The sequence below is a fragment of the Oryctolagus cuniculus genome, chromosome 3 (assembly GCF_051225735.1).
Source record: "Oryctolagus cuniculus isolate XC-2025 breed Fujian yellow rabbit chromosome 3, ASM5122573v1, whole genome shotgun sequence".
NCBI lineage: Eukaryota > Metazoa > Chordata > Mammalia > Lagomorpha > Leporidae > Oryctolagus > Oryctolagus cuniculus.
Genome location: NC_142869.1, coordinates 134,988,115 through 135,132,293, shown reverse-complemented (window position 1 = coordinate 135,132,293; position 144,179 = coordinate 134,988,115). Strand labels below are relative to the sequence as shown.

Sequence of the window (144,179 nt, the reverse complement as noted above, 5' to 3'; positions counted from 1 at the left end):
TCTCCCACATGGGTACAGGGCCCCAAGGACTTGGGTCATCTTCTGCTGCTTTCCCAGGCACATTAGGAGGGAGATGGATCAGAAGTGGAGCAGCAGGCACTCCAGCCAGTGGCTGTCTGGGATGTTGGCTCTGCAGGTGGTGGCTTTACTCTCTGCCACAGCACCAGCCCCAAAATAGAAAATTTTAAGCCTGATAGAGTTGAAGTTTTGGTGGAGGGATTGGCTTCATATATGTCAGCTGTAGTTTTGAAGGAATGTGACTTGACAGAAATATGGTCCAAAATATCGTATACAAGGAGAAAAGAATATACTGACCTCTTTCTTCTCCGAGTCTCGGGCTTTTTAGTGCTGCCCACTCAAGCCAGGCTGCAAAGGAACTCATGAGGTTGGCCATCAGATTGGTCTTCTGATGGAGCCGAGAAGAAAGAAACTGAGAATGAGTTTAGGGGACTGAATGAACTACTGCACATTTTATAATTCTACCTGTTGTATTGTACCCTGGAGTATTCTTCCAGTTATATAAAGGGTTTATATTTTTGTCTAAGCAGTGATTTAAATCACCTTGCGGGGTCATGTCCAAATAGCCAGTGGTAGCATTACAGCTCTCAAAGTTATGAAGAACATTCCACACATACAGGCTTGTTTGTCCCAGTGAGTAAGTTGAATATGACATTGGGGGTTGTGGACTTGAGCATGTGATGAAGTGAGCCACTGTGACGCTGCAGGCTTCCATTTCCTCAATTGTGATATAAGGAAGATTCTTGACTATTCTAACTTGTAAGGATCATTAAAACTACTACTGATGCACACATAACTTCAATACACACACACACACACACACACACACACACTTAAGAAAGGCAGATCCACGACCATAAGTTTAGGTGATAATGAAAGCCATGTATTTGTGGTTTTAGTTTTATTGCTGTTTGGGATTATCCACAATATCATACTTAACACAACAAGGTTAGTTGAGAGTTGATGAAATCACAGATGTCTTTTGTACAAACAGTCTGCTAGAGCTCTGTTTTACAAAATGAAATGGAAACATTTGGAACCAATGAAAAGATGAATCATGAGGGACTGCTGGGATTTTCCCTGCAGAGAGAGCCATGTTTTTATGCTTCCCTTATAACATGTGCCTTCAAATACGCATCTGCGAGAGGTCAGAGGTAATCTCAGTGATGCCAATGGCTGTTTTCCACGGGATCTGGAGTCTCAAAAGACAATGAAGTCCTTATCTCTTAGTTTTCATGGGGCAGGGATACATTTTCCTCCTAGGTTTCCCTTTCACCCTTTTAAAGCTCCTTTCCATATCCAACTTCCTGCTCTTTACCGTTCTGTTCTTTAGTCTGAATCTCACATGCTTCTCTGTAGAGCTGTGATGATTTGATATGTACCAGAGGCTGAAGGGTTCCTGTGGATGAAAGCCTGTGGGATTTGAGCACTCATTCATATGGAAAGCGCAAAGTTAATGGAGTTGCCTGTTAGGAAGAGCAGTTGGCTCTGAGATACAGAGGCAGTAAGAAAGTAGTAGAGATGGGCAGTGTTACGAGTTGGGATTTTATTTTCATTGTAGTGTGAAGTCATTGAAAGTGCCTACAGTGACACGATCAATTTCACATTTCAAATTGGTCATTCTGATTATTTAGGAGAGAATGGATTAGAGAACACTGAGAGTGGAGGGAGAGGAAACCAGCTCAGAGGTTGTCACACTGTCAAGATGAGAGATGACAGTGTCTTGGAAAAATGTAGGTAGCAGTAAAGGAGGCAGACATTAAAGTGGTGGGAATTGTGCCATGCAACTGATTCCCCCTGGGGACAGAGGTACTCATTCTCCCAGCTGCTGGAAGCTTTGGCTGCCAACAACCCAAAACTTGGTCTACCTCCAAGATTTGTCCTTTCCAAATGAAATGTCTTATCTAAGATTGTACTTCTAGGTTGGCCACACCTGGTAACTGGTCAGTGAGAAGGAAGACAATGACCCTTGCTTTACTTTGGGACAATTCTGGAAGACATTTTAGCTCCAGAGCTCCATGTGGAATTCACTGAGGCCTCTGTTGCAGTGACATTGATGTTCAACCTCCCGCTCTCCCATTCTGCTTCTCTGTTCTCTTACAGATCCTGTCCTGAGAACACAGTACCTCAATATTGTGCATGTGCATGTCTCTCTCTCTCCCCCTCCCTCCCTCCCACCTTCTTCCCCCCCTTTAAGTCTGTTTGCAATCTGAATCAAAACAATTCAAGATGAATTCTGAAAATATAGTCAATGAGATTGTGAATGGGTAAGGGGACAAACCAAAGAAAAGGGAAGAAGACTGTTACGTCTCAAAGGTTTCTGACTTCCATGACTAGGAGACTGATTATAACTTTATTGAGCTGGCAAGATCGATGATCATTAGCAGGGATTTTAATATGCTTTGTTGCAGAATACACTGACTTGACTGCTCAAGCAAGAGATGTCAGATTTGTAGTTAAATACATGTCTTGTTCCCTTCTTCAATCCCCAGTGTCAACCCTTCTCCTAGGTGTGCCGTCATTGCATACCTGGGGTTCTACAGGAGCCCCTGCCTCATCTTCCTGCTTCCAGTCATGTTCCTCTTAAATCTATTCTTCATTCTTTGGTTAAGACAGTATCATTAAACTTCGTAATTTAATTTCCGTACTTAACATGCTTTCATGGTTTTCTGTAAGGTCAAGACTCCTCAGTCTGGTGTGTAAGGTCTGCCACCTGAACTCTTTCTTGATGGTTGGTCCCATCATCACTTTTTACTCTCATTTGTATCACACACAGTGTTTTTATACCTTGCATACACCTTGTTTTTGGCTTTTCTCAGGTGTTACTCTGCCTGGGACATTCTTGCAGCTTTTGACTCTTTCCCAACCAGGCTGACTCCCCCAGTCTTCAGAACCTGGTTTACTTGTTATTTCTTTAGGAAGGACTTTTTGTCTTGGAAGAACCCACTGTGAAATATTTGCAGATGTCACTATACTTTTCTTATCATGATCCTTATTACACTTTTGTTTTGACAGTGTCCCAATTTATTTCTATATTCAGGGGGAAGAAACGTCTTGTCTAAATTTGTGTAAAATTCTGTTTCATTTTCCCCTGGGTCCTGTTCCTTCTTTTAGTCTCCTTTTATTATCAACTTGAAAAGCACATAGAACCTCTGGGAACCTGGGATGCATATTTCCATTAAAATTGCCTTCTAGGTCAGATCAAACTTAATGAACTTGTCTCTTTACAACTCACCACCTCCCTTTACTCACATCCTCTCTCAGCCAAAGATATGGATCCCAGTAGCAACCACAGATTTCCCTCCTTGCCTGGCTAAGACAGCCTAAGCAGAATGGAGAGATTTTTAGCAATTGGCTGGTTTACTCCCCATTACTGGACGTTGCTCCTCATGAGCGTGTCATCTCAGCTACAAGCTCTCCAAAGCTGTTCCTAGTTGTGTATTTAGAGGACAGCTGTATAAGGCTCTTGGGCTGTAATGTGTTGCACACATTTATTTATTTGTAGAGACATAGGCAACATACCAGGGATTCTGGCTGTTGGTGTTGTACCTGAGCACAGATTTCAGCCTCAAATTTTATCAGTTCCTCAACGTTTTCAGAGACAACTTCAGGGTGATTAAGGGCTTAGCAGTCACAGATTTACCTTCAAGTGCTGACGATCCTGGTGGCCATGTGTTACAGTAGTGAAATGTGCTCTATATATTCACCTTCTAGATGGTTGCAATCACCAGAGACATAGTGGTCAGAGATCCTATCTGGCTGCTTCCTCTCGAACTTCAAAGTCCAATAAGAAAGAGTCTTGCAGGCCAGCTCCGTGGCTCAATAGGCTAATCCTCCGCCTTGCGGCGCTGGCACACCGGGTTCTAGTCCCAGTCGGGCGCTGGATTCTGTCCCGGTTGCCCCTCTTCCAGGCCAGCTCTCTGCTGTGGCCAGGGAGTGCAGTGGAGGATGGCCCGGGTCCTTGGGCCCTGCACCCGCATGGGAGACCAGAAAAAGCACCTGGCTCCTGGCTTCAGATCAGCGCGATGCGCCGGCCGCAGTGCGCCGGCCGCGGCGGCCATTGGAGAGTGAACCAACGGTAAAGGAAGACCTTTCTCTCTGTCTCTCTCTCTCTCACTGTCCACTCTGCCTGTCAAAAAATAAATAAATAAATAAATAAAAAAGAAAGGGTCTTGCAGATGCTGGTCAACTTGGCAGCCTTCCTTATCATGCATTCCGTGATGGTTTATGGCTTATTTCTACTTTACAGGTGATTTTCTAAGTGCTCTCCTCTGAAGATCTAGAAGCCAATATCATCCTGGACTTCCTTGACTGAGAAATAGGCAGATTAGCCATCAACCCTTAAGCTTCTTTTAATTTTAAAATTTTATTTATTCATTTTCATTTTATTTGAAAGACAGAAGGACATAAAAAGATCTTTCATCTGCTCATTCACTACCCAAATGTTTGCAACAGGTAGAGATAGGCCAGGCTGAAGCCAGAAGCCCAGAACTCATTCTGGGTCCTTCTATGTTGGTGACAGGGACCAAAGTACTAGAACCATCAACTGCTGCCTGCCAGGGTGTACATTAGCAGGAAGCTGGATTGGAAGTGAAAGACCAGTACTTGAACCAAAACTCTGGTATGGGATGCAAGTGTTCCAAAACCCCTATCCTGTATGTATCCTTGAGTTTCACTCACTGCAAAGTGACCAGCCTGGTTGGCTAGAACTACACACAGACTACTCATGGCCCCAGATCTCACCCATGAATCCCCATAGAAAGTGGCTCAATTTATACTTTGGCAAAGATGATGTTGTCAGTAAGCTTGACAGGCTTAAAAACCTGTTAGAAGTTCCTCGACTGGTGCCACTGCTCAATAGGCTAATCCTCTGCCTTGCGGCGCTGGCACACCGGGTTCTAGTCCCGGTCGGGGCGCCAGATTCTGTCCCGGTTGCTCCTCTTCCAGGCCAGCTCTCTGCTGTGGCCAGGGAGTGCAGTGGAGGATGGCCCAAGTGCTTGGGCCCTGCACCCCATGGGAGACCAGGAGAAGCACCTGGTTCCTGCCATCTGATCAGCGCGGTGCGCTGGCCGTGGCGGCCACTGGAGGGTGAACCAACGGCAAAGGAAGACCTTTGTCTCTGTCTCTCTCTCACTGTCCACTCTGCCTGTCAAAAAATAAAAAATAAAAATAAAAAAAAGATTTTATCTGAACTTAAAAATCAGCGGTTGTCCTTACTTTTATTTTACTCATTTTAGATTGCCTTCTAGAGCTTTTTATGCCTTTCTAAGAGCTTTATTAATCAACAAGGATCAGTAATTAATGTATAACATACTGTGTGGGATACTAAAAACATCTCATATCTATCTTCTCTGTCCCATTTTTTGCCTGAGGAGTTGATAGAATGCTGGGTTTCTTTCTTTTGGGTGTAACACCACTAAAGCAGCAATGCTATTAATTTTCATCTATCACTGAATTAAGATGCAGTTTCTAATTCAGTTATGCTTCAACTGTATTTGAAAAAATTGTTTGCATTCTTTATATATATGCAGAATGTCAGATATTTTGCTCTCAGCAGCTGTTTTTTTATAAATGAATATTTATTTTAAAAAATTTACTTATTTTCATTTTATTTGAAAGGCAGAGAGAGCGAGAGTGAGAGATAGAGATAGAGATGGAGAGAGATCTTCATCTGCTGTCTCACTCTCCAAATACCTGCAACAGCCAGGTCTGGGTCAGGCCAAAGCCGGGAGCTACTCAATCTGGATCTTCCATTTGTGTGGCAGAGACCTTCACCTTCTGTCTTTTTTTAAAAGATTTATTTATTTATTTGAACGTCAGAGTTACACACACACAGAGGAGGAGAAGCAGCGAGAGAGAGAGAGAGAGAGAGAGAGAGGGGTCTTCCATCTGCTGGTTCACTCCCCAGTTGGCTGCAACAGCCAGAGCTGTGCTGATCCAAAGCCAAGAGCCAGGAGCTTCTTCCAATTCTCCCATGTAGGTGCAGGGACCCAAGGCCCTGGGCCATCCTCTACTGTTTTCCCAGGACGAAGCAGAGACCTGGATCGGAAGTGGAGCAACTGGGACTCGAACTGGCGCCCAGATGGGATGCTGGCACTGCAGGCGGCGGCTTTACCCGCTACACCACAGTGCCAGCCCCTCACCTTCTGTCTCAGCTGGAAACTGGATAAGAAGCAGACTAGCTGGGCCTTGAACCAAATACTCTGAATAGGATGTTGTTGTCCCAGTGGTGACATAAGCTGCTGCACCAAATGTCTGCCCATAAAACTTATTTTTATTGTAAAGTTCCATGATGTGTCTTTTCTACTATTCATTTCTCTTAAAGCATTATCAACTGTTCTAGTTCATTTTATTTGGATGGTGGTCTTCTATGTTGGCCCAACTTTTACCTCATCCATAGGCTTTAAGTGAATTAATCCAAGAAATGTATTTCTCCACCTCTGAATTTAGAATGGTCCTACACATGACAATTATCAGAAAGTAAGACATTCTTTCAGATTTGATTAGTTAGCTGATATTTTTGGAGAAATGGAACTCACTGTTTATTTTCCTCCCATTAAATGGGAAGATTTTGTTAATAAGGACATTTCCTCCACTTTCTCAAAACCTGTTAAAGACAGGAAAGTTGATAAAACCCAGTACTGTTGGCAGCATACCAATTCCTCTCCAGTACTATTTTACAAATGGAGGCAGTGGGATGTATAGAATGGAATGGTCCATGAATCTATGCTCTTCTATGAATCTAGGATGGTTCAAACCAAACAAAAACAACAGAAACCGTGTACATACAGATACACACTACATCTTTCTTTTCAAGGCACTACTTTATATTTATGCATTTATTATGAATCTTTTCATGCACCTCTGTCTTCACTGCCACTCAATACTTGATTTCAAAATTATTCTCGTTTCCTTCAAAAATCTGTTTTGTCCATGAGAGTTCCCTTAAAAACTATTTTTCTATCTTCATTTCACTTAGTGGCTGTATTTACATGTAAATTTACGGAGAAATTGTACTGAGTGTGTGCTTAAAAGAAATTCTGCTCTTCCTGTGAGTAGGTGCAGTAAAAGCCCAGTCAAATAGCATGCATTCCTTTAAATGTACCCTGCAAATTTTTGATGCACTGTTTCCGATTCAACAATGGTCACTAGATAGAGCATATGAGAACCACAGTAGAGAAAAGCAGAGTGTGATTTCAGAAGCAGGCAGGAAGTATGTGAATAAAACAGGATTAGCAATGGCTTGAGTTCTCCTGTGTACCCCAAGAGCGAGCATCGATGGAACTCAGGAAGATTCCTATCACTCAGGAGTGCAGTGCTTCTTTGGGCTGGAAAATGCCTTCTGTTGTACGGGCTCATTAGCATCACAGTCTTGAGTGCCTGTCATGAAGCCCAAATGCAACTCTGAGTGCTGCCGTGGGCCTCTCTGCACCTGCCAGGCGTGGATCACTGATCTGAACCAAGCTTTCATTGCCTTTGAATTCCCACCTATCAGTTCAGCTCAGGAAGGGAAGTGATGTGCACGGAGCCAAAGACAGTAAACAGTGTTTGGAGGAAGTGCTGGATCAGAAGTCCTGTCAGGGCTTTGTCTTCATCCGGTGTGAGTGACAAGGGCAGGTTCAACGTGGGAGGGGGTGTTTCCTGAATTTCCCCATCTGTGAGCGAGCTGAGCTTCGTGCACTCCCAGGGTGAGTGGTGCTTCCTCTGCAGAGCCTGTCTGTCACTCTGTGCTGGCAGCAGTAACACCAATTAGTGTCAGTTTTAATGATGACTCTTGAGACCCAAAGGGGACCAGTGTTCTGGTTACTGAAGGAGGAGTTTGGTTTTTTTCATTCAAATCAAAAGCAAAATAAAAATTCTTCTTGCATCTGCAGTTGTGGACAGGGGGTGAGTGAGTTAGTCATTTGACTGACACCAACAATATTTTTGCCTAGGCGTGATGGATATTTATTCTTTGGGGAAGTGTTCTGGGCATGTAGATGTCAGAGGTGTGAATATGCAGAGGAGGTAGGAATGCCACCTAGTGCACTCCCTTTCTGTTTTGGCACCGATGATGAGGCACACCTGTAATCCACCTCCAGGAGCAGGGAAGCTCCTGCTGAGCCGTTAGGGCTCCTTTGCTCCTTTTAGACAGAGTACTTGCATTTTCATATTGTGCGGGCTGGGCTGATATGCAGCTTGCAGCCATTGGAAAAGAGGTTTTGCGTTTGCATCTGTGAACTGTGTCTGCTTAGAAAGTGGTTCTGACTCACTCAGCAGGCTGATGTGTTCTTAATACGGTCGCATCCCCTTGGATAGGAGGTGCTTGCCCTGGGCACCTTTCTTATTTGCCTTTCTTTCATTATCTTCTGTTCAGGGAAGGAACGAACTGTTCAAGTGGCAAAAAAGGAGAGCATTTTCATCGTCCAGCACAAATTTCTTGTTGATGTCGATAATCTGGTGGTAGCACAGGGATGGTTACAGTTGTTGCCTAACACAGAAAAACATGTTTGTAAGCAGTGATTCCGTCCTGGGGCTAAGACAGATTCAAGCCATGAAACTAGTTTACCCTTGCAAGTCAAGCTGACACACAAAGCTGCCAAGGCATGAGAGGCCCTGTGAGATTTTCTTCTTAATTCTTAAGAGAATTCAGGATGTTATTTTGGGAGTGAGTGGAGTCACTATGGAGGCTCCTTCATCCATTTCTCTTTGTTTATATAAATACTTTATATTGGCAACAATATAGTCCATTTTTGCATTGTTGAGACAGAATGGGTGATTTTTGAAGTCTGTTTAAAACCTGAGTCCATCCATACTTAAGAGGGAGTCCAGGGGCCGGTGCTGTGTTGCAGTGGGTTAAGCCATGGCCTATGGTGCCGGGATCCCATATGGGAGCTGGTTTGAGTCCCGGTTTCACTTCCAATCCAGCTCCCTGTTAATGGCTTGGGAAAGCAGTGAAATATTGCCCAAGTTCTTGGACCCCTGTACCCACATAAGAGACCCGAAAGAAGTTCCTGGCTCTGGGCTTTGGCTTGGCCTAGCCTTGGCCATTGCAGCCATCTGGGTTGTGAACTAGCAGATGGAAGATCTCACTCTGTCTCTCTTTCTCTCTCTTTGTAACTCTGACTTTCAAATAAATAAATAAATAAATAAATCTTTAAAAAAGAGTTTAGGAATATTTCTGTTTTGTGACTAGGATATATTATTCCCTTTTTTGGACATATGACCATGTCTAACAGAGTTTGTTGGGCTGAATCTGGATGACACATTTCCACTATTTTTCTGGAGTGAATCTCAGAGTTCTGCTGAGGGTATGATTTGGATCTTAGAAGAGGAAGTTATAAGGCCTGAAATGAGAACCTTTAAAAATCCTGCCTTACCAAAGCTCTCCTTATTTTAAAAAAGAATTTTTGGCTGGTGCCATGGCTCACTAGGCTAATCCTCTGCCTGCAGTGCTGGCACCTCGGGTTCTAATCCCAGTAGGGGCGCCGGGTACTAGTCCTGGTTGCTCCTCTTCCAGTCCGGCTCTCTGCTGTGGCCCAGGAGGGCGGCGGAGGATGGCCCAAGTGTTTGGGTCTCTGCACCCGCATGGGAGACTGGGAGGAAGCACCCAGCTCCTGACTTTGGATCAGCGCAGTGCTGGCCGTGGCGGCCATTAGAGGAGTAAACCAACGGAAGGAAGACCTTTCTCTCTGTCTCTGTCTCTGTCTCTGTCTCTCTCTCTCTCTCTCTCACTGTCTATAACTCTCTCTGTCTCTCTCTCTCTCTCACTGTCTAACTCTGCCTGTCAAAAAAACAAAAAAGGATTTTTAAAAATCTTCCATCTGCTGGTTTACTTTCCAGTGGCAGCAATAGTTGCGGCTGGTTCAGACCAGAGCTGGGAGTCAGGGACATGACCTGGGTCTCCCATGTGTGTGGCAGGGGCATAAGTACTTGGGCCATCCTCTGCTGCCTCCCTAGGCACATTAGCAGGGAGCTGGATTGGAAGCAGAATAGCCAGGACTCGATCTGGTGCTCCTATGGGATGCCAGAGTTGTAGGTGACAGCTTAGCTCACTGCGCCACAATGATTACTCCCAAAGCTCTCTTTAAACATAAAAACAAAGAATATCAGCAGTCTGAAGCGTGTACCAAAAACATAAATCATCACTGAGAAAATGAATAGATGAACTTAAAAATGATTGTGATCCCTTTGTATTTTATCCACAGCTCAGTGTTAAACACATTGTACAATACTGGCTGTAGTACCATTTATGCCTTATTTGATTCACAGAGCAGCTCACAGAATCTGTTGGCATCTGCTGATACTGGTGACAGCTCATATATCCATGTCGTAGAGGGACTGGGGAGGGGTGGCAGGAGGAAGGATTGAGGACGATGATGTGGAGGTTCGATTTGTTCCTTTTTGTCATCTGGTTCCAGGGACAAAACTTTTAACTTCTGCAAGAGGAGGGTTGAAGATGCAGCTGAGAGAATCATTTCAAGAGATTTTGTGAGACTGGGACACAGGTATTAGAGAGTGGCATGGTATTAAGTGAAGAAGACAGTCAGTGTTCTGATGTTGTGAAGATCTGAGGCTTGGGGACATCTGCAGGGAACACCCTAGGCTGTGACACTGCTGCTGAACTACCGAGGCTTGTAGAAGCCGTGGGATCAAGAGTAGTTCCTTCGGACAAGAAGACTATGTGGGTACAAGAAAGACCTGGTGAGCTGTTCTACCCGCGACTCAGTCAGTTACAAGTTTTCCATCACTGCTGTTCCTTTGCAGGTACATCTGCCTTTGGCAGTTTCTTCACACACACCCATGCGCCGGTTCTGCTTTGATGATTCCAAGGTGACCCCTCTGCAGATCCCTGGGGTGCTCTCCTTGTGTAGTTCCCTACTCCCCTTTACTCTGCCTTGCACACTGCAACTGCCTTAACCTCCTTGGTTTCTCAGCTCTATCTCCTTCACTTGGGGAGACTGCGGGGCTTGTCCTGAGCTCTCTTTCTTGTAATCTGCACATTCTCCCAGGGCTTTTGTTCCCCTTCTTTCAGGGTGGTCTTCTCTCACCTGCTGGCCAGTGTCTAGTAGTCACTATTGTTTTCATACATTTCCTAGTGTTCTCAGCATAAAGATGAATTGGACGCATCTCTCCATCTTGGCTGGATGTAGAAGTCCCTAGATAGATTTTCCTATCCTGATTGACTTTGCTTACTTGACTCACAGTCAAGGTCAGACACTTTGCCTTGCTTGCAAGCTAATGAGCCAGTCTGGCACAGCTGACAGTGTCAGCAGATGAGAGACTCCTGAATCAGAGACAAAGGATTTATTAGTATGGCACAGCAGACAGCTGGAGCTTCGTGTCTGCATTAGGTCCTCTTATCCCCCAGGTCCTATGGGATTATCTGGAGTTCCTGAGGGGAATGATGAGCACACATGGGGCTGGGGCAGGGCTGAGGAATGCAGTCTCACCAAGAAGCAGACAGCCAGTTTGCCAAACTTTTGTCCACAAAGGAGATTTTTATTTAAAAAAATTATTTTAGTCCCTAAAATAATCTGCTGTCTTCCCCAGGACACACTATTTTTATCCTCCAAGACATTTTGCTGTACATTGTTCTTGGAAAGAGAGTCCAGGAAACAGCTGTGCCGTATGTGTTGAAACACCAAGCAGACTAATTTCCTTAACACTGAGCTTGTCGACGAGATCTGCCTCAGGGCTTTTGGTACCATGGTTACTTAAACCATGGTTTTTAAAGCATCAGGTAGTGGGGTTGGTGTTGTGGTGCCGAGGGTTAACCCTCCACTTGTGATGACGGTATCCCATATCGGAGCCCGAGTTTGAGTCCTGGGTGCTCTGCTTCAGATCCAGCTGCCTGTTCAAGTGCCTGGGCCTCTGCCACCCACGTGGGAGACCTGGATACACTTTTGGTTCCTGGCTTCAGCCTGGACCAGCCCCAGCTGTTTACTCTCCAATCATTTAGGGAAGTGAACCAGCAGGTGGAAGATCTCTGTCTCTGTCTCTGTCTCTCCTTCAAAGGATTTATTTATTTGTAATTCAGAGTGAGAGAGAGAGAGAGAGAGAGAGAGATCTTTTATTTTCTGATTTACTCTGCAAATGCCCACAACAGCCAGGGTTGGGCCAGGCAGAAGCCAGGAGCCAGGAGCTCCATCTTGGTCTCCCAGGTGGGTGGCAGGAGCCCAGGCACTTGGATCATGGTCTGCTGCTTTCCCAGGTGCATTAGCAGGAAGCTGGATTGGAAGAGGAAGAGCTGGGACTTGAACCAGGGCTCATATGGGAGAGCATCAGAGGTGGCTGCTTAATCGGTGTCTGTGTCATTCCCAAAACCCTTTCTGTCACTCTTTCAAATAAATAAGATAAATCTTAAAAAAAAATTAGTGACCAATGAAATTCATTGTGCAGGATGTCTTTTGTTTTATTATAAACATTTTATTTAGTAAATATAATTTTCCAAAGTACAGTTTATGGATTACAATGGCTTCCCCCCCATAACTTCCCTCCCACCCACACCCCTCCCATCTCCTGCTCCCTCTCCCATTCCATTCAGATCAAGATTCATTTTCAATTATCTTTATATATAGAAGATCGATTTAGTATATATTAAGTAAAGATTTCATCAGTTTGCACCACACAGAACATAAAGTGTAAAATACTATTTGAGTACTAGTTAAAGCATTAATTCACATTGGACAACACATTAAGGACAGAGATCCCACATGAGGAATAAGTACACAGTAACTCCTGTTGTTAACAATTTGACACTCTTGTTTATGGCGTCAGAAATCTCCCTATGCTCTAGTCATGAGTTGCCAAGGCTATGGAAGCCTCTTGAGTTTGCTGACTTCAATCTTATTCAGACAAGGTCATAGTCAAAGTGGAAGTTCTCTCCTCCCTTCAGAGAAAGGTACCTCCTCCTTTGATGGCCTGTTCTTTCTACTGAGATCTCACTTGCAGAGATCTTTCATTTAGGTTTTTTGTTTTTTTTTTTTTGTTTGTTTGTTTTATTTATTTATTTTTTTTGCCAGAGTGTCTTGGCTTTCCATGCCTAAAATACTCTCATGGGCTCTTCAGCCAGATCTGAATGCCTTCAGGGCTGATTCTGAGGCCAGAGTGCTGTTTAGGACATCTGCCAATCTATGAGTCTGCTGTGTATCTCACTTCCCATGTTGGATCATTTTCTCCCTTTTTGATTCTATCAGTTAGTATTTTCAGACACTAGTCTTGTTTGTGTGATCCCTTTAACTCTTAGACCTATCAGTGTGATCAATTGTGAACTGAAATTGATCACTTGGACTAGTGAGATGATATTGGTACATGCAATCTTGAAGGGATTATAGGATGTCTTGAAATAAATCAGGGCCACACTCAGTTTGACAATGAATGACATTTAGGACACCTATGTCAGTTATTTAACACTTACTTAGTTTCTTTTTTTTAAAAAAATTTATTTTATTTATTTGAAAGAATTACAGAGAGAGAGGTAGAGTCAGAGAGAGAGAGAAAGAGAGTCTTCCATCTACTGGTTCACTCCCCAAATGACCGCGATAGCCAGAGCTGAGCTAATCTGAAACTAAGAGCCAGGAGTTTCTTCTGGGTCTCCCATGTGGGGCATGGGCCCAAGCATTTGGGCCATCTTCTACTGCTTTCCCAGGCCATACTAGAGAGCTGGATCAGACATGGAGCAGCTGGGACTCAAACTGGCGTCCATGTGGGATGCCAACGCTGCAGGGTGGGGCTTTAACCCACTGCACCACAGCGCTGGCCCCTTACTTAGATTCAGCAAATAGGACTCTAAGCATTATAAAGCACACAGGTGGGGCTGGTGCTGTGGCATAGCAGGTAAAGCTGCCACCTGCAGTGCCAGCATCCCATATGGCTGTCGGTTCAAGTCCTGGATGCTCCACTTCCAATCCAGCTCTCTGCTATGGCCTGGGAAAGCAGTAGAAGTTGGCCCAAGTCCTTGGGCCCCTGCACCCGCATGGGAGACCAGGAGAAGGGTCCTGGCTCCTGGATTTGGATCAGCGCAGCTCTGGTCATTGTGGCCAACTGGGGAGTGAACCAGCGGATGGAACACCTTTCTCTCTCTCTGCCTCTCCTTCTCTCTCTGTGTGACCCTGACTTTTAAATAAATAAATAAATCTTAAAAAAAAAAAGAAAGCACAGATCTTTTAAGGCAAATTACCAAGCAAGGTAGCATTCTGCTGGTTTTGAAGCTGATATAGCGTCTCAACTTGAACATGGGCACTCATTCAGAACCTACAGTCAAATACATGACGAGTTATTGAATTTCATTAAGATATAATGATATCGTTGAACACACAAAATGATCATTTACAATGTACATTTTTAATATTTATTTGTTTATATTGGAAAAGCAGAGTTACCAAGATGGGAGAGGGATATTCTCTCTGCTGGTTCACTCTCCAAATGCTTGCAATAGCCAGGGCTAGGCCTTACCAAAGGTAGGGATGTGGGAGACCATGCGGGTCTCTTACATGGGTGGTAGGAACCCAAGTACTTGGACCATCACCTGCTGCCTTCTAGGATACTTTAATGGAAGCTGAATCAGAAGAGGAGAAATTAGGACCCGAACCAGAACTCTGATATGAGATGCAGGTGTCCCAGGTGTGGCTTAACTGCTGCACCGCAACCCCCATCCCCCAATATAAATTATTTTTTTATGTTTCACCATCAAGCTAGGCATTTGCTTAACCAGAGAGAGAAAGCTATAGGAGATAAGGCTGCCACAGTACAGTGAGGTTTGTGTGCTTTAATTGAAGAGTTTCTTGGGTTTTGATGAAACTTCACATGTGATGTATGAAAGAAGTGATTCTAATTAAGTGAAAGAGTGGCTATGCCCTGAATAGACTTCACTGAATGGATTCTACTGATTTTATTCTTTGGAGAAGTCTTGTCTGAAACCACACTGTTAGGTGAAACTGTCTTGATGATGTCATAAGGCTTATGTGGCTCATGTGACGATTTAAACAGCTGTATTCTCTTGGGAGATGAGTTTTATCAGATATTCAAGGCACTGTGCCCGCTCCACGGCTTCATGTTAGAGCAGACAGGAAGAGTTCATCCTTGTCAGTGATTTCCAGGGTAACTGTGTTTCTCTCTGACCTGTAAATGGCCCTGAAGTGTTTGGAGGATGTCATGGAGAGTTTATTATTTCCCACCAAGCCGGAAACACTTTCCTCCGGGTAAGCAGACACAGGGAATGTATCAGAAAGCTTGTGATTCTGCGTAAAATTTAGTTTGTGTGGGCATACTGCATTTTGGGGGGAAGGATCAGGCAAGATTAAGAACAGTATTTCAGGCCAGTGCTCTGGCGTAACGGGTCAAGCCCTTGCCTGCAGTGCCGACATCCCATATGGGTGCCAGTTTGAGTCCTGGCTGCTCCACTTCTGATCCGGCTCTCTGTTATGGCCAGGGAAAGCAGTAGAAGATGGCCCAAGTGCTGGGGTGTGTGAGAGACCCAGAAGAAGCTCCTGGCTCCTGGCTTTGGTTTGTCCCAGAGCTCCAGCTATTGTGGCCATTTGGGGAGTGAACCAGTGGATGGAAGACCTTTCTTTCTCTCTCTGCCTTTTTGTAACTCTGCCTTTCAAATAAATAAATAAATCTAAAAAAAAAAGAAAAGCGTTTCAATGTCTAGATTTGCCAAAGAATAATTTAGAGAAATTTAGCTGAGTATTTTTGCATAATCTCAGTGATTTCGAATGAAAAAAATTTCACTTAAATGTTAGAGGATTAATTGGTGGATTGAATCAAAGGAGAAAGGTTAAAATAGGATTAAAAGAGGGAGGTGAAGATGATTTAAAATAAAAAAAAAAACCCTCTAGTTAATTTCAGACCAAAAAAAGGGGGGGGGGTGTTGGTGTTGTGGTATAGTGGGTAAAACCACATCTCAAATGGATCTCGATTCAAGTCCCTGCTGCTCCACTTCCAATTTAATGGCCTGGGAAGGCAGCAGAGTATGGCCCAAGTGCTTGGGCCTCTGCACCCACATGGGAGACCTGGAGGCTCCTGGCTTTGGTATGGCTCAGCCCTGGCTGTTGCTGCCATTGGGAAGTGAACCAGCAGATCTAGGAGATCTCTCTCTCTCTCTCTCTCTCTCTCTCTCTCTCTTTGTAACTCTGCCTTTCAAATAAATAAAACACACCTCTTAAAAATCTTATTTCTACATTTTTTTGTAAAGTGATTATCTGGCAGCTAGTTGATAGGCCAGTCTGGAAGTTCTTTCCCTGAGAGGGCCAACTGAGATACCAAAGAAGACAGTGTTAGTTGGTGATAAATTCAGGAGAAAAGCTCGAGAGCTCTGCTAAGGCATCCGCAGCACAGTCTGCTGTCAGTGCCTCTGGCACAGTCAGGGCGGCTCAGTCGCATTTCCCTGAGTTTCTCACAAGTTAAGCTGAATGAAACTCCAAGAGAAGTAGGCAGAGCAGAGAAAATACAAATTTTTTTCCTAAGTGATATATCTTGCTCTTTGTCAAATTATTAACTTAAAATATTTTGATTTATTTCTTGATTTGAAAGAGTTAGAGAGAGAGAGGGAGAGATCTTCCATCTACTGGTTCACTCCCCAGATGTCTGAGGCAACCAGTGCTGGGTCAGGCCAAAGGCAGGAGCCAGGAGCTTCATTTGGGTCTCCCATGTGGGTGGCAGGGGACTAAGCACTTGGGCCATCTTCTGCTGCTTTTCCCAGGAGCGTTAGCAGGGAGCTGGATCAGAAGAGGAGCAGCTGTGGGCCGGCACTGTGGTATAGCGGGTTAGGCTGCCACTTGCAGTGCCGGGATCCCATATGGGCACTGGTTCAAGTCTTTGGGCCCCTGCACCCATGTGGGAGACCTGGAAGAAGCTCCTAGCTTCTAGCTTCTGATTGAGGAAGCTCCAGCTGTTGTGGTCATCTGGGGAGTGAACCAGCAGATGGAAGACATCTCTCTCTCTTTCTCTCTGCCTCTACCTCTCTGTAATGCTGCCTTTCAAATTGTCGCTCCCCCTCTTCGTGGAGGAACGACACAGAACCCTGCCTAGGCTTCATATCCGAGTCACGGCACCATTATGTCGCTCCCCGTCTTCGTGGAGGAACGACACAGGACCCTGCGCTGTTCTTTCGTCTGCTCGGCCCTCCCCGGGTTTGCTGCTGGTTCTTCCCGGGTTGGCTACCGTCCCTTCCACCTCCGTGGAAGGGCGGTTCCCCCTGGCCACTTTCCCCACTTCCGCAGGGGAGCGGCACACCGCCGGCCGGCTCTCTCGGGGGCTGCACAGGTGTTCCTTCAGATAGATGTTCCTGGTGCATGCCGTCTCTCTCCTCTTTTATAGTCCTCCTCCGCCAATCCCAACTCGGCTGCCCACACGCCGAGTACGCTGCTCTCCTCCAATCAGGAGCAGGATCAGCTCCTGGAGGTCATCACTCAAGTTGGCAAAAGGCAGCTGTGTAGAAGCTGTTTTCTCCTCTCCCAGCGCCATATTGTGGGAGAGCAGATGCATAGAATAAGTCTTAATTCCAGTAACTTAGTCTGGTCCGTGTTGCTCCCCACACAAATAAATAAATCTTTTTAAAAATTTATTTTATTTGAAAGGCAGAGTTACACAGAGAGAGAAAGAGATCTTCTGGTGCCAGTGCTGTGGTGTAGCAGGAAAAGCCACTGCCACCTCTGTTGACAGCATCCCATTTAGATTCTGGTTCAAGTTCTGGCTGCTCCACTTCTGATCCAGCTCTCTGCTAACGCACCTGGGAAAGTAGCAGAAAATTTCCCGAGTCCTTGGACTCCTCTACCCAATGTTCCTAGCTTTGGACTGGCCCAGCTCTGGCCATTGTGGCCCTTTGGGGAGTGAACCAGCAGATGGAAGCTGTCTCTCTGACTCTGTTTTTGTGTCTCCCTTGCTCTCTTTCTGTAACTGCTTTTCAAATAAATACATAAATAAATAAATGAATTTTTGAGAGAGAGAGAAAGAGACCTTCCCATCTGTTGTTCACTCCCCAAATGGCTGCAGCAACTGGGGCTGAGCCTGGTTGAAGCTGGGAGCGAGGAGCTCTATGCAGGTCTAATGCATGGGTGGCAGGTCTGCTGCCTCCCAAGTGCGTTAGCAGGGAGCTGGATAGCAAGCAGAGCAGCTGGGCCTAGAACTGGTGCTCCAAAATGGGATGCTAACCTCACAAGGAGTGGCTTGGGGCCGGTGCTGTGGCACAGGAGGTTAAAGCCCTGGCACCGGTTCTAGTCCCGGCTGCTCCTGTTCTGATCAAGCTCTCTGCTATGGCCTGGGAAGGCAGTGGAAGATGGCCCAAGTCTTTGGGCCCCTGCACCCGCGTGGGAGAACTGGAGGAAGCTCCTGGCTCCTGGCTTCAGATTGGCGCAGCTCCGGCCGTTGGGGCCATCTGGGGAGTGAACCAATGGATGGAAGACCTCTCTCTGTCTCTACCTCTCTCTGTAATTCTGTCTTTCAAATAAATAAAATAAATCTTTAAAAAAAAAGAGTGGCTTAACCTGCTGCAACACAATGTCAACTCTGAGGTACACTTTAAATTCTGTTGACCTAAGAAACAATTTAATTATAATTTTTCCAAATTTGATTTTATATGAGAAACAGAATTCAGGAATATAACTTTTAAAGAGCAAATATTTTTATTGTTGGGAACTACACAGAGTGATTTCATACACTAGGAAAATGGCCAGGTGCATATATGTGCGTGTGTGTATGCATTTATGGGCTTAATTGTGCTTAGGAAGTTGATCCAGATCACCATGGTTTCTTCAGTTTGCTTTAAAACATTACTGTCAACATCCAATTAAAGATAGGAAGAATATCAAAATACATGGAGTTCTATTTTTAAGTGGCATTAGTCTAATTTATCTCTGACACTCTTTTCTGGTGTGCTGCCTCAGGACCTTGGAGCATGCTGTGTCGTCTGCCCGACATATTCTTTGCCTGGACGCTGACATTCACATTGTTGCTCCAAAGTCTTTATTTTATTTTTTAAAAGATTTGTTATTTAAAATAGTGATAGGGAGGATATACAGAGATATATTTTTTATTGTTATGATTTATTTTATTTATTTGAAAGGCAGGGTTACAGAGTGAGAGAGAGAGAAAGATTGATCTTCCATCCATTGGTTCACTCCTCAAATGGCTGCAATGGCCAGAGCCAGGCCAGGCTGAAGCCAGGAGCCAGGAGCTTTTTATGGGTCTCCCACTGCTTTCAAGGCACATTGGCAGGGTGCTGGATCCAAAGTGGAGAAGCCGGGACTCGAATTGGAGCGCATATGGGATGCTGGTGTTGCAGGAAGAGGCTTAGCCTGCTACAACACAGTGCCAGCTCCAGAGATAGATCTTTCATCAGTTGGTTCATTCCCTAAATGGCCGTAATAGTCAGGTCTGGGCCAGGTCAAAGCTGGGAACTGGGAGTTCCATCCAGGTCTCCCATGTGCGTGGTCGGGGCCCAAGCCCTTGGGCTGTCGTCTTCCACTGCCTCCTCAGGTGGATTGTCAGGAAGCTAGATCTGGAGCAGAGCAGCCAGAATTCAAACCGTACACCATATGGGATGCCAGCCTCATAAACGGTAGCTTAACTCACTGTGCCACAATACCTGTCCCTATTTTTAATTTATTTTAAATTGTTTATTTAGTTACTTATTTGAGAGGGAGGGAGATGGAGGGAGAAGCAGAGAGAGAGAGAGAGAGGGAGAGGGAGAGGGAGAAAGAGAGACAGAGAAACAGATGCAGCCAAATGGTTACAACCTTTGGCTGAAGCTGAACAAGGAATTCAATTCAGGTCTCTCATGTGGGTGGCAAGAACTGAGTTACTTGAGCCATCTCTGCTGCTCCCAAGGATTTGTGTAAGCAGAAAGCTGAAGTCAGAAGCTTGCCCCTAAAGCAGTCTCTTTAAAGATAATCTTTAGAGATGCTTTCTTTGGTTACCCTGGAAAATGTTAATCTAAATTGTTAAAAATTTAATAACTAAAATCTTGCCTGTATTACTTTCTCTTCCATTAGATCAACGGTCTAAATAATCCATTTATTATTGTAACTCTCACATAGTTTCAGAAGCATGTTGAGATAACAAGAAGTTAGGATTCATGCTAATTATGCATGAAAGCATGATGTGAGTGATGGAAAAGAAAAGTAACTGGCTGGTGCTGTGGCTCACTAGGCTAATCCTCCGCCTGTGGCGCTCGCACCCCAGGTTCTAGTCCCGGTTACTCCTCTTCCAGTCCAACTCTCTGCTGTGGCCCAGGAGTGCAGTGGAGGATGGCCCAAGTGCTTGGGCCCTGCACCCACATGGGAGACCAGGAGAAGCACCTGGCTCCTGGTGCTCCTCGGATCAGTGCAGTGCACTGGCTTATCCATTATTTTTGTTCATTGATTCCAGAAACTCAACAGTTAAATTTAGGATTCCAGAAGTTTAAGTTTTAAGTTTTAAGCTTAAAAGTGAAATTCCACTTATACCTTTTAGATGGTCTTTTTCACTTTTATTTTTAAATATCACACTTTATATTCTGTGGTAATATATAAACTGCTTATTTAGAACACATAGCACACAGTGTCAATTTAAAAAACTCATGAGTGTCATTTCAGAATAGCTATATATGTAGATTTTTTTAAGATTATTTATTTATTTATTTATTTGGAAAGCAGAGTTACAGAGAAGCAGAGGGGGAAAGGGAGAGAGAGAGAGAGAGAGAGAGAGAGAGAGAGAGAGAGGTTTTCCATGTGCCGAGTCACTCTCCAAATGGCTGCAATGGCCAGAGCTGATCACCAAAGGCAGGAACCAGGAGCTTTGTCTGGGTCTCCCACGCAGGTGCAGGGGCCCAAGGACTTGGGCCATCTTCTGCTGCTTTCCCAGGCCATAGCAGAGAGCTGAATGGATAGAGGGGGCAGCCAGGACATGAACCATTCCCCTTATGGGATGCTGGTGCCCCAGGTGGAGGATTAGCCTGCTAGTCCACAGCACCAGCCCCTACTGAATGCTTTTAAAATAACAACAGATTTAAAGTTTGCCAAGCAGTGTATGGCTTTCAGTATAGGGCTGTCAGCTATTAGCCTGCTATATATGTAGTTTTGTGTTGAGTACTTTAATGTTCAAAATGCCAAATTGTACACTCATTTAGGAGCATCTCAATATAGAAAATGAATCTATAACTTTACAATGTAAAGTCATCATCATTTGATTGCCTTTTTAATCTACAAATTTCAGTTTTGAGGAGAGATTTTTAAAAAAATCATCAACCTTTGTCCTTCTTTTTGATGAAATGGGGGAAAGCTAGTGAAAAAAAAAACTAGAAGTAACAGTCAGAAATGACTTCGTTGTGCTGACCCAAATGGTTTCAGCTTGCTATCAAGGTTTGCTGCAGGATTTTTTTCTATTACCTGTCATCAAGAATAGGAGAAATATGGTTCCATAAATTATGTTGCAGAGCCATTGCAGTAGAAAAATGGCAGCCATTATTTTATCAAATTACTTTTTATCTACATGACTGCTCTCCTTGCTGCCATAGTATTGTAAATTAGGAGGTAATGTTTGAAAAAGGGAGTTGTTACTTAGTTTCTAATCTCTACTTCCATCGCTGACAAAATAACTTTGTCTTTTGAGTAAATCCCATAAGACCCTGTTGAGTACTTTGCCAGCTGGGCTACCGCACTTGCTTGGTACTAACCTATTCTCATGATGGAAACCAATTTAAAGGAAAGTTTCCTTTGATTAGCATATGAGCCTTTGAGTTAGCCAAGACGTATTATGAGTGGCTAATTTATTGTAGAGTATTTAAATCTTGATATCTTCTAGTCATCTTTACTTCATTGAGTTAAAATTGTCAATTCCAGAAGAGACTTTTTATTTTTTTTTAAAGATTTATTTATTTATTTGCAAGGCAGGGTTACAGAAAGAGGCTTCCATCTGCTGGTTCACTCCCCGGATGCCTGCAGTGACCAGGGCTTAGCCAGGACTAAGCCAGGAGCCAGGAGCTTCTTCCGGGTCTCCTACGCTGGTGCAGGGGCTCAAGTGCTTGGGCCATCTTCTACTGCTTTCCCAGGCCATAGCAGAGAGCTGGATTGGAAGTGGAACAGCCAGTACTTGAACTGGCATCTATGGCCGAGGCTTTACCCACTATGTCACAGTGCCAGCCCCTATAAGTATTATTTTTTAAAGAAAACTTTTATTTAATAGATATAAATTTCAAAAGTACAACTTTTGAGTTATAGTAGTATTTCCCCCCATAACCACTCTCCCACCCACAAGCCATCCCATCTCCTACTCCCTCTCCCATCCCACTCTTCATTAAGATTCCTTTTTAATTATCTTTATATACAGAAGATCAACTTAGTATATACTAAGTAAAGATTTCAACAGATTGCACCCACACAGACACAGAGAAAGAGGAACTGCAGGACTAGCTCTCAGAGGTGTCCAGGGTGATTGGTTTAAAGCCATGCCCATGTCTGAAGCTGGGTCCACAGACCCGCCTCCTGGAGACTGCATGTAGCTCTTTCTTCCTTCAGGTATCACAAGCTGTGAGACTCATACAGGGTAGAACTGCCTGCATCCACTTCCATGTGGGAGTCTCCTGGGAGTGGATAATGGACCAAGTGCATCTTTGCTACTAACGACCCAGTATACTTTACATGTTAAGTAAATTATATCAGTCTATAGCAAGGACTCCTGGCCTGCTCTGGAAGCCTCTGTGACCACGACTGGAGAAAGCAGCTTTTTAAAATTTTTTTTTCACCTGCTGAGATCTCATCTATTGGGATTTGTCTTTGGGAAAGAGACACACATTTTACTTCCAGCTTCTCAGGACTGCTCAGAATGTGTCATGTCTGAGTCTCATTAAGTCTCTCTGGCTAGAGATTAGATTAGACATCTGACCCCTCAGTTCTTATTCGATTCAATACTAGGGAAAAATGTAGGTGGCTCCTTTGGAAAAGTAATAAACTTCAATAATGTGTATGAGTGGTTAATTATGTGAGGGTACTTCAAAAAGTTTGGGGAAAATGGGATTAAAAGGTTCATTTTAGTGCAGAATGTTTTGAAATACATACATAATTTTATTATCATTTTCATACCATGAACCTTTTGAAGACTCCTTATATAGGGACCTACACAAACTGGTCTCAGAGTCTTCTGGACTTCTAGGTTTCATTTTACAGTCCCCAGTAGACCACAGATTGTGTTTTTATTTTTTTCTCTGATGTGTGGGAAGACAAAGTCGTTGCCTCTGTTTTTTGACATTGGATGATGAGTCTGGCGTACAAATCCAACATCCTTCCAGGGTGTCATAGTCTTGCTATGGGATACTGCTACATGGATATGCTAGTCTTTATAGCTTTGAGGTTTTTTTTTTTTTAAGATTTTATTTTATTTATTTGAAAGAGTTACAGAGAGAGGTAGAGACAGAGAGGAGGTCTTCCATCTGCTGGTTCACTCCCCAGATGGCAGCAACAGCCGGAGCTGCACTGATCCGAAGCCACGAGCCAGGAGCTTCTTCCGGGTCTCCCATGTGGGTGCAGTGTCCCAAAGACTTGGGCCATCTTCTACTGCTATCCCAGGCTATAGTGGAGAGCTGGATCGGAAGAGGAACAGCCGGGACTAGAACCAGCGCCCATATGGGATGCCGGTGCTTCAGGCCAGGGCTTTAACCTGCTTTGCCACAACGCCAGCCCCAATATAGCTTTAATTTATCAACTACCCTTTTGGCAGAGACTTGCAAACAAGCCTGTGAATGAGATTTACCTCTGCCCAATACCAGTCCTTATGCTGTGGCTATGGTGCACTCTGGCCATGAGTGTTTTTGGAAAACTCTAAGGGTGTTTTTGAGAAACTCTAGAATAGCACTTCCCACAATTGTTGCACGTTTCTGGTAGCAACTGTCTGTCTCAGTGTTTCCAGTGGCTGTTAGTACAAAACCACAGTCAGGTCCATGGGGCTCTGACCCTTGCCCATAGAGCCATGCAGTGCTTTGAGGGAATCCAAGCTGATATAATATCCACCACCTCTTGTGCTCTGAAATGATTTCACCTTTTAAGAAACGATATGTCTAACCATTTTGCAGAGAGAACCATTTCTCAAGCTTGCCCTCTCTCAGGTTCACATACAGAGTCCTTGGTTTATGAGACCTGTAAAGTCTGGTTCTGTGGCTGGCAAACTTATTTCTGAATAGCGTTTTTGTCCAGAATGTGCAATTCTGATTTGAGTGTCACCTCCATGATGATTCTTAAATTTCTGAAAAATTGTTATTATAATCATTTTTATGCTTTGCTTATAGTTGAACATTTTTGGCGCTGTTAATTCCAACAGCTTAGCTTTTATGGGTGAAGGTGTCCTTTTGTGTCACATCTTAATGACTCTTTTAATCCAAGCTCTTAAGGGTGTCCAAAAACTTTAACAGCATTCTCATAAAATATAACTTGTGAAACTGATCATCCACCTGATCTAGTCTTAGAGTAGGTTCATCATCAGAGAAATCCAATCCTGAAAATGAGGTGTAATTATAAAAGTTTTTATAGTAATTCACATAATTATCTACTTCTCAAGTATCACAAAGCAGAATTACAGTCCACCAAGTGCGTTCTTTTCCAACACCCCCACTGAGGTGGGTGTTGTGGTGCAGTGGTTAAGCTGGTGCTTGGGATGCCTGCATCTCGTGGTGTAGAACCTGGGTTTCAGTCCTGTTTCTGTTCTGATTCAGCTTCTTGCTAATATGCACTCTGGGAGACACCTGATGATGGCCCAAGTACTGGGGTCCTTGCTATCCACATGGGACAGCTGGATGGAGTTCTTGGCTCCTGACTTCAGCCTGTCCAGCCTTGGCTTTGGCAGGCATTTGGGGAATAAACTAAGGGGTGAAAGATCTCTGTCAGTGTCTGTGTCTCCATCTCTCTCTTCCTGTTACTCTGCCATCCAAATATTTAAATTAACATGAAAAAGAAATAAATAAAATGCCACCACTCTATTTCCAATCTTCTTTCTCACATCTCATAGTTCTTTTGGAAATTCTCTGTGTTAATATTGCTCAAACTCGCTCTTCTTGGTCTGGTCAAGATCTTCTTGTCCTTTTAATTTCACAAGGCCTCCAAGTGGTCTGTGATTTCTTAGAAGGGCTATGAAAGAAGCAGAGAGAAAACCAGATCTTCTTTAGAGATCAGGATGTGGGAGAGGCAAGGATATTCTTATATTCAACATAAATTTACATTTTGTAAGACACTAGTCAAGGTTTCTAGGAGTCACAGTTTATACTTGAAAAATATTAAGGAAGAGTCACAGGGAAGAAGAACGGAGCTGTGCCTTAAAGGATGTGAGGACTTATTCTGCCTACGTGGATAGGGAGGAAATTTGAAGCTGAGACACTGCATCTACCAAGGCTCAAATGCTATGGGGTTGCAAAGCTTGAATTCCCTTTGGGGCATGGAGAGCGATCGATTCAGGCAAGAGATTCTGAGGAAGCAATGGTGGCAATGTTGAGAAAGGGATTGCTTCATTTTAGAAGACAACAGGACCCATTATGAGTTGGGAAGGAAAATGTAATGTGAATAAGTTGGGGTAAACTAAAGTTTTTAGCCAGGGTTTCTAGAAGATTTGTGTGAAATATAAAATGTAGGAGGTGGGGTAGCTTATTTGGAGAGTTGGGACGGGAGTAACTTTAAAAAATTCATTTATTTATTAAGAAAAGGGGAGGGGGGAGGGGGAGGGGGAAGGGGGAGAGAGAGAGAGAGAGAGAGAGAGAGAGAGCGCTCTCCTATCCACAAGTTCACTGCTCAAATACTGGGACAGGACTGGGCTGAAGCCAAGATCCAGGAACTAAATCCAGTTCTCCCAAGCGGGTGGCAGAAGCCCAATGATTTGAGTTATCACTGCTGCCTCCTAGGATTTGCATTAGTAGGAAGGTAGAGTCAGGAGCTGGAGCTGGGTGTTCATGTGGGACAGGAGCTTCTTAATAGAAATTTTAACTGCTGGGATAAATACTCACTTGGATATGGGAGAACTAGTCAGGGAATTTGTTAGGAAAAAATGAGCTGGGAGTTTTCCCCACGGTTCCTGTCTCTGCAGCCCTGCACTGTAACTCCACCCCTAACATGTCAGTCCAGTATGCCCACTTCCTCAAGATGCACCTGCATCTTCTCCATAACTGGGAAGGAGGAGACGCCATGATGAACGAGTGGAATTTAAACTCCGTGTGGAGTTGCCATGGAACTCCCCAAAACCTTATGCACACTAAACTCCACCCCTTTTGAATATATAATCAGGGTACCACCCCCTACCCTGTAAAGGGAACTGCGGCTCGTGGAAGCAGCCCTTTGGCTTCGTGCCCTTGCTGCTGGCTCCTCTCGCCCCTTCTCCCTCACTCTGTTGTCTCACGCATGTCTCCGGCCCTCACATGGCAGGTGTCTCTCGTCATGGGGTTGCCCACAATCATGAACGTATCCTCACTCTCGCTTTCAGTAAATTCGGCTGCCATTTGTGTACCTTATCACGGCTCTGCTTTGAATTCTTATCTCATGCTGGGGCAAGTGATATCAGAATTTGGGGTGCCCTGTGATATCACTGTGTGCTTATTAATAAATTCCCAATATTAGTAAGCCTGTGTGGGTTCTTGCCTAATATTCAGAGAAGAATTCTGAATACTGGCATAAATTAATGAGGCAGCATGATACGTTTTAAGCTTTTATTCAGTGGGACAAATGCAGAGGAGAGTGAGGGCCCTGTCTAAAAGAGAGAGAGAAATCTGGATTCATATTGAATACCAGGAGCCAGCCACACAGAGGAGCATGCAGGCCGGGAAGCATGAGGCAGTTAGCCCGAAGGCCACACTCCCTGGAGGCTCAGGGCCGCAAGGGCCCACGCTGGCTAAAGGCCAGAAAATGAAAAGGGGCTGGGCATACTGTGTCCCAGGCTTTTAATCTACTTTCAAAGGGGAGTGGTTAATTAACCTGATTGGTGGGTCGGTGCACAGGTGTGGTCAGGTCGGGGCGTGAGGTCACAAAGGGGCGTGGTGAAGGCGTTGTCTTCCAGCTCACAAACCTAATTACGCTTACCCTGTATGCCTGTCTACATCAGAAGGACTTGAAATAAAAACCTGGGAAACGTATTCCTGTAATAATCCCAGGGCAGGAATGATTTGATACTGGGGCATGCGCAGTATGAGTTTCCAGATATATGTGCATGTAGGACTGTCATGCTGGGAGCTGGAAACGCTGGGCTGGAAGGCAGCAGAGGAGCTCTGCGTGCAGCTGAGAGGGAGTGAGACTCCTGAGAGAGGGCTGCTCAGGAGAGGCGGCGAGGGTCAGATGTGCTTGCCAAGGGTGCAGCCAGCTGGTCACACTTTCCAAGACTGTTTTAAGGGAGACCATATTCAAGGTAATAATCACCTTCATAATTACTGTTTCCTAGAACTGACTTACTGGGCAGTTACCCGAGGTAGAAGTTCTCTTTGCCACTTTTGCTTCACAAAATCTCTTTGCTTCTGTTATAATAGAGAAGCCTGCCTTCACCCAGCAGGGATCTCCCCATGGGGGCATTCTCCTGGGGCTTCAAAGTCAACAGGAGAGCAGGCACGTGGACAATTCCCTCATTCCCTTAGTCAAGGCAAGTCAATTTCCCTTCTTATTAAGGGATACAGTCCCCGGGCCCTCCCTGTGGCGCAGCAGGTTAAACCATGTCTTGCAATGCCATATCAGAGTGCTGGTTTGAATCTGTTTCCAATTCATCTCTGCTAAAACATTCGGAGAAGCAGTAGAAGATGGCCCAAAGTGCTTGGACCCCTGACACCCATATGGGAAACCCAGATGGAGTACTCCTGGCTTCCACTTGGCCCAGCTCCAGCTCATATCAGTGGATAGACCCTCCCCCCCACTCTCTCTCTCTCTCCCTCCCTCTCTGTTGCTCTGCCTTTCAAATAAATAAATAAAGGGATATAGTCCCAATAAAGTTGTACTTTTTGTAGTTATTTATTTTATTTAAAGATTTATTTATGTATTTGAAAGGCAGAGTTACAGAGAGGCAGAGGCAGAGAGAGAGAGAGAGAAAGAAAGAGAGAGAGTCTTACTCCCTACATGGCCCTAACAGCTGGGACTGAGCCAATCCAAAGCCAGGAGCCAGGAGCTTCTTCTGGGTCTCCTACACGGGTTCAGAGTCCCAAGGACTTGAACCATCTTCTACTGCCCTCCCAGGCCATAGCAGAGAGCTGGATGGGAAGTGGAGCAGCTGGAACTTGAACTGGCGCCCATATGGGATGCTGGCACTGTAGGCGGGGGCTTTACTTGCTATGCCACAGTGCCAGCCCCAGTTTTGATATTTATAACATAATGTTCCTTTACATACACTTTTCAGATTTTCATTACTTTAGAATTTACATATTAATGTATGTAGATTACTTTTATCAATTTTACACCAATAATAATTTCAATTAGTTCTTAATTCAAAGAACATTTACAGCTGTGTGTTCCCAAGAACTTAAAAATCAATCCTCTGTTTTGTTATGGAGAACTATAAGAAGGTGATAACTAAGGACTTTCAAGCATACACATATATTGAAAGATAATATGCTATGGGGACATGAGAAATTCAGAGAAAAAGAAATAGGATTTTTCTACGGCTTACATTTAAAAATATTTGAACAGTACAGGTTGGGGTATGTGTTTGACGTTAATATGAGCAGTGCCCCAGGAACAGTTGTCTCGCAGAGCACAACGTGTTTGTATTCTTAGACTCCAGATGGCATCTCAGGGTATAGTTTGGAAACCTAAGAAACCCAATCCTGTTGCAGCTTCTTTGACCTTAACCTTGGAAAAAACCTCAGGGGCTTCAGTGGTCATCTTGTTCAAGCACTACTTGATTGTGAAGCATTTTTAAAAATCTCTGAAAAGATAGTTCACTCTTTCTTGTTTCTCTTCCTCTGTCCTTCCCTCCATCTCCCTTTTTGCATAAACACAAGCTTCAAATGCATTTTTTTAAAATTCTCAGCAGTGGTACTGTGAGAATATGGCAATATGGCTGGTGAAGAAAATGACCAGGCTCCTGGCCTCTCTGGGCAGGAAACAAAGCTAATGAAACAAGTGTAAAGTACAGGGGCTATGGCATTGGAAGCACAGGATGTTATGGTGGGAGATACTATCTGGATGAAGTTGTCTGGGACCCTTTCTAAGAATAAGTGCTATCTAAGTTCATTCATTAATCTGTTTTTTTTTTTTTTTTTTTTTAAGATTTATTTATTTGAGTGGAGAGGGAGAGACAGAGAAAGAGAGCTTCCATCCACTCTCCAAATGGCTGTAACAGCTGGGGTTAGGCCAGACCAAAACCAGGAGCCAAGAGCTTCATCCAGATTTCCCATGTTATATCTTAATGTTAGCCGTCGCAAAGCACACCGGACACCGGAGTAAGGGAAAGGGTTTATTGGGGGAACACCCTACAGACCGGAGTGAAGGGGCGGCGAAGGAAAAAGAGAGGGAGACTGTAAGAGAGAGAGACAGAGAGAGGAGCTAGCAAGGAGAGAAGATAGAGCAGAGAAGAGGAGAGAGGAGAGCAGAGCCAAGAGACCAGAGGAGGAGGCTGGAGAGAGGAACCGAGAGAGCTGGAGAGAAGGGGCAAGAGAGAGCACGTGTTCAGGAACCGGCCCTTTTAAAACTTTGCCTGAGGGCGGGCAGGGAAGCAGGAGCAGCCAATCCCATTAGGATGGGGGTGGAGCCTGGCTCAGGTAGCTGGGCCATTCGGCCACCTGGCTACAAATGCGCCAATTTCCTAACATCCCATGCAGGTGGCAGGGGCTCAAACACTTGGGGCATCTTCTGCTGCTTTTCCCAGCCCATTAATAGGGAGCTGCATTGTAAGTGGAGCAGCCGGGACACAAACTGGCGCCATCTGCACTGCTGACATTGCCGACAGCAGCTTTACTGGCTGTGCTTCAGTGCCAGCCCCATTTGTTCCTTCAGACCATGCACTGAGCGTCAAGGCAGGTAAACTTCCAGGTCTTCCAGGATTTACATTTTCTCCATAAGGTCCAGATAGTAAATAGGTAAATGAGGAGGTGAAGAAGGTAAATTTCAGAGAGTGACATTATATGGAAAAACAGGATAATTCCTTCATCCATCTTATTAAAATTTACTTATTTATAGTTTTTTTTTTTTTCAAAGTAATAAGGTTTTATTGGGGACAGAGAGAGAGTTTCCAGTCCCTGGGACTGGAGGAAAGCGTGGTTACATTGTTGAATGGAGAGAATACACCTGGGCAGGCCAGGCAGGTGGCTCAGCAGAGAGCTGAGCATGCAATCTTTGTTTAGACTCCGGGTTCTTAAGGGAGTCTCTTTACCCGCTTCCCCATTCTCCTTTAGGACAAAGAGTTTTGTAGAGAGTAAATTAACAAATTCCTCCCCAGGTTTGCTGGGGCTTCCCCTAGGGCATCTGTGAAGGTTTTATTGCCCCATGTTATCAAGTCAGGTAACTCATTTGGTCTGAGGAGAGAGAATTCACCTGGGAGCTTTCTTTGGGGGAAGGGCTGGGACCATCTGGAAGGTTATCAGGTTCTGGGCAAGACTTTGAAGTGCAAAATGTTGGGCTGGTTTCTTTAGGCCTTTTTCACACACATAGGCTAATTTTTAACTTCCTCTCTAACATTTCCCCCTCAAGAGAAAGTACCCATATCTTACGGGGATAAATGGCCAAAGGACCGTTTTCTGCAGCTGCTTTGGTAGATGAAAAATGGGCGTTGAGATGGGTATGGGTATTTTTCTCTTCCTATCTGTCCTATGGTGTTTAAGAGTGGTCTTGGAAAGTATTGTCCTTGGTCCAGAGGGGCTGGTCATCTTGTCTGATGAGGAAGGCTGGAAGCCCTGTTTCAGAAGCACCTGGAACCAGATGCCTTGTTTTCTGTTAGACAGAACAAACAAGGACATTAAAGGAAAATAGTCTATAGAGAAGCAGAAAGAATGTGGATGCTGTGTCACCAAGGAGAAGCAGTGACCAGGATTTCCATGACCAGTGGTGATGTTAGGCCAGATATTTTAGCCTTGTCTATCCTGGTCCTGGAGTTGTCTAGCCTTGTCCAAGAAAGCATGAACATGATTTTGTACCCATCTGGTTTGACCTTAGTTTGGAGCATTTTCTTGGGCAGCAGGTAGCAGGTCTAGGTCCTGCCTGTTTTGAAGGACTGAATTAGCAATCCTTTTGTGAAAGCCCTGTCATAGCAGCTTCTCAGTGGATGTGCTTTGTTTATTTGTTTGTTTTTCCCAAAGGAGGGGGCTCTGCTTTGGCTCCCTGTTGAGAGTGTTATTTAGGAACTGTGCTATCTCCCTGTATCTAGGAATCTGTTAAGCTGTTAGGGAAATGCTGGGACTACCTAAAGTTTGCAGAAGTGGGGATTTGCTACATGGCCCATGTCCTCTCTAGGGCTGGTTTTCTCTCCCCAGGGGTGAGGATAAGGGTTAAATAATTAACTTTCTGGACTAGCTATGCTTTTTCTCTGGGTGCCTGGTAGCTAGGAAGTTAAACTAATGCACAAGACCAGAGTCTTAGGCTGGGAAAGGAAACAGACTAATAACCCATCTACATTTTGGATTATTTCCCACTCCACCCCCCAAGAGATAGGTCCTTTAAGTCCTTGGTGAGGACCTGTCCAGATAGGTGCAGGACTATCTAAATTAGCTCTAAACCTGTTTTTAGGAACTGTCAGGAAGGGCTTTTTAAGCTTAATAGTCAGGTAGGCTGTAAGGCCTGGCCAGGTATGTGTGAGGTCTAGACCTATCCATGGGGTGCTGGAAGAGAATTACAAGAGAGATGCGAATTTCCTTAAGGGAGGGACTCTTGTTAACTCCCATTTCATGGCTAGTCTAGGAGGAGAACTGAATAGGAGGCTAGTACAAATAGGCAACTGACCCTCGGCCATCCCCTCAATAGCAGTGGTTAGATTTGGAAGCTGGGCAGAGGCTGGGTAGAGCTTAAGGTTTTTTAGCTTGGGGCCACAAGATCTGTGGTTCTGAACGACCCCACTACAGTTCCATTTCCAGTGGCCTTGCTCTTGGCAGAGCTGACAGAAGCCACTTTCTGTCATGACAGTGGCTTGCCCAATGCCCTGGCTCCTCATATTGGAAACAGGTGTCATTTGGGGTGGACTGGCCTTGTTGGGTCTCCTTGATGGCAGATTACTGTGTAAAGCAGCCATTAATTGGGCTGCTGCCTAGCCTTACATTGTTCCTGCTGCCTAGCTCTCTCCTCTTTCTCCTGGTCTCTAATAAAGTAGACCATTGACTCAGCCTCTGTGGTGTCAGTCAAGGGGGTGCTCAACCCAACCCTGATTTTTGAAGATTTCTTTTAATATCTTCAAGGTGAGCTAGAAAGCTATGGCCATGGACAAATTCTGACACTTAGTATTTCCCTGTGAGTTAAAACCGTGCCCATGAGAAGTATGACCTTTCAGGTAAGATCAGATGTGGTTACCTGTTTATATATTTTGAGGTCACCAGTAACAACTTCTTATCTCCCCCTCAGTTTAGTTTAAAAGGGGAGTTCTGCCCATTTACTGTGCACACAGAAAAATCAGTCTAGCTGTAACATTATCTCATAGTTTGATCTCTCATTTTCTGGCTATGTTATTTGGCCCTCTATACTGTGGCTAGGCATTATTATAGAAAAGGACAGTCATCCCTTTTATAAGGTCTGGGGATCAAACCATACATTACAGTGGACAGTCCTGAGGAACAGCTTCCCTTCTGGAAGAGAAAAGAGAAGAAAGGAGGCAGTGAGTCAGGCCTCCCATGATTGCTTAGCCTGACTTCCTGGGCTTTGAGATTGAACCGGCATTTAACCAATGCTTACTGTGTAGCCTGCCTTAGAGGAGAAGTTGTGGTGGATGTTTCTGGCATCCATGGATTTTCACCGTGTAGCCGGTGGGTTATGGGCCTGGGTTGCTGGGTTCAACTGGTATTACTGTGTAACTTGTAAGTTTATACTAAAGCTTACCACGTAACTCAAAGTGATTTTTTTTTGATTCGTGTAGTAAGTTTTTGGGGCTTCAGATTTTCCCCGTGTAGCCTGTGGATCCTAGAGCTTTCTTTGGCTCCTGGGACCCAGTCCTCTACTATCAGCCATATAACCATCTCCAGTCGTCTCCAAATCTCTTTTGGAAAACTTTCTCCCTTTTGGCTGGACCTCTGTTTGATCCACATTTTGAACTAGCATTGCCTGGTTATTCAGTGTTAGCTGGGTGGAGACTTCGTCAGCCCCCCTTTAAAGAATCTGGCTTCTGAGCCAGAGACTGGAGCAGCTAGAAAGAAACATATTTATAACGGAAGTTTAGCATCATTTCACATCTTGGCAAACTTTTTTTCCCCAACTTTTATTTAATATATATGAATTTCCAAATAACAACTTTTGGATTATAGCGGCTTTTCCCCCCATAACCTCCCTCCCACCTGCAACCATCCCATCTCCCACTCCCTCTCCCATCCCATTCTTCATCTAGATTCATTTTCAATTATCTGTATATATAGATCAACTTAGTATATACTAAGTAAAGATTTCAGCAGTTTGCACCCACAAAGATACACAAAGTATAAAGTACTGTTTGAGTAGTAGTTTTACTGTTAATTTGCATAGTACAACACATTAAGGACAGAGATCCTACATGGGGAGTAGGTGCACAGTTTAAAGAGAAGGGAAAATCTGGAAGCTAGGGTCGCATCCATACCAAGCAGAGAGCAGGCCAGAGGCTAGCAAATGGAAGGGCATTTGGATTAACCCAGTTTTTGAACCAATCTGTATTGGCTTACTTTAGTTAACAACATAAAGGCTTACATACACAGAATTTACTCTCATTCTTTATAAAACCACTCTATTTGGAAAGCAGTAACATTAATACAGCATAGGTTTGACATCATTTATAACCTTTTAATGTACTTTACATAATCTGAATTTACTCAAACCATTTTTATTTTAACAAATTGAGAGTCTCATCCTTTTAAGAATTACAGGGATCTGACTGGAAACTCCAAAGTCAGAAGACTTGGTTTAGAACTTAAATTGTCAGAGAGTCAAAACATTTAGTCAAAATAGTATGTTTAACTTGAGCTTTTTTTTTTTTTTTTTTTTTTGACAGGTAGAGTTATAGACAGTGAGAGAGAGAGTCAGAGAGAAAGGTCTTCCTTCCATTAGTTCACTCCCCAAATGGCTGCCACGGCTGGTGCTGCACCGATCTGAAGCCAGGAGCCAGGTGCCTGTTCCTGGTCTCCCATGCGGGTGCAGGGCCCAAGCACTTGGGCCATCCTCCACTGCCCTCCGGGGCCACAGCAGAGAGCTGGATTAGAAGAGGAGCAACTGGGACTAGAACCTGGCACCCATATGGGATGCGGGCACCGCAAGGTGGAGGATTAACCAAGTGAGCCATGGTGCCAGCCCTAACCTGAGCATTTTAAGTGAAGCTGTGGGCTAGATCTGATCAGAGTTAAAGTAATCACTCACATATTACGAATAGCCAGATATCCTAAACTACTTTGAGATGCAGTTCTTCCAATCAAGACTCAGTACTGGCCACGGAAAAACACAAAAACTTCAAGATACATGAAAACTCTCATTAGCTAAGTCAGTTACAGTAGCACAGAAAAAAAAAAAAAACAGATTATCAGCATATGAGCCCATTACTTAGGACAGTGAAACACATCACCAAACAAAGAGGCAGAGAATCAGAGACTCCTAAAGGGCTGAAGGAAAAAGTTTCCATCAACTGCAGAGAAGAGAAAAACCCATCCATCAATTGGAAAGGGTTAATGGGTTGGGGCTTCTGAAGCTTAGGTGGGGAAACCTTGTAAGGCCAGCTGTACCTGAGGCATTTCCCCTATCACATGCTAGTGAGGAGGGTATTGAATTGGAAATGGACAGAGAGAGGGAAAGAAAAATAAGAAAGCCCACAAGAGTGCTTATCTCTTGTAGAGATTTCTGGCTGTGTGCGTTTGGGTGAAACAAGGCATTTTGACTCCAGTGCAGGGAAAGGCCATGGTGCCTGCTGTCTCTAGTTGTCTGAGTTCACCTGGCAGGCCAATATTGGCCTATGTCAAAGCTAAAGGCCCACTCGCTTAGCAGTAGGCAGTGTGACCAGGCGTCCCTCTATGAGAGAGGTGAGGTCCTCAGGTCTCAGTCCAGACACTGGAAACCAGAGCAAGCTTAAGTCTCCGGGCTCTCAAACAACTGCCCTTCCTGGTTGCCCTCTCCTCTAGAGTTTTGGCCATGGCTCACCACGGCCGGGTGACTCCATGTTCTTGGAGAGCTGTGGGATACCAGGAGTTCAACAGTGGTTCCTACAGATCTGTCCCACTTGAGGGAAGGTATACAGACCTGGATGGAGTTTTTTTTTTTCAATCCCTTCCTGATCCCTTTGTGAATTCCCTCATGGGTTTCTTCATGGGTCCCTTTGTGGTTGCCAGAAATATTTTACCATAGATAAGTCGTGGGGTTCTTGTCTTCACACAAGAAAGAATGCAGGTACAAGACAGAGAGCAAAGTTAAAGGTTTTATTGGGGGTAGGGCATCCGTCAGAACAGAAGGGACAGAAAGAGTGCCCAGTCACTCAGACTGGGGGAAAGCAAGGTTACATGGTTGAATGGAGAGAATACACTTGGGCGGGCCAGGCAGGTGGCTCAGCAGAGAGCAGAGAGCTGAGCACCTATTTATTTGTATGATATCGGAATGTGGCCCCCTTAAAGTTCCTCAAAGTTCCATCTGGGGTGCCATATGAAATCTGAATTTGGGGTGCCATACAATATCACAATATGCTTATTAATAAATTCCCAATATTAATAAGCCTGTGTGGGTTCTTGCCTAATACTCGGAGAAGAATTCTGAATACCGGCACAAATGAATGAGGCAGCAAGGTACATTTTAAGCTTTTATTCAATGTGAAAGATGCATAGGAGAGTGAGAGCCCTATCTATAGGAGATAGGTAAATCTGGGTTCATACGAAGTACCAGGAGCCAGCCACATGGAGGAGTGTCTAGGCCAGGAAGCATGGGGTGGGTGGCCCAAAGGCCACGTGCCCTGGAGGCACAGGGCCACACAGGCCCACACTGGCAAAAGGCCAAGGAAAGGAAGGGTTGGACACACCATGTCCCAGGCTTTTATTCCACTTTCAAAGGGGAGTGGTTAATTAGCCTGATTGTCCAATGGGTGCACAGGTACAGCCAGGTGGGGGCATGAGGTCACACAGGGGCATGGTGAAAGCGTGGTCTTCCAGCTCACAAATGTAATTAATTTAATTTTACTCTGTATGCCTGCCTACATCAGTATCTCCTACCCACTGGTTCTCTTCTCAAACGCCTGCAACAACCTAGACTGGGTCAGCCCACAGTCAGGAGCTGGGGACACAATCCTGGACTCGGTGTCAGGGGCTCAAGTATTTGAGTTATCATCGGCTGTCTTCCAGGGTGTCCATTACCAGGAAGCTGAAATGGAAATGGGTCCAGGACTCAAACTCAGGCACTCTGATATGGAACACACGTTTCCTAAGTAGTATCTTAACCATTGCACCAAGGCCTGCACCTCATTATATTAAAATTTAGTGAGTGTCTTGTACAAATATTATCTTGGTCTAAGTGCTAGACATTATGAAGAATTAGACATAACATAGTTCCCTTTCTCATGGAGCTTACATTTATTGACTTCAAAAAGTGCATGAAAAATATATTCAAAAGATTAAAAAATAATTAAAATATCAAGATTATAAAAAGATTAAAAATATAGTAGTTAAAAAAGATGCAAGAATTCTAAAATTTTTGAAATTTCGCACCAAAATAAACTTTGGGGGCCTGTATTGTGGCACAGCAGATGAGTTCGCCACTTGTGATGCTGGCATCCCATATTGGAGCGCTGGTTTGAGTTCTGGCTCCTCTGTTTCCCATCCATCTGCTTGTTCATGCATCTGGGAAGGCAGCAGAGGATGGCCCAAAGACTTGGGTCCCTGCCAACCATGTGGGAGACCTGCATGGAGTTCCTGTTTGCCAGCTTTGGGCTGGCCCAGCCCAAGCCCCAGCTGTTGGGGCCATTTGGGGGAATAAATCAATGGATGGAAGATCTTTCTTTCTCTGTCACTCTGCCTTTCACATGCATAAATAAAGAAGCTTTAAAAATGAAGTTTGTATTAATCCCTTTTTAAAAAAACATTTATTTATTTATTTGAAAGGCAGAGTTACAGAGAGGCAGAGGCAGAGGCAGAGGCAGAGGTGGAGAGAGAGAGAGAGAGAGAGAGAGTTCCATCTGCTGGTTCACTCTGCAAAATGGCTGTAATAGCCTGAGGTGGGCCTATCAGAAGCCAGGAGCCAGGTACTTCTTCTGGGTCTCCCACATAGGTGCAGGGGCCCAAGGAAGTTGGGTCATCTTCCACTGCTTTCCCAGGCCACAGCAGAGAGCTGGATTGGAAGATGAACAGCTAGAACTCTAACCAGCGCCCATATGGGATGCTGGCAGTGCAGGTGGGCAGCTTTGCCTGCTACACCACAGCACCAGCCCCCTTAATCCCATTTTCTGTGAACTTTTTGAAGTGTCCTTGTATTCCTTTTAGGAGAGAGAAAAAAATCCTGCAAATAAAAAAAAAATGTATGATATGAGGTTAGGTATTGATAATGGTTAGGAAATAAAATAAAAGAGCTAGGGAGAGAGAGTGGGAGGTCCCTGTTTGATAGGGTGGTGGTGAGAGAATTGTCCTTAGCCACTGGCAGTTGGGCATAATTCTGAATGAAGTGAGGGACCAACTCAGGCAAATCTCTGGGAAAATTTTGTTCCAGGTAGAGGAGGCTGCACATGAAAATGTTGTGAGTCCAGAAGCGTGCATCCAGTTGAAGGCCAGCACCACTGGAGCAGAAAAGGGCTGGCAGATAGCAAGGGAGGATTGGGAAAGGCCGAGGCCAGATCCCCAAGCTTTCAGACTGTGTTGTAAACATCATCAAAAGCCATTGGAGGATTTTGAGCAATGATGTGAGGTGGTCTCATTTATGGTTGAAAACAGAAATGACTGAGATTCTATTCTGTTTTGGTTAGTTTATATGAGATGGGAGTGACTTTTGGGTTAGTGATGAGAGCAGGTGTCTGAGGAGGGAGATTTGAGCTTCATGATTGAGATCTGAAGGATGAGCACAGTGTAGCAAAGCACCAAGGGAAGTCACTGTACCCTGTGCAGAGGCGTGAGTAGGTATCCACGTCAGAAAGTGAGGGAAGCAAGTTCTGGTCAAAGAACTGGGAATTTTCATTTGGGCTGACACTCAGAGTACAAAATTGGGGCTGGGAACAGGAGGCTGAGGGGGCCAGCACAATGAGGTAAGTAGTCCCAGCTGCACCACTTCCCATCCAACCCCCCACTGATGGCCTGGGAAAGCATCAGAAGATTGTCCAAGTCCTTGGGTCCCTGCACCCACGTGGTAGACCCAGGTGAAGCTCCTGACTCCTGGCTTCTGCCTTGTCCAGTGCTGGCCAAAGTAGCTATCTGGGGAGTAAACCAGTGGATGGAAGATCTCTCTCTCTCTCTCTCTCTCTCTCTCTAATTCTGCTTTTCAAATAAGTGAGGTGTTTTTTTTTTTTTTTAAAGCTGTAAATACAGAGTTGTGAGGGAGGAGCTTGGATTTTACCCTCAGGGCAGTGGGATATGTTGAAGGACTTTGAGATAGGGAATAATGTCAGAGCAGTTCTGTACTTTGAGTGGTTCACTCAGGCTAGAGGTGGGAAGAACAGGTAGGAGGAGGCAGCAGAACAGCATGCAGCAGAGTGATGGTGATCTGCACTATGACTGGGCTTTATTTTGTTTAAAAGAATTTATTTGTTTATTTGAAAGGCAGAGTGACAAAAAGAAGGAGAGAGGGAAGAGAGAGAGAGAGAGAGAGAATGAATGAATGAATGAATGAATTGTCCATCTTCTGGTTCACTCCCCAAATGGCCACAATGCCAGAGGCTGGTCCAGGCCCAAGCCAGGAGCCCAGAACTTCTTCTGGTTCTCTCATGAGGGTGATAGGAGCCCAGGTACTTGGGCCATCACCTGCTGCCCTCTCAGGCTCATTAGCAGGGAACTGGATTAGAATGGAGCAGCTATTTCTTCAACAGGCTCCAATATGGATTGCTGGCATGGCACACTGCTGTACTGCAACACCAACCCCTGTGACTAGACTTTGAACACTTTCTGGAGCCATTCTGTGTTAATTTTAGACAGCTATGACTGTTGAATAGATCTTTCTTATACAGAGCCAACCTACTGCCTAGGAACTTCTATCATTTTATTTATTTTTTTCTTTTCTTTTTCTCTTGTCATATAGCAGGAATTTAATTGTTTCTACATGATAACCCTTCATGTATTTGAAGGAAATCATTGATGTCTCCTTTTCTTTCTTCCATCATGTGAGAATCTTCTCTTCTAGATAATTATCTCAAATTTCTTTCAGTGATGTGAGTTGAGTGTTCTACATGTGACATGGCTTTGTTCTCTTCCAATATTCTGTTCATTTTTTATCTTGATCAGTTCTCTTTGATCAGTGACTCTTATAGCCTGCCATCCTACTTTTATCAGCATAACCAAGGGACCAGGTATTTTTTCCCTCTTTCTTGTTAGTATCTCTTAGGAATAATGTCTGATAGTCCCAAGAACTTTCTAGTGGTTGAGCAGCACTCATAAAAGCTGCAGTAAAGAACCTCATTGGAATGAACTATACCATAAGTTTCCAGTCTTTTTGGAACTCTTTCTTTAACCCTTCCCAAGAAAAGTCCATGTGCTGCCTGGCACATGTCCCGTGTCCTGTGTCACTTGAAGAGCAATTAGTAATTAGATAAATATACATCTGATATTGTTTTTTTTTTGTTTTTTTTGACAGGCAGAGTTAGTGAGAGAGAGAGACATAGAGAAAGGTCTTCCTTCCGTTGGTTTACCCCCCAAATGACTGCACGGCCGGTGCTGCACCCATCCGAAGCCAGGAGCCAGGTGCTTTCTCCTGGTCTCCCATGCGGGTGCAGGGGCCCAAGGACCTGGGCCATCCTCCACTGCCTTTCTGGGCCACATCAGAGAGCTGGACTGGAAGAAGAGCAACTGGGACTAGAACCCGGTGCCCACATGGGATGCCGGTGCCGCAGGCAGAGGATTACCAAGTGAGCCACGGCACCGACACTGTACCTTCGATATTGTTTCAGCTAGCTAAGATGCATTGTCCTTTATTTTTTTTAAGGATTTATTTATTTACTTATTTACTTGAAAGTCAGAGTTATACAGAGAGAGAAGGAGAGGCAGAGAGCAAGAGAGCGAGAGTGAGAGCGAGAGAGAGAGGTCTTCCATCTGGTGGTTCACTCCCCAGTTGGCTGCAGTGGCTGGAGCTGTGCTGATCTGAAGCCAGGAGCTTCTTCCAGATCTCCCATGTGGGTGCAGGAGCCCAAGGACTTGGGCCATCTTCTACTGCTTTCCCAGGCCATAGCAGAGAGCTGGATTGGGAGTGGAGCAGCTGGGACTCAAACCATTGCCCATATGGGATGCTGGCACCACAGGCAGCGGCTTTAGCCACCACGCCACAGCGCCATCCTCTGCACTGTCTCTTATTAAGACCTTTAGGAAGAATCAGTTCTTAATGCCATAAGATTCTGTGCTATAGGAAAGTTATAGAGCAACACATTTTTGGAAAGGACAGCCTTCTGTAGACACAAGTTGTGTTCAGAGGTTGCTCTGACCTTTAAGTCTTCCTCCACAGACCTGGGAGCTGCATTCACCCATTCATTCATTCCGTAAACATGGAGTGTCTGTTCCACATTAGGAAATGCTTTCAACACTGGTCATTTGTCATTCACAAAGCCCCTGTCCTCCTGGAGTTTACAGTGTGGTGGATGAGATAGGTATGAGCAGATAAATGTTACATATCAGGGAATAATACATGCAACGGAGAAGAATAAAGCAAGGCAGGGAGGAAAAAGGGCTCTGGAGGCTGGGCTTGCTACTTTATATGCAGTAGTCAGAGAAGGATGAAACATAAAATATTTGTACAGAGAACTAAAATATGTGAAGAAACAAGCTATGTGGATATCAAGGGTAAGTTTCCTGGGAAGATATAGCAACAGGTTCAGAGGACCTGAGCTTGGGACCTGCTTGGGATGTTTAAGGCTGTTGTAGCCAGAGCTGAGAAGAGGAAGCAGAAGGAGAACTAGAGGTGGATGGATAGTGAGAGGTGTGCAGGATATTATGTTGTCCAATAAGGCTGTGGTTCTCAGTTGTCACAGTTGATATGAAAACTCAGGAAGGCTTATTAAAACAGATTTTTGGGCCCACTCCCAGAGTTTAGGATTCAGTAACTTTGAGGTATGGCCTGACAACTTAGATTTCTCCTGAAGTCTCTGGAGGCGTTGATGCTGTGGTTATAGGGCATTCGTGGTAATGGCAATGACTTGAGTTTTAATGACTAATATAACACCCAAAAGGGTGAGACAGAGCAGAGGTGTGTCAACACAAGAAGTCTGACTGTGGCTAACACATGGGGAAAGAATGAGGGGGATCGAGGTGGGAGCAAGGTGTCCACAGAGAGGAGGCTATTGAGATAATCAGAGTAGAGGAGATCGTGACATGTCTAGGGAGGTAGTGATAGAGATGGAAACAAAGTTACTTACTTCTGAACATATTTTGAAGGAAAACCCACTGCATTTGAAAGAAAGCCCACTTTTACATGTCTTGATAAATAAAAGTAAGTGATGGGCAAAGACTTTGCTGTACTGCGTTAGGCAGTTGGTCCACCCTCAGCCCCTGTCACATGTCTCCAGTTGAACCTTTTATTTAACGCACATTTTACATGCATTAATCCACATGACTAGAATGTGTCAGGATAATTGAACTCAGTGATTGGCTCTAAGTGTGTACTTTTAAAACACCAGGCGAGTATGCTCTGGATACTCATTTTATTTCACCTTCGATATATTGATCTAAAGTGCGTCGTATTATGAGACTGTTACTGTTAACTTCTGATTTCCTTAACTCTCCCATATTATAATGGAAGACATTGACACAGGGTTGGTGGTGCTTGGTGTCTTTTATATTTCCTAGCAAATGTCATTATGATGATGTGTTTTTGCTAAATGGGGTTTGCAAGAACTGCTTAACCTTTCTGGGGGAGACAGTAGAGAGCTCTCTCCCATCCCAAACTAAGCTCCTTGCCTAAGAATCCTAGGGCTGTTGTCCCACAGAAATGCATGTTTGTAGAGCTCTGTGATGTCAGGCTTCAGTTTCCTGTTGGCGAGTCCTGATAAGACCAGGCCAGCTTGTCTTGGGCTACATTTATCTCCACTTACACCATGGCCACTGGTTTCTCTAAATGGTGATGCGGGGTGAGAATTCATTCCTCTGCTCTGTGCTGCCAAGGGAAGCATTTTGTGTGTCTTCAAATCATGGGTTGTTAGAGTGGAAGGAACTTTATCAATCACCTTGCCTGTTCTCTCCTACAGAGGTGGGAAATGAGCCTATCATGACTAAGGAGAAAATGTATGTTTTTAACTTCTTTTTCTACCATTGTGAGAGACAAGGAAGACTGTGTTAAAAAAGCCATTATCTGGGGGTCGGCAATGTGGCATAGCGAGTAAGGCCACCACCTGCGGTGCCAGCATCCCATATGATTTGAGTACCGGCTGCTCCACTTCCAATCCAGCTCTCTGCTGTGGCCTGGGAAAGCAGTAGAAGATGGCACAAGTCCATCTGTACCTGTATGGGAGACTTGGAGCAAGCTCCTGACTCCTGGTTTTTGATCAGTGCAGCTCCGGCTGTTGCAGCCAATTGGGGAGTGAACCAGTAGATGGAAGACCTCTCTCTTTCTCTCTCTCTCTCTTTTTCTCTCTCTCTTTCTATTTCTCTCTCTCTCTGCCTCTCCTTCTCTCTGTGTAACTCTGCCTTTCAAATAAATAAATAAATCTTCTTTTTAAAAAAAGCCATTATCTGAGGCAGAAGAGTAGATACTTTGACAATAAGTCTTATCAAAATGCCATGACAGGGGCCGGGGCTGTGGTGTAGCAGGTAAAGCCACTGCCTGCAGTTTCGGCATCCCATATGGGCGCCTGTTCGAGTCCCCGATGCTTCACTTGCGATCCAGCTCTCTGCCTTGGCCTGGGAAAGCAGTAGAGGATGGCCCAAGTCCTTGGGCCCCTGTACCCATGTGGGAGACCCGGAAGAAGCTCCTGCCTCCTGGCTTTGGATCAGCACAGCTCCAGCCATTGTGGCCATCTGAGGAGTGAACCAGCAGATGGAAGATCTATCTCTCTCTCTCTCTCTCTCTCTGCCTCTCTGTAACTTTGCCTTTCAAATAAATAAATCTTTAAAAAAAATGCCATGACAGCCGGCGCCGTGGCTCAATAGGCTAATCCTCCACCTTGCGGCGCCGGCACACCGGGTTCTAGTCCCGGTCGGGGCGCCGGATTCTGTCCCGGTTGCCCCTCTTCCAGGCCAGCTCTCTGCTATGGCCAGGGAGTGCAGTGGAGGATGGCCCAGGTGCTTGGGCCCTGCACCCCATGGGAGACCAGGAGAAGCACCTGCCTCCTGGCTCCTGCCATCGGATCAGCGCGGTGCGCCGGCTGCAGCGGCGGCCATTGGAGGGTGAACCAACGGCAAAAGGAAGACCTTTCTCTCTCTGTCTCTCTCTCACTGTCCACTCTGCCTGTCAAAAATTAAAAAAAAAAATAAATAAAAAATAAAAAATAAATAAAAAAAAATGCCATGACAGGGGCTGGCACTGTGGTATAGTGGGTAATGCCGCTGCCTGCAATGCCAGCATCCCGTATAGGTGCCGGTTCATGTCCTGGCTGCCCCACTTCCGATCCAATTCCCTGCTAATGTGTCTGGGAAAAGCAGAGGAAGATGACCCAAGTTCCTGGGCCCCTGCCACCCATGTAGGAGACCAGATGAAGCTCTAGGCTCCTGGTTTCGGCCTGGCACAGGCTGGCCTTTGTGGCCATCTGGGGAGTGAATCAGTAGGTGGAAGATCTCCCTCCCTCCCTCCCTCCCTCTCTCCCTCTCTCCCTCCCTCCATTTCTCTGTCTCTCTCTTTCTCTCTCCCTCTCTCTGTAACTCTGACTTTTAAATAAATTAAATATTTAAAAATACCATGACAATGATTTTCAGGTCAAATTCTTGGTGTTACAATGTGGTATGAAATCTTTGAGGTCATGGCATGAAGTGGGCATGTAGGAGGTGTATTTCGGACAGGTGGAGGCAGCTGTTTCTCAGCCCAAACGATGGGCATATTAAGGAGAGGGGAAAACAGTTCTTTGTTTACCCTTAGAGGTCAAATCATTGTTCCAGCTACTCAGAATTGTTTCTGAAGGATTGTCCTTTAGTAACAGTTAATCCTGGAGATAAAAGCAAGATTACTAACTATTTAATGCAAAGGGAAATAGAATGGATAGGATGCTGACCTGTGAATTCTTATTGTGCTTTAAAGCAGTTCCTACATGCACTTCTTTAGTTACCAGCCAAGCACTTGCTTCATTTTCTCAGATATGTCCAAGCTGTGAGAGTGGCTATGTATGTAAAAGGCAGCCCAGGGCCTGTTCATTCAGCAAGGTGAGCATTGGTTCTGGGAGGGAAAAGGATAGATATTCCTACCGTGGGGAGTGGGGGAAGCAAAGGGACTCTGAGAACTCTTTTAGGATAGAATTAATGTGGGCAAGGAGGTCACTAGCTAAGGGACAGTTGAGGTCTTTAGCTCTTCCTTACAACCCCACCCAATCTCCTCCTCACTTCCTGTTCCAGTTGAGGTAACCGAAAATTGCTATTTCTGCAAAGCTGCCAGGCCACCAGCTAAAAATACCCAACATGGCTACTGTGTTCCCACGATGGCCTATAACTAATCCTAACAATATTATAATGAAATTACCATGGCTGACGCTTCTGTTCCCATCATGCACCTGACACCATTGCACTTCCTGGAAAGACAAGAAAATGGGCAGTACCCAGATTCTTAGAGCTCTTCACCTAGTGCTGGAAAATCCTGCCCCACACACCACCTCCCATAATTACCTTATGCCTCTGCTTTCTCAGGATCGTATACAAGGGTTAATCCTGACCGCTTTTGGACACAGCTCACTCTTGGGTGTGTATACACCCCTTCTCAAGTGCCTACTTTCACTTTGCTATTAATAAATCTCATTCCTCTGGTAACCTTTATTTATGTCTTCCCTTCAAATTCTTTCTTGCAGCAGACACAAAAACCTGGACTTGGTTATCCAATGACTGAACCAAAGCTTGCTTACCCAGTCTGCTTTGTAAACCAAGACGGGTGGGCAGGAGAATGACAGATTTTGAAGTAACTGAGACCTCAGTTTCTAGGTTTTTATTTCTTAAAACTCACATTGTGGGGTCAGGGTGGAGCCCTCTTTCCAGAACAATCCTTTCCACGCTTCTCTCTGCTTCCTGTCCCAGGAGTGTGGCTTTCTTGCTGTGTGCTTCATAAGGCGTGTGCATGCTTGCTTAGTGTCTAGGTGAAGAGAGAGTCTCAGAGATGGAGAAGGGGAGATCTGGATGATTTTCACCATTTATTTGGCCTTGAACTTTATGGGCAGGTTTTTATGTTTTCATGTGAGTTATTTATGAGGAATGTTGCCATCAGGAAAGTAAATCACTATAGTATGTACTTGGGAGAACATTTTTTTAAAGACAGATTTCTCTTTTTAAAGATTTATTTATTTATTTATTTGAAAGAGTTACACAGAGAAAAGGAAAGAGAGAGAGAGAGAAAGAGAGAGAGAGAGAGAGAGAGAGAGAGAGAGAGATCTTCCATCTGCTGGTTCACTCCCCATCTGGCCGCAGTGGCTGGAGCTGCGCTGATCCGATGCCAGGAGCCAGGAGCCTCCTCCCGATCCCCCATGTGGGTGCAGGGTCCCGAGGACTTGGGCCATCTTCTACTGCTCTCCTAGGCCATAGCAGAGAGATGGATCAGAAGTGAAGCAGCGGGGACTTGAACTGGTGCCCATATGGGATGCTGGCACTGCAGGTGGCAGCTTTAGCTGCTATGCCACAGCGCCAGCCCTGGGAGCATATTTTAAAAAGAAATGACATTTTCTGCTTTCCACAAGAGTCAGGCTTAAGAGAGAGGCACAAGAGTGTGAACAGGTAAGTCTGGACTATGAACATCTAACTACTTCAGAGAGAAGAGGTTTGTTACAACTTCTATTGATTTTATATCCCTAGTCACATGGAGTATTTATGTTTCCCGAATGTATATGCATCATATTTCTCCTATCTCTTTTTCTTTCTTTCTTTTTTTTATTATTTGACAGAGTTAGACAGTGAGAGAGAGAGACAGAGAGATCTTCTTTCCGTTGGTTCACCCCTCAAATGGCCGCTACGGCCGGCGCTGCGCCAATCCAAAGCCAGGAGCCAGGTGCTTCCTCCTGGTCTCCCATGCGGGTGCAGGGGCCCAAGCTCTTGGGCCATCCTCCACTGCTCTCCTGAGCCACAGCAGAGAGCTGGACTGGAAGAGGAGCAACTGGGAGTAGAACCCAGCGCCCATATGGAATGCCGGCGCCACAGGCAGAGGATTAAGCAAGTGAGCCATGGCGCGGGATCCTCTCCTGTCTCTCTAAACTGTCAGCTCCTCTATTGCCTCTAGCTGTTGACCCTAGCTTTCTTTGAAGGTTTTGTGAAAATTCCTCTTGAGGTCTGTTTTTTTTTTTAAGTGCTATTTTTTCCCCCTGTGCAGTGATTTAATTATACATTATTGCATCTTGCCTTGTGTAATACTTAGTTGTCTACGTGTGGGTCTGTACCACTAGATTATTTGTTCCTTGAACCTATTTACCTTATCTTATATGTCTCTATCACAGGACATTGGATACAGTGACTACTTAATATGGCTCCATTCACGACATGTTTGCTGAATGAATGAATGGATGAATACAGTGGATCAGGTTTTCCTTCTGATTTACCAGCAGGCCTTGTGCTCAAATCCTGTATTTTATTCAAGTTTACATACATAGAACCAAAGATGGGCACCAGATGAAACTGTTTTTTTTTTTTTTTTAAAGATTTACTTATTTATTTTAAAGTTAGAGTTACACAGAGAGAGAAGGAGAGGCAGAGAGAGAGAGGTCTTCCATCCATTGGTTCACTCTCCAATTGATTGCAATTGGCGGAGCTGTGCTGATCCGAAGCCAGGAGCCAGGAGCTTCTTCCAGGTCTCCCACAAGGGTGCAGGGGCCCAAGGACTTAGGTCACCTTCTACTTTCCCAGGCCACAGCAGAGAGCTGGATGGGAAGTAGAGCAGCTGGGACTCAAACTGGCGCCCATATTGGCTGCTGGCACTGCAGGCAGCAGCTTTACCTGCTACGCTACAGGGCTGGCCCCCCGGTTTGGTTTTGATTCTAACAATATTCTGATATTTTCAGTGCCTGTATCATTTCATCTCTAATACATTTAATAACACACAGTTCTGAGATGGGAAAGAAACAGGACTCACTAAATGAAGGCCCTCCCTGATGTGTGTTCATCTTCTGATCTGACATGATTAATCTCCAGCTCCAAATCAACCAGGAGCAGGGCCGGAGAACTCCCTCCTCACTCCTGCACTGTGAGGGGATTCCACAACATGTGTGCATATCCAGAACAGCCCAACACAATGGATATTTGACCTCTCTGGAGAGGCAGCAGTGAGCAACACTGCCATTCTGAGTGTGTTGTGTGCAAACACAGCCAACAGTGCCTGTGCAGGACACCGAGTCTGGGGTAAACAGAAGTATTGTGTGCCAAGGGGATGAGTCGGGTGCAGATTGAAGTACCCCTGTGCCAAGGAGGACCTCTGCCCAGCTGCCCTCATTGAGCCAGCTGGCAGAACCTCTTCCCGCCATGCTGCCTTCCCTGTGCTCGAGCATAAACCCGGGATAAACCTTGTGTGTCTTGCTTGTTGGCCTCTTATTAATTTCTATTTGCAAGCGAATTTAAGAACCTGGGGTTAGAAGCAGTCTAATCCTGTTTCTATGTGGGGTTTTACAAGAAAAAAAAAGTCAAAACCAACTTGTTCATTTTGTGACTGAGGGAGTGCCTCAAGCACATACATACTCTCATCATCATTATCATCATCACCATCACCATCAAATAATAAATGTGGCGCAGGGAATGCAGGCAGTTTTGGTGAATGGTTTTGGACTGTGTTTGAGTGAAGCATCTGGATAAGAGTCTGCATTTAGTAGGTACTGTGCTCTTTGTGGTGCCATGTTATACCTCTAAAAACCTTTGTTTTTTAAGATTCATTTATTTTATTTGAAAGGCAGAGTTAACACACACACACAGGAGAAGAGAGGGCGAGGGCGAGGGATAGAAGGGGAGGAAGAGGGATAGAAGGGGAGGGGAGGGGAGGGGAGGGGAGGGGAGCAGAGGAATCTTTCATCCTCTTGTTCACTCCATAGATGGCCACAACAGCTGGAACTGGGCCAGGCTGAAGCCAGGAGCCAGGATTTCTCCTGGGTCTCTCACATGGGTGCAGAGGCCCAAGCACCTGGGCCATCTTCTGCTGCTTTCCCATGAGCACCCATGAGCATTAGCAGGGAGCTAGATCAGAAGTTGAGCAGCTGGGAATGGAACTGGTGCCCATATGGGATGCCGGTGTTGCAGGCAGCAGCTTAACTGCTATGGCACAGTGCCAGCTCCTGCATATGCATGATGATGAGGTTATTTACAATCATAAGCTTTGAAATCCTTTGTTCTTTCCTGAAGGATCCGGTTTCTTCACCTCTGCACTTCACTGTGTTCCCTGCTCCTCCTCTCTGTTCCTCAGGTTCACTGTAGCCTGTCTCTTCTTTGTCTTTTGTCGCTCCCCCTCTTCATGGAGGAACGACACAGGACCCTGCGCTGTTCTTTCGTCTGCTCGGCCCTCCCCGGGTTTGCTGCTGGTTCTTCCCGGGTTGGCTACTATCCCTTCCACCTCCGTGGAAGGGCAGTTCCCCCTGGCCACATTCCCCACTTCCGCAGGGGAGCGGCACACCACCGGCCGGCTCTCTCGGGGGCTGCACAGGTGTTCCCCTTAGATGTTCCCCTTAGATGTTCCTGGTGCATGCCGTCTCTCTCCTCCTTTATAGTCCTCCTCTGCCAATCCCAACTCGGCTGCCCACACGCCGAGTACGCTGCTCTCCACCAATCAGGAGCAAGTCCTCCAGTTTATTGACTGAACTGGAGGCAGCTGTGTAGAAGCTGTTTTCTTCTCTCCCAGCGCCATATTGTGGGAGAGCAGATGCATAGAATAAGTCTTAATTCCAGTAACTTAGTCCAGTCCGGATTGCTCCCCACAGTCTTTGTCTCCTTCCTTTCCTCCTCCTCTTCACTTAGCAGTCTGACAACTTAGTGTCAATTTTTCTGCCCTTTTATGAACGTTAGAAAGTCCCTGGCAGCTAAACACTGAAGTCTCTTAGAATAAAAAGCAGGTTAGCATGAATGAAATTAAGACAGAAAAAACTTTATCCTGGTAACATCATTCATCAAAATCAGTAACTGAGAAGACCAAATGCTACATACTAATATTTTTCTAGGTTAATGTCCTGTTGATTGTGAGGGGATTAATTTTATGTGTCACCCAGCCTAGGTGATAGTACCCAGTTATTTAATAGAAGATGCATCTAGGTGTTGCTGTGAAAGTGTTTGGTAGCTGTGGTTGACAATTTCAAATTGCGCCAGTGCTGTGACATAGCAGGTAAAGCCGCTGCCTGCAGTTCTGGTAACCCATATGGGCATTGGTTCAAGTCCTGGTTGCTCCACTTCCAATCCAGCTCTCTGCTGTGGCCTTGGAAAGCAGTAGAAGATGGCCCAAGTCTTTGGGCCCCTGCACCCACGTGGGAGACCTGGAAGAAGCTCCTGGCTCCTGGCTTCAGATCAGTGCAACTTTGGCCATTGCGGCCAACTGGGGAGTGAACCAGCAGATGGAAGACCTCTCTCTCTCTCTCTCTCTCTCTCTCTCTCTCTCTCTCTCTCTCTCTCTGTGTCTCCTTCTCTCTGTGTGTAACTATGACTTTCAAATAAAATAAAATAAATCTAAAAAAATTTTTTTTAAATCAGTTGACTCTAAGCAATGGAGATTACCCTTTTAATGTGAGTGGGTTCATTGAATCAGTACAACTAGAAACCATTATACTTAGTAAAATAAACCAGTTTCAAAAAGACAGATACCATATGTTCTCCCTGATCTGTGGTAACTAATAGAGTACATAAAATGTAATGTATAGGAGTGAAATTGACATTTTGAGATTTGATGTTTAAGCCCCTGTCTCTACTGTTCAGGAACAGTGATTTTTTTCTTCCTACTATTTGTTGAATTCTTTACTTAATGTATGATTGATCTTACGAGTGTAAAGTAAACTGTAAATAGGTCTTTATAAAAATTCAGAATGGGAACAGGAGAAGGAGAAGGAGGAAGGGTGGAAGCTTGGACAGGAGGGAGGGTAGGGTAGGAAGTATCACTGTGTTCCTAAATCTGTATATATGAAATACATGAAATTTGTGCACATTAAATAAAATCTAAAAAAAAAAAAAAAGACCTAAGAGCAAAAGCCAGGGTGTTTCAAAGAGGCAGAAATTCTTCCTTGTTAACTCAGCACTAGCTCTTGCCTGGGTTTCCAGCCTGCTGACCTGTTCTGTAACTTTGGACTTATCTGGCCACATTATTCTGTTTCTCTGGAGTGATACAGACAGAAATATTTACTGTAGTAATAAATGATTAAAAGAATACTTCCTGGAATGTTCATAAACAATTAGTTACTTTGATGATGCTTTCTTTTGTTATTAATCAGCATCGTCTGGGGGCAGACATTCGGTGCCACAGTTAAGACGTGGCTTGGGACACCCATATCCCATATTTGAATGCCTGGGTTCAAGGCTAAGCTCTGCTTCTAATTTCAGCTTTCTGTGAATGTGTACTCTGGGAGGCAGCAGATGATGGCTTAAGTAGTTGGGTCCCTGTCACCCATGTGGGAAACTCAGAATGAGTTCCTAAGTTCTAGGCTTTGGGATGGCCCAGCCCTGATTGTTGCTACATCAGGGAAATGAACCAGTGGATGGAAAATCTCTGTCTGTCCCTGTCTTTCAAATAAAAATGAAAATAAAAAATGAATAGGCATTCATTGGTTGTGTCTATCAGTGGTTGTAAGAAAAGTAGACAGTACCTGTGTTGTTCAAATGGATTGAGGTGGTAGTCAGCAAGCCAAAACAGAGTGAAGCTCTGAGCCAGGTATTTAGCCTTCAGTCCTCTGTACTTGGAGCAGCTACTGTTAAGAGAAAGAAGTTACCCACAGAGAGAAATGGAAATGAGAGATGGGACTTGAATTGGCACTCCCAAATGGGATGTGGACACTCCAAATGACAACTTAACCTACTGTGCTATAATGCCCACCCCTTGCTGATGTTTGAGAGCTTTCTTTTTGTTGTCTAAAGATTAACTCCAGCCTCCCTTCTGTAGTTTATTTAGGAAACCATATGTGATTTTTTTATTAGCATAAGCTCATTTGAGTGGAGCATCTGCTATTCGCAACTGAAGACTCTGGATTAACTCCAGTACCTTGGGAGTGCTCAAAATTGGACTATGCCATGATCTCGGAATGCAATTGGAAGTTGCTTTGCATGAGAATGGAATGAAAAGACAATTAGGTGAAATAGTTAAGTGTTTCTAAAAGTGTGACTGATGGCTCACTGGGATTGGAATAACCTGAAAAAAGAGACGTACATTATTACTGATGAGAATGAGAAAGTGGCCTGAAAAAAACCCCTGTCTTTGGTAGAGCTGCATGTAGGGATCGTTGTGTACAACAACATCATAGTGTCATGGCATTGGGAAGCCACTCTGGGAAGATAGTTTGAGGGGATATACAAGGGATAGAGATAGTAGAATGGGCAAGAAAGGTTTAAGAGAGATGTGGTTTATAAAGTTCATAGAATTTGATGATTTAGCAGAGGGTGAGTGGATGGGAGTCGCTTAGGATAATTTTCAGCTCTTGGGCTACTTGGTGGTTAAGAGTATTATTACTCTGGTAAACTGAAACCTAAAAAAATAAAAAGGAGTGGTTTTGAAGATGGAATATAAGATTTGTATTTGGTCCTTGATTATGAGTTTAAAGTGTTTATGAGGCAACTTAACAGAGTTTTTCAGTAGAAGCATCTATATATTTTATGAGTTTATGGGAGCATTCTAGGTTAGAAAAATAGAATTTGGTAGTTATCAGATTAAAAGAGGGGGTTGCAACAACGGATGTGATGGAGGTTTCCTGAGAAGAAAAAAAAAAAAAAGAGTCAGGAGGATGCTTATGGTGGAGCCAAAATTTGGAAGGCACTGCTGTTTAATGTAGCTCACCCAAGGAGTTGGCTGTTGGGATCAGTTTCAGAGGTATGCGACTTTGGCTGATGCTAAGTCTCATGATAGCACTGGGAGAGTGGAATCTGGAAAGGGACTGGAGGTGAAGGTATTGGCAATGAGCAGCTCAAGAGATTATGAGGCTGTTCATTAATATTGATGTCATTCTCTATAAAGGCTGGAAGTAATTTGGCTGAACCAGATGCCAAGATCTTCGAAGAGTGTGCAGTGATTTTTAAGTTACATCACTGGGAAGGGAAGAAGTCAATATAGGCCAGTGGTATTCGAATCAAAACCTAGATGGAGTGAATTGGTTGGGAAATGTCCATGCAAAGCTAAGAAATTGTATATGCTCTCTAATTTCCTGGTGCCTGTAGGTCATGAGCACATAGGCAACTTCCATTCAGAAGAGTGTAGGAAAAGCCTTTTCCTAAGAGAAGAGCTCTTTTTATTTAAGCATAGGGATGGCAAGAGAATCCTGCAAAGCAACCAATATGGCAGGATAGTAACCACGATGGGATTGAGGCCTCCAGAATTGCAAAGTGTTGAGAAGGAAGTCCTCTGTGGGTTAAGAGAGAGATGGTGAAGGGACAGGGTGATCTGGGATGTGGAAACAGGTGTAGAAGAAGCACATGGAGGTGGGTGAACATGAGAGGAAGAGTGACCTGAGGGATGTAAACCTCTCTACCTGATAGAATTAGGGGAAGAATACAGATATCTATTGGAACATTGACAATGTTGTTCATTACTCTGTGTGGACTTGTGCCAAAGTCTGTTGTACTTTAAATAAGTAGAGTTCAAAGGAGAACCATAAAATGCTAAGAAGCAGAAGTAGAAAGATCCTTGGATAGAGTGAGGTATAAATCAAGTAGGTTAATTTATATGGAGCACCGTGAGGCCTGTAATGTGCAACATGACGACATGAGGTGGTGTTGCAGGGCAGTGATCTACAATGGTTTGCAAATTCCTCAAATGAACCATTGCATCAGCGCCTTCTGACATGCTTTTGAAATTCTGAATGCCTGGGCCTGGGCTCTATCTTGACTGCATCATACTTTCTGAAGGTGAGATTTGGAGATTGTTCTGTATTTTTAACAGGTCACTTTCTGAGTACACTGCTAATTTATATTTTAATAATCATTAACATTATAGTTCGGTTTGCTTGAGAATAGACATGTGTGTGAATGTCCCCCCCCCCGAAAAAAATCACAGTGAATCTCATGGATAAAATTGAGGAATCGTGGACAATGGGTTGGAAAAATCATGGAAGGTGCTTAATTTCAGAATTTCATTTTGAATGCAATGAAATACCTCTGATTATTTTGAGCAAGAAGTGATGCTGTCAATGACACATTTTAAGAAAAATAGTCTTGGCCGGCGCCACGGCTCACTAGGCTAATCCTCCGCCTTGCGGCGCCAGCACACCGGGTTCTAGTCCCGGTCGGGGCACCGGATTCTGTCCCAGTTGCCCCTCTTCCAGGCCAGCTCTCTGCTATGGCCAGGGAGTGCAGTGGAGGATGGCCCAAGTCCTTGGGCCCTGCACCCCATGGGAGACCAGGAGAAGCACCTGGCTCCTGGCTTCAGATCAGCGTGGTGCGCCAGCCGCAGCGCGCCAGCCGCGGCGGCCATTGGAGGGTGAACCAATGGCAAAAAGGAAGACCTTTCTCTCTGTCTCTCTCTCTCACTGTCCACTCTGCCTGTCAAAAAAAAAAAAAAGTAAATTGAAAACTAGCCTTGCCGGCGCCATAGCTCATTTGGATCCCATATGGGTGCTGGTTCTAGTCCCAGTTGCTCGTCTTCCAGTCCAGCCCGGGAAGGTAGTGGAAGATGGCCCAAGTGCTTGGGCCCCTGCATCCGCATGGGAGACCAGGAGGAAGCATCTGGCTCCTGGCTTAGGATTGACGTAGCTCTGGCCGTGGCGGCCATTTGGAGGGTGAACCAATGGAAGGAAGACCTTTCTCTCTGTCTGTCTCTCTCACTGTCTAACTCTGTCAAATAAATTAAAAAAAAAAAAAAAGAAAACTAGTCTTATTTTTGTAAATAATATTTAGCAATTAGCTTTCAATGACTCAGAATTATATATTTGGAATTGACATATTTTGTATATCATGGCTTTTAATGAGGCTTATGGAAAGTTGTGATAACGATGAAAACTCTAATCTGTAATCCTCTGTTATTTTTGTCTGATGTTAAATATGACATTCATCATCATCATTATTATTTTAAGTCACACAGCTGCATTTGTCTGCAATCAGAAATTTATTTAGGTGGAAAGTCATTAGTTTTTGCTGTAATATTTATTTCTAGTTTCTTGAGTAATTAAAAGTTTTTGGTTCTTGAACTCAGAAGTAAAAATTATCCTATATCAGTGGCTTTTATTCTAAATATATATATGCATGTATATATATATATATATATATAGAGAGAGAGAGAGAGAGAGAGAGAGAGAGAGAGAGGGAGAGAGAAAGAGAGGGAGAGAGAGTCTTTAGCTTTGTTCTTAGGGTTCAAGAATGCTTTGCAGTGTGATGAAAGAATTAAAAATCATACTTCGTTGAATATTCTTGCATACATTGAGTGAGTTACATGTTTTACTGAGGTTGTATATGTTTTATGATCTTTTCTAAAGCAAAATTTGTGTACCACCTTTCAACCTCTTCCTTCCATTTGAATCTGTCTCTGAAGCTACTTTGAAGAGCTATATAATTCTTATCAAGAATTCTGTTTCTCCTTGAAAAATGTCCTTCTATGCCTGATTTTGGATGACATGATGGTGATTACCTTTGTTCCTACTTAGATATGTTGAAATTGCTTTGAAGCTTTGAAGTTCTGAGACTTAAAGAAAAAATGAAATGCAAATATGTATGTTCTATTTTCATATGGAAATGATATTCTGAGTCAGAAATACACTTCTTTGTTGGCATACACCAGGTCTCATAGAATAAATTAAAAGACACTTGACAAGATGGGCTCCATGTTTTTCTTATACCAATACTAAGATACATTACTAAGTATGTGGAGTTTAAAACTTTTAGGACTTTTAAGAATGATTGAAATTTTCTTTAATTTTGAAATCTAAGACTTTGAGCATTTTAATTGCTTTTTTTTTTTTTTTTTTTAGTTTTGGAGTGTGTTTTCATTTCATTCTATCAGTTCATTATTTTGGTGAGTAGTTTTATATTTGATTATATCTGATTATTAAAGCTGTACTTCCCATTGTGAAAAAAATAGGTAATATAGGTTCATATAGTGAAAATTACTTACAACTTCCCCATTCAGATTCAACCATTGTTAGCCTTTTAGTATACATTTTTCTGGAATTTTCTGTTTGTATCTCCATGAGAATAACCGGTTTGCTGCCTCTCATTCTGTGTGTGCCTGTGGGTGGGCTTGTATCTTTTCTGATTTATCTTTTTTTCACATGCTTTTCTCCATTCCATCATTAAGTAAGGGCTTCCCTATCTGCCTTTAACTTTGGTTCATGCTCTTTATCTTCTTAATGTCACACTCTTGCACTTTTTGCATTCTCTGTATAGGTATTCATACATGTGTAAGTGTCTGTATATCTGTAAGTATGTATACATATATGTGTATGTACACACAAATATACATATACATATCTATGCTTATGTTTATTTCAGAACTATCATTAGACATATGCTACCTTATAATTTGTTGAAAAACCCTTTGCCTAACAATAAATATTCAGCTCAAGCTTCGTTTTTAATGAATGGATAATATTCTAGAGTACTATCTAGACTTTACAACCCAAACTTTTTTTTTTTAACAATTTCTTCTGGCTATTTAGGTTGTTTCTATTTTTTTTTTTTTTGTTACTGTGCTTAGTCCTTTACATGCATTTTTATTTTATCTTTAAAAAATTATTTATTTGAAAGGATTAATTGCAGAGAGGGAGAGGCAAAGGCAGAGAGAGAGAAGTCTTCCATCCACTGGTTCACCCCCAAAATGGCCACAATGGCCAGAGCTGTGCTGATCCGAAGCCAGGAGCCAGGATCTTCCTCTAGGTCTCACATGTGGGTGCAGGGACCCCAGCACTTGGGCCATCGTCCACTGCTTTCCCAGGCCATAGCAAAAAGCTGGATTGGAAGCGGAGCAGCTGGGTCTTGAACTGGCGCCCATATGGGATGCTGCATGGCAAGCCGTGGCCTTACCTGCTACGTCACAGTGCTGGCCCTTAAATGCATTTTAAAAAAATGTATTTGTATAACCACTTATTAGTAAGTGAAATAAATGTTAAAATAGCATGAAACATTTTTTAGAAGGTTGGGTATGTGGCATATTTCTTTGTTTTTGAATTCTGATGTTTTTCATTCTGTGTATTTTAGATTATCCTTTTTTTTAATGTGACAGACAATTTGATTTTGTATAGAATACTTAGGTAACAATGATTTTTTTCCTTCAAATTCTATTGCTTCTATTTCTTGATTTTAAAAAAGAGAAGGCTGGCTTTAATTTTTGTTTAGTTGAGAGGCATAAAGGGTGTGGGGGAGGAGAGTGAGCACTCTAAACCACTTGTTCACTCCACAAATGCCTATAATATCTGGGGTTGGACCAGGTTTTAGCCAACTGCCAGGAACATAGTGCAGGTCCCCTACATGGGTGGCAGGAACCCAGCTGCTTGTGCCGTCACCACTAGCTTCGCTGGTCTGCATCAACAGGAAACTGAAAAAGAGAGCAGAGGTGGGACTTGAATCCAGACATTCTGATGTGGGACACAGGCATCTTAACTGCAAGGCCAAATGTCTTCTCCAAGAAGGTTGAATTAATTATAATTATTCTGTATGTGTGCAGAATTATTCTGCATTTAAATTATATATTGTATATCATTTATACATAATATATAATTATATTAATTACAATTATTCTGCATTTAAAACTTTGATTCTCTGGACAAGGTTGATGGCAGTGGAGGTGAAATGAGTGGGTGGAATATGATTTCATTTTGCAGGTATATTGAATTTGTTTTACTAGATAGCATGCATGTGACAATAGAGAGAGAAGTTCTCAGTGATTTCTGATTTCCGAGGATACCTGAGTCCAAGGATCTTCCTCCTTTTGCACTCAAGCATCAACTGAAATAAATTGAAGGACGTTTTAGAGGATAGATGAAATAATAAAAATTGTGAACTTCTAGTGGAGTGCCATTAGTATAAAAATTTTTGAGGACTCTGGAAATTGCAGAATCAGAGAGATGAAATGCCAGGAAAGAATACTTCAGTGTGGAACTTCAGAGATAAAAAGAGTCCTTGAAGAAATCCATTTAATGCACCAAATTCAGTGTTTAAAAAAAAAAAAACAAAACTCCAAGAACAGAGTAGGGTAGAACTGTATCAAAGTGTTTAATGACAAAGTTCACATAAGAAATGCTGGACTAGCTCTGTACCTTCTCTTTGAGTCACACTTTCCCCTCTCCAACTTGTTCTTTCCTGTTTATCCTCCAAAAAGGATTCAAGGACTGGTGGCTAACAAACATTGTTACTGTACTTTGGGATAGCTCCTGGTAAGGCCACTGAAGCCATAGAAGCAGAAATCTCTGTAACAGAAATGGAGAGAAAAAGGGGAGAGCATCAGCTCCCAGCTGTCAAATAAACTGAAGTTCAGTATACGCAGAGCATTTTGTGGGGTCCAGCCTTACCAGTCAGCTCAGCTCTCTGTGGACTCACATGGTGTTTGGCACCTGCTTCTACTTGCAGTCTACTTATAGTCAAGACTCTTACTGATATTGGGAATGACCCCCTAGAATCTATACAAAAATGTGGCTCTTAAAATTCCCCAGAAGTGCCATCTGGGATGCCACATATATTACTGGAATTTGGGGTGCCATATCACCATATGCTTATTAATAAATCCCCAATATTAATAAGCCTGAGAGGGTTCTTGCCTAATATTTAGAGAAGAATTCTAAATACCGGCATAAATAAATGAGGCAGCATTGGTACATTTTGGGCTTTTATTTAGTGTGAAAGATGCATAGGAGGCCGGCGCTGCGGCTCACTAGGCTAATCCTCTGCCTTACGGCGCCGGCACACCGGGTTCTAGTCCCGGTCGGGGCACCGGATTCTGTCCTGGTTGCCTCTCTTCCAGGCCAGCTCTCTGCTGTGGCCAGAGAGTACAGTGGAGGATGGCCCAAGTGCTTGGGCCCTGCATCCCATGGGAGACCAGGATAAGTACCTGGCTTCTGGCTTCAGATCAGCACGATGCGCTGGCCGCAGCGCGCCAGCCGCGGTGGCCATTGGAGGGTGACCCAACGGCAAAGGAAGACCTTTCTCTCTGTCTCTCTCTCTCACTGTCCACTCTGCCTGTCAAAAAATAAAAAAAAATAATAAAAAAAAGAAAGATGCATAGGAGAGTGAGAGCTTTATTAAGAGAAAGAGGTAAATCTGGGTTCATATCGAGCACCAGGAACCAGGCACGTGGAGAAGCATCTAGGCCAGGAAGCCTAGGGTGGGTGGCCTGACCACGTGCCCTGGAGATGCAGGGCTACAGCAAGCCCCCTCCTGGCAAGAGGCCAGGGCAAAGAAGAGAGGCGCGGACACACTGTGTCCCAGGCTTTTAACCCACTTCCAAAAGAGAGTGGTTAATATTGGCTGGTGGGCACTCAGGTGTGGCCAAGTAGGGGCATGAGGTCACGAAGGGAGTGGCAAAGGTATCAGGTAGGGCGTGAGGTCACACAGGGGTGTGGTGAAGGCGTGATCTTCCAGCTCACAAACCTAATTGATTTTAACCTGTATGCCTGCCTACTTTACTACTCAGGGGATTATCTGTTAAAAAGAAAATAAAAAGACCAAGTGATGGAGAGTGTGAGAATAACACTGAGGTCCAACATATTAATGATGAGAATTTCAAAAAGAAAACACAAGAGACAATGAAAGTGGAGAATCAGTCAACAAAATATTAGAAGACACTAATGGAGATACTTAGCAAAATAATGCAGAGAAAACCTCAAAAACATGAGCCTTCCTTCACTGCCATTTGTTTATAAATATGAATGATGAACCAAGAAGCACCAGAACCCTGAAATGGAAAGACCAAAATGTCTACAAAGAGAAAGAGACCTACAAGGAAGTAGAGTTAATTCATGGTACAAAAACTAGGATAAATGGATCATTTAACTAACATCTTTAAACTTATCTAGATGTTACATTTAGATAACATGAATGTGGCAATGGAAAACAAATGATCTGTAAATGCTAAAAATTCTTAAAATTTAAAAATGTTATTGCCATATTTGGAAAATGGATGTACTGAATAACAAAATGGGCATGACGAAGATAACTTGGTGATGAAGGGCTAAGATCAAGAGAATTGATTCAAAACAAAACAAAAACAAATAAAAAAATGAGAATCTGGTGAAATAAAGCAAAAAACAGAGATGGAGATTATGAGAGTAAAATAGAGATCTAATATAGCAAAGGCAAGTGTTTCAAATAAAGAAAAAATGATTAATCTGCTATTCAATTTATCCTTAGTAGCAATAGCTACTTGAATAATATATCCATGTATCTTTTTGAAGGGACTTTATTTTGGATCTGTTGTGAATATCTAATGTGGGTTCAACCCAAAGATAATCATGAGACATGAAAACACCCCAAATTTTTTACCATGTTTCCCATATGAAAATGTTAGTTGATAACATCCTTTCTAAGCACTTGCTGTCTTTCTTTTTCCCTGGGAATTGGCTAATTAGGCTTTCTTCAGAATTACATTCTTCAAATTGGGCTTTTTTAAAAATTACATTCTATTATGAATATAATATATTCTATTATGAATATTCTATTATGAATGTAATTTTGGTTACATGAAGGTTACGTTTTGCTGGCTGATACACAATCCTAGCATTTTTCAACTTTCATGAACTTGCAAGAATAAGGCAAGTAAACATATTCTAATCTACTTGATCTCGCCCTCCGAGAATCCCATGGCATTTTATTTCATTATGTTACGTCCCCTGAAGAGCTTTTGTTCCTTTTTGGTGATTATGGTGAAGAAGGTGATTGTATATTATTGGTATATATTCCAGATGGCAATGGGCCACATCATGTAGTATTTTGTTAAGGTGAAAAAGTAATAGCGTGTATGTTTACTGAATTGACAAAAAACATTAAAAAGAAATAGCCCTTTAAGACTATATTTTGGGGCCAGATCTTTAAAAAAATTTTTTTTATCTAAATGAGGGTAGCAAATTTCAAGTACTTCATATATTCAGATTTAGGAACATAGAGATACTTCCCATACCACCCTCTCTCCCACCCTCACTCCCACCCTCTCTCCTCCTTCCTCTCTTATTTTTTCTTTTAATTTTAAAATGATATACTTTTAGTTTATTTTGTAGTCAAAAGCTTAATCCTCCACTAAGCAAAGAATTCAACAAACAGTAAGAAGAAGAAGAAGAAGAAAGCCCTGTTTCTCAATCCTAGAGGCCAGGGCTGTAAACAATAATCAAATCTCAAAATGTCAATTCCACTCCTATATATTACTTTTTAGGCATTCTATTAGTTACCACAGATCAGCGAAAACACGTGGTATTTGATTTTTTTTTGGGGACTGGCTTATTTCACTAAGTATAATAGTTTCCACTTGCATCCATTTTGTTGTAAAAGAAAGGATTTCATTATATATTTCATATTTCATATATGAAAAATATATTTAATGTTTCATATATATCTCATTGTATATATTTCAATATATATTCATCATATATATAATATATATATATAATCACTGAGTAGTGTTCCATAGTGTATATACACCATAATTTCTTTATCTGTTCTTTAGTTGATGGACATCTGGGTTGATTCCATATTGTAGCAATTGTGAATTAAGCTGCAGTGAACATGGGGGTACTGAAAACTCTTTCATAAGCTGATTTATTTCCTTGGGGTATAATCCCAGGAGTGGGAAGGATGGGTCCTATAGCAGTTCGATTTTCAGATTTCTGAGGTATCTCTATGCTGTCTGCCACAATGGCTGTCCTTTTTCAGAAGGCCAAGTGTTCCACATGGGTGTATTTTGTTTTGCTGATATAGATTTTTATTTTAATTGGACAGAAACTTAACATTTAGGAAGTTGCATGTAAAGACTTTGGGTTTCTGGCCTCTGTTGGATAATGGGAAGACCAGGCAACACTGGACCCACACGTCCCCATGACACCAAGCCTCCTGCTCTATTTGACAGACAGCTGTCCCTTTTAGATGGCATAAATGCAGCACATCTGCCATACACTCCATGTGGTCTTCTCCAGTATGCAAATACCTCACCTGCCTCACTTCTCTGTTACTTTTTCTGCCCTCACAAACACTGTAGTTTGTAAACCTCATTGTAAATACCCCAAATTAGGTATTCTAAGTTATATAAATTTAGAAATTCACTATTAAGTTAAGCTTAATGTAGTTTTGTGTAATTTTCTTGTGAAAGGTTAATGTTACCGGTGAATGACAGGGTTCTTGTCTTCGTGCAACAAAGAATTCAGGTGTGAGACAGAGAGTAGTGGAAAGTAAAATGGCAAGGTTTATTAGGGAAGGAACATCCGTAAGAATGGATGGGCACCTCTCCAGACAGAACTTGAGAGAGAGTGCCCAGTTGCTCGGACACTCGGGGGAAGAGGGAGGTTACATGGTTGAGCGGAGAGATTACACCTGGGTAGGCCAGGTGGGCGGCTCAGCAGAGAGGCAGAGGACTGAGCGTGCAGTCCGGTTGAGGCTGGGGGTTTTTAAGGGGATGGGCCTTGCCTTCCTGCCTCTGCTCCTCTTGGAACAAAGGACTTTTTGGATGTAAATACTAAAAACTCCTATCTGAGTTTTCCCCCTGAAGTTACCAGACAGGGAGAAGCCTGGAAGGATGGGCAGGACCCCCTGGAGAATCCTCCGGAGCAGGATATTTGAAATGCAGATATCAGGCAGAAGGGGCGGGGACCCCCACCTGGCAGGTTATTGGGTAGAAGGGAAGGGGCAGGGCAGGATGCAAATCCTGGGCTGCCCCTGAACCGTTATTGGGGATGACTTTGAGATGCATATGCTGGATCCAAATGTCTCCTTAGGCCTTTGTCACACACACATAAGCTCATATCTGACTTCCTACCTAAAGTTAAGTTTTCTTTAAATAATAAAATATTCAAGATGTTGCTAGCAATTATTGGTGAGGTGTGGGTTTTGTATTGTGTTCTGAGCTACCTTCTCCATGACCAACAGGGAGAAAGTCAATTAGGATTATGGCTGCTGTTTGTGATTCAAGGAGCAGAACCAAGCTAGAAGTCACAGGAATAGGAATGAGACTATCGCCCTGCCCTAACCACTTGGATCAATTGTATTCTTTTCTCAACAACAGCAGGCCCTCTTCTTGAGTTCTGTCACCCTATTCTTCAGTTCTTTGTCTAAATAAGCTCTAAGCTGTGTGAAATAGGAGCCTTGTTTTCACTGTGTTGTGCTGTGAAGTGCCATATGCACACATGGCATTTTGTAGATAATAAAAGCAGCAATGATTACAGGCTGTGTGTAGTCCTCTGTTGATAGCCCTGCTGGTAACAGTGCACAAAGATATCACTTGACATTCTATTGAGTTAACAGAAACCTTTGCACTGATTCTTACTGCTGTTAAGAGCAGGGAGAATATTGATTTTAATCAGAAGAAACAGGGAGAAATCGCTTTGACATGTGTTTTTTACTTGATCTTTCAGAATGTCATGAAATAATGAAAAGAGTAAACAATAATCTATGTGGGGTTCTTGCAAAATGGCTGAAAGGTTGTCTGAAAATAGTGACCCAAAGAGAGAAATTTAGTTTTCCAAATGAGATATTTAATCAGCCACCTCAGAGCAATCTCTCACATGACTATTGGAGGTTTTTCATTGGAGCATTAAACATTTGTGATTTCTTAAAAGTCAAACTGTGATTGAAACATGCAGAAACTTTAATTTGTTCATCATTTTAATATTTTGCTTCTTCTATTTGCTTCTTTGCTCAACAAAAATGTTATGAACAACTACAATGTAGCTGGTGCTGTCCTAAACTTTGCAATGTAAAGTCCTCACTTGAATGCGCTTTACATTCCCATGGATAGATATAAACAATGAAAATGTTATAAAAAGATGCCAAATGGCAAGTGGTACTGTGGACCAAAAAAATGGGTCAGGATGAGGAGGGAACAGAAACTACCAGTGTCCATGGATTGGTAATATCCATTTTTATATATTGTGGCTAGACAAAAGCTCTCTTGCAGATCTAAGGAAGTGGGAAGCAAGTCATGTAGGGATTGTGAAAAGTGTACTCCATGCAGAAGGAAGAGCAAATGTCCTGAGGCAGAAGTGTGCCCAGAGACAGCAGGGAGTCCTGTGCAACTAGGAGAATAGCAGCTGTCAGTAAGGAAACGGGAGGATTCCTGTCTTACAGGCTGCTGCAGACCATTGCAAATGAGATGGAAAACCAGGAGAAGGTCATAAGTAGCAAAGTGACCTGCTCTGAGGTTTTTTTTTTTTTTTTTTTTTAAAGAAAAATTGAGTTGGGTGCTGGAAGAGTAAGTGTAATGTGGCTAAACTGGAACAAACACTGTAATAGGCTGGTTCAAATCTAGGCAATGGGCAGGAGTGTTTTAGGTCAAGGTGATAGTCACAAGTGCTTTGAATTTTGTCATAATTTGGAGGTAGAAGAGATGGAATTCCCTAACTGATTAGATATTAGGAGTGAGATAAAAAAAGAGGATTTCGATGTCTTGGGTCTGAGCAAATAAGATGTATAATTCAGGCTAGGTCAAGAGGGTTGGTAGGGAAAACTGGCAGGTCATTTTGAGATAAGTCAGATTTGGACCCTGGAGAGATGAGTATTTAGTTCCAAGTGAGAAGTCATGGTTGGACAGGTGTGTTTGGATGTAATCAGTATGAAGTGTATATTTGGAGCCATTCCAGAAAAGGCACTTGAAGGGAACATTCAGGGAGTAAGTTAGGATGAGAAGTCTGACAGCTGAGGGCTAGAGTGTTTCAAGGGCCAGAGGTTGGAGGAATCAGCAGTGAAGAGGAAGAGGCGTGATGTAGTAGGGGCCAAGGAGAACCAAAAGCAGTGGTGCTTCAGAGGCCAACGGTGGGGACTATTTAGGAGGAGGGAGGGGCACACAGACTCAAAGACCCTTGATAGGACTAGGAAAGTGAAGATGGCCTTGGCACCTGGGAGTTATTACTGACCCTCTTCTGTGTTCTGCAAGGGAATGGAGGGGACAGTCTTCCTGTGGATTCAAGTGAGAATATGAAGGTAAGAAAGAGCAAGAACAGAGAACTCTAGCGAGGACTTTCTCTGTAGGTAGCAGGATGGTATTTTTGTTGGAGCCATATTGGCACACCAGCCAAGCTTGTTGGAGCAGTGTGTTCCGAGGGGAAGCTCACAAGGGCGGGACCAGTCTCAGCAGTGTGAACTCCTGATGCCCACTGCGCACAGCAGTCTAGTGGGGCTGAGTGCCAGACTCCAGAAAAGAGGCTCTGATGTCCACACCAGCTCCTCTCCAGATGTGTGGTGCCATACCTTGACTCCAGTACGATTCCTCAACCCCTGCCTTGATTGCTGCTAGCGTTAGGGGTGCTTGAGCCTCTGGGGGGACAGAATTGACTGTGATAATAAGCATTGCCTCCCCAATTCCTATGGGAGTTCTGTAGGGCAACAGTTACTTCTCTGGGAGTCCCGCCTAAAGGAAGTTTTATGTATATATATATATATATATAAAGATTTATTTGAAAGAGTTACAGAGAGAGGTGAGACAGAGAGAGAGAGAGCAAGATCTTCCATTTGCTGGTTCACTTCCCAAATAGCCACAATGGCAGAGCTTGGGCCAGGCTGAAACCAAGAGCAAGGAGCTTCCTCTGGGTCTCCCACCTGGGTGCAAGGCCTCAAGGACCCGGGCCATTCTCTGTACATTAGCAGGGAGCTGGATTGGAAATGGCCAGGACTCAATCAGCTCCCATATGGAATGTCAGTGCTGCAGGCCTGAGCTTTAACCCGCTGTGCCACAGTGACTGCCCCAAGGCAAACTTTACAACACAAAATAGCAAGTATGGGGGCGGGGGGGGGGGGGTGTTGTCCCTAATGGCTTTTCTATTTCTCCTCTTCCCTTTTCTTCTGTCTCCTCCCTCCCCTTCCCATCTTCTTTCTCCTGCTTGCCTTCCTTTTCTTGGCTATGCAACATGATAGATTTTTGTATGCTAAGGGAATAATCTCATAGAGAGGAAATGTAATGTAGGGGAAATAGCTACTGGTTTGGCTTCTACTGGATAGATGAGAGGGTTCCAGCTCAGTGCAAGACAGAACTCTGGCTTCCTGGAGACAACGGACAGTTGTCTGTGTCAAAGGGGAGAAGGCAGGGTTTGTATAATAGTTGTGCTGATGCTGTACATAGAGATTGTGGATATTCTCTTAGGATCATTTAAGTTTTTCAGCAAAATGTGAACTGTGTTGAGGGTAAGGGGAGAGAAGCAGGTGTTGGAGTGATTATAACTGTGTGATGATTAACAGCCCCATTTCCCCAGAGAAAACAAATTTCATTCTCTATGAGCCTTTAAATGAGACTTTCCCTCTCTTACTAGAGACTGCATTTTGTGGATTTGTGGACTACTTGGTTACATTCATTTAGCTTTTGGTCAAATGTTTATTTCTACAGTTTTCCTTTCATAGGAAAAAATTTGAGTTTTGTTAGATGATTCTGTCAACATAACAGAGAAATGAGCAAAAATGTACATATGGTTGTATGGAATTTGTATAGAAGAATCTGTATTTATTAAGCATACAAATGTGTTTAAAATTCACCAACCTTCATGTGGCTCACAGCAGGCAAAAGCATGACATTTGAAATTGTGTCTTCATTGCTTTAGGAGGGCATGGATGATTGACACATCTTAACCTACTTATGGCTGTGAGACTGAACCAGTTATTCACATAAATTCATTTTTTTTCACATTTGAAGCTTAGATGATTGGATTAATTTACAGCAAAATAAACCAAGCCTGCTACACTTACGGTCCTTCAGATAGATGAGGAGATGGGCTATTCTGCCAAAATGCATATCCTTTAAAATGCGATTATTGTGTAGGATTCTTGAAAAAGCAATCAAAATATCCCATTTTCAAATAAATAAAGTAACACAGTAACTGGGCTCCATGGTCTTTGATTTCCTTGCCTTTAATATGGAGGTCAAGTTAAGCTTGCACTAATTGACTTCTAGAGAGCCTTCCAATTATAAAATTTTATGACCCCTAAAAATAGTTTTAGTAGGCAAGCCATCTGTGGTTCAGTTATTAACCTGGATGATGCCAGACACTGCTTTCCCAACACATCTTGGTTGTTTCCTCTGAGATACCACTTCCTTGTTCCTTTGGAGAGGATTATGCTTTTAACTTCCAGCTGCAAATGTGGTTCAGATGGAATGGTAGAAATTATTTCAGGCCTCATGTTTAAATGGCAGGAGTCTGGAGAAGACAGTTGCATGGAACTTTTTAAAATGGACATCTCTAAGACTCATCTTCTAAGCTTCTGAGTTAATGGTGTGAGACTGGACGTGGGGATCTGCATTTTAGTAAAAATCATGGTGGTCCTGAGACGCGTGGCCAATGAAATTCACTTTGAAACACTGTCCTATTGGTATTTAGAATTTATACAGTTATACATATTTGCCTAATTCAGTGATATTGGACACAAGGACTCAACAATCATGGTGTTAGCTGAAAATCAGAAGATGCCAAAAATTAACAAAAGAATAGAAAATAGAGGATGGTGGGCAAGCTTGGAGGCTTGTTATGGTGTCCAAGGCACTGACACATTGAATTCTAGGAGGTGACTTATCCTGACATTTAAAAAAAACCTCGGGGCTGACGCTGTGTTACAGCAGGTTAAAGCCACAGCCTATAGTGCCAGCATCCAATATGGGTGCTGGTTCAAGTCCTGGCTGCTCCACTTCTGATCTAATCTCTGCTATGGCCTGGGAAAGCAATGATCCAAATCCTTGGGCCCCTGCACCTGCGTGGGGGACCCGGAAGAAGCTCCAGATTCTTGGCTTCAGATCAGCTCTTCACCAGCCATTGTGGCCATTTGGGAATGAACCAGTAGATGGAAGACTCCTGTCTGTCTGCCTCTGCCACTGTAACTGTCCCTTTCAAATAAATAAATAAATCTTAAGAGTCAAAGGGATCACACAAACAAGACTAGTGTCTGAAAATACTAACTGATAGAATAAAAAAGGGAGAGAACGATCCAACATGGGAAGTGGGATACACAGCAGACTCATAGAATGGTAGATGTCCTAAACAGCACTCTGGCCTCAGAATCAGCCCTGAAGGCATTTGGATCTGGCTGAAGATCCCATGAGAGTATTTTAGGCATGGAAAGCCAAGACACTCTGGCAAATAAAACAAAACAAAACACCTAAACACTTACATGAAAGATCTCTGTGAGTGAGATCCCAGTAGAAAGAACGGGGCCATCAAAGAAGGAAGTACCTTTCTCTGAAGGGAGGAGAGAACTTCCACTTTGACTATGACCTTGTCTGAATAAGATTGAAGTCAATGAACTCAGGAGGCTTCCATAGCCTTGGCAACTCATGACTAGAGCCTAGGGAGATTACTGACGCCATAGACAAGAGTGTCAAATTGTTAAGTCAACAAAAGGAGTCACTGTGTACTTACTCCTCATGTGGGATCTCTGTCCTTAATGTGTTGTCCAATTAATGCTATAACTAGTACTGAAACAGTATTTTACACTTTATGTTCTGTGTGGTGCAAACTGATGAATTCTTTACTTAATATATACTAAATCAATCTTCTGTGTATAAAGAGAATTGAAAATGAATCTTGATGTGAATGGAATGGGAGAGGGAGCGGGAGATGGGAGGGGTGTGGGTGGGAGGGAAGTTTTGGGGGGGGAAAGGCCATTGTAATCCATAAACTGTACTTTGGAAAATTATATTTACTAAATAAAAATTAAAAATAAAATCTCAGGAATTTTATCAGCTAGATCAGCTTTATATTCTATTAATGACTCCAGATCTTCAAAAAGCTGAAAGTACAATCCGCACAGTCTACTGAAGATTGCTTTTCACATCCTTGAAATTTATGTTCAATCCAGTAAATGGCTGGAAGTTAAGAATGCTGTTGAATGAAAATGGCAAGTTTCCTTCTCTTCTCCCCTTTACTCTTTCCCTCTTCCTCCTCTATCTGTCTCTTTCTCTCTTCTTAGTAGTGCCTACTCATTTAGATCTTGTTTCTGCATTTGTTGTTTGGCATTGTGGAGATATTCTTTGGTTTCTTCTTCTTTTTTTTTTTTTCTTTCTCGTTGTGGTGGCTTTTCTCCTTATACTATGACTCTAGATTAAGTGGATTGTCTGCTTTTGATGAATATCTAGAGGCTTATGGTGGGTGTGGCCAGAGAGCTCTGTTCAGTTCTTCATGGTTAAGGGTGTGCCAATGGTGACACACCCAGGTTTGGCGTGGTAAATCTTCCCTCTCTCTTTTTTTTTTAATTCAGAAGGGAAGTAATTCCACTCAGCTGAGCTGTTCTCCTAGAAGGCAATCAGTGTCTGAGCGCTAGCCCCAGTGGGTATAATATTTACTCTGTCCCAAGGACCACACAAGCATCTGTGCAGTCCTCAGTGTAAGCTCAGATTTCCCTGCTATGTCTCTCACCTGGTAGCCAAGGCTGCCCGAGTTTGTGGCGTCTCCCACAGAGACTACTCAGCCACACTGTGAGTTCTCTCACACACCCTCAGTTTTTTTTTTTTTTTTCCCACAGTCCTGGTTCATAAGCTCCACACATTCACTAGGTCTTAGTCTCCCGTTATTTCTTCCCACCAGAGTCAGGTTTTTCTGTTTGGTTGAGGGCAGGCGCAGCCCCAAGCTGGTGCAGCTGTTATGTATGTCCAAAATGGCACCTGCTCTATTGTCTTGTTCGCCTTTGTAAGGTGAGTGGAGAGAGAATTGTGTCCGTACCAGTCCCTTTTATTTTTTTTTCTCTCCTCTAGTTAGGCTGGTGTACTTTGCCCCACAGGGCTTCAAGCCTCATTCCCTCTAGGCTCTTCCTGCCACTTTTCCGCCTGTGTCTCAGGCTACTACAGTTTTACCTCACCTCCCTTTCCAGCGCTGGAGCAGAAACTCTCTCGGCAGCTGGGCTCCCAAGCTGTGGGCACCCATGCCCTCCACGTAGGTCCACCATGTCCCTCTAATTCTGGAAGAGTTTCCTCTGCAGTTTTTTCCCCTAACTCTTCCCTGAGACTACAGTATCTCTACTTTTATTAAACTATCTTTTCCTGGACTCTCAGTGAGCTCCCTCCCTATTCTGCCATCTTGGAGCCCTCTTCATTCTCTTCTTAGAGGAAAATGTTCTAGTTCTTTGAGAGCAAATGGAAATCTTACTTCTTCAGGTATTGTTCCCTGAAGATCCTGCAGCCTCCTCTTCTCTCTAGATTAATTAATTGTATCCTGTTGTTTTCATTAGAATTTTTTTGTGTTTTTTTTTTTTTTTTTTTTGACAGGCAGAGTGGACAGTGAGAGAGAGAGACAGAGAGAAAGGTCTTCCTTTGCCGTTGGTTCACCCTCCAATGGCCGCCACGGCCGGCACACTGCGGCCTGCACACTGCACTGATCCGATGGCAGGAGCCAGGTGCTTATCCTGGTCTCCCATGGGATGCAGAGCCCAAGCACTTGGGCCATCCTCCACTGCACTCTCTGGCCACAGCAGAGAGCTGGCCTGGAAGAGGGGTAACCGGGACAGAATCCGGCGCCCCGACTGGGACTAGAACCTGGTGTGCCGGCGCCGCAAGGCAGAGGATTAGCCTAGTGAGCCGCGGCGCCGGCCTTTCATTAGAATTTGATTGTACAACTTACCAACTTGTGAGCCCCTTATGTAGGGGGACTGTAAGTTAAATGGCTTGGACCAGTTTTCCTGGATTTAGTATTAACTGAGCCCATTTTCACTCCCAGAAGTGTTCCAGGTTGCCTGTGCTTTGGCACAGTAGGCCAAGCTTCCACTGGCATTGCCAGCAGCCATATTGGCAACTGGTTCTAGTGCTGGCTGCTCCTCTTCTGGTCCAGCTCTCTGCTTATGGTCTGGGAAAGAAGCAGAAGATGGCCCAAGTCCTTGGGTCCCTGTACCTACCTGAAGAATGTCCTGACTCCTGGCTTTGGATAGGTTTGGATCCAGTCATTGCAGCCATTTGAGGGATGAACCAGCGGATGGAAGACCTTTTTTTCTCTCTCCCTCTCAGTGCCTCTCAAATAAATAAATAAAATCTTTTTTTTTTTTAATGCTCCAGTTTGGATAGTAGATGATACATATACCCTATTGTGAAGGGTCTTCTTATCCCTAGCATTAAGCTTATTACATGGTGCATAAATATGATGCATAAAGGTTATTCAAAGTTTGTCAGTGAGTTTGAATTGAATTTATATTTGATGGCTGACAGCACAGTTAGAGGCATGGAAAAAACCTTTGCGTGTTTTCACGTTTGATTATTTATATCTGTTATCTATGGATATTATTGTTCAAATGTAGCCAGACATGGAGCTTATGAAGCTACTAGTTTCTCTAACGAGGGCAGAGATAATCTGATCTTTTGAGGAATTAACTACCCTCTCTCAGTGACTCCTAAATGATGACACAGAGGAATGTATGAAGGAAAGCAAACACCTTTGAGGATTCTTTTATAGTTTTATGGAAAAAAGAGAAAAAAATAAAGGCCCAGGTGATGGATTAAACTGAACACATTGTATTTATTGGATTTTTTTTAGAAAGATTTATTTTCTTTATTTGAAAGGCAGAGTTATAGAGAGAGAAAGAGAGAAATCTTCCATCTGCTGGTTCACTCCCTAAATGGCTGTACCAGCTGGGGCTCTGCCAAGCCAAAGACAGGAGTCAAGAGTTAGGAGCCTCTCTGGGCCTCCCATGTGGTTGCAGGCGCCCAAGCAGTTGGGTGGTCCTCCATACTTTCCCAGGCCCTTAGCAGGGAGCTGGATCAGAAGAGGACCAGCCAGATGCTAACTGGTGCCCTCATGGAATGCTGGCATTGCAAGCAGCAGCTTAACCCACTACACCACAGTGCCAGCCCTTGGATTGTTCTTTAAGATTGTGTTAAATGGCAACCTCTTGTTTCAACATTGGAATTTTCTTTCTTTTCTGAATTGATGGTAATTAAAATGACCTTTCCTTATTAAGTAAGTTGGCAACCTCAAAGTTGTCTAAGAAAATGGCCTGGTTATAGACTCATGAGAGTGGAATATTAAGGGGCTCAAACCTGTTAATCATAGAAAGCGCGGTCATCTTTCCTGTCCCCTTCAAAAAATGAGATGGGTAGGATCTGATTTACTGCTTTATTCCCAGGATGCACCTAGTGCTTGTACCAATAGTTATTTTTTATGTACATGAACACATAAATGTGTGAGTAAAATACTCATCCAAAGTGGCCCAGTTTGGTAAACAGTAGTGCTGATTGTTCCCTGCTGTATTCAGCCTTCACTGTTGTCACTCCCCGTCTTCGTGGAGGAACGACACAGGACCCTGCGTTGTTCTTTCGTCTGCTCGGCCCTCCCCGGGTTTGCTGCTGGTTCTTCCCGGGTTGGCTGCTGGTCCTTCCCGGGTTGGCTACCATCCCTTCCACCTCCGTGGAAGGGCGGTTCTCCCTGGCCACTTTTCCCCACTTCCGCGGGGGAGTGGCACACCGCCGGCCGGCTCTCTCGGGGGCTGCACAGGTGTTCCTCAGGTGTTCCCGTTAGATGTTCCTGGTGCATGTTGTCTCTCTCCTCCTTTATAGTCCTCTTCCACCAATCCCAACTCTGCTACCCACACGCCGAGTACGCTGCTCTCCTCCAATCAGGAGCAGCTCCTGCAGCTTGTCAAGTTGGTGAGAGGCAGCTGGGTAGAAGCTGTTGCCTCCTCTCCCAGCGCCATATTGTGGGAGAGCAGATGCACAGAATAAGTCTTAATTCCAGTAACTTAGTCTAGTCCAGGTTGCTCCCCACAGATCCCCCTTTCTTTTTATTTTTGGCGTTGATACGCGCCTGTCTTCGGTGCCCCATGGCACACACTCTGCTCTGCTTGCTAGAGTTGCCCACAGGTGCTTACAAGCCCTATCAGTCAGGCAAACCGAATCCGGGTCCTCTCTTCGCCATGTTGTGAGGAGGTTTTTAGGCGCTGATGCGTGCCTGTGTTCGGTGCCCTGCAGCGCATGCTCTGCTCTGCTAGAACTGCCTGCAGGTGCTTACAAGCCCTATCGGGCAAACCGAATCCAAGCCTTCTCATTGCCGTATTGTGGGGAGACTTATTGATGTTAATTCGTGCCTGTCTTCGGTGACCTGCGGCGCATAAGCTGCTAGCCGCCCGCAGGTGCTCACCACCTCCCTAATCAGGCAGACCGAATCCAAGCTCTCATTGCCATGTTGAGGGGAGGCCTTATTTTTCTCTATTTCTCTATCTCCGGGCATTCCTATCTCTCCCATTTTACTTCTATCTGCCAGCATTCCTATTTCTCTCATTTTACTTCTAAACTTCTGTTTCTCTTATCCCTGTGGCTTCCCAGCGCCCACCCCGAGGCTGCTTCTCGGCGGCTTCCCGGCTCTGAGCCGCTTCAGCCCACGCTTCTCTCATCTGCGTGGCTTCCCGGCTTCGCTCGCGCACTCTGCGGTCTCCACGCCCCTTCGCGCCTACACCACGGCCTCGCGCTAGCCCCACGTTCCCTATCTATTCACGCCCCGTGCTCTCTCTGCACGCGGCGGCTTCCGCGAGTCACACAGCGTAGCTTACGTTTCCGCCGCTGGCATTCAGTCCAAGTTCCCCGGACTAACCTGGCGAATTCCAACCTGGCGGCCCACGTCTCTGCCTCTGGTTCCAGATTTTTGCCTTTTGCTCCCCGGGCTGACTTGAAGAATCCCAAGATAGCTTACATTTCCGCCTCGGCCTGCCCCCGCAGCTTCAATTTCCCTAACATTTTTCTCTACCCGGTATGTTTCCCTAAGTTTTCTTCCAACAATATTCCTCCCTCATTTCTCCTGGCTTCTCCCCACAGTCCGTATCCGAGTCTGTTTGTTCTAGCTTTCACTTTCACTTTCGACCTTAGAGATTTCTCCCGGCTTCCCCCGTAGTCCGTATCAAGTCTATGCCTAGGCTTTCAATAGCTTCTTCCGGCACCTTTTCTGTCCGGCTTTCCCCTAGGCTCTTCGCTAGTCTCTCTCTCTGGTATTTTCCACTTCTTCCCGTTTCTTCCCTCCTAGGTTTCCTATCCGAGTCACGGCACCATTATGTCGCTCCCCCTCTTCGTGGAGGAGCAACACTAAACCCTGCCTAGGCTTCATATCCGAGTCACGGCACCATTATGTCGCTCCCCCTCTTCATGGAGGAACGACACTAAGCCCTGCCTAGGCTTCATATCCGAGTCACGGCACCATTATGTCGCTCCCCGTCTTCGTGGAGGAACGACACAGGACCCTGCGTTGTTCTTTCGTCTGCTCGGCCCTCCCCGGGTTTGCTGCTGGTTCTTCCCGGGTTGGCTGCTGGTCCTTCCCGGGTTGGCTACCATCCCTTCCACCTCCGTGGAAGGGCGGTTCTCCCTGGCCACTTTTCCCCACTTCGGCGGGGGAGTGGCACACCGCCGGCCGGCTCTCTTGGGGGCTGCACAGGTGTTCCTCAGGTGTTCCCGTTAGATGTTCCTGGTGCATGTTGTCCCTCTCCTCCTTTATAGTCCTCTTCCACCAATCCCAACTCTGCTACCCACACGCCGAGTACGCTGCTCTCCTCCAATCAGGAGCAGCTCCTGCAGCTTGTCAAGTTGGTGAGAGGCAGCTGGGTAGAAGCTGTTGCCTCCTCTCCCAGCGCCATATTGTGGGAGAGCAGATGCACAGAATAAGTCTTAATTCCAGTAACTTAGTCTAGTCCGGGTTGCTCCCCACAACTGTGAGTACTGCCTCTTACCTTTCCTTGGGTTAAACTTTTGGCTAAGGGTTCAATGTTTGTGTGTGTCGTATGTGTGTATTATTGTAATAGTCTCTTTTATTCAAAATTTTAAAGCTAGGAAAGTTATAAGAAGACACATGAGATACAAAAGTAAGCATCTTAGCTATTTTGAATGGCATATACATTCACATATTTATGTTATTTATGTTATTTTTATGTTATGGATGCATCCGTAGAATCAGTTTTATCTTGCAAGAGTGAAACTCCGTACATATTGAACAATAACTTCCTGGTCCCTTCTCTCACCCCCTGGAAGCCACTATTCTACTCTGCCTATGGACTTGAATACTTTTGGAACCTTCTGGATGAATTTGATTCCTTGTGCTGTCTCACATTGGTGGAATCAGGTGGTTTGTCCTTTGGGACTGACTGATTTAACTGCACATCATGTCCTCAGCATTTACTCATGGTGCACTGTGTGCCAGAATTTAATGATATCTTAGAGTCTGTACATGGCATGCTTGATTTCTCCATTTCCGTATTGGTGGGCCCTTGGGTTGCTTCCATCTTCCATTACTGTGGAGAATGCTGCTCTGAATGTGACTTTATAAATATCTCTCTGAGTCCCTGCTTTCTAGGTAGATGCCTAAAGGGGGGTTTTCTAGACTACATGTAATTTTACTTTTAATATTTTGAGGAGCTGACATACAGTTACAGGTATGCCACTTTGCATTTTCGCTAGTAGTTCAAAAGAATTCCAGTTTCTCCTCGTGGTCACGAATGACAGTCAGTTTCTGTTTTTTGATACTCACCATCTGAATGGATGCGATGCATTTGTCCTTTCACTGTCCTCTTTTCCCTAGGATCTCTCTGTTCCGATATCTCCTCCCTAGAGCTAGAGTAGGCTTTTTTTTTTTTTTTTTTTTTTTAAACCTGGCAGTCTGACCATGCTGAATCTATCTAGGACTCTCACATCTTCTTGCTTTAAATTCTAAACTTCTTAGCATGTGTACCTCTCAGATCTCATTTCTATTCCATCTGTCTATATGGTAGTCACAGTGAAATATTGGCTGTCTACACTTATGGATTTCAAGCTCCTGCAACTTTGCCCTAGTGATTTCTGTAACACAGAGTGCCTTAATTCTCTTTTTCAAATCTTGCTTATTTACTTTTGCATCTTTTCCCTCATTTCTCATCTATACTGTGGTTTTAAAATGATTTTTTCTTAGAAACTTAGCCTAATTCTAAGCAAAAATAGCCATGGAATAATGGATTTAATAAGCCAGTCATACTGATTTTCCACACATCTTGATAAATCCATTCTTAGTAAAATTTAGAAAGTCTATTTAGACATCTCTAACAATTCATGTTAAGTACTAACATCTTTGTATACACCCTGCTTTGTGAAAGATGGTGCCTCTGCACCTGCCCTGTCTACCTGATCAGCCTTAACTGATCAGTACTGTAGTGCAGAGAATCAGAGTATTTTCTGTGGAGTCAGATAAATGGGTACAAAGCCATTCACTACTTGTGTGACCTTGAACATATCATTTAACCTCCATAAGCAATTTTCTCTTTTGTAAAAGGAAGGAATAATACTTCCTTCCTGAAATACTCTAGTGAGGTGCTAGTAGGATGTATTTTCTGAATACTGGTTACTGTCTGAGTACTCTAGCTCTCCTTTTGTTTTCCATTTCATTAAAAGATGATAAACATTCGTTTCAGTAAATCATTCAAAGTTCTCTCACTATGAAGTTCATAAAAACAAAAGTAAAGTAGAATCAATTCAGAATGTGCTTTGATGGTTGTTATAATGGAAGGCAAGTATTACAACCATTTAACTTTTCTGGGTGTCCAAAATTATAATATTTCAGAACCAAATGGGACGTAAAGTTGAGCCTAGGGTTGCTTTGGTCCATGTCAGGATTAGTTAATGCAGCTCTCAGTGGATGTGAAGCCAGGATTCATAAATTGCCTCTTCTGCCACCCCTGATGGCTTCCAAGAAACCAGGTAAGACTGAATATTTATTTCAGTTTCCAAGATTAGAGAACACAGGTACAGTTGTAGAAACTAGCTGTATCTCTCAGCCTTGTTCCTTTCTAAGTCTCTTGTGTCCCAGTTAGATTTTTCTGTTCTCTATTGTGTTTTCCAGTTCCCCTGACAGCCCTCTGTGCTCAGAACTGTCCCTGTTCTTTATTCTTTTGTCCTCAAAATACAGGCTGTTCATTTACCCTTTCTATGGAAATCCCTTGTGCAAAGAAACTGAAGGAAGAAGGGAAAAATGAAAGCATATGAGGAAGAAAGAACAAAAAAGATGCTTGAAAGCGCATCCTTTGTGTAACTCTGACATTTAACCAAAGTACTGGCTTTCTTGTTGTATGCAAATGAGTGTGTCTGTATTTCTTAGATAGTAAGTCCCTTGGGCATTCCATTCCTCTGCTTTCTGTGGTATTGTGCCAAGTACAGTGTGAGTATGGAATAAGCAGTGATACCATATTTCCTCTTGAAGTTTAAAGATTCCCTTTGCAATTAGGAGAATGTTATTTTCTTCTCTACTAGATCCATTTGTGTTGTAAGTATTGAGTAGAAAAAAATTTACTAAGTAATAATTTTACTTCTGTGTCAATGAAAGAGAAAGGTGGGCCTGGTTTTCTTTTGAAATGTTCCTTTTTTCCTTTAGTTAATAATAAAAAAATAATGTTTTTTTGTTAGCAACAGCTTAATGCATCTAGGCACCCAAGACCTTTTTCTTAAAACTTATTAAACTTTTAGCATTTGACTCATTTGAACCTGACATTTAACATGAAGTGTGTTGAATGGAAGTGATACTGGAATAACCAACAATGTTTCAGAGATCTAGTTTCAAGTTCTGTGATCCCTTTGGAGATATTAGACCTTTAGATTCAAATACAATATTTTGTATTTAAAAAGCTAATTAAGCTGTTTGTCAATAATTCATTGAATGAAAGTTCATATATTTTGGCATAAAATATGAATTATGGATCATACAAATAAGTTTATTAGAGAATTCAAATTACATTTCTGAAGAAGCTCACAGGTTAGTTTGCTAAATGAGTTCTTTGTGCATTTAGTTAACATTATTTTGTGACAAAATAGGGATCATTTGAATGCAAAAAGAGTCAGATCACATTCGCTTATGGACTCATTTCTCCATAATTTCTACTGAAAAGTTGCATGTCAAGTCAAACTTTATGTTGTCATAGAAAAACTTAATAGCAGTTGTTATTTAAAACAATTAACCTCTCTTGAGCAGCAGAAGAAATTTAATTATGTCTCCATGAGAACTAATCCAATTTTATAAAATAAAATTAAAGAAACCACATAAGTTCAGAGTTGCTGCTAAAGAAAGCATCTTCAGCAAAGGATATGTGATGAATGTGATGGGACGTGGGGTACTTTGGGGAAAACAGACTACCAAAGTTTTCAATTATTAATTGAACTAAAAGTAGTAAAATACAAGGTATATATAATTCTCAGGAGCGAAGGGAAGAAGTTCTTTTAAATTTTATCCTCACCTGTATTTTTTTCCCTTTTATTTATTTACTTAAATTTCTATTTATTACTTATTCTGTAAATGCCTGCAACAGCTAGGTCTGGGCCAGGTCAAATCTAGAAAGACTTAATCCAGATCTCCCATGGGGGTGGCAGCGACCTAAGTACTTGAGCTATCATCTGGTGCTTCCTAGGGTACACATTAGTAGGATGTGGAATTGGAAATGGAGCTGGGACTTGATCTTTCCCTCTCATGTGGGATGGTGTGCATCGTTGTGCCAAACGGTTGCTCTGCTCTCTAAGTAGCAAATGTGCTGGGGTGCATCCCTATTTAGATGAACAGCTGTGCATTCTTCAGGGATCTGGGAGCCTAGTTGGGGAGGGCTTTGGCTATTCTGCAACACACCCAGGGCTGCTCTTTCCTGTTAGACCAACCCTGGATAAGGCTAAGATTCTGGCTGCACAGCAGCTAAGGTTGTCCCAGAAGCAGACAACAGGCTGTGGCTGCATTTGCCTATATAGCAGAGCTAAAAAGATCCTCTGGAGCAGATACTGGTAAGATTGATAAAGATTCTGTATTTGCAATTGCCTAACAGCAGATGAGGAAAAGAGAGACAATAGACAAAATGGCCAGAGAGCCTATTGTTAGGGACTCCAGGGCTTTGAGACAGTGGTCAGAGATTTGCCCAAACTCATACTATTTGGACAACTTGAAGTTAATTGATTAGGGACTCTAACTAGCTGCCACATGGTTGTTTCTCTTAGTAGGGACTTTTCCAACAAACATGCAAAACAGTCTCAATCCACTAGGAAAGCAAAGTTTGTTTAGCTGGGTGTCAAAACCCAAATGACATTCCCCTCACCTGGAGAAAAAGACAAGTCAGAGGAGCAGCTACAAAAGAAACTTCAGTAACACAACTCCAGAGGACAGGAGGGTAAAGGCGCCTTGATCTGGCTCATTAGTCAGTTCTCTGCTTTAGTCCTGGGAATTGGTGTGACTCCAACTCCTTTCATATTAACCAACTCTGCAAATATTAATTGTTCTACATGAAAAATCATTTTCACATTACGCAGTTTCTAGGGTAGCCAGTGGTTCAAAATCAGCTAGAAACCTGATCTTCCTGCGCCTCCAGATACCAGTGCACAACTGGGGAAGGAAAGTACCAGCTCTTTGATCCTGTCTGATCTGATTGGTGACAGTAATTATTTTAGATTTGCAACTGATGGGTCTTTGCACAGGGAATCCAGAAAGACTGCCAGTTATATTTCTGCCTTTTCCTTTAAGTCATTTTGTTAGGTCTCCCGCTGCTGAAATGACAAAATTAATGTGCGTGTATAATAATGTTTGGATGTAATAAATGATGCCAATGGAATTTCTGTCATCCAGTCTAGTAGATCTGCATTGACCATTATTCTCTAGTGAAAACTTTGAAAGTACAAATAAAACCATAATGAAGTACCTTACTAAGAAGTAAGAAAATCTTGGCTTAAATTTATCTTTTATCTCAGAGTCAATAATGTGTTCGCTGAGTCAGAGCATGAAGCAAAACAAAACTTGCTAATTCTCCCCTTTTAGCCTGGCTACTTGTTTGTAAAGTGTAGTTGCAAGATTAACTCCATTTAGGACTCTTGATATACAGAAGGCACAATAGGGACACACTGGAGATTAAGTCATTGTATCCTTCTTGAAGAATTTGCCATCTTTTAAGAGTGATAAAACCAGGGCCTCTGCTGTGGCATGGCAGGTGGAGCCGCTGCCTGTGGCACTGGCATCCTCCCAAATGGGCGCCAGTTTGAGTCCCAGCTGTTCCACTTGCAATCCAGCTCCCTGCTCATGTGCCTGGGAAAGCAGTGGAAGATGGCCCAAGCCCTTGCACCCACGTGGGAGACCTGGAAGAAGTTCCTGGCTCCTGGCTTCTGGCTTCAGCCCAGCTCAGTCCTGTCCATTGTGGCCATTTGAAGAGTGAACCAGAGGATGGACGATCTCTCTCTCTCTGTTTCTGTAACTCTGCCTTTCAAATAACTAAATACAACCTTAAAAAAAGGGAGAGAGGTAAAACCTCAATGCAAATAAGTATTAACATAGAGAGGCTTGTGATAAATCAGATCTTTGAGAATAAGACTGGGAAACAAGAAGGTCATTACTTTGATGGAAAGTAGGATAGAGAAGAAAGCATGCCCCTTTCTAAAGACTTGCTGCTTGATAATCTTTATAAATTATTAGTTTTTTAAAGATTTATTTTATTTTCAAGTCACAGTTACACAGAGAGAGGAGAGGCAGAGAGAGAGGTCTTCCATCTGATGGTTCACTCCCCAATTGGCCGCAATGGCTGGAGGTGCACCGATCTGAAGCCAGGAGCCAGGAGCCAGGAGCTTCTTCTCAGTCTCCCACGTGGGTGCAGGGGTCCAAGGACTTGGGCCATCTTCTACTGCTTTCCTAGGCCACAGCAGAGAGTAGGATCGGAAGTGCAGCAGCCGGGTCTCGAACCGGCACCCATATGGGATGATGGCACTTCAGGCCAGGGCGTTAACCTGCTGTGCCACAACGCCAGCCCCTATAAATTATTTTTTAAGATTTATTTTTTATCTATTAAAAGAATTACAGAAAGAGAGACAGAGAGACAGAGAGATATCGTCCATCTGCTGGTTCACTCCTGGGTGAAGACAGGAGCCAGTAGCTTTGTCCAGGTCTCCCACGTGGGTGCAGGGGCCCAAACAATTGGGTGATCTTCCACTACTTTCCCAGGTGCATTAGCAGGGAGCTGGATCAGAAGTGGAGCAGCTGACTTGAATAGGCACCCATATGGGGATGCCTACTTTGCAGTGGCAGCTTTATCTGCTATGCCGCAGCTCCAGCTCCTTTAAAAATTACTAAGTAGATGTAAAACAGCAGTACAAAAATTTAGTGGGAAAATGGAATTAAAAGCTAATGTGCATTTTCCATGAACATTTTAGAGGCCGCTTGTATACTGTTGGTATCTTGGTGTGCAAAATCTGCAGCCTTCTCCAATACACCCTGCATTTTCAATCCACCCTCAAAGTAGAGGGATCATAATCTCATTCCATTTTAGGGCATTGATGAGGCAAGTGGGCAGGGATACTGCACTAATTGCATACATCCCTTTTGTGCATTTTCTCCTTTTCCCCCAATTTTCAGACTGTGCTTCAGAGAACCCTGTCCAGGATTCATCATGTATGCCCTTTCTCCTTTGCCAAAGAGCGTAGTTCAGTTGCCCATCTCTTCTGCTCTCTGATGTTTCAGCTAAGTCTGATCTTAAAGCTGTGGTCATGTTCTCCTGTTCCATCTAGTGCAATATTTTGGAGTGTGTACTGGATCTGGGTTTCAGCATAGCGCAGTGATAAAATCCTGCACTTGGGTCTGGGAGTGGAGGGAAAAGACAGACATTGCATGTTTTCTAGTACCTGAGTATCTCGAACTCTAGAGACCCAAATGGCTTTGTAGGAACTGGATGAGGGGGAATCAGAAGCTCCACCATGCAAGGCTGTGTCATTTCAAGGACTGTTATTTTTGGATACTGTATAGTTTCTGAAGTGTAAAACAATGCAGAGTTATACATTACTAATATTACTTAACAATTTCAGAAGGCTAAATCCAACAGTGCGATACAATAGGAAAAGTAGACCTTGAGCCATGGATATAATGCACTGGTTATTGGCAACTTCGCCTTTCCGTCTCTCTTAGTTTGTTGTGTAACATGGGAGTGATACTTTCGACTCTATAGGATGTTATGAGATTTAAACTTCATACAGCACATTAAGCACTTACCATGTGGGATTGGTAATGGTTGCTCTTGGTGGAATTCTCTTGGAACTGTGTAGATTTCCAGTAAATACTAGTTCTGCTATTTATCGTTCTGTGGATGGCCACATGCCTAGATCTGCTTAAAAAAAAAAAAAAAAGCTCTATCAGTAGTAAACCAACAAAAAAAGAAAACCAAACAAAAGTGGAAAACAAATGAAATAAACTTAGGTTCCCGTGCCACAGTGAGTGGCCTCTTTCTCCACAACCTGCGTTGTCCTAGCCAGTCTCTCAGTACAGCAGGACTCAGTATAGCACCAGTCTCAGGTTGTGGCTGTCTCAAGGGTTCCTTCTCCTTTCCCTCATGGATACTGAGCTCTGTCTTTAAGACACCCCTGCCTTTTCTCCAGTGGTAGGTTGACTTGCTTCGTGTTGGCGCAGCACCTTAGGACTAGAGGAAGCCTTACCCCATCTCCTGGGGCAGACACTTTTCTCCTCTACCCCTCTGCCGGCACCCGTGGGTCTTTGTCTTGTTCCCCGGAGGTGGAGACCCCCTGACCCTCCTTAGTACCTTGAGGTCTTTTCTTTTTATGAGCAAAGGGAGTGTGGACACAGGGTTTCACTCCTGTCAATTTCATACTGATCACTACATGCATACCTCTGCCACCAACAGGGCTCTTCCTGGTTCGTACCCTTCCTCAATCACTTTTGTGTTAGTCTCAACTGTTGCTTTCTCCCAGATATTTGAACGAAAGGGTTACGCTAGCTGTTAATGTTTCCTGTTTGCACCTTCTCTTCTTACCTGCTGGTACAGGAGTTACTTCTTTCTCCATGCCCTGACACAGGTGGAACAGTCTGTGAGTCCCTTTTCCCTCCAAGAGCTTATTACCCTGTGCGAATTAAGTTCATTTGGTTCCTCCTGGCCTCAGTTCTCCTGCAGACTCATGGCTTGTTACGATTTTGTAAATTGTTCAGCTTTGTTGTTTTGTTGTTAGAAACAAAGGCTGCCGTGATATTTATTATCTTTAGCTTTCTGCATTTGTGGTGAAAATTACTTCAGTGACTGAGGTCTTTGGCATTTAGATATTAAGTGAACGGCTCAAATTTCCATAATGAGAAAGTGATGTTGAATCTAAACTCACTTTCTCTCCTTTATATTACCCTGAGTTATTAAACTCTTTAAAGATCTGGAATGATATTTGTGAGTTGTATTTATACAAGGTTTTTCCAGGTGAGGACACTTTAATTTTATACTTAGAATCTACTTGAATATTTGTAGTCTTATGATATATATTATCAGGGCCCCTGGTTTATAGGTGAGAAAGTCATGATTGAATACTATAAGCTGGTAAGTAATGAAGTTAAACTCAAATCTGCTTCCAGGTACCTAGAGCCTTTCAAAATTCCACACCCATGTGAATACTTAAAATATACAGTAGACATATGCTGAGTTTATTCCCAAAAAGATAAAACAATTAGAATTTTAGTTCCTGAAATAGAAAACTAATTAGTGAGAAATGGCATGTCATATGAAATTTATTAATTCTAGAGTCACTTATAGCCATTGATAAAACTCTTTTCTTTAGATGAAAGTTAAATGATCTTTGGAACTGTGCTTTTATTTTAGAAAAAAAGGACAACAGATTTTGCTGCTTTTTTAATAAGCTGTAACTGCTTTAGAAATAATGTCAACCTATCTTTCCTGACATTTATCTATCAGTGAAAGACTGTTATTAGAGTAGAAAGTAGAATTTTGTTAATATTATCACTTATACATGGCATTTTAATAACTCATGCAAATGATAATGAAAACTAGAAAAGGTATACAAAATTCATCTTAAAGACCAATACTCATTATTTTTAAACTTGTATGTATTTTAGACATTAGAATTTATAAGATTTAAAGTTGAGGCAATTGAATGTTTAACTCATGCCATACATACAAGATGGCACAAGTTTGAGTAGGGTATTCTTCTTGATGATGTGAATTGCATTCTACTCCTAAAATTGCATTCTACTCCAAAGTCGTATCAGGAAAAAAGATCCAGTATGCAGTATAATGTGGAAAAAATTCCTTTGAAAGCATCTTATCATTTTAATAGGTTTTAGGTCAAGATCCTAAAAATAATCAGGAACTAGAAGCCCGTAGTAAGAGTTGTCTCAAAATACATTCTATAGCACCTAAATTTCTGCCACTGAATTATCTCTTGTAGGTTTGGGTCATTGCTTCTAAATGGAGTTTGGGAATTTCACCTTTTACCTGGAAGAGATAAAAAAGATGTCAAGCTAATGAACCCTCAGTTTGCAAAGATGATAGCACTGAGGTTCTGGAATTGTGGTCAGATGAATTTGAATAGGAAATAGATTTAAAAGGGTAGAGAGCTTATGAAACTTTCTGAGAGAGAGCAAGAAGTAAAATTTTGCAACGGTCTGATCATTTTTTTCCTAGACAGAATGTGCTTGCTAACATGGAAGTGACCTACGTCTCATCAACTCCAAGTTAGTTATTGCACAGTACTTACCAAATGCCTACCATTCTGGCAGTAATGAGATACAAAAAGAAGAATGTTTTCTCATTTAGGTAATCTATATATAGTTTATATATCTAATATGAAATAAATTTATGGGGCCAGCGCTGTGGCGTAGTGGGTTGAGTCTCCTCTTAGAGTGCCGGCATCCCATATGGGCGCCGCTTTGAGTCCTCACTGCTCCACCTCTGATCCAGCTCTCTGCTATGGCCTGGGAAAGCAGTAGAAGATGGCCCTGGTCATTGGGCCCCTGCACCATGTGGGACACCCAGAAGAGGCTCCTGGCTCCTGGCTTCAGATTGGCGCAGCTCTGGCCATTGCGGCCAATTGGGGAGTGAACCATTGGATGGAAGACCTCTCTCTCTCTGTCTCTCCTTATCTCTCTGTGTAACTCTGACTTTCAAATAAACAAAAAAAAATTTTTTTTTTGACAGGCAGAGTTAGACAGTGAGAGAGAGAGAGAGAGAGAGAAACAGAAAGAAAGGTCTTCCTTCTGTTGGTTCACCCCCCAAATGGCTGCTATGGCCGGTGTGCTGCAGGCAGCACACTGCGCTAATCTGAAGGCAGGAGCCAGGTGCTTCCTCCTGGTCTCCCATGCGGGTGCAGGGCCCAAGCACTTGGGCCATCCTCCACTGTACTCCCGGGCCACAGCAGAGAGCTGGACTGGAAGAGGAGCAACCAGGACAGAATCCCGCGCCCTGACCGGAAGTAGAACCCGGTGTGCCGGCACTGCAGGCGGAGGATTAGCCTAGTGAGCTTCGGTGCCAGGCAATAAACAAATCTTTTAAAAAAAGAAATATATTTATATTCGTGTATATCTGTTTTTGGGGATATGTTAGCACAGGAAAAATCAAATAGGTATTACCGAAGATAAATTTCCATAAAAGGAACTGAGAATCTCATTGAATGTTATAGAAGAGTACAATTTGCAGTTCCTAGAATCAGATAATTGGGACCAGATTCCACTGAGGAAGTAGGATTTTAGATTGTTCCCAAGGATGGAGACAGGTGTGCAGGAATGGAATGTAGGGTTGACAGCTTCCAAAGGGAAATTTACAAGTTTTCCCCTTAAAGAAGAAATTTATAAGAAGCAAAATAGAAGGGAAATAGATGCATTTGTCTGGAGCATATAGTTCTCATGGGGAAAGGAGGAAGATTGTTTAGAAGCTTTAGGGCAGGATGGGATTGTGGGATCTTCTATGCATGCCTCTCTCTATTCCTGCAACATCGATGCTGCCTTGATTTCCAGTGTCAAACTCCTTTTCATTTGCATAGTCTCCCTGGAGACTCATCTCCTCTCCCAAGACTTCAGTTATGAAGAAACTGTGTTGAAAGTGTTCATGTTTGTTTCTCTAGTCATGTTATTTCTGTATTTCCTGAGCTTTAAGTTAAGCTGCTTACCCAGCTTCCCTACCTGAATATCTTACAACCATCAGAGACTTAGGTATTCTGAAATGATTTTAAAATCTCTAATTCCTATCCAAGTACCTCTTTCTTCTCCTATAATCTAGTCTGCTGTAGTTGCTATGTGTGCAACTTGAGGCGAGTTGCTCAAGCTGTTTGTACCTTGGTTGCTATGTTTGATAAAAAGGGGAAGGATAACATATTGTGATTTTCAGGGGTTGCCGGGAGGACAAAACAAGTCAATGTATGTAGGGGCTGGCGCTGTGGCACAGGGTTAAAGCCCCAGCCTACAGCACTGGCATCCCATATAGGCCCCGCTTTGAGTCCTGGCTATTCCTATTCCTATCCAGCTCTCTGCTATGACCTGGTAAAGCAGTAGAAGATGGCACAAGTCCTTGGGCTCCTGCACCCATGTAGGAGACCTGGAAGAAGCTCCTGGATGCTGGCTTCAGATCAGCTCAGCTCTGGCCATTGTGGTCATTTGGGGAATGAACCAGCGAAATGGAAGACCTCTCGCTCTCTCTGGCTCTACTTCTCTCTGTGTCTCTTTCAATTAAATAAAAATAATTCTTAAAAAAAAAAACCAAAACAATAAGTGAATATATGTAAAACTCTAAGAACCATGCCTAGTACATGATAAATCCCTAATAAGAACCATTTTATTTTTAGCCACTTAAACAAGGATGTCTCATTAACTTTCTCGCAATATTTAACGCGCATGAAGTGTTGTCACATATACTTCTCAGTCCCCTTTCCTTCAATCCCCTCTGGCATTATCCTGGTCCAAATAGAAACTGCTTTTCAAATACATATTATGATAATTTTAATAAACTGATATATATACTCCTATCTCCAATTTTACTTCATTTCCCTTTGACTTCCAAAATACCACAGTTAGGACCTTTTGAATCTGTATGGCACAAAATGCTTCAAAGTAAATGGGTTGTTTTCACAATGAGACCCAAATTCCCTGGACCAGCATACTTGGCCTGTGATCCTGCCCATCTGCCTCTTTGGCTGTCTACGCTACGACTTTCCCGATGACTCGTGTCACTTCAGGCATATCAGGTGTTTCTTGTTCTATATATTTCTGCTAATGCAGTTCCTTCCACTTTCAAAGCCCATTCTCCAGCTGCTTTCCTTACTACCCAGCTTGTGTTTCTTCTCTGTGACCAGGTCATACGCTTTGTCTTTTTCACTGTGATCCTTCCTGACCTACTCTGGGTTGGGTGATAGATCAAAAAGCTGGCAGAAAGCAGATGGCAGAAAGTGAATTAATTTGACTAAGTTTTGATATAGGGATCATTGAACAGGGTATAGACATGACTAAGGGGGAAAAAAAAAAAAACGAATAGACATGACTAAGGGAAAACTCACAAAGATAGAGGAAGACCTCAGGACTGGCAACTGCTGGAAGCCATTGTCACCTCCAGGCCTGATGGGGAGGAAGAGGAGGTACCTTGTGGTTTACCCTGTGGAGTACTGCCTGGAAGGAGATGTGATCTTTTGAACAACCTGCAGATCCTCCTCAAGCAGGAAGTGGGGGATAAATGTCTCGTCCTCGGTGTCTTCATGCCCTCTGCTTACTTGCATTGTCCGAACCCTAGATCTAGAAAGTAAAGCTGTTGAAGTTGCTAAGGTTTGCTTGGTGCACTCAGCATTGTGGAGAAGAACGGAGTAAAGAGAAGATCTAGGACAGTTGAAAACATTCAGCAAAGGTGCTCTCTCTGTACCTCTTAGTTCCCAGGAGAGACCTTTATTATAAAAGTTGACACACAGTACTGATGCATGGGCACTTTGTCATAAATTGAGAAGTCCTTGGTCACAGGGACTGTCTTTATATTTTCTCAGCATTTTGCCAGCTGCCTCATACTTGGATGCTTGGATGAATGGCCAAGTCAGGGTAAGGTCTGTTCTCTGTAAAACATAAGGATTATTACTGTTTGGAGTTAGTTATCCAACTCACCTTCTAGAACTCTAGATTGGGGCTACAGTTCAGAGTCTTTCTGTGAAGACAATGTGTCTATTTCTCTTTTGTTTGATGTGTAAATAAGTACAAGTGAGTGTGTACACATGTTGTTTACTTCATAATTTCTAAAAATAATGATGGGTCAGACAAATACCAGACAGACAATTCACCAGCTTTAGATAAATATGGGAAAACAATTTCTCTGAGAAAATGATCTTCATTTAGTTATTTATTCACTTGATTTAACCCCATGCTGCTATTAGTTATGCAGGGAAAATAGTCTTTTAATGACTCTTCAGAAAATACTCACCCCGGGAAGAAATGCTATATGATTGGAATGGCGAGGAGGATATTTATCTCTCTGTGAGTTTTGTGGGTCTTAATACCATCATGCCTATGTGCTCCAAGAAAGGTATTAGAGCAGCTGCTAACAAAGGTGTATATCATTCATATGGAAATTAAGACTTCAGAAAGAGCAAAGTCTGTGTGAACGTATTAACTCGTCTAAAAATAAAATAGAAATTACATGATCTACATCTCACATTGATCACATGACTATCATGGCAATTAAAGATAACTTAGACTATGAAGAGTGCATAATGTAATCCTGTATCTTTTTAATGAACTACTCTCATCAAACAAGTGTTGTTACCTGGCTAGGATGATGATAATCACCGAAATTCTTTTGTAACAGAAAATCACAATTCTTTAAGAGTTTAAAGGAGACATGAAAATCTCTTTTTTAAACACACGTGGGGACTGATTTTCAAAGAGATCGTAACCATGTGAAATCACTTTCTAGTTGGGTACAGAGACAGAACCCAGGTTTCTGGACTTGCAAACCTAAATTCCTTACACGGCCTCATGCTACCTCCTGATGCTAAGCACTAGTTGTGTGAGACATCATCTGAATTCAGGCAGTCAATCCTCCATAGCATTTCGTGTTAAGGCTGTGTTTTCCAGACAGAGCCAAAGACCCTGTTACAGAGTACAATGATTCCTTTAAAAAAGACTTTGAAGAGTAGGCAATTGGCAGAGCAGTGAAATCACTTCTTGGGATGCCTGCATCCTATACTGGAATTGTCTGATTCAAGTTCAGGCTCCTCTGCTTTTAATCCAGCTTTCTGCTAATATACACCCTAGGAAGTAGCACTTGGGTACCTACCACCCATTTAGGAGACCTGGGTTGAGTTCCTGGCTCCTGGCTTTGATCTAGCCCAACCCTGACTGTTTCGATCTTGAAGGAACGAACCAGCAGACAGAATATATGTCTCCTTTTGTCTCTTTGCTTTTAAAGTAAGATGAAAATAAATAAATAATAGTTAAAAATATCTCGAGGGTAGGCATTTGGCCTGCTGATTAAGATGCCCAAGTCCCCTATCAGAATGCCTTGGTTCTGGGCCGGCACTGTGGCTCACTTGGCTAGTCCTCCGCCTGTGGTTTCGGCATCCCGTATGGGCACCGGGTTCTAGTCCCGGCTGCTTCTCTTCCTGTCCAGCTCTCTGCTGTGGCCTGGGAAGGCAGTGGAGGATGGCCCAGGTGTTTGGGCCCCTGCACCCGTGTGGGAGACTGGGAGGAGGCACCTGGCTCCTGGCTTCGGATCGGCATAGCTCCAGCCGTAGTGGCCATTTGGGGGGTGAACCAATGGAGGGAAAAACTTTCTCTCTGTCTCTCTCACTGTCTAACTCTGTCTGTCAAAAAAAAAAAAAAAAAAAAAAAAAAAGAATGCCTTGATTTGAGTGCCAGCTCTGCCAGGATTGTGACAAAGCAGGATAAACCTCTACCTATAATGCAGGCATCCTATGTGAGCACCAGTTCAAGTTCTGGCTGCTCCACTTCCGATCCAGCTCCCTGCTAATGTGCCTGGGAAAGCAGCAGAAGATGGCCCAAGTGCTTGAGTCCCTGCCACTCATGTGGGAAATCTAGATGGAGTTCCAGGCTCCTGGCTTAGGCTTGGTCCAGTCCTAGCCATTGTGACCACCTATCTCTCTGTATCCCTCTATGTCTGTAACTTTGCCTTTCTAAAAAACAAACAAAACAAACAAAAAACAAATAAATCTTAAACAAATAAATAAAGGTTTTTACAAACATCTTGAAAACAGAAGCTCATATACATTTATAAACTGCCGATTTAGAAAATACCTCTGCCTATAGACTCTGTGGGTGAAGAGTTGTAAGATGTCATAATTCATTATTTCCCTTCATCCAAGTGAGGCAGAAATCATCCTGTGTTGTTTTGGGGAAGTCATGTTTGCTTATTTTTCTCCTTTTTTCATAAATGGAAAGAATCGTGGTTTGCTTAAAGTACATCTTAAAATGCTAACTTCATATGGGAATTTCACTTCCTTTTGCTGATGAACAACAAATCTCACCTCTCTTATGTTTTTGTAGCTCAGATAAACTATTAATTCTCTTGACATGTTCCCAGGCCCCTCCCTTGTCATTTGCTTGGGCTTGAAAGCTGAATTAAGGGGAAAAATGAGATAAGAAACAAGTATTCATCTGATTAAGTGGAATCCATTCATTCTCAACTCACGGGTGAAAACTTCTTCTCTGAAATCTCATCACCATTTGTTTCCATCTATTCAATGCTGCTGGTGACCAAGTGAAACTCTTCAAGGTTTGGGGCTATTTTTGATGTCAATCCTTGGGAAACTAGTGGTAATCTTTGTCATTCATGACGGATGCTGACATTGGAAGTTCTTGGTGCCAGTTTGAAAGACATAGAGCACACTGATATCTGAGGCTTTCTTGCCCACCTCACAAGGATCTTCTCAAAATAAAGAAGAATTCACTTTGGGGTTAGAATGGGTTGTCTCTGGTCCTGAACTTTCCCATGAGTTTCAGAGTGAGATTTCTGACTGCCTCTGGCATTTCTTCAAAAGCTTCCCAAACTTGTTCTTCCATAGTGTTCCTCGCTTTAGTAACATGGAAAATAGTGGCCTGAATTTTGGTGATGGGGAAGGATAAGAGTGGCTGAAGAAGAAGGAGTCCACAATAAACACATCCCACATCCTGTGATCTCTCAAGAATATGGTTAATTATGTCAGAACCAAGAATATGGTTAATTATGTTAATTATTGGGAAAGGGTTTACAAGTCAGCCAGCATGTGAACCTGCCTTGAAGTGGTGGCTATGCCTAAATCCTCATTAAAGTGAGAATCAATCTTTTTTTTTTTTTTGAAAATAAAAAATAACTTTATTTTGATGCAAAAATTCTTGATACCCATACCTATTTTTTCATAGTATGCATTTCCATGAATTTTTTTCAATACCTTACATGTACCACATTCTCTTTTTTGGGGATTTTCATTTAAGTTATACAAGTTTCATATATTCCATAGTAGGAAATCTCCCCTACCCTCCCTCCTGCCCACATTCCAACTCCTCCTCTCCCTCCCTCTCAGATTCCCATTCTTAATTTTTACAATGATCTATTTTCTTTTTTTTTATCTTTTATTTAATGAATATAAATTTCCAAAGTACGACTTATGGATTACAATGGCTTCCCCCCCCCATACTGTCCCTCCCACCCACAACCCTCCCCTTTCCCACTCCCTCTCCCCTTCCATTCACATCAAGATTCATTTTCGATTATCTTAATATACAGAAGATCAGCTTAGTATACATTAAGTAAGGATTTCAACAGTTTGCTCCCACACAGAAACATAAAGTGAAAAATAATAGATGATTTTTTTTTAAATGATGATGAAATCAGATCAGACCTATTGTCATGTTTAATCCCAGTGAGAGTCAAGTTGGGAATTGATAATTTTTTTTTTTTACAGAAGATCAGTTTAGTATGCATTAAGTAAAGATTTCAACCGTTTGCACCCCCATAGAAACCCAAAGTGAAATATACTGTTTGAGTACTCGTTATAGCATTAAGCCTCAATGTACAGCACATTAAGGACAGAGATCCTACATGAGGAGTAAGTGCACCGTGACTCCTGTTGTTGACTTTACAAATTGACACTCCTGTTTATGGCATCAGTAATCTCCCTATGCACCAGTCATGAGTTTCCAAGGCTATGGAAGCCCCTTGAGTTCTCCGACTCTTATCTTGTTTAGACAAGGTCATAGTCAAAGTGGAGGTTCTCTCCTCCCTTCAGAGAAAGGTACCTCTTCTTTGAAGACCTGTTCTTTCCACTGGGATCTCACTCACAGAGATCTTTTTGCCAGAGTGTCTTGGCTTTCCATGCCTGAAATACTCTCATGGGCTTTTCAGCCAGATCCGAATGCCTTTAGGGCTGGAGAATCAATCTTCTTAAGACATTTAGAAAACATAGTCTGGAGTAGACGTTATGACCTGTTTATGAAAAGATGCACAGTGGTGGAATATGAGTGTGAGTTATGTATCATAAACAAAGACAAAACAGCTGAGCCCTAGTTATTTCACCAAGTGGGTAGTGGAAGTGTTTCTTGGGGAGAAGCCTTTGTGCTGTGTGAAGGCAACCTTCTCCTGCCTTTGAAACTTACTTCTCTCTGAGCTATCCTGTGAAATAAGGGAACGGAGAGGGGATAGGTTTTTATCACGGTTTAGATTAGCATTTGGAAAGCCTTCAGAGCTAGCCTTAAATGCTTGTAATGGTTGAACATATACTGCATATCACAAATCACACCAGTTTATTGGTGGTAGATGGGATAAATTCTGAAGGAAGTGAAGAGGGAATTAATGAGAGGATGCTCTCTTCTTAAAGCACTTGATAAGATATATAGAGAGGGAAACAGCTGTAAATAAAAGGTCTGGTGAGAAGTGGAGGAGGAGGGAGGGCAGTGGGTGAAGTACGAAGCCCTGAAACCACAGGTATCTGCCACCAAACACCTTGATTTGGGAACCTGGATTGCCTGGTGCGTAAAAATAGCAGGTTGTGTGGCTGAGATTGTACAAAATGACTGCTTGGAAAGGGCCAACCATTGTTTTTAAAAGTACTTATCCTGGGCTCCTAGCATCAGGGAGTGGAATTCGTTCCTCTGAAAACGTTCCTGGCAAGAGACTAAACATAACCCACTATTAAAATGAGAGTTTGTGAGTTTTGTTACTTTTAAAGACTCCATCCTGACCCTTTTTGGGAATTACTAGGATTTCTCAGCTGTCACATATCTTCAGAATTGTCTTCTTCACTGGTCCTTTAACAGTTGTCAATATACCTAAACATCCAGGTACTTAGAACAATTAGAGCTTCCCTTGGTCTTGGGTCCCCACTGCTCAGTTCTGTTCATATTCTCTGTACCCAAATTGGACAGAGAGGTCTATGCTCACTGCTCCAACTGTCCTCAGCTTCCCCGGGGGTGCTCACCCCTCTCTCCCTGCAAGCTAGCTTCTTGATGATTGTTCACAGCCTCTCACGTGGCATATCTAATGGTGTCTTCTGGGTTGCCGTCCTTTAAGACTTATGCCTGGCATTTGCCAGGAGGTGTTGTGTCCAGTTTGAGACCCTCCCCAAAACAACTCAAAAAAGGCAGGCTGGATGCAACAGCAAGAGGATTTATTACCAGCTAGCTGGGGCTCTTACCAGCACATACGACACAGCGCAGTGCTAAGGCAAGAAGCCCGTCCCTCCCCCTCCCAGCATTTTTATGCACTCAAGTAAACAAGTACATAGGTCACTACAAACCTTATATGGCAGTTACCTAAATGTATGTATTTTATTGGTGCATTTGAGCAACTTAGGGGCTAGGCGTCACACAGGAAGGCGGAAGAATCTAAATTCCAGAAATAGGCTTGTCTTTTCTGGCTTAAAATAAAGCCTGTCATGGAGGAATGGCAGTTCTTGCGACAGGTCCTGAAAGCTCTTAAGACCAAGATTTTAATATGTTGCCCCATATTTTTTATCATTTAATCTTAACATACTACGTATTATTAAGTCTTAATTTCACATGTATTTAAACTAACTTATGGTTTGAATTAATTACTCATAACTGAACTCTACAGAGGGAGCATCCTTTGGCTTCTGAATCATGACCCTCTCTCAATTTTCTCCTTACTTTTCTGACTGCTATTTATCAGTCTCTTTCCAGGTTTCTTTCCTTTTAGAAACCTGTAAATACTAGATTAACAGAGGCTGAGCTCTTTGTTCTATCTAGTTTGAGTCTCTCCTTGGCAGTAAAGTCAACCATGCTGATTTCCACAAACTCCTGTCTGCATCCCAGACATCACATCTGAACTGCCAATTACCTCCACCATCTCCTTGTCAGAAGGCATCACGCAGGTCAAGTTAGGAACTACTGTTTTCTGGTAGACTTCTTCCTTTTCCCTTTCCTCCTCCTCCCCTTCCTGCTCCTCCTCTGTGCTTTCCCCATCCTAATAGACTTCCTTTGTGGTTATTGTTTGTGGGAACTCAACCATCTTTGACTCCTGTTTCTCATGGCCTCAGGAGTCAGTCAGTGAGCTTGCTGATAGCATGTCAACACTAACTCTGACATTTCTTTTCTCTTCCTCCAGTGTCTCTGCCTTTTCCCTCTTTGGGTCCTCTTATGTCTCCACTAGTTTATTAAGTAATCTCGTAATCATATTTTTGTCTCCAGGCATATCAGTACCTCTCCAATACTTCTCCCATGTTTCCTTCTCTAATCATGTCTCTTTCCTTCCTGAAGTAGCTAAGTAATGATGCCATCCACCAAGGTGGCAATGGAGGAGGAGTTAATGGTGGTGATGGGGGAGGACAGGGGAAAGGAGAAAGAATCAAGTTCCATTCAGGACAGGCTGAATTTTCTGTGGGACATCATGTGTTGTCTAGTAGGCTCATGTATGAATGGATGACGAATCTCAATGAAGAGAAAAACAGATCCCATGACTAAGGAGCCTAAACATTTAGAATCCACCCATCAAAAAAAAAAAAAAGATTTTAAATAATAAACTACCCAAGTTATGACTCTATTTCATTTTCTGTTTCTAAATTACTTTTATTTTCTTGGTAATTCTTAAAGAAGAGTTGACTTTTAGGGTAGAGTTTCTTTAGCACTCCAATTTGCACACTCACTCACACCTGTGCATGATTCTTATTACAGGAGCTGTTTTGCTCTGAGAAGCAGGGGCCATCAGATTTACATACCTACTCTACCACCTCTTCCTTGGGGACTGCAAGGTGTCGGTGTGTAACAAATCTTCCCAGGCAGACGAATCAATTAATTCACAGGCTTTTATTGGGATTCCGCTCCCCGGCGAGGTTCCCCAGTCCCAACAGAGTGGGGTTCTGGGGAAGTCGCGTGTCAGAGATTGGGAGGGCTCCTTTTATAGATTCAGGGCATGGGGGTTAAAGGTTGAGGCGGGTCTGATCCCTTGACAAGGACTTTTCTTCCCCGGAAGTACAGGCCTTTCCTCCATGCGGATCCCAAAGCTCCCAGGGACAAGAGAGAACATTCAAACGTTTCTTACTGCACTTGGATCATCATGACACAGAACAAGGACATGGCAGTTTCTCTATGGGACCCTCAAGATTCCCAAGTCTGACTGAGTCGAGTATCTTCTGAGTTAACTAAAGACCCAGGGGGACAGGCCTGGTGGAGCATCCTGAGTTCCTACTAGACATCTGGCATCTGAAGATCAAATTCAGTTTATGACAGTAAATGTCAATATTGACCAGGGATCCTTCTGATGTCATGAGAACAAAATTAAGAAATAAGAAAAATTTCATATAACCCCAGAAGCATTAATCTTACTTTCTTCCTTATTAGAAACTTGTCTAGTTCTAATTTTAATTATCTGCTCTGTCCCACAGAAAAATTGCCTATAGTATAAAAAGTAGGAGCATGAATCAATGTGGAGATAAAATTAGCATCTATTTTAAAACATTTAAACATTGTTATCATAATGTGAGTTGTTATATTTCTTTTAATGTAGAGAGGGTCAGCCTTTTTAACACTTGCCTTTGTATTTAATTTTTGGTAGAAATTTCTCTACGAATATGAAAACCAAGTAGTTGCATGCAATATAATATTGGCTGCACGGTCAACTCTGTTTACTGCAACTTAAAAAAAAATCCAGCAATTATTTAGCTTCTATTATGTGCTGGTGCTTTCCAGATAATGAAGATGATAAACAAATGAGTTCCTTCATTCAGAAGGCATGTGGTCTAGTGGGGGAATGAGCACGTCAAAACCTTGCAATGGCATACTGTAATAAGTGTTTTGCTGCTGGCATAATTGTGATTATGTGACAGGTAGCTTTAAAGCTAATTCTAATTAGATGAGTTGTCTCATGTCAAAAGCTTGACTCATATCTTGAAAGTGATAGGCACATTATAAACTCTCAATAAATATTAGCACATTTTGTAGGCATATATCAATGACCCCTTTTGGAGGTGGTTATAAAAACATACTAAGTAAGTTTAGATAACTTATTAAATTCCCAAAGCCAGAAACTGGAGAAGCTGTGATCTGCACTGACGTTGGTTAAACATCAAAACTCATGACCTCTCCCAATTGCTCCACTACTTCACAAAGTAGAGAGAAGAAGAAAGGGAAGAGAAAAAGGAGAGGAGGAAAGGACTTCATTCAGCCCCTGGATGGGGAGTTAAGGAATTCTTCACACAACCAGGGATTTGTGGGCTGGGACTTGGGGAAAAAAGGGCCACCAAAAGGCACAGAGTGGCAGGAATAAATTGCAAGAGAGAGCTGGGAAAGTGCATGCAAGGCTCGCATAGGCACAACATATTTTGGGTGACAGCCACAGTTCAGCGTGATTGAAAACTTAGGAGATTTGGGCACATGGTGGAGAAGAGAGCATTTGTAACACTGAAAACACTGTAATGTTGAAACTGTTGCCTGGGAAGAGAGTATAAAGTGCCTCAAACACTGGTAAGCAATTTAATGCTCTTGATAACAAGGATTATCTCAGATCTGTCCGTTTCCCCATATTTCACATCCAACTGGTCAACAAATGTATTCATTCGTTGTGTCCTTAGTAATCTCTAAGAGTGGGCCATATGTTTCCATGCTGTTCTCGCTGCCTTTGTTGATACCCATGAGTCATCATTTCTTATCAAAGCTGCAAAAGCCTTGAGGATCATTGAATCTATTTCTTTGCATGCATATTATGAGGGGGGTCCCTCCTTTTATTCCCTTCCTCTTATGTATATGAGTACAAAACATGTAAGAACTAAAATCAAAGTTCTCCTGAAATCCTTTCAGTGGTTGGATTGGTGCTGTACTCACATTTTGGCTTTGCTTTATGTGGTAGCTTGGAGGAATAGTCATAGCTTCAGATTGTACTGTAAGGAAAAGTCAGGGCGGCCTGACTGTGAATGGAATCTGGACAAGAGTAAAATTTGAAAGCTTGTTCTGCCAGTTTCTTAAAGCAAAAAACACCATTAGGCCACCCATGGTGGGTAGGGGGAGTGGACCACCTGTGGAGCTTGGAAATTCTCCCCAGGATCTAGTCTTCTTCCTTGTGCTACATTTGTTTCTCTGCTTGTACTTCTAGGGCAGCCAAGTACTAGAAGCACAATGTTTTTTTGACAAACCAACATTTTCTGGATGGGACATCAAGAAAATGACCAGAAAAGTCCTGACCAGAAAAGTAGTAATGACTTACTACTGATGGTGTTATTATCTTCTCTTTTTTTTTTCTTTTTAGATGTTTTTTGGTAGGTAGGAGGAAATAAGGCTAAACATTTATAAGATTAGCAAAATGACTAGAAATTCTTTAATTGTTAAAAATGATTACTTTGCTAATTTGTGGAATTCTCTGTCCATGCTACTGACTCTGAGTGTAATTAGCAGGATTGGAATAAAGGTAGGTGGACTTGACTTTTACTCACAGAATCCAGTAAATTTTGTCTCCCCAACAGTCTTCTGTGACGGTTGGAGATCTCATGGAGCCCTTGGATTCATTCTCTGTGGGTAGTGATAGTTTTTTTTGTTTGTTTGTTTGTTTTTACAGGCAGAGTAGACAGTGAGAGAGAGAGACAGAGACAGAGAGAAAGGTCCTCCTTTGCCGTTGGTTCACACTCCAATGGCTGCCACGGCGGGCGCGCTGCAGCCGGCGCACTGCGCTGATCCGATGGCAGGAGCCAGGTACTTCTCCTGGTCCCCATGGGGTGCAGGGCTCAAGCACTTGGGCCATCCTCCACTGCACTCCCTGGCCACAGCAGAGAGCTGGCCTGGAAGAGGGGCAACCGGGACAGAATCCGGCGCCCCGACCGGGACCAGAACCACGTGTGCCGGCGCCGCAAGACGGAGGAATAGCCTAGTGAGCCGCGGCGCCGGCGGGTATTGATAGTTTTAAAATTCTAATTTGATGCTATCATTTTTTCCCCGAAAATTCTTCAAGGGTTTCTGATTAACTTTAGAGTAGAATATATGATGAGTGATTTGCTTTTCATGTCATGATCTCCCACACTTGAACTCTCCTACCTTCCATTCCTTCTGCCTTCTCACCCTCATGGACAAGGCACTTCAAAAAGGGTGGGGAAAATGGAATGAAAAGATAAGTTCATTTTGGTGCAAGATAGAATTGAAATCCTTGCAATGATTTTTATTATTCACTCTTTCCTCAAACTTTCTGCAGACTTCTTGGATTTCTTTATCCGTTTCTGCTCTATTCACTTGATAAAAGGAATGCTTCATTGTCATGTGATCAGGGAAAGGTTTCTTGATTATTATTCTTTCTCCCTACCTTCCATGCAGCTTTGGGTAGATAACTTCTTCTGGCACTCATGAAAGAACCCAGGCTTTACCTTTGCCCTGGCATTAGTGCACCTTCTGATCTCACGACCCACCAGAATGAGAAGGCCAACATCACAAGTTCTGATTTATTTGGCTTTACTCTCCTGGGCCTAATATAGTGACTGGGGCATAGTCATATCGAATATAGCTTTGTGGACTCAACTTAAGTACCAATTCTAGATCCATGGAAATGTTGCTTTAAAGAAATCTCAACTTTTTCACATCCTTTTCCCATGGATAACCCAACAAATTTCAGCTTATGTTGCACTTGTGGAATACTTTTTCCGTGTCATATTTGGCCTAGATATCTCATGTAATGTATTGTATACTTTTCAGGAGAGAAATTGTCCATATAGGTCTATGATGTGTTAATAGGCACATTAAAAAAGGATTCTTTACATGACAGTAACTTAAGACTCATTGAACATTTTCTGAATCTAACTGGATTAACTCCGTAGAGAAGAAGCAGAAAACTCAATAGGCATTGACAAAGTTTCACTCATTTAATAATTTTCATTCAAGTGATTGAATAGAGTCAAAGAAAAATCTCTGTTCTAGTTCCTGTGGAACATCAAAGGCAGGCCTGGGAAAGGCAGAGCTCAATGTGCCCTCTCTCTGATGGCTGTCCTCTTCTTGCCGTGCCAACTGAGACTCATTAAATGAACATAGCTTCACTGAGTTGCAGTAAACTGTCTTTCCATCATTCATGTTGACCAAAAATGCCAGGTTATTTCCTTGATTTTGGAGAATGAGTTAAAAAGGGAGGCCCAGGTCTCAGTGACTACTGAGTAGTGATGAGCAGAATCAGCCACTAGATGTCATCAAATTTTCAAATAAATGGTTTTAAAAACCACTTTGGTAACAGTTGACATCAAATTTCATATTTTTGTGCTCTTTTCAATGGTAGTATGGAGTAAGTAATAAAGCTATCATTCATCTTAACATATCTGCCCTATTTAGATTTTGGAATTTATTTTACCTTATCCAGTCTGTTTCATTGTGAAACTGGTGCTTACAATGTGTGAATGGTACTTTTCATAATGCAATACTGATTTTGTCTTCATTTAGCAAGATGTGAAAACCATTCAGAAACACAAAACAGTATCTACTTAATAGCCTTTCCATTACAGAAAGCTAATAAAATTTCCAACATGAATAGATTTTGCTTAGGAGATTTCATTTTCATTTCTCTTGGGAAAAATGGGCACTTTGTTTTTTATGGTCGTTTGTAAATGACTATGAAATCACACAACTTCTGTGCATTCTGGATTTGTGCAGCAATTTTATCAACTGTTTCAAAGAAGTACTACCAAATTATTGTTATCAATTATAAACTTTCCAATATAAAATTCTGATAATGTGTTCCACACATCTGTTTTTCTACCCCCCCCCCCCAACAGGAGGATTAAATGTAAGAAAAGGTAATCAGTGAAGCACAGAATCACAGAATCTCACACTTGAGTACTTTATAATCTCGGATGAGAGTGGGAATAATAATGGTTATCTAGTTGCATACCTAAATAATAGGCTTTCAAAATCTGAAGTCAAATTTAATGTTACTATGATCAGATGGATATTCCTTGTTTATGCTTTTTTTGGAAAATATTGTTAGTAAGTAGAACTTACTGTAAAAGACTGATACCCAGAACTGGAAATCTCATTTGTTAAGGAGTGCATCCATTCCCATCTTTTTGTCCATATTTTTCTGGGAGAAAGTGGAAATTTTTAGATTTAAACATGAAAACACCTATTCACTAGTAGATCTATCCTGTTAGCATACTGTCCCCTGAAAGAAGGATTTTCTTCTGGAATAGCCAATTCATAACTACTATTAAAATTCTTCTAATACACATTCCAAAGCAAGACAGGGGTTATTATGTGTGGTAAGTGCTCTGTAATTCCTCACACCTGTTAGCAAAGTAGACTGAACTTCTGTCGTGTCAAACCCTAACCTAGGTCTATCCTGGGAACTTACTGCCCTCTGAGGCTGCTTCCATGATGCTGCAATGAGTGGTAAATGTGCTCTCCCACAATGACATCTACTTGAGTTACGTGGAATCGCTCTGAACACTGAGTGTCATGTGGGGAAACGTCTGCTGAATTCTGTATCAGTGGCTCAGAATGAAGACATCAGAAAACTGATCATTGCCTTTCAGACATGATTGTGCCTTGGAGCTGACTCTGGAAAATTAACTATAGTGTAATCCCATGTATGTAAAAATACTGTTATAAAAAGAGATACTTCTGTCTAGTGAGTCCAAGGACAACCTCAGGGGTGCTTTTTAAAGACACCTACCTATGAGCAAATCTAAAGGTAGATTCCATTTAGACCAGCAGAGAATACATGGGCAGTATCCATCAGATTCCTTCATTTCCAGAGCAACTCTACATCCTCCTGACAGATGGAAGCAGAGAACACACCTGGACTGCAGTGCAGACTGGCTTGAAACTTGACTCTGACCATTACAGCTTGGGTGAGGTCTGCAATTTACTTGATGTCACTATTGCCAACTTCCTTTATCTGTTATAAACTGGGGGCTAATAATATTACCAATTTTTGTGTGGTATTATGAGTTTTAAATGAATAAACATATAGATTTAGAACTACTTGGCACATAGTAATGTTCAACAAATACTGGTTATTCCTATTATTACTGTTTTTATATTGGATTTCTGCCTACTAATTTCTTTGAAAAATGAAACAATTTTCTTCAGCCAAGAAATTCTGAAACCTACCAATCTAGACTATTAATAAGCTTTAAGCTTTTTGCCTTGTAAATTGGAATGGGTTCCACAGAGCAGAACAACGAAGGGCTCAGGTCAGTGCTAGGTGAACCCTGATGAATTGTTCTTTGATGAGTTGTCATTTTCTATTCTTAAAAGAGGCATTAAGAATTTATAACAATGTTCCAGTCGCATTATCATTTGGATGGTGTGTTTATGCTAATTTCTACTGCCAATCCTAATTACCAGCAGTTAAATTCATTAAAAAATAATTTTTTTTCCAGACTCTTGTCTGATTCACCTTGCTTCCTGGAATATCTCAATTTCCTTTTGGTTCACTTGCTCTGAGTTTGAAGTGATTTATTCACCAAACAGTATAAATCAGAGGCCCTTTTGGTTAGTCACCCAACAGTAGCTGAGTGCTTCTGGATACTGTGTGTGTATCTAAACATTTTCCTGTAGAACCTTGGAGGTCATCTACTCCAGCACATCACATCCTACAGGATTATTTTTATGTGCACAGTGACAAGTGGTTCTCCCTCTGTTCCTTGAAGGCTAGATTCTTTCCTGGGAATAGATAATGCTGTAATTGGTGAAACATTATATAGATCTGAGTAAAGTCACAAAGCATCCATATTTTCCAACCTGGTGACTGAAGCATGTGAATATTACTTTTCTTGCCCAAGTCACCAACTAAGTAGCAGTAGGGTTGAGGAAAAAAATTTCTGAAACACAACTTGATCATTACACCACTTCTCTGACAATAATTTCTTCTGGCTTAAAAGTACTATAAATGGTGATAGAGGAATGAGTAGGCTACAAAACTAGACTTGGTGTCGTGAAAAGAATGCTTGCTTTTGTGCTTGGAAGTTAGGAGTAAGAGTCCAGACTTCACCCCTGAAAAGTGCTTTAAGGTGCAGTCAAAACTGTACCCAACTCTGAATCTTTTCAGTGGAGAAAAGGCCAAAAGCCTAGAATACAATTGTTTGGTCCAGTAGAATTCATGTTTCAGGCAGAGCGAATCTGTACACATTCTCCTCCTATGTCTCCTGGCAATGGGCCTTTATCTTATAATATTTTATAATGAGAAAAGTCCCCTCCTCCCCATTCAAGAAAATAGTAGGATCTATGCTCCTTTGTCTGGAGAAGTTGGAGAGGGCTCAGTGGTTTTTGTTTTAAAATCTGAAGCTCCATGGAATTTGAAAAGACAGGAGTGTTTTGCAAGTTAATAGAGATGCCTGGTGACTTAAGGAGGTGCAGAGAGGGGATTCTGAGTCAGTGGACAAAGCTAGAAGTTCACAGGGTCTTATAATTCCATTTTAGGGGGAGGACTTTGGGGAAAAATCTCTGATGATTTTATGCTATACAAAGGAAGGAGAGAAATAATTTGTTAATTATAAAAGGATTACATTGATCTTGAAGGTTTTAAAGCTGGCTGGGCAAAAGCATTTCAGTGATGATCAGCCAAACAACTGTAAATCCATTTGGTCTTTCCTATACTTGCTATCCACCCATGTCTGAAGGGGATTTTGCATTAAAAACAGCAACAACCATACTCCACACCTGTCAGTTTGGCTGGGGACTACAGTGGTCTGATACGTGAGTGTTCTTTCTGTCTTTCATCATCGGGATTGCTTGGAAGTGGAAATGAATTGGGACCACCAAGATACCCACCATCCCAACCTGCCTTACTCTGCAGATCAGGTGCCTGGGTTTTTCCATACCATTTCTGGGTTATGGGACTCTGGTCAATTCAGAAGACCCAAGCCAGAGATCTGGCTTCCTTAACATTTTCTATGACCATGGATTGCTGTACCGCACACCCAGTCCATAACTCAGCTTGTGAATATCTTTCTCTTTTCAAACCTCATTCCTCCCAAAGTTCTAAACTTGTGAAAAGAAGCCAGGATACCCTACCATCAAATTGCCCTGAAGCAAGCAACCCTGGACTCTCAGCTTCAGTACAAAGAAAGGGAAAGGAAACATAGGACAGACCATGAATTTTATCCTAAAACGATCCTGTTGCACACACGTCACAAACATACAGTACATCTGTAGGCCAAGAATGGACAATTGAGAGTGCAGCCAGTCAGTCAGTCTTGTAAATGTCCATCTGCCTCATGACCACTGAGGGCTTGGCTGGGCTGTGCTTTGTCCTGGATTAACCATCACAGGCCTTTGCCATGTGGGTTTGCTTCCAGGTTTTAGGTATTCATAGTCTTGGCTTCTTCTGTTTGCCAGGAAATCTGTATTCAATTTCCTCTAGGATCTCTGAGCTTAATCCCATCTGCATTGTGTTCTTTGTTCATTGAATTCCAGGAGGCCCAGGGCTTGCAAATAACTCCCTTTACATTGTAGACCAGAGAATGGTGATTTTTTCTTGTTGTTTTTCTGTGGCACCACGATCTTCCTCTTTTTTTTCTCCCCAGTGTAACTGGCATCCCTTATCAGCTCGCATTCCAAAATTCCCCAACATGAAACTCACCTCACAAAGCATTTCATGAAGCATGCAGTGCTGTGTCAGTGAGCATTTTTTTTTCTGTATTAAAACAATTGTATTCACTAAAATTAAATTTTTCTCCAATAGTGGTATTCAAGAAAAACCAGTTTTAAATAGAAGAGGATGAAACGGGCAAATGATTTTGGATCTTTTAAAAAACTTTAGAAATTGATGGCTCTTATTCTTTCTATATTTCTTATGTAGGAAATACCCATGACAAAATGGAGCCCATGATGTGTGGTGTGAATGCATTCTTGACTCAAACTCTGTGAAGAGTCAGAAAAATCTTTCCATTGAACAGTCCAAGCTACCACAACTGGTGATCCACTTGGTAGCTGCCAACTGGTTGTCTAACTGGCATCAGTAGCTCACATGATATTGAATAAGAAATGTTTAAACTAATACCTAACTTGCTGAAAGAGTGTATCTGAACCCAGTTAACCTGCTTGTAGCTGCAGCTCAAATCACAAAATTCTGTTTTAGTCCAGACAGAGTGAGTGGGATGAAATCTTCCCATTACCGTGAAGTAATTGGAGAGAGCAGAGCAGAATCCAATGACGGTGCTGTGCTGCAGTGGTGAGTCTTGCTCCCTGAGAATACCCTCACAGACAGGCCAGCATTGTGGCAAGGTGGGTAAAGTCACCGCCTGCAACACTGGTATCTCATATGGGTTCTGGCTTGCATTCTGGCTCCTCCACTTCCAATCTAGCTCCCTTGCTAATAGCCTGGGAAAGCAGTGGAAGATGGACCAGCTACTTGAGCCCTTGCTGCGCATATAGGAGATCCAGGTGAATCTCCTGACTCCTGGTTTCTGCCTTGACAGGCCCTGGCGTTTGTAGCCATCTGGGGTATGAACCAGTACATGGAAGACCTCTCTGTGTCTCTCTTTCTCTGTAATTCACTTTAAAATAAATAAATGCATAAATCCCAAGGTGATACAGATGGCAAGAACCCTAAAGAACCATTGTGTTTGCAAGATGGTGTGCCTAACACATAATAGGTGCTCAAAAAAATCTTAGTTAAATAGAAAAATGAAGCATATTAGAGGGAGTGCATGCCTTCAGGATGACTGTTATCAAGACCCAGAACTTAAGGTGAACTCTAAGTAATTACTGATTAGGGTTTAAGAGCTCCCTCAGTGATCAGCTGGGTATTGATGTCTGATTATGTTCTAACACAGTTTCTCTCAAAATGCCATATTAGCTACCTATTGCCCTTAGGATGATGTCCAAATGCCTTAGTAAGCCATGATTTGGACCTGTTTGTCTTTTCAGGTTCATTTTGAGATGCATTCCACAGGCTTCAATCCATTCCCCCCAGATTCTGTGCAGGAGCCATAACAAATCATATCAAACACTTTTCTCCTTGAATGGATAAAGAATTAGTAGGACATCCCTCAGTGGACTGCTACTCAGCACCAAAAAGGAAGTTACTACTGATACACACAACATGAGCAAATCCCCAAAACTTCATGTTGATACTCAGGTATGTGACTACATATTGCATAATACCAATAATAATGAAATTCAAGAACAGGTGAAACAAACCCACAGTGATAAAAATTAGAACAGAGATTGTCTAAGATTGTTGGGGGCCTGACTCAGAGTGACACAGGGGACATTTTGAGGAGCGATGTAATGTTCTACATCTTGATTGTGGTGTGAGGAAAAAAGCTGGATGTATTTGTTAAAATTCCTTAAAGTGTACATTTCACTGTGTGTAAGTTTTACCTTAGAAGGAACTCTGACTTACACATTTTAGCATGTCATGTTGCTTTGAGGCTCAGTGCCTGCATTTATAACCTCAGCTGGAAATTGCCTTCTTTCTACCCAGCACCTTTCTCCTTGGTAAAATGCCGACTAGTTCGTGAGACTCAGATCATGAAGTATTTCTTGACATGATTTCCCAGAACCAATGCAGCAAATTAGCTCCATGCTTTGTACTGTATCCATAAGTACCTTATTCAGAAGGTACTGTACATTTCATCTATGGTTGCTGTATTATTATTGCTAAATTAACTCTATATTAAAGATAATTATTCAATAACTACAAATAGTAAGTTAATTTTTCCTTTATTTTAAAGAGATTTATTTATTTATTTGAAGGTCAGAGTCACAGAGAGAAGGAGAGGCAGAGAGAGAGAGAGAAAGAGAGAGAGAGAGAGAGAGAGAGAGGTCTTCCATCCACTGGTTCACTTTCCAATTGGCTACAATGTCCAGAGCTGTGCCAATCTAAAGCCAGGAGCCAGGAGCTTCTTCTGGGTCTCCCACATGGGTGCAGGGGCCCAAGGACTTGGGCCATCTTCTACTGCCTACCCAGGCCATAGCAGAGAGCTGGATCAGAAGTAGAGCAGCCAGGATACGAACCAATGCCCATATGGAATGCCGGCACTGCCGGTGGCAGCTTTACCTGCTATGCCACAGTGCTGGCCCCCCAGATAGTAAGTTTTAAAGTTACTATTCTGACCACTCTCAGGAAATTTTTTTCTCAGGAATTTGCTTCTCCATCCTCTTATTTTAGAGTGTCTCCTGGATAGGTTTGGTCCAGGTTTTTAATCCCCTAGTGAGGAAGAATTCAAGGAAGAGATAACAGATAAAGGTGAGCAGAGAAGCTAGATGTATGTAAAGCAAATGAATGCACTCAAGGAAAGAATGAGCTGCAATCAACAAGGTTTGGGGCAGCCTTTTATACTACCTGAAGGCATAGGCAATGGTAGTATCTGGGACAGGGCTCAATTGAATAATCACACAATTGAATAATCAGAGTGTGGAGACTGGGCATGGGGTTTGAGTACCTCCCATTTCTTTGTCTTTTTTTGAGACCTTCAAGTGTCACAGTGTTAGGTGCATGATGAGAGTGGGAGTGTGAGTCATAGTACTTTTATTACAATTACCTCAAAGTCATCACAGGGACACTGCTGTAGCTGCATTGGATTTTCATGGCTGGTACTGGTTCTAAGTAGGAACATTGAGGAATTTGTGATTTCCACTACACAGAAGGGGAGGGAATTTGTGTGGTACACAGAAAAGGAGGTTGCATGGTGCATGGAAAAAGGGTTTGCATGGTACAGGAAATTGGGGTGGTTTGAGCAGAGCAGGTGGAGCTGTCACAGGAGTTGGTGGAGAGCTGCCATGAGGGTTAGCCAGAGCTGTCGCTGTAAGCTGGGCAGGGCTACAGCAGGCCAGGTGGGGTAGCAGGGCGGTGCTGTCAAACCTCAGCTCCTCTTGCTCTCACTGCTTCCCTGCCTGTATCTTTTTCATGGTGTGTTTGTTTTGAATGGTTCCCTCCACAGATGCCGTTCTTCCCAGGACACTGTGTGGTATGGTGGAAAGGATAAAGACTTGCATAGATGCTCAAGAGACTCGCTTCCCCTCATGAGCTGTATGACCTACAGACAACAACTCCGTTTCTCTGGCTCTTGATTTCTTCTTGTCTGAAATATGAATATCACATACCATACAATTCTTGAAATCCTTAAGAATATGGACAGCACAGGTAACAGCTTCTAGTCTAGGAGTTGGCCACAATGGGTGCTGTGTAAATAGTAGCCCCTGTGGTCTACTTGTTGGCTCGATTACATCATCACATTTTTAGAGGTGGGCTCTGTAGCTTCTTGCCCAGTCCAATAAGGTTTTGTTGCACTGTCTTTACTGTCTTTATCTTTCCTAAGAATAATCATAGCTTTCTCTATGTTTCCAGGCTATTGGGGTCAGGTAAGGTTACAGACAGCCTGGGAGTTCTCCATATATAACTCTGTTAATATTTCTATTTTATTTGATAGATTTTTATTTATTTATTTGAAAGGCAGAGAGTTACAGAGAGGCAGAGGCAGGGGGAGAGTGAGAGAGACAGAGAGAGAGGGGTCTTCCATCTGCTGGTTCACTCTCCAAATGGCTGTAATGGCCAGAGCTGGGCTGATCTGAAGCCAGGAGCCAGGAGCTTCTTCCAGGTCTCCCATGTGGGAACAGGAGCCCAAGGACTTGGGCCATTTTCTACTGTGTTCTCAGGCCATAGAAGAAAGCTGGATCTGAGGTGGAGCAGCCGGGACTCAAACTAGAGCCCATATGGGATGCCAGCACTGCAGGTGGTGGCTTTACCTGCTGTGTCACAGTGCTGGCCCTAATATGTCTATTTTAAATCATGCATGTTTTTATAAAAAATATTGGATCCTTCCTCTGGAGGTATGCTCTCTCTCTTTTCAGGGTAAATTGCCTACTTTCCAAAATACTCACCCATGGTTGTGCCTTTGTTACTTTTTATGAACTAGTGACATTTATCTTATTTGGGGACAAACCTTTTTTTAGTATTGAAGGCCATGAAATACTGATACTATATTCACACAGAGTAGTTGATAGCACAGAAAAAACCAGGTGTCTGCCTTGCCTGCCGGCCACCGTAAAGGAAATACCTCTTTCCTAAAAGGTAACTTCAGATACACTCCATGGTCTAATATCACATCATTTTTTTTTGTCAATGGACAACAGTAGTCAAATTGCTGGGGACTATTGCTGGCAAGCTGTAACTTCACATTCTTTCTAAGTCAACTGGGGGAATCAACACATATGTGTCATCAGTAGTACTGTAAAATCATGGAGAAGTTTAGTTAACTATGACTTTTCAAGTCATGATTAGAATAAGAGAGACAGAACATGTTCTTGCTGAGGTTAATGTCCAGCACAAGTGGTCTGGAACATAACCTCGTAAATGAAAGGGGGAAAAAAACAAGACACAGAGAGGAAAATGATGGGCGTGAAAATAACACAAAATTACTGTATTATGGTTGGAGAGAACACAAGTAGTATAACCTGACTTCTGCACCTTGTAGATGAAAACAAAGCAGGCCTTGGAGAAGACAACTCTCCACAGTGATGTCTTAATTACACTGTTAGCTCAAACACTAGGTGGAGAGCATGAGGGGCACACACACACAGAGAAAGGCACAAAGAAATTCTCTGACAGTCTCCATAGACAGAAGTCTGGAAGGAGGGTGGTGGGCTATATAAAATGGTTGGAACTCAGTTTTTAAAAGATTTATTTATTTGAAAGACAGTGGCAAGAGAGAAATATGGAGAATTAGAAATTAAGAGAGAAGGAGAGGGAAGATGGCGGAGGAGCCGGAGGCAGTGTTGCCTCTTCCTCCGCTCGCTGCTGCTGCTGGCGGCGAAGGACTCCCGGAGGGCTCCCCAGAAACAGCCACGCCGGAGCCCCCTTCTTCCGCTGCTGTCTCCCCGGGGACGGAAGAGCCTCCTGGCGACACCAAGAAGAAAATCGACATCCTGCTGAAGGCTGTGGGAGATACCCCTATTATGAAAACCAAGAAATGGGCTGTAGAGCGAACAAGAACCATCCAAGGATTCATTGATTTCATCAGAAAGTTCCTTAAGCTTATGGCCTCAGAACAGTTGTTTATTTATGTGAACCAGTCCTTTGCTCCTTCCCCAGACCAAGAAGTTGGAACTCTGTATGAGTGTTTCGGCAGTGATGGCAAACTGGTCCTGCATTACTGCAAGTCGCAGGCGTGGGGATGAACCACAGAGGAAAACAGCTTACAACATAGAAGGACTTTGCGCGGAGGAATCAGCTCTGTGGCCTGCCCAGCATGCCTCTCCTGTACCCTAGTTTAAGCATAAAAAGGGCCATAGATTGCACGGGCTCAGGAGTGTGACCAGAGTGATGCATTGACCATCCTAAAAGACTGACAAGAGTATGCCCCTTGCTCCCACCCATCACGACTGTTGAGGCTTCTGATCTGCCTTCAACATAGAAAAGGAGATTAAAAAAAAAAAAAAAAAAAAAGAGAGAGAAGGAGAGGTGTCTTCCATCTGCTGTTTCATTCCCCAAATGCCTGCAAGAGCCAGAGCAGGGCCAGGCTGGAGCCAGGAGTCAGGACTCCATCTGGATTTCCCACAGGGGTAGCAGGGACGAAAGTGCTTGAGCCAACATCTGCTGCCTCCCGCGATGCTTCAGCAGGAAGTTGGATCAGAAGCACAGTGCATCCGGAACAACTGAAACTTAAACCAGGGCTCTGGGAGTCCCAGGCAGCTCTTTAATCTGGTGTGCCAACAACACCGACCCCATGAGTCCATTTCTTCAATTTAAGCCTTCAGATGCCTCTATAATCACAGAGCACTTCAGAGGATTCTGCACAGCTGTAGAGTCCTTCAAAAAGCTCATGGAAAATGGAATGAAAAGGTAAGTTTATTTTGGTGCAAAGATATATGAAATCCATGTGTAAGAAAGGCCTTCAAATAATTCACAGAAATTGTGCTTTGTTAAAAAACTATGCATACATATCTGTTTAGGCCAAAATAAACTTAACTTTTCTTTTCATTTTCTGCAAACTTTGGCAAGAACCCTTGTATTTGAATTGGCAACATGATCGTATTTCTTGAAGCACCGTTCTGTAGGAAGGGCTTCTGGCCTGGTTTGTCCATTGTCTGATTCAGAGTCATAGCTGCTGTAAAGACTTCCAGTCACGGGGTACAGATATTCATTGAAGTACTCCTGGAAGTCTAGGCATGTATTTAAATTGTGTTTAATTAGTGTAATATTAACAAACACAAATGTCAGTCTTTATGTATACATAAACCCCACTGTGGCTCACAGTAAGGTTTCTGTACTAAATTCAGCTAAAGAATTAGATGCTCTTCTGGATTTATTGTGGGTCTTCTTTGAAAGCCTTGTGTGTGTGATGGTCCTCTTCTGTATTGCACCTTGTCATCATGTGTATTTTCCCTCCTTGAATTGGGATTGATTGAGCAATTGCTAGAGATTCTGAAATGTTTTATTTGCAGTTGGTAAAACTGGATACTCTATTGGTTCTTAACTTGCTGGTTTATGTGTTTAATGTGAGGGTACCCTTAAGGACAACAGTAATTGGAGACACTTACATATTCCACACACTCCTTGTGTGTAAGTGGCTTGATCTTCACTAAAAGCCCCTGAGGAGGGGCTATTGCTTTTTCCATTTTTTGGCTGGGACACCAAGGTGCAGAGGCATGGAGTGACTTGCCCACATTCTGTGTGCTGAGGTTTGCACCTGGGCAGTCTGAATGCATAGTCTGTGCCTTCAGACACCATTTGCAGCTTCTAAATGTGTTCGTTCTTCCTGTAGTGCAACTTTGCAACTTGACTGTTAGCGTTATCTGGAGTGGTTTTTCTCTATCCTCTACCTGGCAGTCAGAAGACTTAGGTGTATCACTCTGTATTGCAACAGATTTCATTTCTTTTGGATCAAAACATGATAAAGCTAACTACTGTACGGAAACTTTTTTCCTTTTTTTTTTTTTAACGTTTCTACATTATCCAATGCCTATATAAACTGCGTTTACATTGGAATTCAATAAATAGGTTTTCATTCCTGCCTGTACATGTTGAATATTAAATAATCAATGCTTTTGCCTTAATAGACCTGTCATCCATTCGGATCTGGCTAAAAGGTCCATGAAAGTCTCACAGGCATGGAAAGCCATGACACGGTGGCAAAAAACAATCTAAATGAAAGATCCTGGTGAACAAGACCCCAGCAGAAGGAACAGGCCATCAAGGAGAGAGGCGCCTTTCTCTGAAGGGAGGAAGGAACCTCCACTGTGATACGGCGTTGACTAAGCAAGTTCAGAGTCGGTGAACTCAAGGGGCTTCCATAGCCTAGACAGCTCATAGCAAGAGTCTCGGGTGATTGCTGATGTCATAAATAAGAGTGCCAATTGTTAAATCAACAACGGGAGTCACTGGGTACATGCTCCCCATGTAGGATCTCTGTCCTTAATGTGTTTTACTATGAAACTTAAAAACAACACTACTAGTTGAACAATACCCTATACCTTGTGCAGTTGTGTGAGTACAGCCTGTTGAAATCCTTGCTTAGTATAAACTAATTTGATCTTCAGTATATGAAGGTAATTGAAAATGAAACTCGATGAAGGGCGGGATGGGAGAGGGAGTGGGAGAGGGGAGGGCCACGGGAGGGAGGGAGGTTGGGGGGGGGGAGCCGTAACAATACAAAAGTTGCACTTTGTAAATTCACATTTATTAAATAAAAAATAACTATATAACAAGCAAACAAAAAGGAACTTAATACTTTACCCTTTTAGTATTTTTTATGTTCTACTTAAAACTATTGGTTGAACTCTGTAATTAATACACAATTACTCTTAGGCGTTTAATTAATGCTATAACTAGTACTCAAATAGTATTTTACACTTTGTGTTTCTGTGTGGGTGCAAACTGTTGAAATCTTTACTTAATATATGCTAAATTTATCTTCTGTATATAAAGATAATTGAAAATGAATCTTGATGTGAATGGAAGGGGAGAGGGAGTGGGAGAGGGGAGTGTTGTGGGTGGGAGGGAAGTTATGGGGGGGAAGCTATTGTAATCCATAAGCTGTACTTTGGACATTTATGTTCATTAAATAAAATAAAAATAATAATAAAAAACAAAAACAAACAAACAAAAAATAGACCTGTCATCCAGAAGAACAGGGCAGGGCGTAGTCAAAATTAGGTATAGAATATTGGAGTGGGGATGAGGATTTGGAAAGGGTACATCTGGATTGGCTTCCTGAACAGCCAGGGAGAGTAGTGATGGTGGTGCCTTGATTCAGACGCTGCAAGTGTGAGGGAGAGTTTGTAAATGGGCAGGGAGTAAAGAAAAGCTAAGGCTGACCTAAATCCCATGAAGGATTAGAGACTGATAGGAGGGAAGGGCTGGTGAACTGAAGTTTGAATTTGACCTTGAACAAAGTAACAGATTTGAGTTGATGGTATGGTGCAGGGTGAGCCGTGTGGGTGAACATAGAAGTAAAGTGTGGAGGGAAAAGATGATGGAGATGTGAGGAATCTGCAGTAGTTCTTCTCATTTTTCACCAGATGTAGCAATTCTGTTATTATGGTTATTGGTTTTTGGCTTCTGAGATAATTTTAGCTTATTTTTAGAAATATTATCACAGCCTTATCTTTATTGTGACCAGATGCGAGCAGATTCAAAGCAATTGGAATTATCTGCAAACATTAGAGTTTGTGTAAAGCAGACACATCATTCAGAGGTAGGCTGTGTCAAACTATAAACCTAAAAACCCTTTGCACAAATGACAAAAACAAAGAAAAATCACAAGGGGAGTGGCATAAGGCACAGCTGTTAGGGCATGGCTCAGTACACCTGCATCCCATATTAGAGTGCCTGGGTTGGAGCCTGGCTCCTCTCCCGAGTCCAGCGTCCTGCTAATGTGCATTCTGGGAGGATGCCCCTGCCATCCTCATGGGAGACTGGATGGAGTTCCAGGCTCCTGACTTCAGCCTGGTTCAGTCCCAGCTGTTGAAGGCATTTAAGGAGCGAACCAATAGATGAGGATCTCTCTGTCTCTGATTCTCTTTCAAATGAAAATAAATAAAATCCATACAAGTGTAAATTTTACACATCTCCTAAGTATTATGTCATCTTATTTATTAAATTGTTTGAAATGTATATTCTTATAAAATTATTCTCTTGTGTTCATCTTTTTGGTTACTCATTCTCTATGAGAGGTAAACATCTTCAAAAGCATTAGAATTATAAGGACTTAAGAGAAAATCAAATCTAGTTCATGCATTTTTGCAAATAATAAAGTGAAAACCCAAAGAAATAAAATTATCTTCCCATGGTCACAGAACTGGGTGGCATGGGAGCTAATGCTAGAATTCTGATCTCCTAACGCGTCAGGAAGTGCTTGCTTTTCTAACGCTCTCTTGGGTGGGATCTCTGGCAGTACTTTGAAATCAGTATCTCAAGAAGCTGGGACTGATTACATCATAAATTATACGCAAACAGTAGAGTGCATTATAAGTCATATGAAGACTTTATGAACAAAATAAAAAGTCTAAACAAAATTGAATTTTTGTTCTACAACACATTAGGGAGGTTGAAATTAGAGGCAATGAAAAGGAATTATGGGAGTATTTTAGGGGACTTGAGTTAAAAGAAATGAAAGAACTTGAGAGATGGTAGTAAAGCAAGGTGGATTCTTCATCTGGGAATGATGTGATGAGTATGGTGTTCCAGGAAAATCCTTCTATTGGTTATAAGGATTCTAGCAAAGAGAACAAAAAGCCAGTTAGAAATCAAGAGGAGGAAAATCATGTGAATGCAGTCTTCTAGGCTTGATGTGATAGTGGACTTTACAGTGATAGGGAAGCTCTGGGCCACTTTTGATTATGACTAGATAAAGGGAATGATAAGGACAGATGAAAATTTTCCATGGTTCCTATGCAGCTAAACAAATCTAAAAAGTGTTAATTCTGATTTTGTCCTGGGTGAACCTTTTTTGCCTCATAATATGAGAGTGATTATAAAATGATCAGTTGAGAGTGTTTGATGAGTCAGTAGGAGAAAAATCCCAACTTTGAAACAAGCAGATTTAGGAATCCATAGATTTATAAAAGCAGGGTTCTTCTTTTTCCTTGATAAGTTGGACAAGTCAGGTCACTCCTAGTTAGTGCTGAGATGATGAAGCTTACAAATAGGCTTGACATAATGGTTAGCCTCACATTTCTAGACTCATAATCAACTTACCTGTTTAGAAACAAGTAACGATTAAAAACAAAGGGGTAATTCACTTTTTAGTGAGCTTTAACATTATTTTTCCCCTCGTGTTTTCTAGCACCCTCCTAAGCCCTTTCCCTCCAGCATGCACTGCAGACCCTCCTCTCATCACTCAGAAGCCTGCTGGCACATGGAATCCTCTGGTGGGAGAGGTCAAGAAGGAAGCTCCAGGTGCCAAACCTCCTGCCTGAAGGAGAATAGAAACAGGGTGGCTGTGATCATTTGCTTTTGGAGAAACTACCGTGCTAAGATTTGCTTCCAAGCAGAGACTCCTGCTTGTCTGCCTCATACTCTTGCAGAAAGGCCTGCTTCAGCCTTGAGAGATTCGTGGTGGGGCTTGTTCATCTTTCAGAGGCCACACACTATTCTGTTCCACTGTTAGCAGTGTCTCAGCCTCTCCTTTGCGAACACCACATGAGCAGGCTGAAGGTCTCAAAGTCCTGTTTTCGCATTGAACTTCTCTGAATTCCAGACCTGTGTGTTCATGGGCTCATTCAACACCACTCCTTGTATATGTAAGAAATATCTCCCTTCTGAAAGTTTTGTTTATTCATTTATTTTGGTTTTATTTGCAAGGCAGAGAGAGACAGGTAGACAGACAGACAGACAGAGATCTTGCATCTGCTGATTCTCTACCCAAATGCCCAGGATGGTCAGGACTGGGCCAGGCGAAGCCAGGAGTCAGGGGCTACATCTTGATTTCCCGTGTGATGACAAGAGCCCAAATATTTGAGCCATCCCTCGCTACCTCCCAGGATGCACAGGGAACTCACTTTTAATGTATTTATGGACTGAGTTTTGTCTATTTTCTTCCAAAGCCTTCTTCTTTTACCCAACCCCTCCAGCCTTCCCAATCTTGGTTATTGGCAACTCTGTCCTGATAGTTATCTGGGAGAAAAACACAAATCTGGGAGTTATTCTTGACTGGTTGCTTTTACTCATCTCTCTTGTATCTAATCTGTGAACCAGCAAATTCCATGCACCACATGTTCAGCATACAGAAGTGCCTGGGCTCCCGGCTTTCATGAACTGCCTTGGAGCTAACCCATCCTCCCACTGAGAACAACCAGAAAATGTGAATAAAATGCAGAGAAACATCTGCCTGAAGCCCTGGGTTATGAAGGCAGTGAGGATTTGAGGAGTCATAATCTCAGTGTGCAGGGAATTACAGAGAAGAGAGATTTACCTTCTAAGCCACTTTGGTCCTTGAGGCAGTACAGGCCATGTGGCAGAGAAGTGGAGTGGAAAGCAGTTAGCAGCTGTTTGGTAGTGTGGGAGAAATGAAAATGGGCACACAGAATCTGCCAGGTAGGTGAGTTCAGACTCTTCCTTGGGATGCCTGAAGGACTACATGCAAGGAATAAGGGCGAAACTGAAATACACCGGATCCAGCAGAGGGAGAACTATCTTAACCCAATCAGCGCACACTGCAGCTGGCGTAATGCTTCTTCTGGAAGGCTGGGACATGCTCTTTGGAGGAAGACATTAGCTTCTCGGTTCGTCTACAATTTTTATGTACGATGCTGTGACATATGAGGAGTCTTCAAACAGTTCGTGGAGAATGCACATTAGGGAAAAAGCTGTATGGCTTAACATTTTTTTTTAACCTCAAAATAACTTTAGCTTTTAATCCCATTTTTCAATGAACATTTTGAAGCACCCTTGTTTAATTAGACAGGACCCTAGAAAAAAGTAGGTAAGAGAAACACCCACAGGTGTTCCAGATATTGGAGTTTAAAATAACTCAAAGTTATGCTCAAGAAAAATGGATGTGAAAATGTGAAAATTTCATTGGAGAACTGACACCTATAACAAAGAATAAATGAAAATTCAAGCACTGAAAATCATTTCCGGGTAATCATAGTTTTTTAAATGCCCTCTCTTTTTTCTTGCTAAATCATAGTTTTTTATTTTTTTTTATTTTTTTTTTTTTTATTTTTTGACAGGCAGAGTGGACAGTGAGAGAGAGACAGAGAGAAAGGTCTTCCTTTGCCGTTGGTTCACCCTCCAATGGCCGCTGCGACCGGCGCACCATGCTGATCCGATGGCAGGAGCCAGGAGCCAGGTGCTTTTCCTGGTCTCCCATGGGGTGCAGGGCCCAAGCACCTGGGCCATCCTCCACTGCACTCCCTGGCCACAGCAGAGAGCTGGCCTGGAAGAGGGGCAACCGGGACAGAATCCTGTGCCCCAACCGGGACTAGAACCCGGTGTGCCGGTGCCGCTAGGCGGAGGATTAGCCTAGTGAGCCGCGGCGCCGGCGCTAAATCATAGTTTTTTAAATGCCCTCTCTTTTTTCTTGCTAAATCAGTGATTTTTCATTTTTATTAGTCATCTCCAAAAAAAATTTTTTTTTTGGTTCTTCCTTGAGAAATGGATTTTAAGTATAGTTTGTTTTCAATAGGGAGGTACCAAAAAAAAAAAAAAACTGCTCTAGGATTCATCTTTACATCTAGAAAATGCAGGTTTTAGAGTAACGGGTGTTTATGAAACTTCTATATAACCTTGGTTTTGAGTAGTGAAGAGAACAGCTATGTGAAGATGGGTAGATGGACATGCAGAACTGGGCTAAGGAAGAAATCAAGATTAGAGGTGCAAGCTACACGGGAGGTGGTTGGTCAAGAAGAGGTGGTGTTTGAAACCAAGAGAGTGCCCAAGTCACGAAAAAATAAAAAGTGAAGAGACAGAAGGGACAGGAAAGCAGGTTTTGGATCTATGCATTTCTAATCAGAATTTTAAATTATTATTTATTTGCATTTACTTTAAGGGGAGAGAGAGAGAGAGAGAGAGACTAATTTCTCCATCTACAAATAGCTGCAATAATAGTCAGGGTTCTATTGGGCTGAAGCCAGGAACCAGGTAAGGGTTTTCTGTGTGGGTGGCAGGGGAATCCATACTTGAGCCATTATCTGCTGCCTCTCAGGCACATTCCAGGAAGCTGGATCAGAAGCAGAGCTGTGGCCGGTGTCCTGGCTCACTTGGCTAATCCCCCACCTGTGGTGCCAGCACCCTGGGTTCTAGTCCCGGTCGGGACGCCGGATTCTGTCCCGGTTGCTCCTCTTCCAGTCCAGCTCTCTGTGGCCCGGGAAGGCAGTGGAGGATGGCCCAAGTGCTTGGGCCCTGCACCCGCATGGGAGACCAGGAGGAAACACCTGGCTCCTGGCTTCCGGTCAGTGTGGCGTGCCGACTTCAGCTCGCCGGCTGTAGCTGTAGCGGACATTTGGGGGGTGAACCAACGGAAGGAAGACTTCTCTCTCTCTCTCTCTCACTGTCTAACTCTGCGTGTCAAAAAAAAAAAAAAAAAAAAAAAAGGCAGAGGTGGAGGTGGACTCAATCACAGTTACTCCTATGTGGGATAAAGGCATTCCAAGTGGTGGCTTAACCCCACAGCACCACAACAGACCCCCACCCCCAATCAGTTTTCTTTCTGAACCCCAAACCTGCCTCACCAGCCAAAGCATTAACTAGGTAGAGAAACAGAGTGGAACAGGGAGTTACCAATCAGGAAGCACAAAGTTTTAGTTAAGCAAGATGAATGAGCTCTAGAGTTCTTTCGTTCAGCATTGTCCTTATAGTCAACAATAATGTAGTATACATATAAAACTTTTGTTGATGGTAAATTTCATATTACATGTTCTTGCCACAATAAAATAAACATTTAAGAAAAGAAAACATTACTAAATAGAAACCACCCCATGTTCTTCCCATGCAAAATTAAATGATTTATATCTTGCTAAATAATTTCCTTCTTTTTAAAAACCTTTTCCAATATACTGAATATGGAGATATATGATGTGTGAATGCATGATTATTACTTCAAAGGAGCAAGTTTTGAAATATGTTAAAGAAGAAAAATTTTTTTAAAGATTTATTTATTTGTTTGAAAGTCAGAGTCACAGAGAGAAGGAGAGGGAGAGGGAGAGAGAGAGGTCTTCTATCCATTGGTTCACTTCCCAATTGGCCGCAGTGGCCGGAGCTGTGCCGATCTGAAGCCAGGAGCCAGGAGCCAGGAGCCAGTAGCTTCTTCTGGGTCTTCCACGTGAGTGCAGGGGCCCAAGGACTTGGGCCATCTTTTAGTGCTTTCTCAGGCCACAGCAGAGAGCTGGATGGGAAGTAGAGCAGCCGAGACTTGAACTGGTGCCCATATGGGATGCCAGCACTGCAGGTGGCGGCTTTACCCGCTGTACCACAATGCTGGCCCCTTGTTTTTAAAAATTCCATGAGAAGCTAGGATTGTACAATCTTCTTCTTTGGGAGCAATTAATTTAAGGGCAAGAATTGTAGATGGCACTAAGGAACATGGTGACAGCAGGGTGTCACAAGCTTTCCATGGGCCTGTGATTTTAAAGAAAGAAATCAATCACCTATTAAAGGTATATATTTATCACAACTTAAATATTTGCAACTCCTCAGTTTTTGTCATTCACCCCTGTGTGTTGCCCAAGATTGAATGCTTTTAATTTCTTGAGCATATAGACCATAAATACTATGTGAACTTGATGACATGTTAGTCAATGGCCTATAATCTCGAATTGAAAACTGTGCTGATCTGGCATGCTGTGTTCAGAAATTTTCATCTCCCTGGTATTATCAAAACCTTGACATGCTTTTAAAAAATTGTCAAAATTAACTACGACACTTTGCTTTAGTATACACATTGCCGTATAATTTACAATGTATTTGCCACACTGAAAGATTGATTTCAGATAGGTCTAGCTTGTCTAGCTGGGGAAAAAAATGTCATTCTGTTTTATGGAACAAAGCAAGATTCCACAAGACACATTCAGTTAAAATGAAGCAAAAGCTGTGGTGTTTGAGAATGGTAATGTCTTGTGTTATCTGGATTTATTGATCAAAATAAAATCAGTGTTCCATTTCCAATCTGCCTGCAGCAGCTTGCTTTTCAACAGCCCTGATTTTTTGAAAAGCATCCCATCCTACCTCTTCTGATCATAAAAAAGAAAAAAAAAGAAAAAAAAAACTTGCAGAATTGCATACTGAGAGATTATTGAGTTGGTTTTTGTAAAGTTAAAATAGAAAGTGAACCAATAAATTAAAAACATACAGGTAGAGAAACATTTTGAAAGTATTTTTATCACTTAAAATCGCAATAATATCCATTTAACTCAATAGGTTAAATTTGAATAAAACCTAATCTTGCATTTAAAAAATAGCCCAAGAGAAAATGGAAAATCTCTTTCATATCTTTGTGATAAAATGTTATTTTTGAGAAATGATATAAATATTGATTTTTAAAAAATGTATGTGTGCATGAGAGAGAGAGAGAAAGAGAGAGAGAGAGGAGAAAGGAGAGAGAGAGGTAGTGTTTCCACTGTTGGTTCACTCCCCAGATGCCTATAATAGCTAAAGAGACCAAAGCCAGAAGCTGGAAACTCAGTGCTGGTCTCCTACATGAGTCACCAGAACCTAAGCACCTGAGCCATTGCTACTGTAGTCCAGAGTCTACGTTAGCAGGACGCTTGAATCAGAAGCCTGAACTGGGGTTTGAACCACGGAACCCTGGAGCCCTAGAACCTGGTGTGGGATGCAGGTGTCCTAATGGGTGACTTAAGCAATAGACCAAATGCCCACACTGAGGTATAGATTTTTAATCGAACAGGAGAAAAAAATCAATGAAAAGAAAATTATATCTATTCTAGTTATGTATTGCTGCAAATTACCTCAAAACTTAATGGTCAAAATAACAATTTTAATTCATCTCAAAATCACATGGGTCAGGAATTCAGGCAGAGTTTGGCTGGTTGATTCTTTTGATCCCTGAGCTGTTGATGGAGATTACTTAGTGATACTCAGCTGCCAGGTGTTTTCAATTGCATGTCTGGCATCCTGGGGTGCATGGTTAAAAGGCTGGGCTTGCAAGGTTTCCACCTTTTAATAAGAGTCATTGCAAAGAATTGCAATAATCTTTAACACAGCAAGCACCATTTGGGTTCTTGGAGAAGTTGAGACACAACTTAGATATGCAGGAGACTTATTGAGAGGAAATGCCTGTGAAAAATTGAGAGTAAGGGGCTAAGATTAAACAGAGAGAGAGAGAGAGAGAGAGAGAGAGAGAGAGAGAGAGAGACTTCTGACCATGGGCTAAGATTAAACAGAGAGAGAGAGAGAGAGAGAGAGAGAGAGAGAGACTTCCGACCACAATGTATGTCTGACATCTGTGAAACTTAAGTGGGAAAGGAGGGTTGGGTAGGAAAAGACTCAAACTTGAGTGGAATTCTGGTGATATCTCAGCCCCCCGTGGAGGTTGCCCAGTAGAGGAGTCCCGTGGCAGGTGCAGACGGGCTGGATCTGAGTCTTTGCACAGGAGCACATTGAAGAAGGTGTTCCTGGTGGATTTAAAGGAGCAGCAGCTGGAGCCAGCTGTCAGCTGTACTTCCCATAGTCCGTTCTGTGGAGTGGCAAAGGAAGTGAGGCACGTCCCGTGCTGGCTTGCTGTGCTTGCCTAGGTAAGCAATGCATAAATAAAGCCGAGAAGATATGGTAGGGAGTTGAAATGGGTAAGTGAACGGCAGCATTTGATTCATTTCATAAAGAGTGAGTGATAGAGGAGCTGCTGCCTTCATCAGCAGGCCTACAGGGAGTTTGCAAAGTTGTGCTCCCTCTCTCCTTGACCAGCGAGAGGCAGCCTTGCTGGAAGTACTCGGGGCTTTGGCCGGGTTTATCTTCTACGCATTTCTGCATTATTTCATCACACTTTGATCTTTTTGTCTTTCCACAGGGCTGGGTGTGGGTAGGGAGCTCTTTTGGGCTCCTGGGGAAACAGTGTGGTCAGTGCTTCGTGGAAATGAAAGGAAAATAATACGGAATGCAAGTCATAATACCATGCTAGGAGCCATTATGCAAAATCACCAGGGCCAGAACAATTCTATTTGAGTTATAAATTATTTATGCCCAGAAGAAAAATGAAAATAAAGTTTCTAGGAGTTGGGATGTTAATTTTCTGCTTTGGCCTTTCAACTGGAACTGTCCAAATGACTCCCAGGACTGGAGCTCCTTTTATTTTTTACCTTTGAGTGCTTTTGCACTTTTTTCTCTACCTTCAAGGGAAGTGTGTCCACAGCGACCACAGCGGATTATCCTCTATTGTTCTCAGTAGTGACAGACCCTTCTGTGTAAGGTCACCTAGGGAGATGAAAAAGAATTTCTCCTTAGTCCTTGCCCTAGCCTGGAAAGCACTTTCTCCCAATTCTTTGAGAGCAAGAGTCATAGCTTTGATGTGCATCAAGCTCATCTGGCAATCTTGTTTTTATTTATTTTTACTTGAAAGTCGGTTACAGAGAGGCAGAGAGGGAGAGAGGGAGAGAAAGTCTTCCATCTGCTGGTTCACTCCCCAGATGGCCCCAACGGCTGGAGCTGCGCCGATCCGGAGCCAGGGGCCAGGAGCCAGGAGCCAGGAGCCAGGAGCCAGGAGCCAGGAGCTTCTTCTGGGTCTCCCATGCGGGTGCAGGGGCGCAAGAACTTGGGCCATCGTCCACTGCTTTCCCAGGCCATAGCAGAGAGCTGGATCAGAAGTGGAGCAGCCAGGACTAGAACTGGCGCCCACATTGGATGCCGGCTGTGTCTGCCTGTCTACTGTGGTTAAAAAAAATTACCATCTTAAACATTTTTAGGTGCACAGTTTAGTAATGTTAAGTATACTAACATTGCAAATTCATGTAACTTTTCTTTTTGCAAATATGAAACATTATTTCGTTGAATAACATGTTTTTCCCCTTCCCTCTGGCCCCTGGCACCCACCATGGGTTTTATTAAGAAGCTATAATTAAACCCATAGAGAAAACGTAACCTTGTTCACACAGACCAGAATACGGCAGGGGCAGGGGGCAGCAGATGTGTTGGGAGTCAGCAGAGAAAGTTCCACAAAGGGCATGGAGACAGATCCACTGAAGGTGAAGAGAGCAGTGGCAGAACACAAGATCGTGGACTCCACTAGGGAGCGAGTTTGGGTGGAGAGGTGGCCACCTTGCCAAATGCTGAACAAAGATGTAGCAAAACAAGGCCTAACAACATCAACAGTAGGTTGTTATTAGGAAGTCCCGCATAATCTCCTTAGGACCAGTTTTGGTAGAGGGAGGGGTAAGAAGCTAGAGTTGAAGAGTAAATAGCAACAGAAGCAACAAGAGCCAAACAGAAAGCCACACTCTGAAATTCCCACTTTCCTCAAACAGAGATAAAGTTTGCGCTCATTTCTTTTTTTTTGTTTGTTTTAAGATTTGTTTATTTATCTGAAAGTCAGAGTTACACACAGAGAGAAGGAGAGGCAGAGAGAGAGGTCTTCCATCTGCTGGTCCACTCCCCAGTTGGCTGCAATGGCTGGAGCTGCGCCTCTGTTTTCAGCTCAGTGCTGCAGAGAGTATTTGTGTGGGGACAGAAACAGAGCTCTGGGACTACACAGGAAGGAGGACCTGGGAAGAGGCATCGTTTCTTCTTTTAAATAATCTTATTTATTTATTTGAAAGGCCGAGAAGTCAGAGAGAGAGAGAAGGGGTGGGGGAGAGTGAGAGAGAGAGAGAGAGAGAAATATCTTACATCTGCTGGTTCACTCTCCAGATTCCTGCAACAGCCAGGGCTGGACCAGGCTGAAGCCGGGAGCCCAGAACTCAATCTGGGTCTCCCATATGGGTGACAGGGGCCATCTGCTGCCTCCCAGGGTGTGCATTAACAGGAGGCTGAATTGGAATCAGAGACAGGACTTGAAATCAAAGACTCTGATATGGGTTGCAGGTGTCTGAAGTGGCATCTGAAGTGCTGTGCCAGATGCCAGCCTCAAGGCCTTATTCCTAGGAAAGGGTTGGATTTGCCCGGTCAAGGGGTCTCACTTCCAGACTGCCCTGGTTTGGGAACCATCTACCATAGGAGACGTCTTTGATCCTTTCTCTTTCTAGTGGCGCTTGCAGAATAGACTTGTCTGCTTTAAATTCATAGCAGCTTTATTATTATTATTTATTAATTTCCCTAGGTCAATTTAGGTGAAAAATATATTAGTATTATGCAGTAACAAAGGTCACTTTTCTCTCTATACCTTTCTCCTATCTTTAAAAAATGAACATTTTGCCAGAAGGTTGCAATCTGTTTAATTATAACCCCAAGTGGCTGAGATGCCAGGTTAGTGGGCTAATGCCATTCATCCTCTGAAACTCTGCAAATTGGAGGAATTTATAACAGATTCCCGGATATCCCCAGGGCTAACTTTAAACGTGACTGGGTTGTAAACTCCCTGACTTGACCAACATGAATTGTGTTCATCTGCTCTTAAGGAGATTAGTGGGAGGAGATGATCTTAAACTCCACAGAATAGATATATTTAGATCAGAATATACTTATACCTAAGAAACTGTTGTAAATAAAATTTGGATGTTGATAAGTGTTTTCTTTAGTCATATAATTCATATTTAGGAAATACATCAAGATTCTACTCTGCAAAAACATTGAGGCATTGTCTAAGGGGATCCTACATGAAAAAACTTTGCAAAATCAAAAGAAAAATCTCTAATTTGGAGGAAGTCAAATTTGCATATGTTGGGATGTTTTAAGTGGAGTGGGAATAATAGGTGTGGTTTAGTAGCTCTTCTTTGCTACAAAATATTTTTCTTTCCTCCTTTTCCAAATCATTGCTTGGATATGAGAGATTCTCCTGATTACTGATTAAAATTCAGAACATAAATTGAGTGACTTAAGTGTTATTAAGATATTAAAATGTGCTGAATTGCTCAGTAAAAGTTAGAATGTGAGTAGAATCATCTTTGAAATAGTGTATGAAAAAAAAATCTTTTGGATATGCAGATAGGTTCACAGAATGTTTGGTGTTTCAATGAATAAAATAAGTTTCAAAGTGACTTGAGGCAGTAAATATCAATTAAATCCCACAGGATACACATATGCTTATATGATAAAGAAAAGGTTTTGGAGAACAAACCATCCAGGGCTTCTGAATATTTAAACGAGATCATTTCATTGTTCTGCCATATAATTGTGCTAAATAAAAACATAGTGACTGTGAACAGAGCTCTTTGCAGTGTGTTTGGTTGCTTTGCAGTCAGACTATCTGCTGGGATTCAATGGAAGATACCTGTTTATTCTTTTGCCTGACTGCAGCAGTGCCTCAAATGGAAGATTGCTGGTTGGCATTTAATCCCTGTGGGTTCTTACGGATTTGAGGATTTAATTACCTGCCTGTTCACTTCTTTATGGAGTGGTCAGCCTGTGAAGCCTGCTGCAAGCTGAAAGTCACCTAGGAGGAGCAACCGCTGGTTTTTACCCTGAGGATTTTCATTATCGTTAGTAGCTCAAGACATAGTATGTCCCTTTAAAGTTGTTGTTAACAAGAATTTTGGACTGTAGGGAAGGCAAGGAATATATTTTAATGTTAGACAGGAGCTGTTAGTCACTAATGAATGAACTAACGGAGAGGACGACCATAGTTGGATATCTTTTTTGTTCCTCTTCCCGAAAATTCCCAAGATAACCAATTTAGTCTGGAAAGACATTCTTTGGATTACAGGCATTGGTCTTCTCCTATTTAGTGTCAACTTGTTTAAAAACAAATGAAGCAAAAACAAGACAAAGGCACCACTAAGAGTTTCAAACTCAGTAGGCCTGCAGGTGTTCTACCCACAGGCCACCAGTTTCTATCATCTACTCCCAACCTGCCTCACTCTGCAGGCAGGGTTGATTTATTTCCCTTCTAACTTCATGTAACAATGATTGTCTGTGCAATTCATTTGGAAATTAATCATGAACCACACGATGACATCTTTCCTATTATATCTTGAGCTGTTCAATTTTTTATGGCTCTGAAACTTTTCAGTTGCCAGGAATCAATTGTGAACTCCTTTCGTGAAGAAACTGTGTCATATTTCTTTGTATTTCTCCCAGTACCAAACACAAGGAACCGTTGACAAATTAATTCGGTTTTGTTTTATTTAATGAGGATGCATGATATTCTCAATGTGTGTTCTCCTTTTCTATGGGAGTACTGAAAGGACAGAAGATGAGATACAATCAGTTCATAGGCACAGAGGGATGTTTATTTCTCCATGTAAATTTCTGCAGAATGTTTCAAAAGACACAAATACTTGTAAGGAAACTCGGTAACTGACTCGCAAATGCCTCAGATGTGCCTCTCACTGTCTTCTTTTCTTCACTAGACAGTGAGTAGGAGGAAGGTAAAGGGACAGAAGTAACATATTGGGAATTTATACAGTATTTCTTTTAAATTCTCACAGGTCCAGGGGTAGGAATTGTTATTAGTGTTATGGAAAGCAGGAACTGAGAGTTATGGAGGTCCTAGACAAGGGTACACAGCTGCTGTTGGAGCTTGGATTTTTTTATTTTTCAATTTTTTTAAACTTTTATTTAATGAATATAAATTTCCAAAGTACAGCTTTATGGATTACAATGGCTTCCCCCCCGCATAACTTCCCTCCCACCCACAACCCTCCCCTTTCCCTCTCCCTCCCCCCTTCCATTCACATCAAGATTCATTTTCAATTCTCTTTATATACAGAAGATCAGTTTAGCATATATTAAGTAAAGATTTCAGCAGTTTGCACCCACACAGAAACACAAAGTGAAAAATACTGTTTGAGTACCAGTTATAGCATTAAATCAAAATGTACAGCACATTAAGGACAGGGATCCTACATGAGGAGTAAGTGCACAGTGACTCCTGTTGTTGACTTAACAAATTGACACTCTTGTTTATGGCATCAGTAATCACCCTAGGCTCTTGTCATGAGTCACCAAGGCTATGGAAGCCTTTTGAGTTCACCAACTCTGATCATATTTAGACAAGGTCGTAGTCAAAGTGGAAGTTCTCTCCTCCCTTCAGAGAAAGGTACCTCCTTCTTTGATGACCTGTTCTTTTCACTGGGATCTCACTCGCGGATCGGTTGTCACCGATCAGGGAAAACATATGGTATTTGTCCCTTTGGGACTGGCTTATTTCATTCAGCATAATGCTTTCCAGATTTCTAACAGGGATCACTTTTCAGTTAAAATTTAAACACCTAAGAATAATTATGTGTTAATTACAGAGTTCAACCAATAGTACTAGAACGAAAAAAAATACTAAAATGGATAAAGTATTACATTGTACATCAACTGTCAGGACAAGAGCTGATCAGGTCACTGTTTCTTCCATCCACTGGTTTACTCCCCAGATGGCCGCAATGGCCAGAGCTGAGCTTATCTGAAGCCAGGAGCCAGGAGCTTCTTCCAGGTCTCCCACGTGGGTGCAGGTGCCCAAGGACTTGGGCCATCTTCTACTGCTATCTCAGGCCATAGCAGAGAGTGGGATTGAAAGAGGAGCAGTAAGGACTAGAAGTGGCGCCGATATGGGATGCTGGCGCTTTAGGCCAGGGCTTGAACCTGCTCTGCCACAGCGCCAGTCCCAAGTCCTTTGCCAATTTAACTAGGTTTTCTGTTTTGTTGTTGTGCAGTTTCTTGATCTCTTCATAGATTCTGGTTATTAATCTTCTATCAGTTGCATAGTTTGCAAATGTTTTCTTCCTTCTGTTGGTTGCCTCTTCACTTTCCTGAGTTTCTTTTGCCATACAGAAACTTCTCAATTTGAAATGTAATCCTATTTGTTAATTTTGACTTTGACTTCCCTGTGCCTCTGGAGTCTTTTCCAAGAGCTGTTTGCCTGTGCCAATATTTTGCAGGTTTTCCCCCAATATTCTCTAATTTTTGATGGTATTGGGTCATAGTTTTAGGTCTTTAATCCATTTTGAGTGGATTTTTGTGTAAGGTGTAAGGTAGGGGTCTTTCTTCATACTTCTGTTTGTGGAGATCCAGTTTACCCAGCACCGTTTGTTGAAGAGACTGTCCTTGCTCCAAGGAATGGTTTTAGCTCCTTTGTTAAAAGTTAAGTTGGTTGTAAATGCTTGGATTGGTTTCTGGCATTTCTGTTCTGTTCCATTGGTCTATCCATCTGTTTCTGTATCAGTACCAGGCTGCTTTGATTATAACTGCCCTGTAGTATGTTTTGAAACCTGGTAAAACGTTTCTTTTTGTTGTATAAGATTGCTTTGGTCATTTGGGGTCTCCTGTGTTTCCATATGAATTTAAGCATAAATTTTATAAATCTGAGAAGAATATCCTTGGTATTTTGATTGGTATCACATTAAATCTGTAAATTGTTTTTGGGAGAATGGGCATTTTGATGATATTGATTCTTCCAACCCATGAACATGAAATATTTTTCAATTTTTTTATGTCTTCTTCTAGTTCTTTCTTTAATGTTTTGTAATTCTCACTATAGAGATCTTTGACATTCTTGGGTACATTTATTCCAAGGCATTTGATATTTTTGTAGCTATTATGAATAGAATTGACCTTAGAAATTCTTCCTCATCCATGGCATTGTCTGTGTATTCAAAGGCTGTTGCTTTTTGTGTGTTGATTTATATCCTGCTACTTTACCAAACTCTTCTGTGAGTTTCAACAGTCTCTTAATGGAGTCTTTTGGATTCTCCTATATACAGAATCATGTCATCTGCAAATAGTTTGACTTCCTCTTTCCCAATTTGTATCCCTTTGATTACTTCTTCTTGCCTAATGGCTGTAGCTAAAACTTCCAGGAATATACTGAATAGCAATAGTAAGAGAGGGTTCCAGATCTCAGTGGGGATGCTTCCTGCTTTTCCCCACTCAGTAGGATGCTGGCCACTGGTTTCTCATAAATTTCCTTGATTGTGTGGTGGAATGTTCCTTCTATACTCAATTTTTTTAGTTTTAATCACGAAATGGTATTGTATTTTATCAAATGCTTGCTCTGCATCTGTTGAGATAATCATATGGTTTTTGTTCAGCAGTGTATTAATGTGATGTATCACATTGATTGATTTGCAAATGTTGAACCATCCTTTCATACTAGGAATAAGTCCCACTTGGTCTGGGTGGATTATCTTTCTGATGTGTTGTTGGATTCTATTGGCTAGAAATTTGTTGAGGATTTTTTCATTTATGTTCATCAAGGAAATTGGTCTGTAGTTCTCATTTTGCATTGTATCTTTTTCTGGTTTAGAAAATAAGGTGATGCTGGCTTCATAGAAGGAGTTTGGTAGGATTCCCTCCCCTTCAAATGTTTTCAATAGCTTGAGAAGAATTGGAATTTGTTCTTCTTTAAATGTCTGGTAGAATTCAGCAGTGAATCCATCCGGTCCTGGGCTTTTCTTTGTTAAGAGTGTCTTTTTTTTTTTAATATTTTTATTTATTTGAAAGACTGAGTAACAGAGAGACATAGAGCCAGAGAGAGAGAGAGAGGTTTTCCATCTGCTGGTTCACTCCCCAATTGGCTACAACAGCCAGAGCTGAGCTGAGCTGAATTTAGGAGCCAGGAGATTCTTCCAGGTCACCCACATGGGTATAGGGGCCCAAGGACTTGGGCCATCTTCTGCTGCTTTCTCAGGTCATAGCAGAGAGCTGGATCAGAAGACGAGCAACTGGGACTTGAAATGGTGCCCATATGTGATGCCAGCACTACAGGCCGAAGCTTTAACCTACTGTGCCACAGTGCCGGCCCCAGGGAAGGTCTTTATTGCTGATTCAATTTCTGTCTTGGTTAAGGTCTACTTATATTTTCTATGTCTTCCCAGCTCAGTTTAGGTAGCTTGTATGTGTCCAGGAATCTATCCATTTCTTCTATGTTTCCCAGTTTGTTGACATACAACTCTTGTATTAATTTCTGATTATTCTTTTTATTTATTTGGTGTCTGTTGTTGCATTTCCTTTTTCATATCTAATTTTATTGATTTGGATCTTCTCTCTTTTTTTTGGTTAGCTAGGCCAATTGTGTGTCAATTATATTTATTTTTTCCTTATGTTCTAGGGATTCCTGAGTTGTTAATTACCAGTTTCATTCCATTGTGATCAAAGAAGATGCATGTTATGATTTCAGTTTTTTAAATTTGCTGAGACTTGCCATATGGCCTATTATATGGTAATTCCTAGAGAAAATTTCATGAACAGGAAGAATGATTTGTATTCTAGAACTGTAGGATGGCAAGTTCTGTAGATATCCACTAGGTCCTTTTGGTCTGTAGTGTCAAGTAACTCTGTTTCCTGCTGATTTTCTGTCTGGTTGATCTGTCCATTGCTGAAAGTGGGGTATCGATGTCCCCCATTACTGTTGTATTGGAATCTATGTCTTCCTTTAGATCCATTAATATTTATTTTAAATATCCAGGTTCCCTGTAGTTAGGTGCATATATGTTTATAATTGTCACATCTTCCTATTGAATCGATCCCTTAATCACTATACAGTGACCTTCTTTATCTTTTTTAACAATTTTTGTGTTGAAATCTATTTTGTCTGACATTAGTATGGCTACATTGGCATCTTTTTGGTTTCTGTTAGCATGTAATATCTTTTTCCATCCTTTCACTTTCAGTCTTCATGTATCTTTGTTGGTGAGATATGTTTCTTGTAGGCAGCAAGTAGATGCGTTTTGTTTTATGATCCATTCAGGCAGTCTGTGTTTTTTAACTAGAGAGTTGAGGCCATTTACATTCAAGGTGACTAGTAATAAGTGAGGACTTGGCACTGCTATTTTCCCATAAATATTCATATTGTTTACTTTGGATTTCTTTTGTAATTTTACTGGGAGATTTTCTGTCTTCACCTTTTGTAGTGATGACCTCATGTTTCTGTGTTTCTCTGTGTAGCACATTCTTCAGTATCTTTTGTAATGCTGGAAGATGGTGATAAATTCTTTCAATTTCTGTTATGGAAGGCCTTCATTGATTAATGCAAGCTTTGCAAGGTATAGTATTCTGGTTTGACAGTTTATTTCTCTAAGGACTTGGAATATGTCTTGTCATTCTTTTCTAACCTGTAGTGTTTCTGATGAGAAGTCATTTGTGAATCTAATTGGAGTTCCTCTGAAAGTAATCTGGCATTTCTCTCATGCACATTTTAGAATCTTTTCTTTATGTTTTACTGTGTAGAGTTTGACTACAATGTGTTGTGAAGATCTTTTCTGATTATGTCTATTAGGAGTTCTATGTGTTTCCTGTACTTGGGTGTTCCTTTCTTTCTGCAAATTAGGAGCATTCTGTAATTATTTTACTAAAAGTCCTTCTAATCCATTCTGTTTTCCATGTCTTCAGGAACTCCTAAAGACCTGTAGGATCCTTAGATCTCCAACACTGTTTTTTAGTTTTCTATTTTTTTTTGTCTGACTTAAATTTCCAATGGTTTGTCTTCTAACTCAGATATTTCTTTCTTCTGCTTCACTGAGTCTGTTTTTATGGCTTTCCACTGCATTTTTAATTTGTTCTATTGAATTCTTTTTTAATTTTTTAATTTATTTGAAAGGCAACGTTACACAGAGAGAGAAGGAGAGGCAGAGAGAGAAAGAGAGAGAGAGAGGTCTTCCATCTAATGATTCACTCCCCAACTGGATGCAATGGCCAGAGCTGTGCCAATCTGAAGCCAGGAGCCTCCTCCAAGTCTTCCATGCAGGTGCAGGGGTCCAAGGACTTGAGCCATCTTCTGCTTTCCCTAGCCATAGCAGAGAGCTGGATTGGAAGTGGAGCAGCGGGGACTTTAATCAGTGCCCATATTGGATGCTGGAACTGCAGGTGGTAGTTTTACCCACTATGCCACAGGGCTGGCCCCTATTGCATTCTTTACTTTCCAAGATTTCATATTGATTTCTCTTTTAGATCTCAATTTTATGGGAGAAATTTTCTTTCATGTAATACATGAATTTCATTAATTTGTGGATTTGCTTCTAATTACTCCTAAGTATTCCTATGATCAATTTTTTGAATACCATTTCTGGCGTTTCTTTATTCTCTTCATCTTTGCATTCTAGTATTGAAATGTTATGGTCTTTTAGGAGTGTCAGGTTGTCTTCCTTATTCTTGTTTCTTGAATTGCTGCGTTTATTATTCAGCATTAGTGGAATACTTGTTGGTTTCTTTTTTTGCTTTTTTTTTTTTTTCCTATGAGGGCTTTTATCTTTGGACTATGCCTCTGTGGCTTAGTGGAGTATCCCATTTTTTTCAGTGAATTACCCAGAGGTATGTGGTGGGTGTAGCCAGGGAGATCTGTTCAGTGCTCCTGGGTGAGGAGAGTGTCCAAGGTAACACATAGGTTGGGCTTGGTAAACCTTTTTTTTTTTTAAATCAGAAGGGAGGTTTGTTCTGCTCTGTTGATTTAGTGTCATGCTCACCTCCTTTCCTCAAAGGAGACCAATGCCTGGGTGCTAGCCCCAGAGGGTACAATATTTGTCCATGTTGCCACAAGGACCACACAGAGGATCTGTGCAGTTGTTGGTGTAAGAAGGGTTCCCCCAGCAATGACCCTCATCAGGGAATCAGGGAGCCCTGAGCATGTGGAGTCACGCACTGTGAATGCCCAAAGTCCTAGTCTCACCTTGCACTCTCCCATGTGACCACAGTGTTTTCACAGTCCTGGCACACAAGCCTCCCAGAGTCACAAGCATCCATCCCCCTGTTACTTCTAGCCAGACTCATGTGTCTCCTTTTGGCTGGTTGCTGGGCAATGGGCATGAGCTGGCACAGCTTCTACCTATGTCCAAAATGGCACCCACCTTCTCTTGGCTTGTTACAGCACACTGGTGCAGGGTGGTCAGGGAGAGAGAGGTGTGCCCCCTTTTTTTCCCTTCTAGTTTGGCAGGTATACTGTCCCCCACAGGGCTCCAAGCTGGCCTATGCCAGGCTCTTCCCACAACTTTATCATCAGTGGCTTGGGCTGCTGCAGACTGGTTTCACCTCACTCCAAAGCTGGAGCTGAGGCCCTCGGCTGCTGGGATCCTGAGCTGTGCGTGTGCACACCCTCCATGTGGTCCACAGTGTTCCTCTAATTTGCATGAAGCTTCCTCTGCAGTTTTCTCTAATTCTTCCCTGAGACTGCACTCTCTCCACTTTTTAAAAACTATCTACTCTTAGACTAGAGCAGTAAGCTCCCTCCCTATTCTGCCATTTTCCCAGAAATTTCTCTGTCTTCTTTCAAAGCACTGTATAGAGACTAAATTACACTTTCCCATTCACCCTCTAAGACTTTCTCCTCAAACTCTGCTCTTGGATCCCCAAAAACTCTCAGTTTATTGCTGCCTGATTCATGCATTGTTTTCTCATACTCTAAAATTTTAATATGCCTCATTTTTTTTCTTTTAAAAGCAATGTTTTTAAAAGTGAGTCTGCATCATCACAGAGGTGTTGTGAAAAAGCTTGGTCTCAGACTCAATGAGTCAGCATTTTACTTTAGAAAATTGTTACTTAATGAAGTATTATCTCAAGAAATAGTTCATAAAGCGAACTCACTCCCTGGAAAAATGCATTGTTTTTTAGATAATTCACTACTGTCAATTATATTTGAAGACAAAAATGTTTCACACTAGAGAAAGACTTAGTATTAAAGAAGTCACTGGATCACCAAAATCAAAGACAATCCACAAAATTTTCTGTAGTATGTTGAATACAAATGGAGTACACTATACTTTTTATGCAGAATAAAACTGTCATAAATCTGCTTCTGTGTCTTCTAACATTTCCAGAGAAAAACTGATTTTCTGTACAAAGGATGAAAATGTGCAGAGCATTCAACTGCCAAAACAGTCACTTCTACAGTCACGTACATACCCTTCTATATCTGAAAGATTTTTTTTTTTTTTTGACAGGCAGAGTGCACAGTGAGAGAGAGAGACAGAGAGAAAGGTCTTCCTTTGCCGTTGGTTCGCCCTCCAATGGCCGCCGCAGCCGGCGCGCTGCGGCCGGCGCACCGCACTGATCCGAAGGCAGGAGCCAGGAGCCAGGTGCTTTTCCTGGTCTCCCATGGGGTGCAGGGCCCAAGCACTTGGGCCATCCTCCACTGCACTCCCGGGCCACAGCAGAGAGCTGGCCTGGAAGAGGGGCAACCGGGACAGACTCCGGCGCCCCAACCGGGACTAGAACCTGGTGTGCCGGCGCCGCTAGGCGGAGGATTAGCCTAGTGAGCCGCGGCGCCGGCCCTGAAAGATTTTTCTTCCTTTTTATGTTCTTTCTCTAGACTAGAAGGTAGTCCTTTGAGAAAAGGATAATGTATCTGAAATAAAATTTTTGAAAAGATTGGTTTTTTTATTTGAAAGGCAGAGTTAAAGGGAGGATTAGAGAGAGAGAGAGAGGTCTTCCATCCAGTGCTTCACTCCCCAAATGGCTGCAGTGTCCAAGACTGGGCCAAGCTAAAGCTATAGGCATAGAACTTCCTTCGGTTCTTCCCTGTGGGTGGCAGGGACCCCGGTACTTGGGTCATCTTCTTCTGGTTTCCCAGATGCATTAGCAGGGAGCTGGATCAGAAGTGGAGCAGCTGGCATTCAAACTGGTGCCCATATGGGATACCCACGTTGCAGGTGTCAGCTTGACCTGCTATGCCACAACCCAGGCCCTGAAATAACTTTTGAATAAACTCTTTGCTGAGGATGCTGGGGTGTTTCTGCTTCAGTTTCCATAAGTTGGAGAGTGATTGCTCCGCAATTTAGGAAGAACAGGGTCTTAGCTTAATGTCTAAGTGATTGTGCCCAGGTTTTCTGTATGGAAAATGAGCAGGCTGGGATGTCTAATTTCTGAAATCTTTTCCTGCTGTACATTTTGGAAAGGACCAGGGGTAGTTTTGCACATGTTTTCCTTGTGAGAACATATTAATATTGTAAGGAATCTTCTACACTTTTATCCATTTGTTTTTATTTATTTGGAAGGCAGAGAGACTAAGAGAGATAAAGAAACACACACACACACAGATGATGGACAGAGATCTTGCATCTACTGGTTCACTCCCTAAATATCCACCACAGCTTAGCCTGGGCTATGCCAACATCAAGAGGCCAGAACCCAGTCTTGGTCTCTCACATGAGTAGCAAGGACCCAAGTACTTCACCCATAACCTGCTGCTTTCCTGGGTGCTGAGTAGCAACAAGTTGGATTGAGAACTAGAGATAGGCCTTGAACCCAGGCACCCAGATATGGGATTTGGGGGTCCCAACAGGTGTCAAAACTGCTGTGCTAAAGGCCGGCCCTCTAAGGAATCTTTTGTATGTTCACTGTGAAATAATATGCACATTTCTGCTAAGAGAAGACACAGAAAGGAAACATAAAATGGATCATTTGCACTTAAACTGCTTAAGTAAGATGGAAATTACTTGCTTCTTTAAGTGAATCAGCATTTTCACTTGGAATCTAGTGTGTCATCATGCATTTCTTAAGTTAATCACTTTAGCAAAATGGCTCTGGAGGTGGGTAGGCCAAAGTTAGCAGAACAAAGTAGTTAAAAAAGCCCTACCAATCCCTGTAATGTGTGTATGTTTGAATTAATGTTTCTTTGGGTAATGAATTTGGCCAGCATTTCAGAGCAGATCAACTAGAAGTTAAAAAAACTGGCAGGCTCTCTTTCCTGCCCCTTGTTCTGCTCTTTAGAGACATGATCTTGAATTTTTTTTTTGATATGCAATATCCATCAGTAAGAGAAAATGAGAATGCTCTCCCAAAATAGATCTCAAGGGACAATATTAATTAGGGAAGAGTTGATCATTAGAAAAAAGGCATGGAAACCTTTTGATGATTTTGAATTTGAGAGGCCGCTGTGGGGCCACACATGATAGATTATTATAGATTATTTATTATTATTATAGATTATTATTTATACTTAAAATATGGCAAAGAACTCAAACTGTCATGTTAACCTGCCATTTTTTCCCCTGGTTGAGCTTGCATTGTGAGTTCTTCAATCCAGGTATCTTTCTAGAGCTTTTTCTTTTCTTTTATTTATTTATTTATTTATTTTTGACAGGCAGAGTGGACAGTGAGAGAGAGAGAGAAAGAGAGAAAGGTCTTCCTTTGCCGTTGGTTCACCCTCCAATGGCCGCCGCGGCTGGCGTGCTGCGGCCGGCGCACCCCGCTGATCCGATGGCAAGAGCCAGGTACTTATCCTGGTCTCCCACGGGGTGCAGGGCCCAAGCACTTGGGCCATCCTCCACTGCACTCCCGGGCCACAGCAGAGAGCTGGCCTGGAAGAGGGGCAACCGGGACAGAATCTGGTGCCCCGACCGGGACTAGAACCCCGTGTGCCGGCTCCGCAAGGCGGAGGATTAGCCTAGTGAGCCGCGGCGCCAGCCCCTCTAGAGCTTTTTCAAAGCTATTTTACTTTTAGGAGATTTTAATTTAATATAACAATAACCAGTAAATCTAATTAGGCATCCATAATCTAGAATTCATTGTAATTTGTTGAAGAGCAGGGAATGTATGAAAAGGGTGGGTTGAAACTCTTCTGCCCTTCTTCCATGTCCCTCGCCTAGCTTCCGTGACTGGGGCTTTAACTTGTGCATTGAGGATGGCTACACGTTTCATTCAAGAGTGAATATTGGGAGATGTGAATTTCCTTATTTATTACTGGAATAAAATTAATGGAAATTCAATATTTTCTTTCCAAACCTCCCTGCAAAAATAACTGTTCTCTTGCCTTAGTCACAGGAGTGAAGAGTGACTTTCTGAGTTAGAGTTTGTATCAACTGTATAGCAACCAGAAAGCAGATAAAATGTTTTTCTTTGCCACTCTCATTCTTCCAGTAACCAAGTATGTGGTTTCTCAGTCATAATCAAGTTGACATTAATTCAGGTAGGAAAAGCAGAAGGGAAGAGTGTGTCTATTAGTATGGCTTCCTATACATAAAGTTTGCACGTAGAGGTTTTCTTTCCTATATGATTCATGGCATTTTGGGCAAGGAATTCTCATCCACTGAGATAGTAACGAGGTGATAACTATCCTTCCAAAGGGATGTAGTATACAAAGTTAGTTCAGTGCAAATTGTCTCTTTTCATATCGAGACTATAGTCCTTTCCAGGAGTGGAGGTGGGGAATGGAATTCCATTGCAGTGGAACATATTACAAGGCTTTAAAAGCTAAATTAACATGGTTGCCCAGCTGCCTGTTTTGACAGTTGGGAGCCACACATATTTTCCTTCCTTGTCTCAATGATTCTTTGCGGCATGTTGTGAGATATATAAAGCTAGCTCTGCGCAGGGATGGTGGTTATGCCTGGAATAAACATGTGCAGTCTGCCCACATTTTTTTGGTGTAGATTGCTTGGTGATCTCATGGCTGCTTTTTAGTGCTGTGCTTAACTTTCTCTAGTGTGAAACATTCCGTCTGCAAATGCATTTGGCACTTTCTGATCGCAGAGTTAACTGAAAATAGTGCATTTTTTCCAGGCGGTGATTTGCTTTGATCATGAAAGGACGTTTCCTGGGCTTGGCTCTGAGATAGTAGGAAAAGAAAAATGATTATCACAAGTGCAGTTTTGATGTCCACCTTTGGATGAGCACTTCACAAATGACTGCTGTATACTGAAAATATGTTGAAGGTACACAAACTCAGGAGGGAAGTGTATTTTATTTTTAGAACCTGAAAATCTTTGGAGCTAAGTAACTTAAAGGAAAAATGAAAGAGTTTGACATTTTGTAACTATGTCCTCTTAAACTAATACTTACAAGCCACTAATCCTGTACTGTCATTTTCAGAAAGGGACTAGAGGAAAGTTGGCCAGGACAAAACACGCTGCCATATTGGAAAGTCAAGAAGGGAAGTTGGAAACCTTTTGCTTCTAACTGGACTCATTTATTTAAAATAGACTTTTGTTTTTCATTTGGATTACATAAGCACTACGTTCTTCATATAAAAATGATATTAAAACGTAAAGTTTATCCACCCTTCCCACAGACCATCTGCTTCCCAAATCCTGCTCCCCAGCCCTCTCTCAGCCATTGGCGATGCAGATAAGAGAGTGTGTGAGAAAACACACACACACACACACACACACAGATGCCTGCACTAGTGACAGGAGGCTAGTGTTCCTAGAAGGCAGTGGCTGAGGGAATCAGCATCAACAGACACGAAGCAAAGCATCTTGCACGTGGAGACACATTTCACGCACCAGACGTAAGAGACCTCGTCCTCATTCTTCTCATCTCCAGAGTCATCTCGTGCCTCTGACTTCCAGGTTGTTTCATACAGCTGTTGCCCAGGCCTTCCAGACTGCAGTGATGTTTAAAGAGTCCTTAGTGATGTCAAAGCACTCCACAGATTCCCGGGGACTGTGTGAGAGCTTGCTTGATTTCTTTGGGTATCTTCTTGGGAACCCTTTGGCCACCCTTAAATTGCATTTTAAGCAAATTTAACACCTATTCTGTTTGTGGCAGGTCTAGCAAACCTTCAATAGTCTTCATGGGTATGTTTGCCAGTACCTAAATAAATGGTGGAATAAGAGATTGTCATGCAGCCAGCAGTTAAATGCACAGAACTCACTCAGCGTACAGCTGTAGACCTCTCTGAATCTGCATGCACTCTGGCTCCTCACTGGTTGGCTGTGTATAGCACTGAATTGTCTGCTAAGAAGATACCTTTATTGGTTGAGCAGATCTTTTCTTATCCTTAGATCATAGGGGAGTTATATGAGTATACATAAAGTTATTTGTTATCTATTGCTTATTATCTGCTATTGTGTAACAACTTGCACAAATGCCAATGGAATCAAGCAATCAGTTTCTAATATTCACAGCCTCTTGAATTAGGAATTTGGGCAGAGCATGGTGTCAATGTCTTGTCTCTGCTCCATGAAGACAGACTAGAAATCTGGGGCTAATATTAACAAGAGACACATGAGGGGACTTCACAATGTTCATGGAAACATTTTGATGCAAACAATTTTGAAGCCTAGGCATATAAGGGATCTTCAAAATGTCCATGAAAAATGTGTGTTATGAGAGAAGTATGCATAAATTTCAAAGTATTTTTGTACCAATTCTATGTTCTAAGAACTTTTTATAAGTACCTTGTATTAAGTCACATGTCTGGTAATTCATGCTGGTTGTTGGCTGGGCCTGAGCTGGGGCTGTCAATCAGATCCCTAATGGTATCTCTATGTGGCCTAGGCATCCTTAGAGCAGGTGTTAGGTTCAAGGTTTTTTTTTTTTTTTTTTTTTTTTTTTTTTTTTTTTTTTTTTTTTTTGACAGGCAGAGTGGACAGTGAGAGAGAGACAGAGAGAAAGGTCTTCCTTTGCCGTTGGTTCACCCTCCAGTGGCCGACATGGCCAGTGCACCGCGCTGGTCCGAAGCCAGGAGCCAGGTGCTTCTCCTGTTCTCCCATGCGGATGCAGGGCCCAAGAACTTGGGCCATCCTCCACTGCACTCCCTGGCCACAGCAGAGAGCTGGACTGGAAGAGGAGCAACCGGGACAGAATCTGGTGCCCCGACCGGGTCTAGAACCCGGTGTGTTGGCGCCGCAGGCGGAGGATTAGCCCATTGAGCAGCGGCGCCAGCCAGGTTCAAGGGTTGTATTCCAAGAGGCAGGCCTAGGCTTGGATACTGGTTCAGTGAATTTCAACCTATTCTGTTGTCCAGTTTCAAGAAGGAAAACATGGACCCCATTTCCCTATGGGAAGTAAGTAAATACCTGGAGGCTATTTGTTGTTCAACTTCCTTAAGTATGAACAGAGTATGTAATATATTATTCATTTATTTCTTCCACATGAGACACAAATAATATCTTTATATGGTATTATAGCAAGTCACCCTACTTAGAAGTAGTCTGAAAGCTGCCTTCCTTCCTCCATCCCCATACTTAGTACCATATTACATTTGCTGTTTTGTAATTCACTTTTTTATACAACTTTCAATATCAAGGTTTTTTAAAAAGATTTATTTTATTTCTTTGAGAAATAGTTATATATATAGAGAGATGGTTCTTCTATCTGCTGGTTCACTCCCCAAATGGTTACAATGGTCAGTGGCTGGGACTGGACTAGGCTGAAGCCATGAACTTGGAGCTCCTCAAGTTCTCCCATGTGTGTGGTAGGGCCCAGGCAGTGGGGGCATCTTCTGATGCTTTGCCAGATACATTATCAGGGAACTGGATCACAAGTGGAGCAGCTGGAACTTGAACCAGCACTCCTGTGGGATGCTGGCTTCACAGCTGACAGCTTAATCTACTGCCCCACAGTGCTGACCCCCAAGACTGAGTTTTTAATATAAGTTTATCTTTCCACTTTTTATGGCCTGGGTAGCATCCTATTGTATGGCATATGCACTTATTTACTTGGTCTTTACATGGACATTTATTTATTTTATATTTAAATGACACCTGTGTTTAGTTGATACTAAGCACTTAAGTATCAACTCACAGACTTTTCCTAACTTTCTGACATAGAGATTTATTATCACTTATTTATGGATAATGAGATGCAAGAATAGAGAAGTTGAATTAACTTGCCCAAGGTCAAAGGGCAACAAATAGTGGAGCCCTCAGAGTACACTCCTTTAACCATCTTTTGTCTTAGTGTAATCATAGATTCTGATCTTACTGTGTTTCCAGCGTAAGGAGTGATGTTGTAGAGTAAGTGGACAAGCTAAGTTGTTTTTCCAGTTAAGTGCACAAGCTATAGTGTCATCCTCAGGTACTCTTGGGAGCCTTTTTCCCAGCAGAGGTGGCTGTGCTGTGAGGGTCAGGAAGCTGAGATGTTAGGAGTCTTCACTTGTCTGGGGACTGTAAATGCTAAGTCGTGGAGTGCTTTTGGTCAAGAGAGGAGACTGAGATTCATCCCATAAACATTGCTGGTAAATGTCCCGAGGAAGAACAGAATGAACGAGTGAATCTGATTTCCCAGGCTCCTGTAAATTGTTTTCATTTCTTTTCTCATTACATGTGCTGACTCTTTTCCTCCTCTTTTCTAAACAGCAGAAATCTACAGCTTTGGGGTCTGCAGGGGCCCAGATGGAGGTTGGTTATATTGCCTGGACTTGTAGGCAGCGCTAACTTGCTCTGCTCATGCCATCCCTTCTAGGACAGTGCACATGTGTGGAGAGAGCCTGAGCTCTCTGACCAGCACTGCTTACATTTTTTTTTCCTAACTGGATTTTGTTTTTGTAAAATACATATAAGATACAATGTATCATCTTAACCAATATTTAAGTATATAGATATTGTACTGTGGGATTAAATAGAGTTCATACCACTGTACCCTTTTTCTTAAAGAACTCCCAAATTGTGTCAGCTTCTGGCCTCACAAAGCCTAGAACTCTCTCTGTTTGCAGGACAGATTATTCCTTATAAGTGAGTTGCTAAGCCAAAGACCTACTTATTTTTAAGTTTTGCTAATGACCTCTGCTAATGTTATGTAAAGCTTTGCTTCACACGAAATTCTAATTACTTTGCCAATACTAATTTGTTTCTTACTGCATACGAAAAGTAGATATTATTCCATTTTCAATTGAATAAACTGAGGTATAGCAATGTCACAGTTCACAAAGAAAAATATTTCCCTATCACCTTCTTAAAAGGTTTCATCAACTTTTTTAACCAGTGACTGCCTATCACTGAATATTTTAATATTTTAAGGAATCTAACAAGGAAAGCATTTGGATCTATATATCATATTTTGGGAGGTCTTGAACACACTTTTGTATAATTATTAACTTATACAAATAATAATATAGTTATATATAAAATATAAAATAATATTTTTATGCAAATTTTAATTACTTAGATATTTAACTGCCTCTTTCTTTTTTCTTTTCCCCAAATTCTTGATGCCTGAAGATGAAGGATGTGTACAAGTCCAGGTGGACTTCTGTAGTGTGAGAGAGGTCACTGGGTAGTTCTACCATGGCTTATTCAGATTTTGAGGAGTGGCAGAAAGTAGAGATGCTATATGCTGTGGTTTGAATGTGTCTCCTAAAAGTCCACGTACCAGAAAGTTCATCTCCAGATTCAAATGTCGATAGCAATGGAGGTAGGGCCTTTGGGAGGTAATTAGCCTTCGTGGGACTGGTGAGGGTTGGGCCCCCATGATGGCACGAGGGGCTTTGTAAGAAGAGGAAGAGCTTGCTGTTAGCACAGCTACTCTGTTCCATCATCTGCTGCCCTCTGCCATGATAGGATGCAACAAGAAGGCATCAGCAGATGCAGGTGCCATGCTCTTGGACCTCCTGGTTCCCAGGGAGACAAGTAAATTCTTTGTAAATTACCCAGACTCAGGAAATTTTGTGGCAACAGAAAGCAGATGAAGACCTTACACAAAAATGTAATGGCTGTTTTCAAGAGTCACAGCAAATTAATTTACTGGATGAGGCATTTTGTTCCATGTTGTCCAGACACAATATGAGAACATAATCCTTTTACACGTAGATCCTGTAAGAAAGAAGGCCTTTACAAAACAAGCCCTGGAACAATATGTTGTTATTTGCATGGGAATTTTGCAGTTTTTGTACATTAGATACTTTTAAGCTCCAAATTCCCAACTGTTTTGCTCAGTGTGAGAAGTGAAAGAATACAGAGAACCATGAAACTTGAGCTTCAGGAGAGGCCTCAGGATGGGTTCAGAGTGTTTAGTGTGGAAATTTTCATCATAGCCAAGTGGCCGACAAGAAATCATGGTCAATGACAGCAATCACAATAAAGCCTGAGTTCTCTGGAGAAGGGTGGAAGTGACCGTTGAGAAGCCTTTAGTCATAAGGCCAGTGGTGACCCACTGGAAACATTCCCATTACCCTAGGCCGCTAAGAAGAGACCTCAGCCTTTAAGGAGAGAACGCTCAAGGGTAAGACGTTGGTGTTGCCTGAGCATGTGGGGCATGTACCATGAGGTCTCCTGATCTCAGTCGAGGCCAAACCATTGAAGGCACCCAGTGCAGCAGATAAAATAATCATAAAATTTCTCCATCAAACACAGGCTTTTCCAAGCCCCTTGTGCAGTTCAGTATAGCTTGTGTAATTATAAAAAGACAGCGGGTAGACACAACATGAAAAGTAGTGGTAGCACAGTAGTAGGAACAGTAGCAATTAAGGCAGACAGCTTTGTGGATTACAAAGGGAAGCTAAGTGGATTCAGATGAAAAAAAAAAAAAAAACCATAGCCAGCACTCTGCTGGAGATGCTGCTGCATGTACCTTTCATTAGGAACAAGGAAGGCAATAATTTATTAATTAAAAATAAATAGGCAAACATAGCCAAAATCTAAAGCTAAAGGAAGTAACGTAACCAGCAAAAGTTTTGACACTCCGAAGTTGATGTTGTCAGAGACAACTTGCTGGGTGGGCATTTGGCACAGCAGTTAGACCCCACTTGGGATGCCCACACCTCATATTGAGTGTCTGAGTTCAAGTCCTCTTCCTGATTCCAGATTTCTGCTAATGTGCTCCTTGGGAGGCAGCAGGTGATGGCTCAACTGGTCGTGTGCCTGGCACCCATGTGAGAGACCCAGATTGAGTTATCATCTCCTAGCTTCAGCTAGGTTGAAGACATTTGGCGAGTGAACTAGTAGATGTGATATTTCTGTCTGCCTGTGTGTGTCTGCCTTTCAAATTAAATAAAAATACATATACATTAAAAAAAAAAAAACCCTTTCTTGGCCGGCGCCGTGGCTCACTAGGCTAATCCTCTGCCTAGCAGCGCCGGCACACCGGGTTCTAGTCCCGGTCGGGGCGCCGGATTCTGTCCTGGTTGCCCCTCTTCCAGGCCAGCCCTCTGCTGTGGCCAGGGAGTGCAGTGGAGGATGGCCCTGGTGCTTGGGCCCTGCACCCCATGGGAGACCAGGAAAAAGCACCTGGCTCCTGGCTCCTGCCATCGGATCAGCACGGTGCGCCGGCTGCAGCGCGCCGGCCGCGGCGGCCATTGGAGGGTGAACCAACGGCAAAGGAAGACCTTTCTCTCTGTCTCTCTCTCTCACTGTCCACTCTGCCTGTCAAAACAAACAAACAAACAAACAAAAAAAACCCCTTTCTTTAAGACAGAATCACTCTTTTCACGTGTAATTAGAAGAAAGCAGAAATTTGGCATTAAATGAGAAGACACTCATCACTGGTAACACATTAAGTATCTAATGAAATTGGATTAGATTGTTCCATATCGTTACACTAGTTCATAGTTAATTTCTTTATAATTTTCCTTGCTAAAAATATAATTTTGATAAAGAAGTAAAAGCAGCTGTACTGTTTAGACCATCTGAAATTTCTATTTTTGTTTCTCTTGTGTTTTGGGGAGGAGAGAACGATTATCTTCTAGGCCCTAAGACAGGAAGATAACAGTTGTAAAACTGACCTTTGAAAAAAGACTGCTTTTCAGATTTGAATACACGGGCATTGCGAAACCCCTCATTACACTGGTTCACAGGATGTTGGAAGCCTACTGATACAGCATCATCTGCTGTGGCTGTACCCTGAAAATTAGTGTTAGCATTAAAGGTAGTTGGTGTTGCAACTTTGGGTAGCCTATGATTTTTGTCCAAGAGATAAGTCAGTACATAACATGAAAAAGGCAACTTTAACAATTACCAGCTTAGTTACTACTATTTTCTAGTGTATGATATTCAACTTTTGCAAAATATTACTGAAGAATATTGATATTCTCAACCTAATATTTGCTAGTGGCTTCCTAAACTCTAACCATTCATGCAATATATTCTCTACTCTGTATTTTCCTAAAACTGTTCTGTATTTCTTCCAAAGTAACTATTTACAATCTAATTCTATTGTGGATTTTTATATAACTAAAAGGTAAGTCACTGTAAATCTATTTAGACCTTAAATCACTAACTGTAATTTGGCCCATGAAAGCGATCTTCACATTTTGTTTTTTTTTTTTTATTCCTGCATCAAATCTATCCCAATATGGTAAGCAGACAATTCTTTCAGCTTTATTAATATGTATGGCCTTCTCCAGCTAAGTTTAGTTTCCTCAAATTTATGGTAGTAGCTGGCATTAGGAATGAAATAAACAGGTCTGCTTAGCTCTGCAGAAAATAAAATAAAGTGTAATTTCATCAACTTTCTTTGAGTCGTTAGCTCTAAATGCAACCCTCATGCTGCAAGGTTAGTGTATGGCTGACGTTAAATCATCGAGGGCCCTGGCTGAAACATGTTGAATTATGTATTTAAGAGTGCTCACACATTATCTCCACATAGAATAAAACAAAGTAATCAGATTTCCACTTTATTTCTCTGCCAGAACTTGCGGTACTGCTTTGCACTTGCTAGAGGGAATTTGGCAACGTGCTATTCTCCTCAGGCCTGTTTTCACACGATAGCAATTCCACTGAAGTGCAGTGTAAAAGTATTTATTAAAAGCAGTTCCCCTCTGGCACTTGGAAATGAAAGACAATACGAGTGTGCTGTTTTGCTCTCTGGGAAGGGTTCACATTTTGTGAGCTGATGAAAAAGTTTAGTGTATCATACCCTTAAATGTCTATGCTTGCCCTTGGAGAGGAAAACAGCAGGAGTTTCCAAAAGTTCTTTCACAGCGTCTGATAACAATGCCCAGCATCTAGGAGCAAGG

At 42.6% G+C, this 144,179-nt stretch overlaps 1 long non-coding RNA gene and 1 pseudogene across 4 annotated transcripts; both read left to right on the top strand.

The window, feature by feature from the left end:
* The first annotated feature begins 29,682 nt into the window (after window positions 1–29,682).
* Window positions 29,683–115,680, top strand: LOC149127523 (uncharacterized). Of its 3 annotated transcripts, XR_016230924.1 has the most exons (5): window positions 29,683–29,939; window positions 103,742–103,834; window positions 104,533–104,743; window positions 106,551–106,753; window positions 113,895–115,680. It is a non-coding gene; the product is annotated as an uncharacterized LOC149127523 (long non-coding RNA). The 3 variants fall into 3 exon arrangements; XR_016230926.1 differs by lacking the exons at window positions 106,551–106,753; window positions 113,895–115,680 and adding an exon at window positions 110,668–111,113 and having other exon boundaries at window positions 29,687–29,939; XR_016230925.1 differs by lacking the exon at window positions 106,551–106,753 and having other exon boundaries at window positions 29,689–29,939.
* Window positions 108,321–109,054, top strand: LOC149127524 (ubiquitin-like protein ATG12 pseudogene; annotated as a pseudogene). The gene has a single exon (XR_016230923.1). The product of XR_016230923.1 is annotated as a ubiquitin-like protein ATG12 pseudogene (transcript).
* Window positions 115,681–144,179: the final 28,499 nt, after the last annotated feature.